Source organism: Molothrus ater, chromosome 12 (assembly GCF_012460135.2).
Source record: "Molothrus ater isolate BHLD 08-10-18 breed brown headed cowbird chromosome 12, BPBGC_Mater_1.1, whole genome shotgun sequence".
In the NCBI taxonomy this organism is placed as follows: domain Eukaryota; kingdom Metazoa; phylum Chordata; class Aves; order Passeriformes; family Icteridae; genus Molothrus; species Molothrus ater.
In genome coordinates this window covers 3,233,504-3,338,436 of record NC_050489.2, presented here as the reverse complement: position 1 = coordinate 3,338,436, position 104,933 = coordinate 3,233,504, and the positions used below count along the sequence as shown (strand labels likewise).

The window sequence follows — 104,933 nt, the reverse complement described above, 5'->3', positions numbered from 1 at the left end:
GGGAAAATCTGACAGTGACACAGTAACATCTCTAACTGGTTATCAGGAAAACCAAAGAAATAAAAATATAAAGAAGGAAAGGAGTTGGAATGAGTTGTTTGAGAAATATGACAAATATTCTCAGCAGACTTAACAATGTGTCTAAATAAGAATCATTTTTTGTGTGCTATAAAAGCGTCCAGGAGCTCCAGGACTCTGTTGCCACAAGCAAAGAACAAAATGCTGACCCCAGAAAGAATTCCCATCCAGTTTCATGGGAAACAGGGACACACTCAAAAAAACAAGGGAACCCCTCCAGCTTGCTGTTGGCACTACTAAAACTTACACAAAGGACAACTTCCCATTAAGCATTAAATTACAAGCAATGCCTGCAGTGCACAGGTGTGAATCTTGCAAGGGTGAAGGAGAAGTGATGGTTGGAGGTAAAAATTACTCTGTCTTTAATGTTTTCTTTTACATATTAACTCTTATATTTGGAATAATTATCCATAACATATGGAAAGAAAATGTTGTTGAATGTACATAGACTCCACAAGCAAACAATTTCATTTTCAAGTGAAGTTTCAACTTGCCTTCTTCTTATTCCAGTTGAGAACATTTATAGAGTTCTGAGCATATAAAGTCTGGAGAGTGAAGTACAGGCACAGTCTGTACCATAGGGTGTCTTTTTTTTCATTTAAAGGATGAAGTCTTGTCAGTGCCATTTATGACTTTATTTAAGAATGTGCAGCTGGTGCTTTTGAGGAGAATATGTAAATGATGGGTTCTTTATAGGTTCAGTATTAAGTAAATACAGACTGCTCCAGCATCATCCTATTTGATGCTGCTGAAAGGAACTAATCAAATAGTCTATAAATACCTGCAGTGTCCTTCTCCTTCAGAGGAGCAAGTTACTTTCTGTGAAATTAATTTCCATATTATGTGTGTGCTAAATAGAGTAAGTGACAGCTTTTCAAACACGTTGTGTCATTACCCAGTGAACAAGCTTTGCATCATTGTAATTGAACATGGGCATCATGTTATTATATTATGATACATATAAAATAATATATTAATAAATAGGTCAGTGGCCTGATAAACCACTTCTGGATCATGACAGTGAAGGGTTCTGCTTCTCATCCTAAGGATGGAGGGAGGGGAAAAGCTGGAAAGTAGCCAGTCTGATCACTGTGTCCATTCCTGTAAGAATCTGGATCTTTTTCTTTTGTATTATGTTATTCCTGGAATATCTACAAGCACAATCCAATCTCTACTACTATTGCCTTAAAATATAACCAGCTGCCTTCAGCTCACCAGGCAGAAAGGGGAACATCCTTTACTGTTTCGTTTCCTCTGGCTGTGTTTGTTAGTGAGCACTGGATCTGATGCTGCCTGTGATGGGGGAAAGGGCCATTTTTAGCTACTGTGCTTTCTGTCCTGGATTCCTGCAGCTTGCAGTTTGCTTTGATATCTGAAAAATAAGGCATGTGAGTATTTCAAGGCTTTCTTGACTGAGCAAGGAACAACTCTGGGCAGTTTTTGCCCTGCCCTGCCCTGCCCTGCCCTGTTGGAAGGATGGAATCCTTGCACAAATCTGACTCAGTCCTGACTAACAGGAGCCTCCTGCCTGGGAGCTGCACTTTTCAAATAGAGCAGGCATGGAAACACACCCTTGCTCTGCTTTCCATACCTACAAACTCACCCACTCTGGGTTTCCAGCAGCCACTGGATTATTTTGTGCTGGACTGTGGACATAAAGCTGCAAATTCATTCCTTCCACACTTGGGTTGCCAGTTGTATTATTTCACTTCTCAGTCCCAAGATGAACCAACTTGAACTGACTGCAAAATATAACTTATTCCCATGTTGTGCATGTTGTAAGTGTTTGGATGGATGACTCATTTCAAAAATCAGAAGAGAAAGTTCATTCTGTCCTAATTTAAACCTACTCATTTTACAAACTCTCTTGTACACCTTTATTCCTTATAATAAATACCCCATTGTAGAACAAAAGCTTATCAATTATCAGAAAGATTAGACCTCAGAAATGAAAACTTGACAACCAATCTATGGATAAAATTCTCCAAATACTTTCTATATCTGTGCAGCATCTTATTGTTTTATTTTTGACAGGTAGCGTGGCCTTTCCAATGATTTTCACTAAATTTCACATCCTACCTTTGAAAGACACTTTATTGTCATCCAGGTGTAGGTTATGTGCCTGCCCAACTAAAACATGGCTGTAGTTTAATTCTAGCAGTGATGAATTGCTTGAGTGAATTCATGCAAACAGGGAAATAGAAATTAAATTCATCACACTAGGAAAACCATTCTTCCCCATGTAAATTAGTAGCTTTACTGCTAAAATCAATTTGTTTTGGTAAATTATGCAAAAATTCTCAAAGGACCTAGGTGCTTGATTTATTATACTCTTACTGTTTCATAATAGTAGCAAATGAAATTTATTCACCCAATATTAGATGGCATAAGCTGAGAGCTTTAGTGGCAATTTCTGTTTATTACAATTAATCTGCGTTGTCTGTGGTGACAGAATTCCCCCAATGTGTAGGACATAATCTTTATGACAGATGCTTTTTATTAAACTGTACAGAAGTGTTCTTCATTTGAATAGAACAGGTCAATTACTTCTCTATTGCAAGGCCTTTCAATTTTTCTAATAATCTCTAATGAAATTCAGGGTTTATATGGAAACTGTTTGTATTCTGAATTCCTGAAGTATCAGAAGTTCAAAATGCCCTCAGAAAATAAACAGCTCCTCAGATCTTCTAAGCAATGGAAGTGGGAGCTATTCAAAATTACTTCAGACATCTTGTTCAGGGTTCTAAAACTCAGTTTGCAGTTCATTTGTGCAAAGAGTCCTGCAGCTGAAATCATTGGCGTTCCTGTTAAATGCACGTGGCTATCACTTGATAGGATCTAAATCCCTAAAGAAATACAAAAATAGTGTGCTAGAGATACTGGGGCTGAGGAGACAGGGAGTGGAAAATAGGATTCAAACAAGTAATTAATCTCTGGGCAATGAATCATACAGCCAGAGAACTACATTAAAGAAAATAAATATGCTTTTATATTTTTTACATCTTAATTATGGAATGGTGAGCTGGACAATATAAATTGTACATATGTGTGCATAAGCATTTTTTCTGTGTCCCTCCCTGGGCATCAAGCAGTTGCAGTAAGTCCAAAAGGTTTGTCAGGGGTTTCTGCCCACTCCCTGCACAGGTTTACCTGGACAATGGAGCCTCAGGCAGAAAAGCCATCACCCCAAAGGGAGGGAAACAGACAGCACAGGCCTCAGGTTAACCAGAGTGAAATTAAAAATATAGATTACAAAAAGGCACCAAAACGTTGCTTGTCATATTTCAAGATCTGTTGCAAAGAAAGATCCCAGAATCCCAAAATGGTTTGGGTTGGAAGGGACCTTAAATCCCATCCAGTGCCACCCCAGCCATGGCAGGGACACCTCCCACTGTCCCAGGCTGCTCCAGCCCCAGGGTCCAGCCTGGCCTGGGGCACTGCCAGGGATGGATCTTTGTTCCTTTCTCCTAGCAAACCATAATCCTAATGAACTGTAACAGCTTTTTGCAGATGGAGGTGCAAAACAACTTTGAAAGTGTCTACTACCGCCTCCTTTAATAATTTCTTTTCAGAAGATGATTTTTGACATGAATAAAATACATCATGCAAAGTATTGTGAACTTGAACATTCATGTCAGTTCTAAGCACCAGACAGCTTGCCTGTGCTGCCTCAGAAGCCTCTAAATATCTTTATGTGATGAATACCAAATTTATATTTTCAGACAAAATTTAAATATTTGTTTTAACCCATGGTAGCAGTTTAGAAAAGAAAAATCTTCTCTCCCAGAACTGTTTTACACTCCCTAACTTGTGTCTAGGCATGTTGCACTGAGTCAGGGAGAGGTAACAGCAGGTCTGGAGAGCAAGTGAAGCTTTGTGAATGTTAATTATAACTATAATTATAACATATATTATAATTATAATTACAATTATAATTGTCAGTGGGCTAGCAAGAGCCCCAGGCCCCAAGGGAGATGTTTCTTGGCGCCAGGTGACAAAATGTGGTGACCCTGGAGATGGCCATGAATTGACCACTGAAGCTGGCAGGTTCCAGTGTGGTTCCCACCTGTATTCCTAAACCTTGAGCTCCAGGATCTTCACTATGTGAAGCTTAGAAGTTTCAGTTTCCACCCTCAGATCTCTTTTTCTGTCCATCAGGAATCTTTTGAATCCATGGGTGTGAGGTATAAAATTTGACAGGGACAGAGGCACAGAGTATTCTAAATAACATGGACCTTTATATGACCATCATTTAGAAGAGATGCTGTCAGGTTTGCCCCTTTGTCCAAGTGCAGAAGAACTTTTGGGAGGCTCCTTCCACTTAGCAAAATTCTGAGTACTCTAATTCTGACAGCAGTGTTGAAGAACTCCACAATGTGTGTTGATTTAAAAGGATTTTCTCTCAGCCCTCCTTTCCCTGAACAGTGTTCTGCAAGCTCACAGAGTTTGTGTAAATAGGCCCTGACTAATCATGTACTCACAGTGGGAAATTCAGAAATTACTGTGTAGGGAAAACCATATGGAAAAAACTACTTTTGTAATTTATTTTTAATGACAGAGTCTTTTCCTCTACTCAGAAAATGGCTGACAAAATACATAGTATGATGCCTGAAAAAGGGCTGTCTTTCTTACTTTATGTCTTTTCTATTTTATGTCTTTTCTATGTTATGTCTTGTCTTTATGTCTTTTCTACATTACTCCTTGAGCTTTATCTAAAGTCAAATTTTTTGTCTTTTGAATCTTTTTAGTGGCGTATTTCTGCTCAGGTCATGGCTTTACCATTTATAAAAGCTGCTCTCTTTTAAAATCCCCTTTAATTTTGTACCAATGGGGTCCACCTTGACAAAGTACACAACGTCCTTCAGAATTCTGCTGTGGTACAAAACTCTCAGGCTTTGGGCTGGTTTGGCACAGCCTCGTTTTTGGCAGTGGTGGGGGCCACAGAAGTGGCTGCTCTGAGAAGCTGCTGGAAGCTTCCAGAGTGTCCAGGAGAGCCAATCCCTGATGGCTCTGAAGATGGACACGCTGCTGGCTCAGTTAGAGAGGCTGGCAATGCCTCTGGGATGCCACATTTAAGAGGAAAATCCAAACAGTGCACACACAGTTCTTTTCCCCATGGTGGGGAGGTGCCAAGTCCACAATATTGCTGGAAAGTTTATATTTATATATATATATATATATATATATATATATATATATATATATATATATATATATATATTATATAGCTCCTCCCATTGAGCACCAGGATCTCTGAGTTTTGCACCATCTGTCATACATTAATATTTAAAACTTTTATCTTCCAGGCTTTGTGACTTTGAATACTCTTGTGATTCACATAAGCCTCGTGCCTTAAGCAATGGCCCATTCTTCTTTAGCACAATCCTCCAACAAAAAGGGAGCCATACAAAGGTAATTAAAACCATTTTTATGGCACAGCTGATATTTTTTAAAGTTCAGTTCACATACTACCACTGCTCAATATCTTACTTGGACAAAGTAACTGACAATTTATGGAGACAAGTTTAATTTTCTTTAATGGACTAATTGAAATTAATAAATTCAATTATTTTGAGATAAAGAACTTTGTAATTTTCAGGTAATGGATTGCCATGGCAATGTGGAATATCAGGAAAAATTCCTCACCAAAGCAGGATGGGAGAGATGCCAAATGAGCAGCATCATGCTGCAGGTCATCCACAAGATGGCAATAGCAGAATGAGTTCCTGGAAGTTCAGGCCTTTAGGAAACTGCTCTTTGCATCAGGTGCTTATTTGGAAATATAATTTAGCTCAGAGCAGAGCTGGGACAGAAGTTGGTTGCTTTGCCATCCTCTTGTTTACAGAAATATAATAGGATTATAAAATATAAAGCATAAATTTGAAATTAAACCTTGCTGACCTTATTTAAAACATTTAATTTTTTCAGCTGGTCATTGATACAGTAGAATTTCTGTTACATTAAATGCTGTGAATAACAGTTCTCTTCTTTCCCTCTATCCAAGTTCTTTAAGTCCATGAAGGCTCCAAGCTGAAATATTTTTATATTCATATTTCTCACAGGTCTGTATGAACTGAAGTTAAGCACTTGAATAAAAATCCTAATATTAAGTGATGCTAAACCTGTCCCAGTATGGCAAACTGATGGCAAATAGGTGTTTCTCCAAAGAATCTGGACTATGTATTTAATACCTGTCACATTTAAAAATATATTTCTGAGAGTTTATTCCTGTATGCTGCTACATTTTGAAGCTTTTCAATTGTGTCAAAAGCAGAACAATTTTTTTTAATCCACACAAACACACATTACATTAAAAAATGGGGGCAGTCTATATTTAGATTTTTTTCTTTTTTTTTAAGAAATGCTCTCTAATCAAAATTCTTTATCAAATTTAGTAACTAAGTGAAAGAATAGAGCTGGTAATCCTTCTTTTCTTCCAATGCCTGAAGGAGCTGACAGGAAAGAGAGAGAGACACTATTTACAAGGGATGGAGGGACAGGACAAGGGGAGATGGATTCACACTGACAGGGAGTTGATTTGGATTAAGTTTTAGGAAGGAATTGTTCCCTGGCAGGGTGGGCAGGCCCTGGCACAGGGTGCCCAGAGCAGCTGGGGCTGCCCCTGGATCCCTGGCAGTGCCCAAGGCCAGGTTGGACACTGGGGCTGGAGCAGCCTGGGACAGTGGAAGGTGTCCCTGCCATGGCTGGGGTGGTACTGGATGAGTGTTAAGATCCTTTTCAACCCAAACCATCCCTTGAGTTTATGATTCATGATTCTGGACATGGATAGTGCTGGTAGATTGATGTTCCTGAGGTTTAGATACCCATCATGCCTGTGAGGAGCTCAATCCCCCTGTCCAAACACAGGATTTCAGCATCTGAGCCCTCACCAATCTCTGATCTGCCTCCATTTTGCAAAATTAGATGGAGGAAAAATTGAAAATGCTTGAAAACAACAGCTCCCATAGTCAGTAAGGACCTTGTGGTGTTAAGGAGTTGCAACATCCCTGGAAGTTGCCTGTTCCACACTTGCAAATGGCCTTGGGAGATAAAAAGGCACAATTATCACTACTCATTATTGCCACAATAACAGGTTCACTGGTGGTCAAGTCTTCTGTAAATATCAGCAGCCAGTCTTCAACCTATTGGAGCTGCTTTGTCTATTCCCTGTTCTGCTCTCACAAACCCTTAAAGGACTCTCCAAAACTATCCACGGGTCACTCCTAACACACATTTCCCACCAGGCTTCCAGAGCACTCCAAGCTGCCAGGACAAACCTCCCCTGGACAGCCCCACATGAGCTTCTGAAACACTGGGGGTACCTGGAGGGGTTCAGAGTCCTGGGACGAACAGGGCAAGGCAAGGCCAAGAAATGCAGGGAAAAAAAGGGATTTGGAATTCAAGGTGGGGAGGGCTGAGCAAGGCAAGGGAGGGGAGCAAGGTCAGGGTAAGCCAAGTGATGGCTGTGCCAGGCAAGGCAGGGGAGAGGCCAGCAAGGCAGTGAGAGTCCAAGGGGAGGAGAAGTACAGGCAAGGGAAGAGCAGTAAAATTGGGCAGGGAATTCAAGCTGGGCAATGGGGAAGCAGGGCAATGCAAGGGGTACAAAGGACATGGATGAGTCAGGAAGGCAAAGGATATGGGTAATCAGGAATGACAAGGAAATGCAAAGGAGATAAAGCCTGGCAATGCAAGGCCTGACAATGAGACAAGAGCAGTATGGGCATGCAAGTTAATGCAAGACAAGTGTGAAAAATGCCCTGCCCCAGTAAAGAGTTCTTCCATTCCCAGCTGCCCCATGCAAGGGACACATTTGCAGATTGGTGCTCAGGGGGTGGGCATGGCAACTCCTGAGCTCCAGTGCAGTGACAAGAAAGCAATCTGCACCGATAAATGGCACAGAGGAGCTGAGTGACAGACTTGGGAGGGGCCAGGGCTGGCTGATGCAACCCCTGGGCTATAAAAGACTGAGCATCCATCTTGAAGGTGAACCGGCCATGTGGTGTCCATGAGGGCAGTTCCCAGCACTGCAGCTTTTTCCTTCCCTAGTCCTTTTGTTGTATTTTTGTAAAGGTTTAATAAACCTTTTAAAGTTTTCAATGTGAGCAGTTGTTTGTCACAATAAAGGAGACAGAGGAGTCCTGCACCTTTATTGGCATAATGGGAGCAGGTCCGCTGGGGCACAGCCTGTGGGGGTTTCTCTCTCCCTCAGGGTTTCAGAGGGTGCTCTCAGGACTCTGGCTGCTCACAGTGACCCCAAGATTTGTTAGAAAGTCTCTTTTCCCAGCCTGGCGCTCAAAGAAGGAGTCAGGGCTCTTCATTTCTCAGTCTCAAGGTTGTTCATTGTTCCTTATCTATAAAATTCTTTCTCCTGCCCTGCCAGGCCCATCCAGCAGGACAGTTCCAGGCACTCTGCCTGCCCCCAGGGCAGGGTTATGTCTTTATACTAAAAACTACATTCACAATGTTTACAATTCCTTCCCAATACCCATCACCTGTGTTAGACAGTGAGCTTCCACTCTAAACCAATCTGTGAGTGCCACCAGCACAGCAGAAGATGGAGGCCAAGAAGGAGAAAGGCTGGACACACCCAGATTCCTCCATCTTGCCCCCTGAACCCCCATTCTAAAAACCCCAAAAATCTATTTCTCACCCTGTAATAAGTTCACTATTATTCTATTTAAACTTTTGTGGCTTGTAATCCTTCATACAAGGTTGGTGATTGTTTTTTCCAAGAGCTCAATCAAAGGCACAGGGGTCTGGGGCTCTGTGCCAGGGTCTCTGAGCCCCTGGGCAGGGGCTTGAGTCCTCCAGGGCAGCCAGAAGAATTTCCTGGGTTCCCACAGGTGCAGCCTCCTTTTCTCCCAAATTCCCAACCACATGCTGCCTTCTTCCTTCCCCCATTGGCTGAGGTACCAGTGAGGTACAGTCTTCCCAAACCACCTACCCCATATCCCCCTAGAACCTGGCATTTTCCCCCCCAAATTGCAGACACAGCCTTGTGCTGAGTCTGTTTCAGGAGTCAGACTGGCTGGGCTCTGTAACAAACCTGGGGCTTGAAATTGGTAGAGACATTGACCCATTTCAGAGATGTCAATGTGAGAAATGGTTACTCAATTTTCATAATTTAGAAAGGTTTATTAAACCTTATCAAAAATACAACAGAACACTGAATAGAGAAAAAAGTTACAGCACCAGGAGCAGAGGATTTCCCCACCCTGTGCTCACCCACACAATGGAGATTTGGCCTTTTAACCCTTTAACCCCTCCCAAAGCTCTGTCCATGGACCCCTTCTTCACTGTCCAGTGGAGGAGATCTCTTCCCAAATCCTGACTGGAGCTCAGATGTCACCACAGTGACCAGCAGCCCTCCCAGATGTCCCTTGGTAGCCACATGAGGGGGTACAACAGAACTACAAACCTGTAAAACTTTTCTTGAACTATAAACATGATGTTTGTCAGTTAATTGTGAGAGTCAATCATCACATTACTCATTTATCACATTAACACCCATGGAATTGCTTGTAAAGACATTAAAACACACCTTTGCTAAAAGCTGTAATTCAGAAAACAAGACACCATGATTTATTAACAAACAATGAAACCAGCTTTGCTGGACACTGTAGTCTGGCTTGGAAATCTTTTATTTATCTATATTTGATGCTTTGAAGTACTGAAGTGTTGCAAAACTAATACACCAGTACCAACATAACAATTTAGCAAGTATATACGTGTGCCAAACTAAATTGAATATATTTCAACCAGTACAGCACTTAAAAACAACCTGGTGGGTATAAAAGACTTCATTCAGTATCGTCCTCTTCTGGAACAACTTCCAAAAGCATCTGCAGGTGCATAGTCATGGGCTCTGAGGAAAAGATTGATTGTTAGAGGCTTTATAAGAGAACTTTCAATTCAAACTCTAAGTGAGAAAATTATCCCTCTGTGTAGTTTTTTTTTTTTTTTTAATCTGAATTCCTATTTCAAAATGAAAAATAAAGGGTGGGGAATAAACAGCCTTAAGATCCAAACTACAGCATTCCTCATTTCCAGACATCCATTGGAGTATAATGCTTCCAATTACCTAATTAAAATTATTACATGATAATTAATCATCCTAAGGAAAGAGAGACAGGTGATGGGTTTTTTAATGTCTGTAGAATGCAACTAATGCTGTTGTATGCAGCTAATTCCAATTACCCTCCTAGAAATACCTGTGTATCCTGTTTCACCTGAGATAATATCAGAGTTTCTCCAGGGATTATGCAATCAGCTCATAAATGGTCATTCTGAGTTCTTGCAGCTTTCACTGTACTCAGCCCTGGGATTATTTTTTTATCTTAATGCTGTTAACATTTTCTTTAGTAAAGATAGTAAAATGAATAATCAGAGGTAAAAGCCCAGTGTTTGGTGGCATAAGAATGTCTGCTAACCTTCAGTTAATGGCTAAAGCAATGTTTTGAATTACAGATAACTGAAAAACTAACTTTACAGATGAATTAGTTCTGTTTCCTTGTGCTACTATAGTGATGTGTTGTTTTTTGTGAATTAAGTTTAATTTTTCCTCAAGTCAGATGTTATTTCTTTTCAACAGGAAGGAGTAAAGCCCACTGCATGCTAGGGAAATTCCTTCCCTCCACGTTCTGCTCACATGCTTTATGTGAAAAATGCATATTATATGATTGGCTCTTCACAAATATTAAAATGAATACTCTATGTGTTATGTTAGAAAATTATGCTGTATTAATCTCTTTTAAGTAGTGTGGTAAATACAGGTTTTAGGCTATAGCATTAATATTAAATAGAATTCTACATTCTACATATATTAAAATAGAAACTATGTGATGTAAGATACTTTTTGTAAGTAGCACAAAGAATGGAAAAGATAATCAAGAAATTCTTCACATTATCCTCTCTGGATAGAGATAACAGCAACAGACCCAGAGATCCCAAGAGAAGAATTATTGCCTCCTTATAAGGATTCAGACTTGGAGGAACCAAGGGGGTTGATTTACAAGATGAGGGGAGGAAGCTGAAATGAAGCAGAAACACCCTGGTTTGAAAGGAATGTTTAAATCATGTATGAGATCTATGAATATGCAACAGGCTATTGCTTTGAAGAGGTAATTCTTTGTTAGCAAGGTGTGCCTTTTGGCAGAGTGCAAAGCACCCAGATGTCCAGAATTCTTTGCTTTTTTTTGTCTCTTATTGTCCTAATTTTATTACTATTTTCATTGCTATTAAACTTCTAAAATTTTACAAAAGCAAATGGCATTTTTCACACTTTAGAAGGGATTGACCAGATAGTGAACTTTATTATACTAATTAACCTCAAGTTTAGCAAGTGTTGGGTTTACTTACTTGATATTTTTTGTGCCCAGCTGAATTTTAAATGAACAAAAAGTGCATAAACTATAAGTCCACTAAGTATAAATAAAGTACAGTACAAATAGGGCAGTTCAGGTGCACTGATGATGGGTGCCAATACCAGCACAATTGACACCAGTGTCACTATGACAGGAATGATGATGGGTACCTGCAAGATACAAAGAATAAAATCACTTCCTCATTCTTTAGCTGTTTTTACAGAATTTGCCTGTAGGAAAGAATATTTTTATTGCCTTATTTGCAATATTGCATTTTTTTACTTTTTCTGGAATCACATGGGGCAACTGAAGGAGTAGCAAAAATATGGGCAGGGAAAACACTTCTGCCAAATCATCCACTAAGATCTCTTATTTCAAATTGCAGTGTCCAAGTTTGCATTTTAATAAATGTGGAACTGACTTACATGCAATGGCCTGGGGTCTTACTTTGGATATTCTTTCAGTGGCAGTGTGCTGACTGCAATTACCCATCTCTGAAAATTTGGCTTTTGCCCTGTGGTCTGTGCAAGTGAAAATCAACAGTCTGTAATCTTTTCCCAGTCCTTATGAGCTTTGAGCTTATGAGTGCTGGTGCAGATCTGCTCTTAAATGGTTGGATTTCAGGTAAGGGGAGTAAAAAACAACGATAGTGCCCAAGGGGGCTGCTTAAACACCCAGATACTGAGTGTGAATTCCTGCTACAGCATCTATGGAATGGAGGAAAAGCCACACAGAACTTACCCTGATCGGTCTCTTGAGTTCCTTCCTTGTAAACCTCATAACAATCAGTGCAAGTACAGTTAAACCATAAAATATCCAGACTGCAAAACTAAAGTAATTTATGAGGGAATCAATGTCACCAGGAATAATATAAATAATAGCAATGGCCCCCTAGAAATGAAAACAAAAATTAGAGTAGTCAATAATAGAAGAAGGCTGAATTTTACTTCTCTTTCAATACAGCTGCACGTGTGATGTTCCAGAGTATGAACTGTGAATGCTTTTGCTTAAATATTTGGGTTTAAGTGCATTGCAGCCCCTTTAAAGATTGTGACTGCTTCCTGCCAATATGTGGTTATTTTTGTGTGCAATCTTAATTCCATTTTAAGTCAAAATACTTATCATTTTTATGCGTTAATCTGTTTTATTGTTGACGAACTGTCTTGAAGATACAAAATATCTTTTTAGGTTTTTAATACTACTGGGATTGAAAGGAATGAGGAGGAGGTGTCTTTACAAACAAACTGTGGGCAGGAGGGTAGATAAGGCCAGATAGGGAGAGGTGAAAGAAGCAATGGGCAGAACCATAAATTCCATAGGAATTCTACTAATTGACACACACAGACTGTTACTCACTCAAGACTGTGCCACATCTCTGGATTTAGAGAAGAAGAACAGAGACATGAGGAGAAAGATAAAGCAGGGGTCACACATTAGAAATGAGGTCTGTATGAGGTGATGTGGGAAGTCTGTACCTCCCAAGTACCTCAGCCAATGGGAAAAGAGAGGGAAATGTGGCTGGAAATTGGCATTAAAAGGGAGGCTGTGTCCTCCAATAATTGGAGAGACCCCAGGGGAATGCCCCATGGCCTCTCCCTCTATTCAAATAAAGTTATGAGACTCCTCTGTCTCCTTTTACATAAACCTCCGGTGTTTGTGGATTGATTTTCCTGACAGGATTGAATATATCTTGTTTTCCCTTGAAGATAAATGGGTAAAATAAAAATAACAAGATGTTCTATATTTATTCTTAAATGTATTTATTAACTGGACTTTTTTAGTGTGAATTAAATCTTCTACATGGAGGAAACAGAGTAATGATAGCTTGCTTGCAAGCATCCTGTGAAAGGTGTCCCTAATATTAAACATTCATTTAAGTTTTTGTTCACATGTAATCGATTCTTCACCATTTTGATTTTTAAAGTCCAGTTCTGGAACAAATATATTCAAATTAGAGAAGCTGGGTTTTTTTTTTGTAGTCCTTTTTCCAAAATGCCTTTAGCAATTTTCTTGTCTAGATAGTTAATGATAAGTGTCAAAACTGCTGGTAAGAAGCTGTGAAGGTATGAATTACTGGAGAATTTTTGCTGATAGGTGATGATTATTTTTCTGTATTTAAATATATCCTTACATAAAATATGATGGCAGGTGCTGGTGTTAAGTGCTTGACACTGATGTAAGACAGAATCTTCAGCACGTGCCCCTCGCGACCTGCCACGTACACAAGTCTGACAAAACAAGAACAAGGCAGGGACGTTAGTGTGGCTCCTGGACTCTGAGAGGTGTCACTAAAGTAGGCATCCAGCTAATTCCATCAGTACTTTCTTTGATATGCATTGGGATTTAAAGGTTGTAGCAGTTCAAAATAAGGGAAGTTAAATAACCAGTATTAAAGCAGGGAGCTAAAACAAATTCTGAGCAGTATTAAAATAGTGCACTTGAAACTAATTTCAGAATCATTATTGAAAATTATTTTGGGAAATGTTACCAACTGTGTTTCTTTTAATTGCATATTTCCTTTTTCATGTGTTTCATAGCAAAAAGGTATATTGACAAGCTTTTGTCAAAAATGGTCTTTAAAACCACATTGTGTTCAGATGCTTTTGAAATCTTAAAATATTTTAAATAGTAAATGGAAGTGCTGAACAACTGATAGAAAGGAATAGCTTGTCAGCTACCTTTGCTGGTGTAGTGATGTTTTTACTGGTAACTTTTAACTGTTCAATTCTCAGCTTTAACATTTGTGAGAGATGAAAAACCCTTTTGTGCTATAGTGGTATACCTTCATTGAATTAAGAAGAGACTCTGTTTTCTAATTTTTCAAACCTAGCCAGTTTCCTCTTGAAAATTAAACAATATAGCTAGATTTACAGGCAATTTCAAATTACATTTTGTGTAATGTGTAGCAGAACAATGTTCTTATGTCTGTAGTTACATTGATATAAATTTTTCCATCCTTCAAAACCTTCCATGAAGATATTTAGAATGGGGACTTACCTGCCTGCAGTGAAACAGGTGCCATTGGCAGATCCAAGGGTGGAAAATACCACAAAGAGAGGAACTATCCACGAGGCTGGATAAAGGACTCTATCTCCAAATGTCTGGGAAATGGGATTAAAATTAATCACTTTTATCATTTTAATTGCCATTTAGTATATTCAGTAATGTTAGAGTCTCTTTTTAAGTAAAGTGGGTATCTGAGCTGTGTTACCCAACAAAACCATGTTGTGTATTTTGTGTAGTTATTAAAGAATGCTCTGCCAAATAAGACTTGGAATCATTCACTGGCCACTATAAAATGGAGTGGAGTGTTATTGTCATGATGTTTAAGATGCAGCATCTGTAGAGACATTGGAAGGCAGATGTAAAAACTGCACAGAAATTAAATTCTATAAAGACACCTGCTTTGGGATGTGTCTGCAAATACAGGAGGAGGAAGATGGAATTGCTGCAGAGCTCTGTGCACACAAAAAGCTGCACACAAAAAGCTGCACACAAAAAGCTGTGCACACAAAAAGCTGTGCACACAAAAAGCTGTGCACACAAAAAGCTGCTTCCAGCCTCTCTAGGAGGAGGAACATCAGCAGTGACAGCCTCAGATGGGGGCAAACAAGGACAAAATCCCCTGGTCTTTCACCACATTTGAGTTTTCACCTGTGGCATGGTTTGTTAGTTCTTGCTGTAGATCTCAGATAGGTGCCTTGTCCAAATGAATTTGAATTTCAATGTTTTTGACAGGTAGGTTCAGTTTTTAGTTCGGTTTTTTTTGATTTTTTTGGTTTTTTAAGTAAGTCAAGCATAAAGAGCTTTGGTTTTGCACAGGTCTGCCATCAGTGATGTTCCTTGGTGCAGGAGTGGGCACTCAGAGGCTGCTGACAGCTGTGGAGAGCTCCCTGCACAGGGCACTCCTGGGCTGTGCTGCCTCTGCTCAGAGCCAGGGCTGAGGTTCTGTAAATTCATTGACTGATCAGTTCAGTGCTGGTTGCTGTGACTGTCCAGATTGTGGGTGTAAAGGTGTATTGAAGGGGACTGGTTTTTATACAAGATTTAACTTCATACATTCTTTCTGGACCTTTTGGTGCAGACAAGCTCCTGAAATGCACAGAAGAGCGAAATTTAAGAGCTTTTCTTTTAAATTTTTTTTTAATTAATTTTATTTTTACTTTATTTTTATTCTTTAAAGTTTTTTAAGCATTTCAACATTACTGTTCTTCTTCACTGGGCTAGACTATTTATATATATATATAAATATATAATACATATTTTAATTATTTTGTTAGTCTTATTAATTACTATTATATTATTAAATAATATTTATATGTTATGATATTGTTTTATTGTTTTATTAATTTTATATTTATATATATTATTTATATATAAAATATAATTTATATATGGAATATATACTTTTAAAATATATATTTTACATATAAAAAAATATATATATACAGGTATATATATATATATATATATATATATATATATATACACATGTGTATAAATATATATATATATGTATATATTTAAATGCTTGTCACATACTGTTTATTTTCCCCAAAAACCAGCATTAGGAAAATTATTGCAGGGCCTCAGTTGTCTCAGAGACATAGAAAATTGACTGAGTGGTACTGAAGGGGCAGATGCATTTTTTATGGCTTCAGAAACTTCTGTAATTTCTACTTTTACCTGTAAGAGTGTCTTGCAAAAATGTAAAAATCCTATCTTTCAAATTTGTTAAGGAAAAAAGCCCAAAAAGAATAAGGTGGAAGTGACTGATGGACAATTTGCTGTTATCTCCATAACAAACTCAGACCTACTGTCCTTTGGCATGTGCTGCTTTCTCAGAAATACTGGGAACGCTGAAAATGCCAAAGCAGCTGTCAGATGTTGTTTCCCTTTCCATCTTTTTGATGCCAATGGAAAGCAGTCTCCCCTCTGACCTGCAATGTTTACAAAATGTTTGCAGAAGACTTTGTTCTCTTTTATTCCCATTTGGAGATGACACAACTACTCTGTCAATTTGGCATTACTGAAATTTTAGATTAAGGAATGATAGTAAATAATGGGGGGAAAGGTGGCACTAACAGCTTGGACTGAAATTAATTTTATCTTACAAAAAATTAATGGAATTTAATGGCTCACATGACTTCAATGCAGATGTCTTAGTACAAAATTAAGTAACTTACCACAGCAACAGCCTGGGACTGCAGGAGCTCTGTTGAAGTCATCACAGTGAAATAGGAAACATTTATCAGAACGTAACAAACTGTGACCAGGGGGATTCCAATAATTATAGACAGTGGCAGATTTCTAGAGAATGGAAAAGTAAAACCCCATCAGCATTGCTGGATCACTGCTACAGTTGTCATAGTAAACTCTGGATTCTTACTTTTCCTATTTACTTTTCTTTTTTAACTGTAGAGCTATGGAAATCAGGATTGTAAACAATTATGCAAAGATACAAAGCCTGTAATAATAATTAGCTAATTAGCTTTGTCTGTTAGTGCTCAAACCTTGAATAATAGAATATTAGTGCTTTTAAGAAACAAACCAAAATATATGCTTGCTTATAGAAAAATACATAGGGTTTGATTTCTTGCCAGTAAAAACACTGCTTTCCTACACAGTTTTACCTGTAAGGATTTTTAAGTTCCTCTGTGATGTAATTGAGTTGATTCCTGGAAGGAAAAACATTCATAGAGTATTTCAACAGTCAGGGGTTTAAATACTCACCTAGGAGGTGAGGTTGTTTCTTCTGTTATTGTTTTTAATCTTTTCAGTTTTAAAAAGGAAAAAAATGTAAAATCAATTTTTTAAGTGGGGAAAACTGCAGGACAAAACCAATGTGAGCTTCTTATCCAAAAGTCAGCCTCTTGATTCACCATCTCTATCTGCATTATCTCTAGTACCTCTGAGAATACATCTTGGTTAAAATATCCCAGAATAATCAAACAAAACTTTGGCAGACATCTTAGATTTCCAAAATTGCCTTTCAACTTCAAGTTTTGCAGTATCTGAGTCTTTTCAAAGAAAAGCACAAGTGCTGGGGGCAAAGAGAAAAGCAAATCTGCTGCTGTTTCAGAGTGGTTCTGTAAGTCATCCTGCCCTTGGAAAACAGGCATGAAAACCTTTTCAAGGATTATACCTATCTGAATTATAATTTCCAAATACCCATTTCTGTAAGAGTGTGTAGACCAGTTGAAACAAGGTGTTTATATTCAACCTAATTGAAACAAGGTGTTTATATTCATCCACTCTGAAAATCTGAAGAGTTAGTATTTACAGTTCAAAGGCAAATTTTCAATGGTTAGTGCCTGGTGGTTACATACACAAATAATTATTTAGGGATCAGCTTCTTTACCCTCTTAAAAAGTCCATATGAATGCCTGAATTAGCAGACCCATGCCCGAGTTGAGGCACTCAAGCTTGGAAACAGAACCTAAAAAAATAATCTTTTTAAAATCAATTCAGTTTCAAAAGCTTTCAAATGGGAATTGCTGTGTGGTAGATCAAGATTATATCCTTATTTGCTCCCTAAGTACTGACCTATATACAGACTTTTGCAGTTTGTACATTTAAGAATAACAATGGATTTGTGCCAACAGAACTCTGTGCCAACTGACATTCCCTGAGAAAAAACCTGCAAGTTAAACCTTATAATTTCTGACACAAAGTTCCTTTTTATGTTCTCCAGGACTAATCAAACACCACTACATATTTCACAGACAATGGAGTTTGATGGGGCAGCCTGCAGGCAAAGCTATTTTGCCTAACACAATGGAATTAAATGTGTTCTATTCCCCTCATTGCTGCAGGATCTGAGCACCTTCAGCACCACAGCAGGAATAGTCCTTTGGGAGCTAAGATATTCTCTTTCCCTAACAAACAGACACTAAAAGAGGGTGGAGTTCTGGGGTTTTTCACCCAAACTAGTGTTCTATTTTCCAGAATTCATCCAGACATTCTTAATAAAAAGTCAGTTGTTAATCTCTTCAGAGGGCTCTACAGGGAGAGAGGAACCCAGTTAAAGGCTGTTAAACTGTAACTGTGAAGGTTAATAAAGATTTCTTACCATCCATCATATGCCCAGAGTCCATTATAAAATGCCAGACTGATAGAGCTAACAGAAATTTTACTGCCCTTGAAAGAATCTTTAAAGTTATCTGTTTTTCCTGCAAATAAGAGGAAGATTACTGATCAGTGTTGAATTCAACTCTTGTAATCCCTCCACCAGATGAAAAAACATTCCAACATGTCTCAAACTTTTCACTTATAAAATTAAGGAATACCCTTTTGTATTAATTGATCTGTAGTTTGTATTTCTAGATCTGTAGTTTGTAGATCTGTAATTTGTATTTTTACACTTACAAAATTAATGAATAGCCTTTTGTATTAATTTATCTGTAGTTTGTATTTGTAGATTTGTAGTTTGTATTAACTGTTCACTTTTATAAAATTAATTAGTACCCTTTTGTATTAATTGATCTGTAGTGTGTATTTGTAGATCTGTAGATTTGTAGTTTGTATTAATTGATCTGTAGAAGGGTACATTTTGCACCCATCCCCCTTCTGTGAAATAAAATGCCATAATTTCCAAGAGATTTAGAACTAAAACCCAGAATGAAGAGATTCAGGGCTGTCCCTTATTTCTGTGTCACTTCTCTACGTGGGGAATTTTTAATCACCATAGCAAAAGCTAAAATAATTTTTTTCAAATAACATATATTTTATTACCTTGTGCAAGGAGAACAATTCCACTTACAATAATGATTGTGACAATGATCATTTTAGCAGCTGTGAGAAAATTCTGGAGGTAACTTCCCAGCTTCACACTCAATGAATTCACAATTGTAATTACCACTAAAAGAAATCAAATTATAAATTTTTGTGCTGTTTGTCAGAATTTAAAGAAAAGTTGCCTCTCCCTTTATTTACTGTACTACTTTTAGTCTATATTATATACAGTTTTTACTTACTGTGTTTGGATAACTTATTATAATAGTGAGGAAAAATAGATTTATGAATTAGACTTTTATAGTACCTTTAATAAAAACATTTTGAAGTTGCACAGCCTTCTGATAAATAAAGAAATAGTATTTTCACAGTTATTTTTTCTTCCTTTTCTGCTAGATATAGGCATTCATTATACAGATGTATCTATCTTAAGGAAGAATAAAAAAAACCCCTCAAACTAGGGAAAAACCTAAAAACCTTAAAAAAATTTTAAATCCATCTTTTTTATGCTGTTTAATTAATTATTGTGGGAAGGACTCACTGGACTGTGCCTTAAAGATTTCTGGTGTCTCTGTGAAGAGGAACATAAGGAAAATACACTTGTGGATGGGGCCAGACACAGGTCACAGTGCAATTTTGGATCTGGGCTGTTTAAAATTGTGATTCTTACCAATAGCAGCTGCTGCCAGACACTTGATGACAGCCTGGGGTGGATCACAGCCTGGATAAAAGGGAGCTGATGCATATTCTGCAAAGCTGAGGCAGATGATGGCAAAGGAGCTGGGTTTTGTGACCAGCAAGCTTGTCCAAGAAAACAAAAAGGCTGGAATTGGCCCAAATGCCTCCATGAGGTAAGGGTATTCTCCCCCAGACTTTGTGATCATTGTACCAAGCTCAGCAAAACAAAGTGCACCTGAATTGAACAAAAAAAGCAGGTTTAGTTCATGCACTTTTGAACCTGGGACTGCTTGAACAGATGATCACTTTTTAATAGGTAGAAGAGTGAAGGGAATTGATCTGTGCAGTTGACCATTACTCTCTTCGTGTTTCTGAATATTTTACTGTATATGCAAAATAAAATTTTAATTATTTGTGAGCAATTGAAAGAAATACCCTGAAGTTACTCAGATGCAGTCTAAAAATTATTACCATTGATTTGTAAGACTTCACCACAACAAACAAACATTTTGATTTCATTTGATTTTTGTTTAAGAAATGAACACTGTAAGAAGCACTTGAGTGAGAACTGCACTGGCTGACATATCTATTGGAAGCTTGATAAAACAGACTTTCTGCACCATTTTGAACTAAAATGTCTGCTAAGCTCAGCATTAAAGTACAGAGATACTTCCTGTTCTATTGCTGTATGTGGCATCTTGAAATAAGGTTTTTCTTCTATGCTGCCCCCCTGATACAGTGCTCAAAAATTTCTTTGTTTTACTTCTTGAAATATTTGGAGGTGCTTAGTGCTACATTTTCAGATAATAGAATTATAATTACAGAAGTAGAAAGCCAGCAGAAAGTACCTGGCTCACTCACTACCCGTAAATTTCACACATTGGCAGCTATTTAAGTAGAAGACTGTTTCTTTATTACAGTCAGGGGGTGAAGCAGGAAAAACTAAAACTTCCTTTCAAGATAGAGTATGATTTACAATTTTGAAACTTAATTTGTCTTCTATAAACACCCCATTTTTAATTCGTGGTTGAGTACTGCATATATAGAGCAGGATTTAGTTGATTTTGGTCTAGGTGCTATAACCTAACTTGTGAAATGAGAGTATGCAGAAACAGCAGATATCAAGATTTAGGGCAAAGATTCAGATTCTATGTTGAGTTTTTACCTAATGTTGCCAGAATTCCACAGGCTGCCCAGATGGTTAAACAAGGACCCACAGCTTCCACATTGGCAAGAACGGATTTTGGAGAAACGAAGATACCTGAGCCAATAATGGTACCAACAATCATACAGATTCCACTAATGAGGCCCACCTTGAAGTAAAATGAGATGGTTTTGTAAGCAACTTCTAGCAATTCACCAATTTCTTCTCAAGATCATAGAACTACAGTAATTGTCATTACTGACTGATTTTTATTGGCTTTCAATATGTAAGTTCTATAAGGAAATATATTAAACAATTTTGAAAAGTTTCACTCTTCTTGTCAGGATCTGTATGTACCCTCTGGTGTACTCCTGCTGTTTTCAAAAGTACATCTGTTTGTGTTTTGCCTGCCTATTTCCTTTATTAAACTGTCTTTTGGATTATGTGAGTCTCACATATAACCTTGAATGGGTGAACTTGCCCTTGCCTCTCTGATTAAGCCATGACATTCTTTTGCAAGCACTTGATGAATTCTGAATTTTCTAAGATTCAGAAATTCATGGATGGAATCCTTTTTTATTGCTGTTGTTGTTGAGCAGCTGTTTTCCTGTCCTTGCTTTAAATATTTGTACCTAGGAATGGTGTTGATACCACTGGGTGATAAGATCCCGTTCTCCCAGATCCGGAGTGACCTACAATATTGCATGAAACCACTGAAACTGAGGCATGGGCTACTTGGCATTTTCTGATAACTATGGCTTCTCTAATAACATCAGCATTTTTCCAGTCTTGGCACCAAACTAAAACCACATAAATAATCTTTCTCCAGGCTACTTAAATTAAGAGAAATGCCACTCCCTCCTGAGAGGAAGTGACACGACTGTTTTCTAAACCATCTGTAATTTTCTGGAAGAGAGATTTTCACTTGTCTTCAAGTACCAGTGCCTATTTTCTGGCTATAAACAATAACAAACTTTCAGAAACAATGAGCTGGACAACCCACTATGGCTTCTGAAAATTACATGCAGAAAAAAACGTTTATGAAATGTCTCAGTTGATCAACTTAGAGCAAGTCTTTGAATTATTTTTATATCTGATAACTTCAATGACATATTCTCTGGGGTTTAGTCTGTTTATACCAGAGCTATTTAACTTCAGTAACTGGCTGCTTCTGAAAGTGCAAGCCAACCACATAGCTGAGGTCTTGGGATATTTTTGCTAAACTGGGACACATTGTGGTGTTTTTGTGATGCACATGCACAGATTATCCCCTTGTGCCTCCCTCTGCCAGCCCCTGACACACAGACCCAAGGGGAAAAGAAAAAGCTTTGCCTGCTTCTGTAGGTTCATCGTTTGGGGCTCATGACTCTCAATGGATTCTCTGTCCTCTCTTCCTTTGGCCTCTCCTTTTCTTCTCTTCAAGTTTTCTTCACCCATTTGTTTTTTCTTTGTTGAATTTTCTAAGGAAATAACAACAAAATCTCACTCTAGCATATGAATGTTGCTTGACTTTAGCTGATGCACGTGGGTACAGATTAGTGCAGGTAAATATCGCCAGAAAACAAACACATGCACACAGTCACTGCCAGGAAAAGGATTTCCATGGAACTACCTGCTCGGAGAGGAGAAGGGATGTCAGCTTCACCTCCTCTCTGCCTGGCTGTGGATTTTCCTTTCACCCACCTGGCAGGGGATGTCTGTGGCTTCTCACATTCAGTTTGCAGAATGTCCTCACTGGAACGATCCAGCTTTTATAGCCAGTCCTTCCTTTGAACTACTCCAAAGGTCCAGACAGATTTTATCTTCCTCCCAAAAACTGGTTTTCTTCTTATCTAGGAGACCTTCTTTCCATTCTTCATTCAATCAGACTTTGCCTCAGTTCCTTGGAGATGGAAGCATCTGCTAAACAGAGTGTGGGCTCCCAGAATTATCTGTTTAGCAGCTCCCAGAATTATCTGTTTAGCAGCTCCCAGAATTATCTGTTTAGCAGCTCTTTGCCTCAGAAAGAGTCACCAATCTTCTCGGTGTTGATTCAGGGTGAACGTCTTCCACTCAATGTTTTGTCCTTTTTAGAACTGGAATGTAAAGAGTTTGTTTTCAAATTTAAATTTAGACTTACGGGTTTTTTCAGTGAGGATTTTGTTTGTTTCCCCTAGTACTGGTCTAAAATACAATCTGAGACAGTGAAGGAAATTGATCGGGTTAGGTCCTGAGTCTCGAAAGGAGATCCAGTCAAAAATCTCTTTTCTCCTAAGACTCTACAACTGTATTTACTTCAATTTGAATGCTGAAGATCCTTCTGCTTTCATACAGATGGTAACTCTGGAAGGCATCTTGTTTAGGAAATATAAGTTGGGGTTTTTTTGTAAATTAATTTGTAACTGTCTACAAAAACTGCAGCATTTTAAATTGACAGAACACCTATCTCAGTATTGTTGGTCTTCAGAGACATTTAGGCTACAAAGACATCAAATTTATCTTCTGAATTATAGATTTTTTTAAATAATCATCATTAATCTAACTTTTAAGATTGAACCTATGAAGGAAAGCTGCACACATGAAGAATGCAGGGCTTGGGTGGCTGAACTTCACTGCAGCTTTGTGCCCAACATCTCTCTTTTAAAGTCCTGTATTTAGACTGCTTCAATCATTACCTTTAGCAATTCTTGCTTTCACTTACCTTATTTATTTCAATTTGTTTGCAGTTAATCAGGTGCAGGAATCCTTGCCAAGTGTGTTTCTCCTGTTAGAAGCAAGGCGTGTCCATGTCTGAAACCAGAATATGAAGAAGGAGCAGCAGCCTAAGTACAGAGGTTATAAAAGGTAATCATTAAACCCATTCTCTGCCAAGAAGTTTTGAGTTAGGAACCACAGGTAAACTGATAGTCCAGTTAGTTTATCTTTAAAACCAAGAAAATCCAGCTTTGTTCCATTTGTGAGAATGTTTGTCCAGTGCTAAGTAGTGTATCACATAGTGAGAGTGAACCATAATGTGGAGAGTCTATTCCGATGATCTTTACAGCAAGTAGTTGCTAATTTAGAAATGCTTCGGCAAGATAACCTTGAATTGTCACATTATGGGTGCATTAAAACCATATGCTCAGATGTTATTTGAAGCCTGTTAAAATAATTGATGTTTGTATCTTGAGAAGGTACAGAAGCACAAGCAAAAATATTTCCTTTGTTTTTCATTAACTTGAGGCAGCTGAGTGGGCAGCTGCTGTTCCCTTTGCTTGCAGCTACAAATATTTTCCATTTTTGTAAATATTTAAAGATCTTGCTTCAGTGAAAAATGTCATTCTCTGTTTCTATGCGGTTGTATATCCAGGAAAAAAAAAAAAGTATTATTGTCCTAAATTCTGCAGTAAGGTAACTGCTTTCATTTGAGCTAGTCATCCCTAAAACACCTGCAAAAAGACCTTTAATCATGTTAATCACTTAATTGTTTTTAGCAGTGCAGTTGTACAATTCCTTTGCTGTGTGACACTCCAATCAGTGAGCACCCCCTGTAAATGAGTTTGTCAATAAATACCCACTGGGAAAAGCTAAAACATGCTCGGGTACTGGCTCCTGAGGTTAACATTTAACATTTGTTGCCTTGTTGAGATAATGGCTCATAAACGTGCACTACAGGGCTGGGAATTAGGACCAAATTGTTGGGTCCGAGTGTCAACAAACCCACCCTAAGCACGTTTTGACAATTGTCTTCCTCCTGTTTTAGCAAACTCCTTAAGCATGCAGGACTGATCACCAGGAATTCCCTCTGCAATGATGATGTAAATCTGTGACTAAAAATGGACTCTTCAGAACATGTGAAACATTTGTTAATTTGTATTTGCCATTTTTTCTGGTGGTTGGGCCAGACTGCACTGGGAATGTTTTTCTCCAAGGCTGAGGTTTCAGAGTAATGCTGGTACAGAAAACAAAATCAATACCTTCTTCATCATTGGCTTTTTCCTCTCTTTGTTTTTGTTGTTTAATTCTCACAGAAATGGGGTTAAGACACAAGAGAAGCTCTTCCATCTTAAATAACTTCTTGAAAAATTAGCACAGTAAGAATGGCCAGACAAAACTTGGGAGTTTTTTTCTTTGCCTACAGATAAAGAGAATAAAACATGTTAAAATTATAGTCATGCTACAACCATATGAAAGGCAAATATGAACAATTTATTCCTTTTTCTGAAAGTTTTAGAAGGACTTTTAAAATATTTTTCATGGTAATTGTGATATATTCTTAAATTAACCAATGTTTTCATATCCTTCAATTTCACATTTCCCAGTTTCATTTGGGATCAGATATTATGTAATGCACCTCCATGTTCCCTATTCTGATAATTTTGAAATGAAGGTTTATAATCTTTTCATACCTGTGTTATTCCTGAAATGCCACAGAGACTATTGAAATAGCTGATGTGAAAAGAAAACAAAAGAAGGGGAGGTCATATTATGGGGCTAACATTGTCCCTTGAAATGAAGCAGGCACATCTTTCACATCACCTCTACCCTGGAATTTACAGACCAACAAAAACCCCAAAACCCCCATAATTTTGATGAAAAGATAATGGGGTATGTAATCTTTAATGTTAAGTCAAGTTTTGCTGAGGAATTTTTCTTAGATTTAGTGCAATCTTTGATTAATTTGTGTAGATGCATGTGTCAGTCGCCTTTTCTTTCTCCTTCAGATCTGTTTTCCATTTTGTTTCTTCAGATCCCATAAAAGCTGCATTGAAAAGATGTAGTTTGAGTTTTTGCCTGAGCAACTGGTTTCTTTAGTCCACCTGCAATGTCTGTCTGCAGAGCTCCCACCTGTTTAAAAGGTGTCTTAAGTCTGCAGTGATTTGACCTCCACTAGTCTGTGCTTCTTTGTAAAAATATAAAAGTATCTTCATTTATTGTCTGGTTTTGGTTTAGGGATTGCTCTCCCTGGGATGCTGTAAACCCATTAAAAGATTTTTTAATTTTACCAGCAATCCTTCTTTTACTCAGCTACCAAAGGAAAAAAATAAACATTGATTTCAAGGATTCTAATGTTATTTTCTTCATAGACAAGAGAAATGACATTTTACAGCCGTGGGAAAAGAATCCTTCCCTCTCACATAGGCACACAAATAGATGAAGACATGAATGAGTTCAAATTCCAAGGCATTTTGAGGCAAACACTTCGAGGGCTGATCCCATTTAACCACTGTAGTTTGAACCTTTTCAAAGTGCTATTTACCAATTAAATCGTAAAAAGAAATTTTCAACTTTAATTCGGGAAATAGCAAGGGTACAGTATATAAATACACCTTTTATTATCCTTACTTACTAAAAATGAAGGTTAATGTTTGTTAGGGTTGGAATTTATTGCTTGCAGTAATGCATGTTCTGCTTTGATCAATGCTAAAGGAAATGATAAGGATCATCCTAAGTTGCAGTTTTTAATTGTAGCTTAGCAGTATCTCAGGGTGAATACTTTCCATTCCAACCTTCCTGCTTCCAGGTTATTGAATTTTAATGAGAGGAGCACTGTGTTTCCCTGCATTTATCTGACCATATTAAAGGTCAGATGTGTTCTAAGATTTGATCTCAGTACTGTCATTCTTTAAATAACTTATTTCCTAATATTTTCCTAAATAACTGCAGGTATGCTGCAAGTGGAATATAAAGAAATGATATGATTTAATAGCTGTGGTGATGCTGGGTCATGCTACTGGTTTGCCAGAACTTTGCATCTTGTGGAGGTCAGCAGGAAGTATTAGGTGACTGTAGTTCTTAATTACCTAATAGACTACAGCTCTTAACAGAATATTTGGGGTTTAAATATCTGTATTTTTCCCTACTTAGCTCTTGAGTCCAGTGGAATTGGTTTTTCTTCTGTGACAAATAAGGCTTTTGAAAAGACATTCAGGTCTGCTAAAGGTTTTGTACTAGACCTGCCTGAATAGTGCAGTCTTTAGTCCAATGAGAGATTTATTTTGTATTTTTTTAAGCAGAGTTATTTAGAGACTCTCAATAAACTTGTAAATGCTGAGTAAATTCTATCCAAAAAGTCACCAAAAAATCAGGAAGTCTCTTCCTAAGGATGTTCTAAAGGAATTTTGATGGCCTCTGGAGAAAATCAGCTTTAGTATGTCACACTAGTGACACTGGTTGTTAAAAGTGCTTCAAACTCTGATCAGGATCAATGATTTTTCTGATAAACATCCAGCTCTGAAGGAGACTGTGTTTTTTTAATTTTAAAAACAAAGCCTGACTTTGATCTCCTTTTTGAGTCCAAAACTCAGGTTGCATTCCACTGGCCTTCCACCGAGGAGGGTTACCATTAACACAGGTTATGGAGGACAAATCTGCCCTGTGCCCATCTCTGGCTGAGGAAAGAAACACCGAGTACTGAAGCACTCACCGAGGTTATGATGTTCTGTGCTACTTTTGAAGTCTCATTTTAATTTTGTATTTACTGAAACCAAATATTTCAGGTATAAAACAATCCTAATAGCTAAAATATATTTTTTTTTCTGTATTTCATATCTGAATATGTGCTTATATAGGTATGTTGAAATAAGTTTAGTACAGAAGAAAATAATCAGGACTAAAAAAATCTAGAGAGCTCACTCCTTGAGAAACCACATTTTTAAACATAAAGAAGCTTTCAAAGTGCTTCTGCTTTTCTAGATCCAAGCTGATTGGCACCATGGAGTTTTTATTTGCACTAGATTTGCAGAGAAGGATCTGTGCTCAGAATTCTCCTAAATTCTCCTTCCATGCCTGCCCAAGGAAGGACTTGTAGTCCCAAGGGAAAAGCTCTCAGAACTCCTGATGCCGTGTGCCAGGATAGTGGCAGGAATTTTTCATGGTGAAAATGTCTTAGGAGGTTCTTTTGTCTGAACTGGTGAAAGTCAATCTCCTGGCCTGAAAAACAGCATCTTTCTGGGAAAAAAAGGAAAGGAAAAGAGAAGGGGAAAAGAGAAGGGGAAAGGGGAAAGGGGAAAGGAAAGAGGAAAGGAAAGGAAAGGAAAGGAAAGGAAAGGAAAGGAAAGGAAAGGAAAGGAAAGGAAAGGAAAGGAAAGGAAAGGAAAGGAAAGGAAAGGAAAGGAAAGGAAAGGAAAGGAAAGGAAAGGAAAGGAAAGGAAAAAGGAAAAAGGAAAAAGGAAAAAGGAAAAAGGAAAAAGGAAAAAGGAAAAAGGAGAGAAGGAAAAGGAAAAGGACCTGGGTTTAAATGAATTATAATGGTCAGGAGAATTTTTCTAGAAAGTGGGAATTAAGATAAGGTAAGTACACATCAGAGCTCTGTCAGGTCACATAAGGCTGGTACAGACTTACCTGCATGTACTGCTGAGTGTCCCACCCCAAACAGAGTGAGAAGTGCTCTGTTCTCACTGTGGAGTAAAAAGTAACGCCACTGTTTCAGCTGTAGCTGGCAAATGCATTGGAACTACTGAGATTTACTCCCAGGCAGGAAAATTAATCCACAAACACCAGAGGTTTATGTCCAAAAGAGAGGCAGAGGAGTCCTTTTACTTTATTCCAAAAAAGGGAGAGGCCATGGGGAATTCCCCTGGGGTCTCTCAGATTTTAGGAGGACACAGCCTCCCTTTTATCCCAATTTCCTGGCCACATTTCCCTCTTTCCCCATTGGCTGAGGTACTTGGGAGGTACAGACTTCCCCAAACACCTGACACCTAAGACTCCCTTCTAAGGTATCACCCTCCACCTTTCTCTTTTCCTTGTGTCAATTAGTGAGATTCCTTATGGAATTTACGGTTCTTCCCGTTGTTTCTTTCATCTCTCAGTATCCAGTTTTATTTATCAGCAGACCTACAGTTTGTAAAGACAAATCTCTCTCATTCCATTCATCAGTCAGTGGAATCCTTCCCATTGTTTCTGTTATCTCTCAGTATCTAGCTCTGTTTACCAGCAGATCCACAATTCGTTTGTAAAGTTCCTCATTCCTTTCACTCCGAATTCTCCTTTGGTTTTGGTTCTAAAAGGTGATAGCAATGTTTGCTTTTTGAATATATAATCACTTTATTTATTCCAAAATATGGCAAAATTATGTTCAGTTATGATGGACAGGATGTGCTCTGTAAATTCACCAATGAAACTTGACTGTGACTACAGTTCCACACATCCTGAATTTTCTCCTTTTCTTGGTAGGAATGGAAGAATGTTTTTATGTTGTCTTGTGAAAGGAAGCTGAAAGTACTTCATGGTTTCAGTTTACCAACTGGAAGATCTGGAAGGTTCTGTACTGGAGGCAGGAGCAATGTAACAGTCAGGATGCTCTGTCAGCATTTGCAAGGGAAAATAGCAAGTTTCTGTTGTCAGGTGGGTAACAGAAAAAGGATAAACTGGCATGGGTAGAGTTACTGTACCAGACTAAAACAGTCAAATTTCTTTCAGCTGTTAATAAAAGAGAGAATCAACTTGGAAGGAACTGGAGGGAAGCACCTGTCTAATCATAATTCTATTTGTACAACACTTGGCACATTTGCAAATGGGTTTACTTTTGCTGATCTGAAACAATTCCAGTATCTTACTTTGCAAGTATGTCAAGTGGGTTCATATGTATTTAAAATATGTTCATACATATTTTAAATAGCCTATAACAGGATTTTTGTTATGCCAAAAAGGTGTTCCTGAGCCACAGGACTTTTTCATCCATGAGACATAACTTTTACTCAGTTTTCTTCCTGTGAAAACTGAGTATGGAGAATCACCCAGGGATCTGATTAAATGTTAGTTCATTTAAAGTTTAACAATGTTAGTTCATTTAAAAGTCATATTTTAATGATATGCAAATGGCAAAGTAGTGTAGCAATTCTGAACAAGGCCTTAGGAGTGTCAATGTCAGGGTGCTGCCCTTTGAACCATGCATTAAACCTACTCTAAAACCAGAGCTGTGAAAATGGGCAGCAGCTGTGGCAAAAGCACAGTTCTAAGACATTCCCAGGTCACTTCAGTGGAAAACAGGCTAACATTGAGAGTTTTGGAAATCTTGCTTCTGTTTCTAAGGAATTACCAATACAATAGCTTTTCCTTGGGAAATTTTTACAGGCTCTTAAAACATACTCAGTAGGGCAATTAAAACCAGATGAGGATAGTATTGTAAATATTAAATCAGTTCTGAGATTATATTTGCATATTAAGAGATGGTTATATTAAAAAATGTGGCATGAAAGGCTTCATTTTCCAAACCTGCCTTTAAAAAGGTGAAAAGCTGAGGGTATGGCCATGTTCCCTGTTCCTCCAGAGTCTGCACACCTGCAGATTGGAGCTTGTGTGGAAACCAGAGGAGTGTGGATGCCTGTCTGACTTACCTGCACAGGGATTTCAGACCTGACATTTCAAATTAGGTTTTTTTTCAAATTCAAGGAAAATAGGGGAGAGGACTGGTTTAGTGATAGACCACCCCCATGACAATTTCACATATTAATGAAGTTATTCAGACTGTGCTTAAGAAGAGTTTCTGGCTGTTATGCTGAGGCATGGAGTCTTGGAATAATCAAGTTGAAAAAGCGAGGAGAGTGAAAGGATTCAAAGGTGTAGCTCTTGTTAAGTCTCTGGGCAGAGACCAAAAGATAGTGTGCTGTTGAGAACAGTTCTGTTAACCACTGTCCTAAAGACTCTGACATGTTGTATCTTGATGAACTGATAGGGCTGTTGCATTTGTGGTGTTCCTGTTAAAGGGAAGGAATTAAAGTACATCCTAGAATCCTGCTTGCATATATATTACTCAGCTGCTTTGGTGGCTTCCCATAATCAGGGAAATGTAATCTGAGTGCACTGAGGTTGTGCCAGTGCTCTGACAGTCTGTAGATTTTTTAGCTTTGCACTGTACTGCAGGACCTGCCTTTGAAAGCTGCACATCTGCCTGTCCCTGAGCACCGTGGTGTGACAGAAGTGCTGTCCCCACCCTCTCCTGAATAAAGCCATTCCTCCCCAGCCTGAAGGAAAATGCTGCAGAAACCTTTCTAGACACAAACATTATGCATTTCTTTTAGTATTTTAACTTGGTTTTCTGCTCTTTTTGTTAACTTTGATCAAAGCCAATAATGAAATAATTAGAATTAATGAAATAATGAAATATTTCATGTAGTATTAGAAATAATGAAATTCTTCCTTACTTCTAATACTACACAACTATGATAGTTACCTGTTTTTTGTATTGTTACAGTTTTCTGGTACTATTTGTGTTTTGTAATGAAAATCAAGCAAACCCAAAAAGCTGATCCAGCAAGTTATATGTAAATCCAAAATAAAGTCATATCACAGTAATAATTACTACTACAAAGTTGATGTGCAATATTGTGAAAAATCAACAAATCTGAAAGCTAAGACAAATACAGGTCAATAATCCAAAGGATATACAATAAGCACTGCTTCAGAAAATACTCTGGGTGGCTTTTGAAGCCACTGAGTCTGAAGCAGGATGAACAAAACAATCTGGAGGAGAGCTGCATCCTGTGCTGGCAGCCTGTCCCCTTGGCAAACCCATGGCAGGAGCTTCCCAGCACCTGTAAATCCCAGATCCTGTAAATCTACACACTGGACACTTGTGCATTCAGGCACCAGCAGCTGTCATGAGGATGGTTCAGGCTTGTCTGCTCCACAGTCAAATTTCCCTCTGTCCTTGAGACAAGAAGATTTTTGGCACACCATCTAGTATAAGGACATCCTTGCATCTTAGAAAGCCAAGATGCTTCCTCAGGAGAGGAAGTACAAGCCACACTCTTTTCAGCTTGGATCATAATCCATCTGGCATTTTAGGGAGAATTCACTAAAACTTGTCACTTTAATTTTAACCAGCACTGTCCTGCTGCTCACTTGTTTTGTGGCATTGTGTGTCTGTGCTGAACACCAAGCTTACCAGCTGCTTATGCTGATAACCAGTTACTTGTCTTCACATGTTAACTTGAAGTTGCAAAACATTTTGTCTTAAAAATGAATAGCCTTTTCTTCAAATAGCAAAGTAATATTTTAGGCTAGATTTACATTATTCACAATACAAGTAGAGAATATGCTGTTGTCATTTTCATCACCTTAAAAATACACTAATATTGAAGACAGCAAACATTCCATTACACCTTGTGCTGCTGAAAAGACAATTTCAGGCACTAAGTTTTCTGTCTTGGATGAGATAAGATTCTTATCACTGACATTCTTGCTGAATTTCATTTTCAGTAGGAGATGAAGTTTTCACATCACAATAGCTAAAATCATGTCCATAAACCAGGTCCTTCTGAGAGTGTGGTTCATGAGCTGTGACAGCACTCCACGTGTTCTTCCTCAGGGATTTCTGTAAGACTTCTCTCATTCTCTTGTTTTCTTTGGCTGTGGATTCCCACATGATTTCAAGTTCCCCTTCTGTTTTCCTAGGAAAAAAATGAAGAGAAATGCTAAGTTTAACAATGTTTCAGCAGTACAGAAGTACAGTATGTGGATAAGCAAATTAGAAATAGCCTGTATTTAGATGCTTGAAATTGCCTGATTGAAATTCATTCCATTTTTGCTTTTGAAAAAGCTCATTAAATGTAATGCTAAATGGGATATGACCAGAAAACTACCCATTGTGTAACAAGCTGAGTGAAGTCTGCACGCAGAGCAGTGCATGTGAGACCCAAATATTGTGACCATCCCTCCTGCACTGACTGAGGCTCCCTGGTGAGCACAGCTCTGCTCCCCACACAGCAGTGCCCCTTGTCACTGCCCAGAGCACTGTGCCACCCCTCTGAGCCCCAGGGCTCTCATCAGTGTCAGACTCTGTGCTCAGCTCATGCATCTTTGTGGGAGCCCAACAAAAGTGCTGTCAACTTAGAAAGCAGCCAAAGCCCAAGAGCTTGGGTTTCCTTTGATTCCTGGTGGATGTCAAAATACAAAATAATATGGAAATGAACATCAGTTGATGTGAAAAGCACAGCTGATGCATGGAAAATGAGCACACATACTTTAATACAGAACCAGAGGACACAGGCTCAAGCTGTGTCAAGGACAATACAGGTTGGATATTAGGAAAAGTTTTTTACAGACAGGGTGATAAAGTTCTGGAATGGCTGCCCAGGGAGGTGGTGGAGTCCCCATGCCTGGGTGTGTTTAACAAAGCCTGGATGTGGCACTGGGTGCCAGGATTGAGCTGTTGGGGCTGGGCTGGACTCCTGATCTTGAAGGTCTCTTCCAACCTAGTGATTCTGTGAATCTGAATTCCTCTTGGAGGACTAATTTTTAAACAGAGCTGAGAGATGCAGAGGCAGAGAGTGCTAACTGGCTTTGGAATGAGCAGACAGAGCACACCTACACAGCTTGCAGTCTGGTACAGCTTCACAGCTCAGCTGCTTCCCAGGTCAGCATCTGAGAAGCAGCAGTAGCATCTCAAGTGTAGTTACACAAGGGGATTTTGTTTGAAAATTTTGACCTGATTGAAATTTAAAAATGCATTCAGCAGAATTGGTTGGGGAGAGGGTGTCTTCTTGCTAGTCACAACCTCCCTTCCCTCAAGGAATTTGGATTACAGAGCAGCTTGGTTACTACAGCTGCTGATGCTCTGCACATCTTTCTCAACACCAAAATTTCCTTGCCTCTACAGCTGGTTTGCCTTTTGAAACACAAGTCTTTGCCACTTGGCATTTAAAATTAGATATGTGCTCAGTTTAGATACATGTGCTGTTTCCAGATGCCTTTAGACAAAAGGCATTAAATTAATTTCTTATTAATGTAGGCTAGTCTTAATTAAATAAGTAAAAATAAAAATTTAATTCAACACCTAACCTAGCCAAAATGTAGGATTTTACAACTTGTTGAGAGTAAGCAAAATTCCAGTGCTCCACTCATATTTATGAGGATGAAAAAATTACTAGATGTAGGTTCTGAAAGATTCTTCTTTAAAAAAGACATGCCCTCATTGAACTAAATTCATCCAGCTTTAAATCTCAGAATCTTATTTGAGCTGGCTCAGGAATTCATTGTCATCTATCCTGTTACAGTTTATTTATACATCCTTATCACCAAGGTTTTTATTATGGTTATAATTTCGTATGTCACCTCAGAGATAAGACAGCTCCTCCCCCTTGCCTATGCACAACTGCAAAAGCTTTTCTGCTGTTCACCCTCTTCCAAGGACAGTTTAATGCACTTTTCAAACTTACATTCTGCAGCCAAAGCACAGCTGCTGGGACCACCTTGTGGTACTGTTTCTCTGCAGAAGTCTGTTTTATGAAATAAACTCTGACCTAGAAAACTCATAAAGGTCAATGACCTGTCAAATAAGACAGGAAACATCTAGGAACTTGTTTTTCACCCTAGGATCACATCATGAACTTTGTTTATATCTCAAGCCTCTTATTTAAGGAAAGGTTGTGATATTGATATCTCTTAAGGTTACTCAGTGACTAATAAAGATTTCATTATCAGCTGGCTGAAAAACAAAATGCTATTGCTTTCTCATTAAAGGATGCTGGGAATTTGCAATCTTGTCTAATAAAGGCTGTAATTACTGATAAGGTTCTAAAGAGCAGCTTCCAGGAAGGGAAATCTGCTTATCTTTAAAAGCTTTTATTTATCAAAAGTACAACTATATCTATATGTGTTTCTTCTGAAAACCAAGTAGAAAAATTCTCATCCCTTGGATGCAATGGGTAAGTAGTGGAACTTCTGATTTTTGTTATGAGCTTAAAGAATGCAGGAGGGGAGAAAATTTCCAAGGCAAGTCATCTCTGTTATATTTGATGAAAGCCCATGCTAGTTTGGAGTACACTTGTTAAAAACAGAGAGAAGCAGCACATGAATACATTTCTTTGTCTGCTTGTGAGCATGCTGTGACTGCAGTGTAGGAGTGATGGGGGGAGGATGGTTGGGACAGAAGGAGAGCAGAGATCTCTGGAGCCAGGTCAGGAACTTGGGGTTTATTGCAAGGCCTGGGTGCAGAGCCCTGCTGGGAGCTGCCAAACACAGAGAATAGAGAGGGTGGGAAAGAGAGAGAAGGCAAGAGTGTGGTAAAGAGGATGAGAGAGTAAAAGAGGTAAAGGGTAAAAGAGGATAAGAGAGCGAGGTTCCCATTACAATACAATAAATCTTCTTCTGTGTTGAATATTCTGATTCTCACTAACCAATCTAGTACAATATACAAACCCTATAGCATTTCCATACAGCCTATAAGAATCATTACATTACCACTGCTGTGTTACATTTTAAACCCTACAAACTCCTCTTTGGGCCCCTTCTGCCAAGCTGTAGGGTCTGCTCTGAGCCTTGGGCCTGTCTGCAAGCAGAGGGTGTTGTTCCATCAAAAGGGGATCACCTTCAGCTGGCCACAGCCATTGTTTTCCAGTTGTTCAGTAGCTGAGGGATCTCAAAGCTTGCTTTCATTTCAATCTCACTTATAGTTTCCATATTCTCCAAATCTCTTGCCAGGCAATCACATTTATGAGGCTTTCCTGTTTCATCTGCCCAGCAGTGGAGCTGCTCTGCCTGTGGGCACACAGGGGCTGGGCAGTGAGCTGCCACCCCAGCTGTGCTGTGCTCCTGCTCAGCTCTGCTCATCCCTGTGCAGCTCTCACTGACAGCACAGGGATCTGCAGTGGGACTTCACTTTGCTTTTCAAGAGAACTTACCAGCAACAACAGGTACAGTATGCTTTTATGATAAACAATTTCATGGTGGTAGCTAAGTCAGACTTGCCTCAGTTTCCTGACTGCATATTATTAAACTAAATGCATGAGCTAAATAAATGATATTAAATAGTTTTCTGTCTTCACCTGCTTACAGTGATTCATCATACTTTCAGCTAGATTTTAAAGTAAACTGGCTTTTCTGCTTAAAATGTGGCATGCTACTCTGTTTTTCATTACCTAACAGTGAAATTAGAGAATAAATATTGATTGTATGCACTTATCTTAATGTCTATGTAGGCATTTTGCACAGAAACATTATCAGCTAGACAGTATTCTGGACTAAACATCTACTCTGTAAACACAGCTAGTCACAATAAATCAAAATGTTTGGTACCCTCCTAGCACTAAGGGACTTTAGTTGCTAAACTACAAATGATGAGCGGCATCTGAACTACAAAAAATTTTCCTTTCCTTACTCCTGTGACTGTGTGAAGGGAGAAAGAAAATAATAAACCTGTAAAATCAGAAATAGAAAAAGCAGGCCAAAATACATGTTTAATTTCTGGCTGGTAGGCATAAAAGAGTAGATACACATTTGGATTACCTTGGGAAACTACTTTATATTGCAGCACTTGAGAAGAATAATGGAATATGAAGAAATTAGTTGATATGGATTCTAGCAGCCATGGTATTAGTTGGTTTTATTGATTTTGTTTCATAAGCATAAAAACTTATTATTTCTTATAGAGTTGTAGAATTCAGCTGACTTCTCAGTAATATTTTTTTTAAATTTACATTTTTATATAGTAATCAAAGGAAAATAGCAAATCATGAGGTTAACTAAAATACTACTTGGAAGATGACAGTAAAAATTCTTTTTTACTTTTAGACTTGTGTTCATTATATTATATTCTAATAATTACTGTTAAGATTTAACTACCACCAGAAAAAAATCAGTCACTCATTACACCATTCAGTAATGTTGGAGACTATGAAGAAATGAAAGACATATCTTGATGGGGTTCATCTTGGGTTTGTTTCCATAAACCACTTTTCTTCATCATCATCCAGTTAAATGGACTACAGTGATGTAGTTCCAGGTGCAGATCTTGTTTCTTAAAAGGAAACTGCAAGTACTAATTGTGTGTGTTTACTGAAGAAAAAAGGAATTAATTTGGACTGAAAAGGTAAAAGTGATTTAGAATACTGTATGGAAAGTGTAATTAATTATTTTACACATCTGTGTTGCATCATCTAATTTGCCTACTTTGGGGCTAGAAGGGTGAATTTTGAATTATCCGTATTGTGGGATTTCAAATTATGCTCTATCCTACTTCGAAAAAAGCCCCTCTTTATATAATTGGTGTTCTCTAGAGTAAAAAATTGTAACATGAGCCCAGAGATATGAAAGACATTTAATTAGTTTAAAATCCTAAGCAAGTATTTTCAGAGAAATGTGAATCAGTTCAATCTGGTTTTTAATGCAAATTTCAGAGATTAATAGCATGTTCACTGTACAACTCTGCTACTTACACCTGTTTAATTGCACTGTATAAAGTAACTGAGAGGGACTGCACTGATATAAGGTAGATGATACCAAGCCCTGTTTTTCTATTGTCTGTTAAAATCTATTTAAATCTATTATTTCCCAATGGCAGTGATGACTTGAGAAATGACTGCTTATTACTTTTCTTCAGTTGTAAACTGAAACTGTTTTTCTTTTATGCTGATAATGTAAATGTGCTATGAAGCTTTCCACTATCAGAGGGAAAAATACCTTTACAGGACTCTTTATTTAAAGGATATCTTAACACTGCAGTCATAATCTTCTCCAAATCTCTTACATTTTCTTCTCTTTATTTTGCACATAGCCAATCCAGGTCACTTGTTAACAGATCAGTAAGACAGAATCAAAAGAAAACAGATCTTTGGTGTACTCAATTTCCTTTCATTTCCTACTATTCTGAAAACTGAGAGGTATGAATGGGAAAGTGTTCAGCCTTTAGCAGAAGGTGCTATTAAAATAAATCAACATGTATCTTCATTTACAGAATCCTTTCAAATTATCAAAGATTCACACAGATTGATATCCTTCTCAGACTGATATCCTTCTTAAGAAGTTTCAAGAACAGCAGCAGCCATACAGAATCAATTCCTCCTTCCAAAGACCTTTCTTTGGAGAGCTGGCAATCATGAGCAGGGTTTCAGCATTCTCATTTTCAAACCACAGGAGATGGTTTGTTTCCAGCTCTGCTGGAAAGCAAGTGCTGGGGGCTGTGTGCAGGTGCTTTCCTGTCACTGACATATTTTATGAAAATCCTTTCACTAGGATTTTTCTCCTGAGAAGCCTCAGAAATGAAATGGAAACAGTAACTATCTAATGGCTGTGGAATGTGGTCTGGAGATGCTTTACCAACAGATGCATCTTTGATTGGTTGCATGTGAATTGTTTTTAATTAATGGCCAATGACAGCCACCTGTGTCAAGGCTGTGAGCAGTCACAGGATTTTATTATTCATTCTTTTCTAGCCTTCTGATGAAATCCTTTCTCTATTCTTTAGTATAGTTTTAGTATATCATTCTCATAATATAATATAATAAAATATAATATAGTATAATAAAATATAATATAGTATAATATAATGTAGTATAATACAGTATAGTATAGTATAATATATAGTATAAAATATAATATATGAAATATAATATAATGTAATATAATGTAATGTAATGTAATATAATATAAACCTTCTGAAACATGGAGTCAAGATTCTCATCTCTTCCCTGGGGACCCTCAAACACCACCACACTTTCCCTTGTCCCTTCACCTGTCTGTGCCCCCCTCACCTGTTTTGCTCCAGCACCTCCCTGAGGGTTTCCTGTTTGTCTTGCAGCAGACGCTGCAGGTGTTTCTTTTCTTGCTCATACTGAGCAGTTTTCCTTTCAAATTCCTTCTCCTGCTCACTCATCTTGAGGTTGATATCTCCAAGCTTCCCAGCTGCTTTCTTTTTATATACCTGTAATGGTTAAAGTTAATAGAAAAAAGTGGGATTATAGGAGCAATAAGGACAAGTCATTAGCAACAAAAGAAAGGCTTAGAGATACTGATTTTCAGTTGAATCTGTACATCAATGCTGCCTTGCTCAATTATGCCAGGTAGGTTGCATTACGGGATATTTTAACCTATTTGTTAATTTGAAGGTATTACACTTAATTTTGTTCTGCATATAAAACTACTGTGTACAATGAATACCATGCTGTATGTTTGTTTTATTACCTGCAACAAAAAGTTTATTTTCCAAGGTACAAAGCTACACTTTACAGCACAGGTTGCTTACCAGTCATACTTGTCAGTACATACCATGAAAAAGTGTTTCTGTTTTGTTAGTTGTTTAATCTTAATACTAAGAGGAAGAAAAGGATACCTTTGCTTGCTGCTTCATGTAACAGTCCTCTTGTTCAGTGAAGCACAAGGGATTTTTTGATCAATGGCTATAATAACTAAATGATAACTAATGACTGGTCTCATCTCAAAAGTAAGAATTAGTAACTTTGCTTTCTGAAATAACATCCCCATTGAATTGCATAAGCACACAAGAAAACTGGTTTGTGTATTGTTACACATTTCTAGATGCTGCTGCTCTTGACAATACCAAAATCCAATATTAACTTATTTTCTCATGATTACAAATAGAATGCTAAAACTGTTCTTTTTCTCTGCAGACTGTGATGTTTCCTACAGGCTACAGAACAGAGTTTTGGGATGGAAACACCTCCTTTAAAAAAACTGTAAACTAATTTAGTGAAGCTTTGAAAATACTGCTATTTATGTCTTGCTAATATAAAGTTTTATTTTAGGGGCTAATCACTAATGTTTTATCTTCATCTGAATTAGGGAAGAAAGATCTGTGTTTGCCTTTTGGAGGAATTAAAAAAAGGCATTTTTAGACATGCTGTATGTAAGGCTATATAATCCTTCCCACAAACTGTTTCCTTTTTAGCACTTGCAAAATGTGTCATTGTGAAGTTTAATTTTCTAGAGGTAATAGTATAACAACAGGTAATATTTACCTGGAATGTTAGTAATTCAATCTTTAAGGCTGACTTCCATAGGGTTTTTATCCTAACTTTTCCCTGACACTTCTAATAGAAGAAAAAGAAGCCTGCAAGCTAACCAGTAACATCACTCAACTTTTTAGATTCCCAGAAAAGCCTTCAAAATGCAGAGTAATGTTATGGAAGGCTACAAGTAAACAAGTTCCTTCTGAACAGAAGCTTGCTCAGAGCCAGCCTAGAGGATGTGCAGAGTTTAGGGAAACAGCTGAACCTTCCCCTCTGTCAGTAAAAGCCCCAGCATGTGCCAGGTCCAGCCAGGTGTGATTGAAATGCCCTCTATAGATTAGATTAATGTAATAATTTCAAAGAACAAGAGCAAATGTCTACTTTATCAGGGGGAAGGAAGGCTGGTGAATTGTAGCACTGGTGAAACCCTGCTTTCCATCATGTGCTCACTGACCATCCAGTACTGGGTGTTCTGTGCTTTAAGCTGAGGTTTGTGTTTTAAGCTGCACTCTGCTCCTCCCCAGCCCACAGCTCCTCCTGCTCTGCCTCTGCCAACTGCAGCTGAGTCCTGTGTGCAGAATGGTTGCAAAATCAGCAGGAAAAGTGCACCTTCTTCTTATGATTATAGTCTGAAACTAGGTGTGAGTGATACTCTGTTCTGATCGATGATAAGTCTGTAAAATGCAGCCTGGGCAGGTTGGGATGGTTCTGGGCATACTGACACAGGCACTGCTGGCTCTTACAGATCCCTCACACCTTTGAATTGTTCAAGATAACCCATTACTGTTCTCTGAAGTGAAGCAGGTAGCAGCAAACAGACTGGTGGAGATGAATTTTCAGGAAGAGGATGGTAACACATAGCTGGAAGTCATAGTATTTTCCTCTAGAGATGGTCATGGCACCCCCTGTACAGAGCAAGCAGGATGAGGAATGATCATGGATGCAAGTGCTGGTACTGAAGAGGATATAATTCACTCCTAGGTGGTAAAGAGACAGTAAAACAGACTGCAGATGATGAAGAGGAACTCTGCATACATGATATTTTTGGGTCAGGGGTATACATTATGCTGTCATTCTGGGTCTCCTAGGAGGCCCTTGGCTCCTGGGTTTGTCACAGAGATCTTGGAAATGGATGATTTTGTTGCAGTCATGGAAAGACAGGTTCTATTCAGCAGGCTCAGAATGCCTGAGACACATAACCAACCTTCCTGGGGATGTTAATCTCTCCCCTGATTTTTGGCAGCACTTCTGTGTGAGTGGCAGTGTGTGCAGGTCATCTCCTGAGTGCACAGCTGAGTGGAGAAGTGTGAGAAAACTGAAACAGCTTCAGACAAAAGCCAGCACAAATTTGGGTACATTTCTCTCTCCTGTGCATACAGATCAACTTATGAGTGTGAAACAGAATCCAGTGGTTCCTTTACCAATAAGATGAATGCATTTCCTTTCAATTTTGGTTATACTTTCTGTTTTCTATGCCAACTATACAAAATAGTGACATATACCAGAATAATTTAGAGATTCTTTCTATACATCAGCTAACATCACAAAGTGTGAAAGACTTTGAACATATGAATGAAGGGAATGAAGGGAAAAGAGGTGTTGCAATATTATATGCTGTACTACCTGGGCCCTTGTGTTTCCTGACTGGTAACTTGGGACAAAAATAGGGGTGAATTCCTGCCCTGATAATTAAAATATTTGGGGAAAAAATAATCCATCTTTAGGTCTGACAAAACAATGGAAGCAGTTCCTTAAGTGGCTGCATTTAAAAAACCAGCAATGTTCCATGAATTTTCAAGGGTCTCATACTGAAAAAATCTAGGGTCTAACAAAGCAGAATGAATACTCTGAATAGAAAAGCCATGTATGCAGCAAGACTTACATCAGCCCATGGTATCCTGATTTCAGACACCAAGCACCTTTCCCTAAGTCCAGATTAATGTTGATAGGAACAGGGCAAAGGAACACTGGTGACAGGAACATTGTCTCCTTCAAATGTGCTGGCATGAGCAACTGCTTATCCAAAACAGCAAGTTCTGCAATGAGTACATGCAGTTCTGAAATACACAGCTCCTCAGTGATCAGGAAGTGCTAGGAACAAATCTTTATTACTTTCTCTTCATCAATCACAATTTTGTACTCTAAATGCAATAGGGAGCAAGAGGACAGGAAAAAAATTAAGGCCAAATTAGCAAACTTGCATGAAAATGAGGGCAGTTACAGCAGGAGATGGTAGATGTCTTCAATACAAAGGTTGTTTCTGTTTTTACTAAAACCTCATGACTAACAAAATTATTATCAAATAGAGATTCAGAATGAATGAACTTGTTGTAATCTAAATTCTTTTTTTCAACAGTGTGTGCATAATTTAAAGATTAATTACATTTGCAGTATAAAGAAAAGGAAAAGGTGTGTAATGATGAACTGGAGTGCAAATTCTGTTATCAGAGATTTATTATTCACAGTTTTAAGTCCAAAACCCTGGATTGTTTTCACAGAATTTGTACTAGATGTTTGACTAAAATACTTCATAAAAAGACAGATTTTGCTGTGTTAACTGTCCCTTTTGCATGAAGTTGAAGGACTCCCTGATGAGACAAACATTATGTCCAAGCTCATATTAAAAGAGAAAACAGTGCAGAATTCTGACTGTAAAGAAATAGTTTTAATACCAGAAAAATTGGTTTCCTCAAATTCTTGCCATGGATCATCAAACTGCTTGGTAATTACAATTATGAACTACAAAGAGAAACCCCAGCCAAAGTACTAGCTCAGGTTATCATGCTGACCCCAGGCAAAGTACTACCTCAGGTAATGCTGACCATGGCACTGAGTCAGTATCTCTCAGTTCACAGAATCACAGAATGAATTAGGTTGGAAAAGACCTTTGTGATCATCAAGTCCAACCCATGACCTAACACCTCCTCATCAACTAAACCATGGCACTGAGCACCACATCCAGCCACCCTAAACAGCTCCAGGGACAGTGACTGCACCACCTCCCTGGGCAGCCATTCCAATGCCCAATCACCATTTCTGTGAAGAATATTTCCTAATGTCCACCCTAAACCTCCCCTGGCACAGCTTAAGGCTGTGTCCTCTTGTCCTGTCACTAAATGCCTGGGAGGAAAGACTGACCCCCAGCTGAGCACAGGCCCCTTTCAGGAGCTGTGCAGAGTGACAGTGTCACCCCTGAGTCTCCTTTTCTCCAGGCTGAGCACCCCCAGCTCCGTCAGGGGTTCCTCACTCACAGGGTTTGTGTTCCCAGCCCCTCTCCAGCCCCGTTGCCTCCTCTGGAGGCACTCAAACATCCCAACATCCTTCCCAAACTGGGGCCAGACTGGACACAGCACTCCAGGTGTGGCCTCAGCAGTGCCAGTGCAGGGGCAGAGTGACCTCCCTGCCCCTGCTGGCCACACCATTCCTGAGCCAGGCCAGGAGCCATTGGCCTGCTTGGCCCCCAGGGCACTCTGCTGGCTCATGGTCAGTCGCTGTTGACCAAAACCCCCGGTCCCTTTGTGCCTGGGCACTGCCCAGCCACTCTGTCCCCAGCCTGTAGGGGGTTTTGTGGCCAAAATGCAGGACTGGGCACTTGGACTTGTTAAACCTCACCTTGTTGGACTTGGCCCATCTATCCAGCCTGTCCAGGTCCCTCTGCAGAGCCCTCCTACCCTCCAGCAGACCAAAACATGCTCCCAGCTTGGTGTCATCTGCAAATTTACTGATGGTGGACTCAATCCCCTCATTCAGATCATCATGGAAGATATTGAACAGGAGTGATCAGTGCCCCAGCACAGAGCCCTGAGGGACACCCCTGGTGCCTGGCCCCAGCTGGATGCAGCACCATCCCCACTACTCTCTGGGCCACCCAGCCACTTCTGAGAGTGCTCCTGTCCTGTTGGGATCTCTGGCTGCTCAGAGTGACCCCAAGAAAGGTTGGAAAGTCTCTTTTCCCAGCCCAGTGCTTGAAGAAGCAGTCAGAGCTCTTCATTTCTCGGTCTCAAGGTTGCTTATTGTTCCTTATCTATAAAATTCTTTCTCCTGCCCTGCCAGGTCCATCCAGCAGGACAGTTCCAGGCACTCTGCCTGCCCCCAGGGCAGGGTTATGTCTTTATACTAAAAACTACCTGTACAATGTTTACAATTCCTTCCCAATACCCATCACCTGTGTTAGACACTGAGCTTCTACTCTAAACCAATCTGTGAGTGCCACCAGCACAGCAGAAGATGAAGGCCAAGAAAAAGGAGAAAGGCTGGACACACCCAGATTCCTCCATCTTGCCCCCCTGAATCCCCATTCTAAAAACCCCAAAATCGACTTTTTCAGTTTGTGATAAATTCACAATCATTCTACTTAATTTGTCATGGCTTGCAGATCTTCATCTAAGGTTGGCAATTTGCTCCACGGGTCATAATCAAACCCACAGGGGCATCTTGGGCTCTGTGCCAGGGTCTCTGAGCCCCCTGGCAGGGTCTGGGCTGCTCAGGACAGCCAAAGGGATGTGCTGGGTCCTGACACTGTCCCAGCCCTGGGCTGCAGCTTTTCCAGGAGTGAGCTGTGGGAGACAGTGCCAAAGGTCTTGCTGAAGTCCAGGCAGACACATCCACAGCCTTCCCCACTGTCACAGACATCTTTTATGAAAAATCCTTCCTTAGGATTTTTTCTCCTGAGAAGCTGAGAGGCCTCAAGGACAAAATGCAAACAATGGTTATCTGCTGCTGTGGAATGCAACAGGTGCATCTGGGATTGGTCTCATGTGGTTGTTTCTAATTAATGGCCAATCACAGCCCAGCTGGCTCAGACTCTCTGGTCAGTCACAAGATTTTATTATCATTCCATTCTTTTCCATTCCTTGCAAGCCTTCTGATGAAATCCTTTCTTCTATTCTTTTAGTATAGTTTTAATATATCATTTTCTTTAAAATAATATATCATAAAAAAATAAACCAGCCTTCTGAAACATAGAGTCAACACTCTTGTCTCTTCCCTTGTCCTGAGACCCCTGTGAACAGCACATCCCACATCCACAGGTGGGTCACCTGGTCATAGAAGGAGATCAAGTTGGCCAGGCAGGTGCTGCCCCTCCTAAGCCCACGCTGGCTGGCTCTGATCCCTGGGCCATCCTGTGGGTGCCCTGTGATGGCACTCAAGGTGATCTGTTCCATAACCTTGCTGGGCACCCAGGTCAGGCTGACAGGCCTGGAGCTCCCCAGCTCCTCCTTCCAGCCCTTCCTGGGGATGGGCTCACCCTGGCACCTCCAGTGCTCTGGGCCCTCCCTGCTGAGCCAGGAGTGATAATAAATGATGGAGAGCAGCCTGGGGAGCTCATTTATGCCAGCTCCCTCATCACCCTGGGATGGATCCCCTCTGGGACCATAGACTTGTAAGTATCTAAATGGTTTAGCACAGCCCTGGCTGCTTCCTCCTGCATTACAGGAGGCTGTCCTCCAGGGCAGCTCCCTTCTCCCTTCTACCAGCTCAGGAAGCCAGCTGTCCTGAGAGCAATCTGTCTTACTGCTGAAAACTGAGAAAAATATGGCATGAAGTATCTCTACCTTCTCCTTAAGTCAATATATTTCCCCCTGCATCCAATGAAGTATGTCCTTGCCCGTCCTTTTGCCAGTATTGGTTTTGCACTTTAAATTCACTACATGTAAATGTTCTTAATTTTATGCCAACCTCTTCTCTATCCCTTACAGTAGTCACAGATCTATTACATTGCAGAAGATCCACATTTAGCAAGAATACAAGCCACTATCTTAGTAGGGGAGCTAGACATAAATGATGGTGAAAAAAGCTAAAAATATTTTATGGCTGTCTTAATATAATTAGGTAAACTTTTCACAGTAGTGTTTCATGCATTCAGGTATTTTATGAAGGGTTCCTTATAAATTCAAGCTATTTTTCAGCTTATTGCTCTCTCTTTACACTTACAATTTCATTTATTTTCTTTGTGGTTAATTTCTAAGCTGTGTCCATCCTTACAATGAAAGTGCAGGTGGAGATGGTCTCCAGTGACACAGTGGTGGTGCACATTTGTGTCATTTGATGCAGGAATAGCAGTGGAGGTCTTGACTGGCAAAGTAGAATATGGAGACTCTGCCTCAGGATAAACTGAACAAACCTGACTTAATACAAAACAGCTTTTGAAAGTAATATATACATTACTTTCTAGATACAGAAACCAATATACCAGGTTTCTTTCTCCTTTCTTAAAATTACAGTAAAAATAATCATGGTAGCACCAAATGTTTCAAACTTATTTCACTGTTACACTGCAATTACATACTGTGCTTTTTGTTTAGAGGGTAGTAAAGATAACTTATAATGTATTCCCTCACTAGGCTGGATGTTTGAAATCCTGAGTTTCTCAACCTTCTACCCCATGGTCACAAGAAAGTACTTGATGATAAGTGTACACCTGAGATACAATTAGATTTGGAAGAATGAAAATGTTAATGGATTTCAAGCTGAAGGAGTGGTACAGCCTCAAAGAAGTAGAAGACAGAACACTTGGGTTACAATATGGAGCAAAAAATGAAATACAAATAATCTCTAAATATTATTACAACTAGTCATAATTCTCCAAGTAATGCTGTAAACAATATCTGGCAGACATGCAATGCACAAATACAGTGGAAGAAGGCACTAGTGAAAATTACAATGCTGATTTATTTTGTTTTTTCAAAACTTTTAAAGATAATCCATACATAATTCTTTCATAAAACATTGGCAGAGAGTAACTACTTTTCTCATTAAAAAACCCCAAACATTTCACAATAGCTATTTAGCTTGGAAACACTGCTTACCTTAACTTTTTCTTCCAGTCTTCCTAGGCGCAGGCTGCCTTCTATAATTTTCTTGAGAACACCCTGATTCTCATTTTCCAAACATCTGGCCTGCAACCATGCAGTAAACAAAGCTACATGTAACCACTCTGTTTGTTTGTCAGGGCAGACAAAATGCATACATGAGGGAGACACAGCAATTCCATTTTGAACTCTAACTGTCTGAAGAACCAACATGGAAAAAGAGTCCTGGAAATTATTCTCAGAACAGTTCATTAATAATCTGTCAACTGATTGTGAATATTATGAAGCAGTATTATTCTGAAAGGAAACAAACTGTAAACCCAACCAATTCTGTGGGTTTTCCTACAAATCTAAGTATGCATTAGTAGGGATCCCATTTTTATACATAAGACTCATCCTTTAGGTCACACATCTAGCAGTCTGTTCTCAAACAAGCCCTTGAATTTGGCAGGGGTTCAGGCAAGGATATTTTTAATATGGTATGATTAATATTTAAAAGCAGGTATCCCAGAGATTGAGATCTAAGAATTCAGTTCCCCCAGTTTCTAGGATATATTTATTGTGCCCAGTTTCACAATCCTGAAGTCCAGTTTGTAGTGGGGTAAAAGATTAGAGCTGTGTCACCATAGTTCCTCTCCTAGAATTAGGAATTAACTGCTGTTAATTTATCCAATTTATCCAATTGATAATCCAAAAATTATCTTTTTATCCAATGCTGATGACAACCTTTGTCTACTACCTGAACAAGTAAAAGAAGCTTTACTTTTACAAAGTTTTGTGAAATTATTTCAGATTCAATTTGAAGACAGAAGTATGAATATGAAAAATTGAAATTGTGCCCAGTATCCTGAAAAAGAAACAAAATGGGTTTACAAAAAGCCCAGAAACCTCCATGCCAGGCACTTCCACTAAGCAGAAGTTGTTCCAAAACTCTCCATCAGCCTGTCCAAATGACTGCTAACCAACAAGGAGCAGTACTATGGATATGCACCCACAGCAGACAGTCCATACAGCTCACTTCAAGGGTAACAGTCCACCCTTAAGACTCAAAACAAATATTCAAGTTTTATGATTGTGTGCTATTTTTAAATACATGTAGCTCAACATCAATTTCTAAAACTAGGTTAAAAAAATCTTTTAAACTTGCCAAGTGCCATTTCAGACCCTAATGCTCATGTGATTTAAGGCTTAATTATATTACCTCCAGAAATAAGGGTAGATGCTTTTAATTGCTCCTCTGGAAAAAAAAATCTTTCACTGCTCCTATCCTATTTTCTAAAGTCAAATAGAACTAAATCCTTGAACTGGAATTACAGCTGTATTCTTTGAAAATTCAGATTATTAATAACTTGTGCCAGGAGCATGATAACTGTGTGAAATATCAATTAAATCACATGAATTATTTAAAGGTAATTACCAAAAATACAAGATGATCACGTTCCTTAGCTGTCTTCTCCACCAGCCCAATAAGGTTTGCTAGATAGTGATGGGCTGCAACTTCTTTTTCCATTGCTTCCTCCAGCTGCAGTTGCAAAAGACCAATTTTCTTCTTAATCGTCTGTAAAAGAAAAGGGAAAATCTTTGGTTTGGGAATTAGTAATGGCCTTAAAAAACTTGTATCACACATGTGCAAATCAACATGTACAAGTCTCAAACAATCATACACACTGCTAAAAATGCACTGGCTCAGAATATTTGCAGTGCCAATAGTATCATGTTAAAATTTCTGGCTGCTTTTTCTTTACAATATGTTATCTGAATTACAACAATAATAGTGGTTCAAAAGAACAGTTTGTGCAATGGCTACAAGCTCATATTTCTTAAGATAGAGAACAATAATACTGTCTTTTTAAAATACTGTGAACTCCTCTCTAAGCTACCAGGTGCATAAGAAGATCTTCAAACAGTGTAAGTCTTATCCTTGTCTAACTGCAAATAGGGTATGTCAACTCATCTTATTGTCAGATAAGTACACCTAATGATTAATTGCTATAGCTAACTACTAATTACTAAATTAAAGGTATATTCTTAATTTACACACAGACACAGAAAAGTGAGCATGAAAGGTTGGTAAAACTTGACAACCAGGCCTCTAGACATGACAAACATGCTTAAGTAACAGGTTTTTTTTTGCAGTAGGTAGAAAATACACATTATGGGAAGTCAGACAGTATTTTTACAGATATTTCTGGTTTTAGAAATAAAAGTGTTTCTGTACAAGAAAATGAGACTGTGATAAGACCTGTTTGTCTTTTGAGTCAACTGCATCTCAGTTTCCAGGATCTTCTTGTCAGCCATGAAGTTATTTTTCTCCAAGAGCAGTTTCTTGTTTTCAGTTTGCAGTGATGCTATCTTTCCCATTACTGCTTCCACCTCAGAGAGTTTTTTCTCCTGCTCCTGCTGTAAACAGCTGCAAAACCCAACAGTGTAGAACAGGTATCATGTACAGATCTACATCACTAAAATGCTAAGTCCTAGGAAGATACCTATGTTGAAGTTATGAAGTAAGATCCACTGAGAATGCTCAGTGTTCCCTGGTGACAACAGAGAGGTATTACAATCTCATATCAAATTATTCAAGTAATTCCTTCTGACTGCACTTGATTTCAATTATAAAAATATGCTGTCCAGATGTAATCCCTTTGTCTTTTTTTTTTTTTTTCCAAATAAATTACTATCAACACCAAAATACAAGGTGTGAGGACTTCCCAGGATGGCACTGTACCATGAAACAGTAACCAGCACTATGCAAAGGCTTGAGAGCATTCAAATCTATGGAATGTCTTCACAGAAACATTACTCTGCAGATTATCCTGCACAGCAGCACTTTTGAGTTGTGATGTTTCATGTAATTTCCATATTGTAACAATTAAAGAAACTTAGAACTTTTGGCTCAGAATTTCAGGATTCTTTAGACATGTTCCAAAGATGGGAACACAAGAATGAAAATGTTTTTTATATAGTAGTGATAGAAGCAAATAGATTTCAAAAAAATGGTATTTTTAATGCCTCCTCTTCTACTATTTAAAATGTTGCAATTAGCAGTAGGTACTCTATGGTAAAAACACTTCTACCCATGTTTCTAGAACTGGGATTTTGCAATTTTAAATGTCTCTAAAAACTTAAGTATTTTCTAAACACTTCTTTCCCTTTCTTTGTGCTTTGGTGGTTACCTTCCTGGATTACCAGCACAAGTTTCCTCCCTGCAGAGTGCTGTGTGTCATGTGCATGCCTTGCACCAACGTTTCTCCCTATGTGCACCATCTATCAACCCATACCTTTTTAAATCATTCACCACAGCCAAGTGCTCCTCTGCTGTTATTCTGCTGTCCACTTTGGCTTTCAGCTCTTCACATGTAGAACACAAAGCTTCTAGCTGCTTCTGGTACTCTGTTATTTCTTCCTCTTGACTCTTGTTCTTATCTTCTAAGATTACTATTTGTTTGGTCAACTTGGAAGCTTTTGGAAGGAGGGGAAAAAAGTCAATTGTGTAGAGCAGAACTAATTCAAGCACTGGGTGAAACTTCAACAAAACCATTACTACATTCATTCCTAGCTGTTTACAACATTATGTAACAGACCATTTGTCAGTTTGTGTTTTAACAGCTTGGACTTGACTTTTTGCTGTCTCAAGCAACTTGTTTTGGAATAGTGCAGAAACTTCAAGAGTACTTCTTTTCAAGGCTATAAGCTCACTGAAATGTCATTTTACTATGAAAAATTCTGATTCAGTTTGAAGTGCTCTTCAATTATACAAATGACTGTGTTGCTGTTTAACAGTTCTCACTTTTTCAGAAGAAGTCAAAATGGAGTATTTTTTATAGTGTCAATAGGTGATAATGACATTTTTAAAGTATCAGTTGACATCCAGAGCTTGATCTCCTATTAACATTACCTACATTCAAGGATGCTTTTTAGGCATATATAAAGTTGCAAAAAAACCCCCAGCCAACCAAAACCAAAACACTGCCAAGCTTGCCAAAACAAATAATGACAACAGAAAACAAACAAAAACCCTACAAAAATCAAAACCTGCAGTATCATCTTTAGTATAGTTCAGATGAGTAGCAACTCAAGCACTTTTACCTTCCTGAACATGCTGTCTGTGACTCTCTTTTGCTTTAGCTTGTTGAATTTTGAGTTGCTCCATCAACACTGCATTTTCTTCCAAGACCAGCTTGGCCTGAGTTTGCAGCAGCTGCCTGCAATGATAAATATAAATAAAATATAACTCAGATGTTATGTCCAAAGAACAAACACAAATTGATTGTCAACAGTGTAAACTTACAAAATCATATTTGAACCTCTTTATTGAAAGCAATGGTAGGACCTGAGGTAACCAAACCTATGCAGATACTAACACCTGTATTTCTGTCTCATTGAAAGTAGGTCTTTGCTACTGGGTGGGTCTGCAGAAAGATTTAAGATTATGCTGCATGCTGTCTCTTCCAAAGTCCTCCTCATGCTGTCATCTGAGCCCCTGCATGCAACCACTACCTGTGCCATGGGTGCAGGAAGAATTTTTATGTTTACTCATCGTGGATGCTGCTCCCAAACCTGTTCCAACCTCCTTGTGAGCAGAAGCTCACCCACAGTACACTCGGAGCAGGATGAAAACTCTGCAGTGGCAGCAAATCCTCTGGGCAGCAGGTCTGGCACCAAAAGCACCCCTGTGCACTCCCATCCCAATCCCAAGAGAGTGAGGAGCTGAATCCCAGCCAAAGTCTCCAGGGATCTCTGCACTTCCCAAGGGAAAGCCCCACAGCTAAGAGACTGCAGTCAGCTGCACTCTTCCTCCTCCTCCTTCCAGCCACATCTTTTAAGTATCAGTCATTCCCATCTCTTGGGCAACAAATGGGAGACAAAAAATTAATAAAAAAGGAAAAATCCCAATCTCCAACAACTACTTAACTTCATTATGCACTGTCTCACTTAATTTCATTTGCATTGTCTCACTTCTCAAAAACATCAAATTCTTCTAATGCCACATTCCAATGCTCTTTTGTATTAGTGAAAAACTGATGTCATTGGCACACTGTAAAGGTATGTAACCTGCAATATCTAGGACAGAATTACAGGGGCTTCCAGTGCAAAACTCCACATTCATATTTAATCTTTACTCCAAAATTCTTCTAGGCACTACAGATCAGCATTGTTCCAGCATGACACTCATAATGCTATTAATTCTTCAGAAAAGCAGTGTTTACAGACAAAAAAAATTTCCTTAAGATCTGTAATTTTAAAAGATTGCATTAAATAAGCAAAATAATTTTAAATTTTGAAAATAATTTCTAGGAATATAACTTGCCATTCTGTAGGAGCAATGAAGTTATTTAATTGCCCATGCAAATCTTCATTCTCCTTCACCAACTCTTCAACTCGTGCTTTAAAATTCTTCATATCCTCCTGGAAGACAAATGATTTCATATAAAGTTCTTTTTTTTTTTTTTTTTTTAGAAATAATTTAAAGAAATTATTTTCTTTAATTTTTACATCAAGAAAAAATTTTTAAGTACACATGCTTAGGTGCCTTCTAGTTCTTGTCATAATAGAATATTATCTCACTACTCACTCATCTCTAATTCAGGTGTGCATATTGATTTCTAAATGGTTTCATTAATCTAGTAATATTTGATTAACAGTAATACTGATCTTGTGCCACATTTTTGCAAGTTGCAGACCCTCAGAAGATAGGTTTAAAAAGCTGAATTCTGGAAATTACTGGATGATACTATCCATTTTCAGTAGGAGTGACATGGATTTGAACATGGTAAGACAACACAGTGAATTTACAGTAATATAAAAAACCCCTGCTGTTTTCTGCTTATTTCATGGCTCAATTTTTGGAAGGAAATACATTTACTTTCAAAACCTAGGAAAGTTGTACTCTGAAACAAATAGCTATTTTTTCAAAGATTCAGTGACAAAAAATATTTCTAAAAAGCAAAAAGAGTACCCAATCTTTTAATACCTAGAAGTAAGGATTCTTCTACCACAAAACCCAGAAGCAGCTGCAAGAGCACTGAGTTCCCACTATGAATTTAGGACTAAATTCTTTCTACCACTGACTAGTTAATGGTTTGCTCCATTTTTAGAGCACATCTTATATATGTCAGTGTAGTGCATGCTCCTAAAAGTGAACAGGCTGACAAAAACAAGCAAACCAAGTAGGATGAGACAGCACAATATTATGCATGGAAAAGTAAAACAAACTAGATTTTAATTTTAGGCAGAGAACATCACAGGCAAATCCCTTTAAAAAATTCAGTCATTTATTTCTGCTTTAGTGGATATTTTTTTCTAAATGGCAACTTGCCTCATGTTCAAGAATAAAATCTTCCTTTTCTCTTATTCTATCTTCATACGCCAACAGAAGAGGTGACAAATACTTCATATCCAACTTAAAAGAAAATTAAAAAATAAATACATGTATATTAATTACAAGCTATCATGTCATCTGTATTTTTTACTTTGGCTCTAGATTATTAGTTTTGAAAGCTGTTAAAGGAGTTTCATATATGACTTGCAGAACTTATACAAGCACACAGAGCATCACATGCAGAATGATGCTGCAGAAACACCTCACACTGCATCTTTCTTCTAAAAAGCAGCTTTAACTTATCACTATATATAACACAGCAGAATATGGATGCAAGTGAATACAAAACAAGACTCAAACACTATAGTGAATGCTACTGCTAAAAGAAATTATCCCAGATTCATTAGTAAGTGGGAAGGGAACTTTTACACTCTCAAATCTGCATCTTTAAGACTCAATACATTCATATGTGATTATTGGCTATTTTGGCTAAAAAGAGAAAGCAGGAGAACTTTCCCACTCTGTACAGTTCTCAGTAACAGTGAGGAAGGAAAATATAAGATCTGTTGAGTATTTCAAGGAGAAATGTTTTTACATATTACAAATGCATTCCCTTTCACAGACTATTTCCTTCTCCTTGTCAGAAATTCATAGGCTACTACTGGATCCATGACCATTACTACAATCAGAAATATTCTGTTTTCTTTTAGTATAATCACAAAAAAAGTAACAGCAAAAGATTACCAATTAAGACTAACAATTAAGATTACCAATTAAGAAACAGACCTTGAAGCAAACTACATGCTAGCCAATTCTAAGTGAAGATGGCATTTATGATTCTCAGTATAACAACACTTTTCAACAGCTCAAAGTTGGTGACTATGTGCAGTTTGTAACTTACTGTACAGCTGGAACTGCACACATTCATTACAAAGTTCTGCCATACATATTTTTCTGCCACAAAAGAAATGTTTATAATACTCTATTAGTATGTGATAATTCAGCAAAGTAATAGCTGAATACTTTGATTCCAGTAAAGAAATTCTCCTTCTTTACTTAGAGAGGAATGAACAGTTAAGTGCAAATATTATTTGACTTACCAGCCATGGTGGTTGTGGCCCTTCCATGGGTAAGCTTTTCAGCTTTGCCTTCTAGAATAGATATTTAAAAAAATACTGACATTACTTCCTGATTTTTAAGCACCAGTCCCTGTCCACTGCAGTCACAATTATCACCCCAAACAAGATTATGTTTTCATTAGATGTGTTGCATATGTTAACACATACCCAGTAAAACTGAAAGTTCAGGATCTTACTGATACAAAACAATACTGAATTCTTAATATTAGACTTAATGATAACGGCTTATTTTGAATTATTTTATATTTCAGAAAAAGAGCAATTTATAGACTTTATGACAAAACTGGTTTAGAAAACAGTCATAAAAACTCAAAAGATTAAATAACAGACAATGGGACATTTCAGTAGAAACTGCCTTGATAACCAAGATTCTCACCTCTTCTTGGGACAATGACCTGAATTTAGTTTGATAGCGACTTAATTCTACATTTAAACGATGGACCACTCTTTTCAAAGCATCATTTTCATCTACCAGCTCTTGTGCTTGTTGTCTGAGAGAAAGTAATTCTGTTAGCTCCCCTATTAAAACAAATATCCAACAAGAAAGTTCCATTAAAATTCAAGAAAAGTTCACAACAATTTGTTAATTGTGATGAAAAAAGTTAAATAAGCTAGAATAATAACCAAGAATTTCTCTCAAAGAGAAAGAAAAATGGAGAAATCCCATGAAAAACAACTAACAAAAAGTTCATTATATTTCAAACAACAAGTAATTTTTTTTCTTATCATGTACTTATTCCTTGACAAAATTTCTACAAATTTAGAAATACTGTTTGGAAACTACTTCTGCACGTATACTTGCCTAAATCAATGACTTGAAACCTACTGCTAGAGGAAAAGGTTGTAAAAATTAGAAATAGTGAAACAAGATAAGTACAGAATAGCTTATATGTTTCTCCCACCTTCTCTATGTGAGTTCTCTGCAGCTTCTTTTAGTCTTTTGTTTTCTTCTTCTAGTATCTTCAGCCTTAATTCCTGTTCTTTTATGAGCTGTTTTGTTCCCTCAAATTGCTGGACCACAGCTTGGTATGCCTTGTTCAGAGACCAATTTTCTTGTTTTAGTTCTCTGAATTTTTCCTTGCTTATATTTTCCCATACTTGCCTTGCCCGAACAGACACATCTGTAATGCCACAGAGCAAGGTATTTAAATACTAGCCAGACTGGAAGAGGAGTTTCAGCAAATTACAATCCATTTTTTCTAAAATTAACATTATATTGCGTGATACTTTAAGATCTAAATCAGTATCCAGACTGGAATAGGAGCTTCAGCAAATTAAAATCTATTTTTTCTAAAATTAACATTATACATGAGTGATCCTTTATAAGATTTAAATCAGCTCATGGCTCAAGATAAGAGCAGGAAGAACAAAAAACAGTGGATTTGGAAAGAGAGCTGTGAAGTGGCTGCCAGTTCCCATCTTTTCTCTCAGACACTAAAAACATTCCTTCCTTTAATGTAAAAGTGTCAGCAGATCTCTCTCTCCCAAGTGTCAGTGACTGGAGAGGTGAAAGTGCAATGCCCACTGCAATGAGCAAAGTGTTTGTGCCCTGAGGGACTGGTCAGTATTCTTGATTCCTGCAAATTTTAATCACCCATACAATGAAAGCTTTACATCCCTTCCCACTGAACAGCTTCAGTGTTACTGAATAAAAGTTACTGACCAATTCTTATAAAAGTAAACTTTTAGATGATCTGCAAAACTCTGGATATGTTGTTGCATCAGTAAAACTGATTTTCACATACACATGCATATTAATAAAGTGAAAATATCTAGCAAAGTGATTGAAAAATCCAAAGTACCTGGGGATGGTGGAGGTTTGTCATGTATCAGATTTACAGCTACTAATTTTTCCTCCTAGCAAAGAAATAAAAGATGAGATAATCTGCTTTAACAGCATCACTGCTGAAGAACTTAAATAAAGTTTTTGAAGGAGTTTCTTTTATATCAACAAAATTGAATGTTGGATTCACTGCTGATAATACACAACTTATCATCTACTCATCTAGACATCATTTTATCAATTATCACTGCCATCAGTCACTTGTGGACACCTGCAACTCACTATTATCTTTGGTAGTCAGAAATGTACAGTTCTCAAAGCAATTTTTTTTACAGCTGACATAAAAGTCACAAACACAAAGGTTCCTGATGAAACAGGAAGGGTATTCTTCCCATTTGTAAGTTTGTACAGAGTAAGACTTTAGAGTAGTCAATTATGTCAGTCCCTAACTGGGTATCAGCAAATAAATTAAAATATAAAGCGTTTTTCATAGTTGAAGAACTTTGTTCTTGCTTTGCTGGAAAAAAAAATTGAAATTATTTGTACGTTTTCAGAAGGGAAAGAATGACAGTGTCATTTATGCTAATGTACTTAGTTGAGGTGAAGATGATGTAGAGACTTTCTCCATGTTTCTATGAAACAGCAGTGAAGTTTTGTAAGGATATGCTGTCATTAATTTAACATTGATGACACTGAGTGACACCAATGAATAATGAGACAAAACTAATGAACAATTTCAAAGGAAAAGATATGTGGTTAAGAACTTGTAAAAGAAGTTCTGATAACAATGGAAGAACTGACCATTTTCATAAATAATCTACTGGCAAGTTGATCTGAGAAACTAAATTTTGGGTATTCTTTTTCAAGCTTATGAAAGCAGTCAGATCAGCTCAAATAGAAAACTATACAAAAATGCAGTAAAGTCAGGCTCAGATTTTGAAAATTAACAGTATGAGCTATCTCTTGGTATAGCATGTTGGCTCTCATTCCAAGTTTCTTTCTTTCACATTAGGAGTAACAGACAATATACTATTAAAAAAAAAGCAAACAACAACTTTTCTATGGCCCATTTACCTATACAGTAGCATTTTTTCAAAATGAAGGATTAGCCATTCTTGTATTCCAAAAGAAAAAGATTCCACAGTGGCAATATATTAGTTTTCTTTTAAGTGACTGCAAACCTATCAGCTTTTTATGACAGGCTATTTTCCAAAATGCATCATAAATCAGCCTTTATAAAAGTCTTACCTTTAAATTCAAGCCCAGATTTTGGTCTTCTGTTAAAAGAAAAACAGACCTTTCAGTCAATTAGAACAAAAATTATTTTAAGTCCATAAGCTCTAAGGGTTCATAAGGATATGTATGCACACATATAATTAATGCAAATAAATGTAAGAAAGTCCTTCCCAAACCACAGATTAGAGAATTAATTTTCCACTAACTGTTTCATGGTAGAGCAGGACACTGAGGTGAGACCCCACTTTACCTCACACTGGATAGGTGCAAGGATGGAAGAAATGAAGTTGGCTTCTGTGATAAGTTTAGAATTTAACTGAAGAACAAATGAAATACTGTCACTGGTTTTACTGGACTGGAATCCTACTGCATCTCTGAACCAAGCAAGTGTAATTCTGACAGCTTGCAAGGCCTGCAGCAGTTACTATGAACAAGAGGGATTAGAAACAGTTTATATATCCTACATTTTCAGTTAAGTGCCTTCTCTTCCCAAATGGTTTTATCAAAGCAACCATTCTTTCTCAATATTGTTCTCTATAAAAGAGAAATAAATAGATGCCACTGAATTAATGAAATTGTGTCTTTGAATTTTATTCATGTTGGATCCAACACAAATAAAATTCAAAGACAGTTGTGTTTCCTCTTTCCTATCCACTAGCTACAGAGTGCTACCATCTGTGGGAGATACAAAAAAATCTTATGGAATAAGGGCCTGACAGGACACACTTCTGTTCATTTCTGTCACTTCAGCTCATGGGAAAGCACTCTGGGAAAGCCTCAGCTAAAGGGATAGCAAAAACCAAGTCAGAGAACCTAAAAACCAAGTTGTGTAAACAGAAAACAAGCCAAACAAGCAGGGTGTGCTCAGCTCATGACTGGGGTTCTGACTGGTCAGGGCACATGGACACTGAGATCAAAAAGGGGATGGGGAAAAGGAACATGAGAACAGCAGCACCTGCAGGGGCAGGCAGCCACTGCATGTTTTTTCTATTCCATGGGAATGGAAACAGGGAAGAGTTTATTCTCTAAATACAGCATAAAAAAGTTTTTTTGCAATAAATAATCTTCCTTTGCAGCTGCTATGGGGAATCTGTGTTTTTCATTCATCATTGCTACAATTATCCTCTGTAGAAACTGCATTTTTCAGCTCCAAAACTAATTCTTATTTCCCTTTTCCTGATTTAAAAATAACAGACAAGATAATTATACAAGAAAACTGCTATACCTGTAGATTGGTCTTGCTCTATTTTTTGATTTTTCTCCACAATATTCCATTGTTATAAGAATATAGCCTAAGGACAGATCCAGTAACAACACAAATGTCCCTAACATACTGAAAAAAGCTATTTGTGAATCTTAACAATTCAGTGCTTAGGTTGATATTCTGAGACTGATTATCATGTTTATTTCTCTATTTTGAAGAAATATCCTGACACCAATAATGATACAACTTTGTAAAAGGTATAAACAACACTACTATCATGCCATTTGATTATTTAAAAACTCAAGAAGTTTTGACTACTGTTTTTCAGACAAGTAAAATAACTGATTAAAACTGTTTTCCTCTATCTCTAGCTTTTTTTTTAACATTGCTAGTTTCTACAGCTTCTACTTTTTTCTTTTTTTTTTTTTTTTAACACAGTGACACTCCAGAAAGTTCCAGATTACAAACCTGACTGCTTCTGGCACATCTATCAACAAAAACATAGTAGAGAATGACTGCACTTTACAAGGCAAGAGTTCACAAAACCTTCCTCCCCACCTCCTCATTTTACAGTGCTGACAGTTTGTTCCTCAGTGAGTATAAACCAATCTTTCCTCTTTATGCAGGTTTTTAGTTGCCTGTATTAGAAACTGCTAAGTATTCAGTAGCATTTCTTTAACTGCCCTTTTAAAGAAGGAGTATAATATTACAATATAGTATTATTTTATTAATTTTTTCCCAATGGTAGTAAAAGGCAAGGCATTTTGACTTGAAGTAAGTTTGCTTACCTTCTATTTGTACACTTGACTTATCCACCACCACCTGACACTGAGTTTCATGGGAAGAAACCTCCTTCTTGTCAGCATTAGGAACAGGAGATGGTGGAAACTCTTCCTATGTAAAAAGAAGACAAACCACTCTAAATCATGAGGTCACTGTTAAAACACCTTGATACCTGCAGGACACATTTAGCGTATTAGTAGTATATATATTAGTAACATCCCACTCACATTCAGAATTGTTCACTAATATTTTAAGATAGTAAATTACAAGATTTGTTTCTTCTTTTCTTGGGGGTTTTTTGTGGGTTTTTTTGTGTTGCTGTAGTTTAGGGCTCTATGCAACTAAAATCTAAACCTTACAATGATCAGCAGGAGGTTAGCAAGTATGAAGTGATTAGTTCAAGTACTCTCTGTCACCTTCCTTGGTTACAAGAGTCCATGAAATTATTCTCTGTATCCTTGTTTGCTGTGGTGTATGTGATCTTGATTATCAACCATTTATCTACTGTATCCCTCTGTGAGGGATGAATGAACCATCAATGAACCACAATTAACATTATCTTTGCTGGTTTGCCCACTGATCACACACCACTGTTCCACATATTCTGCTCACTCTCCCTCCCCTTTTTTTTTTTTCTTCCCCTTCTGTGGTACTTTCTTGTCATAGGGAGTAAATGATGAATTTGACTCTATGTTTTTTAGAAGGCTAATTTATTATGTTATTATACTATATTATATTAAAGAATACCATACTAAAGTTATACTAAAGAATAGAGAAAGGACACAGACAGAAGGCTTAACAAGATACCAATGAAAAGCTCATTATTCTCTCCAGAGCTCTGACACAGCTGGACTGTGATTGGTCATTAAGTCAAAACAATTCACATGAAACTAATCAAACAATGACCAGTTGGTAAATAATGTCTAAACTGCATTCTAAAGCAGCAAAACACAGGAGAAGCAAATTAGATCCTTATGGTTTTCATTTTTCACTGAGGCTTCTCAGCTTCCCAGGAGAAGAAATCCTGGCAAAGGGATTTTTCAGAAAATGTGACAGTGACACTCTTCCCTCCTCTTACCAGCAACTGTCTCTGCACCTTGGGGTATTTTATGGATTCTTCCACGTTTTCGGATTTGTGGTGTATATTCTAAGACTGATGGCCATACTTTACTGGTGCTGGGTTTTTTTGAAGAGGCATTTTTTAAGAGATCTTTATTTGCCTTTTTCTTACTCAGGTACTTCTTCCTGTTTGTTAAATTTTTGTCTCATTTTTGATTTAACCTTAAATGTGCCTTAGGAGTATTAAGTTCATTGCTGATTAAGACAATCAAATATTATAACATACAAAAATTCCCTTGTCTTCAAGAAAAGATTATTTATTTTGTTTGATTCTGAATCCTCCTATTTCTATATAGTCTGTCCTCATTAGCACAATACTGAACCATTAACTAAGCTTTCACCATTTAATAGTAAATTTACTAGTGCTTTTAACAAATCATCTACTATATAAGTATAAGCTCAATATAAATTATTGGACATTTTACAAGACTATGCATCATTATTATATACAATATAATTATGCATGATAATTATATACAATACCAGTGTGCTCCTAATAACCAGAGAGAGACTCTGTGACAACCAACAACCCTACCTAATTCATGTGAGAGTAAATGAATCACAAAAATTAGGATGTGAAATAAATATTGAATATATGTCTGAAGAGTAAGAAGAGAATACAAAGCATCTGAAATATTAACATGCATTCATATATTAAAACATGGTAAAGGAACTAATGCATTTTAAAATCTTACCTTTTTAGTTTTGCAGGGAACAGCATAAATAGCATTGGTGCTAAAGCTTCCTTCCCTTTTCTCATTACTCTGGCAGCTGGACTCTGCCTCTTTATCAGCATCTGAAAGATATGTGTCCATGTCCTCATCTTCACCATAATTGCCTGTTATTTCCAGGGACTGTAGAGGAGATCTGTCACAACCATCAAGGTTCCAGTTAGATCTGCAAAAAGCAATTTAATGCCTGTTTCAGCACTGCTTTCTCTTCAAAATAACCCAGCTCTAGTAAAGTAGAACCATCGGTCTTACAATGTACACAAGTCCAAAGAGACACAGAGACACCTAAGCTTCCTTTCATTCCTTGTTAGCTGAACAAAGAACAAAAGCTGAAACAAGGTATGTAGTTGTCTTGCTTTCAAAACAAATTTCAGGAGAAAACACCCTGGAATGATAATTTCCTCTAAAGAGAAAGAGCTTCAATAACTCCCTTTTCTTCTGCCAATGAGAGAAATAGATAACAAAGGGTGAAAGTGAAAAAAAAACTGGTTACTAACAAAAAAAATAAGGGTGCCTGCAAAGCAAAGAACCAGAAAAAAAAAAGAAATAAATGCTAAATATTGAAATTGTGGAGCCTTAGCCCCCCCAGAAGCACCACGTCAGCCTTGGCTGCCAGCAGCGCCCCCTCGGTGCAGTTACAACTGCAGCCAGCAGGGGCGCTGCTGGCTCCTGGCTGGCTGCGCGGGTGCAATGATTCCTCCGAGGCTGCAGGGGGCGCTGTGGCGCGAGTCTGGCCATTAGTGTCTCTGACCCGGACACTGGCGGGCACAGCTGGCACTATGGCCATGGAGAAGGGGCTGGATGTGTCACACAATGGCGGGCACAGCCGGCACAATGGTGGGCACAGCCGGCACACAGGGATGGAGAAGGGGCTGGATGTGTCACACAATGGCAGGCACAGCCGGCACAATGGCAGGCACAGCCGGCACACAGGGATGGAGAAGGGGCTGGATGTGTCACACAATGGCAGGCACAGCCGGCACACAGGGATGGAGAAGGGGCTGGATGTGTCACACAATGGCAGGCACAGCCGGCACACAGGGATGGAGAAGGCACTGGCTGTGTCACACACACAGTGGTGGGCACAGGCACACGGATGGAGAAGGCACTGGCCATGTCACACAGACAATGGCGGGCACAGCTGGCATACAGGGATGGAGAAGGCACTGGCTGTGTCTCTCTCTCACACAGACAATGGTGGGCACAGCTGGCACACAGGGATGGAGAAGGCACTGGCTGGGTCTCTCTCTCACACAGACAATGGCGGGCACAGATGGCACAAAGGGATGGAGAAGGGGCTGGCTGTGTCTCTCTCTCACACAATGGTGGGCACAGCTGGCACACAGGGATGGAGAAGGCGTTGGCTGTGTCACACAATGGCGGGCACAGCCGGCACACAGGGATGGAGAAGGCACTGGCTGTGTCTCACTCTCACACAGACAATGGCGGACACAGGCACACAGGGATGGAGAAGGCACTGGCTGTGTCTCACTCTCACACAGACAATGGCGGACACAGGCACACAGGGATGGAGAAGGCACTGGCTGTGTCTCTCTCTCACACAGACAATGGCGGGCACAGATGGCACAAAGGGATGGAGAAGGGGCTGGCTGGGTCTCTCTCTCTCACACAATGGCGGGCACAGCCGGCACACAGGGATGGAGAAGGCACTGGCTGGGTCTCTCTCTCTCACACAATGGCGGGCACAGCTGGCACACAGGGATGGAGAAGGCACTGACTGTGTCTCTCTCTCACAGACAATGGCAGGCACAGCTGGCACACAGGGATGGAGAAGGCACTGGCTGGGTCTCTCTCTCACACAATGGCGGGCACAGCTGGCACACAGGGATGGAGAAGGCGCCTCCATTACAAACTCAGAGTGGCACCTGGTCCTGGTGCCCCTCTGGATAGCGAAAGGGGCTGCAGCAGGACACCTCAGAGCAGCAAGCCCGAACAGCAGGGCGAGCTCCCCCAGGACAGCAAGCGAGAGGCAGCAGAGACTCTGCAGCTGTAGCTGAACTTTTTACCTCCTGCAAGGGAGGGGCAAAACAGCTCCAGTGTAGGGAAAACCCCGGAGCAGCAGCCGAGGCACTGTGGAGGGTGCTGGGCAGCACTGGCTGGTGCCTGGGCTTGGGCTGTGCAGAGCTCCTGGTGGGCACACACTGGCTCTGGGCTTCCCAAGAGCAGAGCAGCAAAAGAGGCTAAGCTGGCAAGCTCAGTCACAGTGCCAAAGCAAAAATAACAATAATTAAAAAAAAAGAAACCAAAGAAACCAACCAAAAAAACAAAACAAAAAAACCCAAACCAAAAAAAAACCAAAAACCAACCAACCAACAAACAAAACAAAACAAAAAAAAACCCAGAAAAACCCATAAAACCCCCCCAAAAAAACCCAAAAACACAAAAAAAAACAACCAAAAAAAAAACAACTACAAAAATAATCAGGCAAGACCCACAAAAACAGCAGGATCCCTGGACAGTGTGTCCAGTGGAACGAGCCCATTCCTCTCACCCTGCCCCAAACTCCCTCTGGACACCCCAGCTCAGCTCCATTCTTCTCAACAGCCCCAGAGCCAGGGAGGGTGGGGGCTGAAGCAGGGACAGCAGCCACCCTGGGCACAAACCAAACCAAACAGATCAACAACCCCAAATGGTATGGGATAATAAACCATCTCCAAGACAGTGTCAATGTGTATACTCTAAAATAGATAATTAACAGTGGTACTACCTTTTCCTCTCTATCTTAAAATGCCAGATTAGAGATAGAAGGTTCCTAATTCTACCAAAAAGACAGTCTGAAATAATCATTTTAGTACAAGGGAAATACCTTACATGTAATTCAAGTGATTCCTCAGTTTACCACATTCTGTAAAATTGATCATCATTTGACAGAAACAGTATGTGATTTTAGTTATGATTGTTGTACAATCAAAACTTGCCTCTCTAAAGATTGTATTTGTGATACCACTTTACAAGAAATAGAATAAGGATAGTTAGACACTTCAGACTGAATTTATGGTATGGTAAGAAAAATGTAAGTAGCTGTAACAGCAGGAGTTTGCTGTCACTCTTTGGTAAAATTGATCACTCAAGAATCCAAGGTATCATTTATCATCACAATTTCAGGTATCAAACCAGAAAGCATACACTACCCTATTCCAAGCTCTGTGACAGTTGCATATGGCTCCAAACATTCTTGTTCCAAGTAGGTGGAATCACTTTCAGAAAGGGATCTCTGCCGAGGCTGAGGAATAGCAACAGTGCGCCCCGTTAGTGTTGTTGCAAGGATTGCTGCTGCTAGAGCAGACCTGGGAGGAAACAGAATAAAGCAATGAAGCAACACTGCTGCTTGCTCTGGGCTCCACATTTTATAACTTTTCCTTTGCAAAATGTCTTCACTATTTAATCAAAGCAAAATGTCCACAGTTAACAAGCATAAATACCAGTGAATGCTGTGGGATTGGTTATAAACTATATACTATACCTCCCAAAGTAAAGCACAAAACAGTAATGCTTCTCTGTTTAATCAAAGCAAAATGTCCACAGTTAACAAGCATAAATACCAGTGAATGCTGTGGGATTGGTTATAAACTATACCTCCCAAAGTAAAGCACAAAACAATGCAGCTATCCAAGAGTAAGGTACAGTATCTACTGGTTTTCCCAAATCCCATGCATGAAAATCATGGAATATACCGAGTTACTTTCCCAAAATTCACATCAATAATTTACAGTATTTAGCATTCACCTCAGCCATAACAATACTACCTTGTGTTGTGTTGAAAAGGTCTTCCATGTCCTGCTATTTTGTCTCCATTATTCCCTACTCTAAACCTTTTACTGATGACTGTGATGTTAATAAATGTTGGCACACTGCAAACCAGGACAAGCAAACAGAAGTGCCTATTTGTGTGATGCTGTGGAGTACAGAGAAGGGTATGATGAAAAGGAAAAATAAGTAGTAACTAAGATTAAAGCAGTGAAAAGCTGAGAACTGTAAAATGAATGACAAGAACTTGAGGCCAAAAAGGAAGAAGAAATCAATTAGAATTAAGTAGGAATGTTACAGACACTAGAAAGGCCATGGAAAACTACCAGAAAGCAGAAAAAACATAGAATAAAAACTGTAAGAAACTACAACTTAAAAGAAAAATAATTTGCATTTTTCCAATCCAGAGTGGTGTTAAATGCCAGTTTTTTAAGTCCCTGGTATGGTAGCAAGGTTTAATTTATGTTTTTCTAATGAGCTAACATCTCCTGACTCACAGCAGTCGTGCTGCTGCAGTCCTACACTCTACTGTAGCAGCCAAATTAAAAATTCCACTAACTTTAAATAGTCCATTTGTCTTTAATTGACTCACAGCAGTTCACAACAGTTACTGAATATTTACCATGCTTAGGAGTGGGGAAAAAAACTTCAGAGTGAGAAACTCCCCCCCTTAAAAATATATTATTTTCATGAAAAGTTTTGTAAACATTGTAAAGACATGCAATTCTAATCAGATTTTTTAGTATGCTACAATACCTGATGAAACAACAAAAAATATTTAAAAAAAAGAGAAAAAAATAATTAAAAAAAAAAAAACCCAAAAAGCAACACATACCTGGGCCTTTCTGGAGAAGGGTTTGGACTACGAGGGGGAGGGGTGCGGGGAACTGCAGGTTTAGGAGCTATGGTAGCAGCAGGGACCAGGCCATGAGCTATGTGCTTCTAAATGATGTAAAATAAAATTAGTTGACAATGATTTTAAGGATTACAATGAGAAAAAACACAGAACTGAATGCGCACAGAAATTAACAATGCAAAATAATATAAAAAGGAAGAACAATTACATGCAATTAATGTAAACAGAAGACTTGAAATGGCATTTCATTCCCCTTAAAGTCAGAACACCACCTAAAGCTGGCAAGTTCATTTAACTTTTATCAACAGCTGCTCTTGAAGGTCAGAAATGCAATTTACATGAGATCCATGAATGTACATTTTCTATCCACTATATCACAATTTGGAAAACAAGAATTTTAACTTACTCATCTTTTTCCTACGGGTATACAAGAAAAAAGTTATTTTCTAGTCCAGTTTTTCAAAATATCTGAATGCTGCTTCAGTGTAACACAGTATTAGTTCCTTTCTTCTAGAATTTGTTAATCCTCAGTCATAGCAGTGTGAGATGAAAAAAAACCCTACCACTAAGTCTTGCAGTCAAAGGTTCAACCTTAATCATAAAAAAACCAAAAAAAACCCAATATTTTTTTTCATCAGCAAGCACAATTTTTTTTTTTTTATGGTATAATAAAAAATCCCAGCTCAGAAAAAACTGGGACCAGAGTTCCTACAAAAGTACTGTGAAGGAAACTGCATTGTATTCCTCAACCAGGAGACTGACTGAGGTTGGAAGGGAGCTCTGGCCACTGTCCAGCTCAAGCTCCTGCTCAAAGCTGGGTGAGGGCTGCTTGGTGTCCTGTCCAGTCATGTCTTGTGTATCTCCAGCCTGCACCAGTGCTGAGCCACCTCACAGTATTTTATTATTATGTTTAAGTTGAATTGTCTGTGCTTGAGTTTGTGCTCATTACCTCTTGTTCTGTCTCTAGGCATCAGAGAATACTATGCCATAATAGAGTCCATCACCTTTGGGCAGATGTTACTTTTCTATGGAGTGAAACAGGCTAAGTTCCTGCTATTTCTGCTACAGATCTTTTCCTCCCCAGTTATTCTTGAATTCACTTCTCCAACAGGAGAATGAAGATGCAGACTGGGAAATATTTCTGGTTTTACATGAAGCCACATCGAATAATTAAATGGTGCATTAAAAGGCTGCCTTTTCACTCGGTCATGCAAACACACTAATTCTGCACGTCTGTCTGGCATGCACCATTCCTGTACTACAGGCTGTTGACTGTAACACGACTGTGACTGACCCTACTAAAACTACGAGGGAACACATGTGAAGTAAAAGTCATCCCACAGTAAAAGGATGACAACAACAGAAGATCAATACTTTCACTGTAGCAATAAACAAAAATTCATTTAGTTCAAGTATGTTGGAAGAGAACACCCGCACAACTGCTGACACCCGCACGGCCTTTGGCTGCTTTGGGCCGCCCATCGGAACTTTTATCAGCTCACTTTACCGAAGGGCGCTTCGAGGATCGCCCCGGCAAGGGCGGGGAGCGAGCGAGCTGCGCTGCCAGCCCGGCCAGAGGGGAGGGAAGGGAAAGGGAAAGGGGAAAGGAAGCTCGGCGTTGCTGAAAAGCCAGGCAGGCCCGGGACTGAGGGAAAGGAACGCATCAGCCCCCAGACACCATTTTATCTTGGTTTGGGCTTCATTTTTCTCCCCGATTTTCATTTTAAACTGGTCAGCGATCACCGGCATCAGCAGCAGCAGAAACCACCCCTCGCCCCAGCCGCGCACAGACCCCGTGTCCTGCTGCTGTCCCTGCTCACGGTAAAGGAGCCCCATGCCGGGCACAGCGATACTCACGAAGGAGCCCCTGCGGCCTCTCCTGAACAGGAACGCCATCAGGACGGGACGGCTCCAACCACCGCCTCACGGCCGCCTCCCCGCCGCGTCGGACGCTTCGCCTTCGCGACCCGCCTGGAAACAAAGCCACGGCGGATTTGCTGCGGGCCCCAGCTCCTCCAGTCAGCACGGGCTTTACTCACCCTCGCTCGGCCGTAGCAACAGCTCCGGGTGCGGCCCGCCCTCCGCTCCTCCTCCGCCCGCGGCCTGTGGAGCTCCCGCTGCCGCTTCCCGGTACGGCTGCCCGAAGGGCCCTTGGCTGCTGCGGGCGGCTCCTCCGGGCCGGGCGGCGCCCCTGCGATCTCCGCCGTGGGATGTGTGTCGGTGTGGTACCAGCTTGCCTGTGGTGCTTGTCCTTTAGATCATGCCTTAGCCTCCAAGGCTCGTTAAAGTCAGAACACCGCGTAGAACTGGCAAACCTGGACATAATCTCTCCCACATGTTAATAATTGGTCTGGAGACTTCCACCACCTGAGGGATGGAGGGGCCTCTGGAGTCGGCTCTGTAATTCAGGAAGATTTCCTCCCAGCAAGTTGGATGAAGGTATGGAAAAGGCAATGTGGTTTTTTTTCACCGTCTGTGTGTTTTAATTCAGGCTGAGCGGTAAAGCTGGAAGTGGAATTTGCAAGTTAACAGCACGTATTAAGTGAACAGAGCTGCTGGCCGATTTTCACCTTAGCTGTAAGGAAGCTTGAGGAAGAAGGTAGCGTCTCTTCCAGAATATTGCGTCCTAAGTTTATGATTAAAATGTATAAGCTTGCAACAGGTTTGTAAATTGTGTTGCTGTTTTTCCACGTTTCTTTCTAGGGTGTAACTGCTACCGAAGGAGCATTTTAAAGGAGGGCTGATGACAGCAAAAGCAAACTCTCCTGTGACAGCAGGATCTATAGTTGTCCCTTTAGGGCATGTGATTGGAAATGAGAAGTGGAGAGGCTCAGAGCTGGCCCAAAGGCTACAAGGTAAGCACAAACTGGAAGAGGAAAAGCAAGTCAGGCAAAACATTCCCCTCTATTGCCCAGTAAAGCTGAGAACAGCTGGAATGTGCGTTACTCTGTGCCTGACTGGTCCCATATTTGTGGTACAGGCTATGTTAGCAGGCTGAAAGATCCCGGTTGTTTGTCGTGTATCTGTGTGATCAGCTCAGTTTTCAGAGCACTGCAGGGAAGCAGCAGATCTGTTCTTGTGGGGCTTTGCAGATTTGCATCTCCACTGAGCTCCCTTGAATTTACATCTATACTCTGCTACTGTCTTGCTGGCACAACAAACTAAATGATGATGCTCCCTCCAAAAAAGCATGTGATATTTTTGTTCAAGTCCAGAGTTTACTGGGCAGCTTTAGTACTTTTAAATCTGTAGACTGGAACTGCTATTAATTTGCATTACTAAAGATAGTTTGGACTGCTTGTAATAGATTTACTTAAAGGGAAAAAAGGTTTTCTGTACAGTTCATTATCAAGTCACTAGAATATTTGACACTTTAGGAAGGGTCTGCTGTGAAATAATTGTTAGTATATTTTTAACTACTCTATTTTTTCTTCTAACAATCTCACCCTAAGGGAAAGTTAGACTCATCTTTGAAGATGCCTTGGGACTGGTGGACTTTCATCTTCCAAACAGAACTTGCATTTTACTTATTTCTGAAGCAGATATGGTTGCAGGGGATGAATTCAAACGAAGATTGGTTAAGTTTAGAAATGTAAGTGCTATATAAAGAGAAAAGTTTTCACTTGATACTTGTTTATTCCATGCTTCTGAAAACATTCTACTTGTGTTTTTGGGTTTTTTTAATTCCATTGGAGATGACCTTTTGGGATAATTTTCACATGGGAACAGAAAAATTCTGCAGCTGTATTAAATCTCTGTCCTGTTGCTGCAACTTAGATTCTTCCTCTGATTTGCTATTAGGCAGCTCATACTTGAAAGAATTTCTCTCTGCTACATTGCATTAACTTGTCATTAACAAGGTTTTTCCTAATATCTTTTTCCTTTCAATACAGGCCAGCAGTCTGAGGGGAATTGTAATCGTAGAGAAAACCCCAATCAGTGATCAGTACTACCTAGGAGTACAAAAACTTGTGGTACTTGAACTTGGCATGGTGTTGCTTCCTGTGGCAAATCAAGGAGAAGCTTCTCAGCTTATTATTCAACTAGTAAGTTTCTGAGTTATATTAAAATATGAGATGTATGGCAAAGCAGGTAAGTTTCTGTGTTATATTAAAATATGAGATGTATAGCAAAGCAGGTAGATCTCCCCAATGATCATTTCAGAGAAAATACACAGGATCTTAAAGGAGCACAACATCATTTGAATGTAAGGAATAGAGAATACATAGGAGCACAACACCATTTGAATGTAAGGAATAGAGAATACATAGGAGCACAACACCATTTGAATGTAAGGAATAGAGAATACATAGGAGCACAACACCATTTGAATGTAAGGAATAAATCTTCTGCACCAGTGGTACACTAGTAGAGTTCAGTGGAAAGAAGGCTCATTTGGGAACAAAGAAAAGAGGCTGAAGAATATGATCCTGGATTTTTTAAATGTAATCTTGTATGAGGTGCCACTAGGTAGCATTAGGGACATGTCACTGTCAGAATCAACTTGAGACTTGGCTTTCTCTAAGGCTGGAGAAACTGTTTTAAAATTGTTTCTTGTTACCCTTTCTCTGACTGCATCCAAAAGGTGACAAAAACAATTGTTTTCATTTGTTGTTGCTATTAAGGTCTTGTTGGTTTCTGTGGTGGTGTCGCAGGGGTCCCAGGATGAGAGAAGAGATGAGAATCTTGACTTCATGTTTCATAAGGCTGATATATTATTTTATGATATATTGAAAGAAAATGTTATATTAAAACTATACTAAAAGAATAGAAGAAAAGATTTCATCAGAAGGCTAGCAAGGAAAGGAAAGGAATGGAATGAGAATAAAATCTTGTGACTGACCAGAGAGTCTGAGACAGCTGGACTGTGACTGGCCATTAATTAAAATAAAAAAAACCACATGAGACCAATCCCAGATGCACCTGTTGCATTCCACAGCAGCAGATAATTATTGTTTACCTTTCATTTCTGAGGCCTCTCAGCTTCTCAGGAGAAAAAGCCCTAAGGACAGGATTTTTCATGAAACATGTCCGTGACAGGTTTCCTAGTAAGGTTTTGTGGCACCGCATCCCGCGAGGGAGCACCCCTAAGGCGGGAGCCTGTCCTTACCATTTCCTGGCGATTGCAGGGAATGCTGCGATGAAGCCGAGCAAGCGCTGCCCGCGGGCGGTGCAGGAGCGCTGCGTGTCGCTGACAGCTCTCTCTGGCTGCAGGTGCGGGAGCAGAGCCGCGATCGTGGCTCCAACCCGTTCGCGGGCAGGCAGCGCGCCCGGCCGGCAGAGCCCGCGGTGCTGCAGGCGCTGCAGCGCATCCCCGGCATCGGGAGAACCAAAGCTCTGCTCCTGCTGCAGCGCTTCGGGAGCATCCACCGCCTCTGCAACGCCGGCACCCCGCAGCTGGAGCCAGCGGTTGGACCAACAGTAGCACAACAGATTTATACTTTTTTACACTCCTGACGTGCACGTGCAGTGGTGTTTTGCAAACAAAAACTTGCAATTCAGAAGAAAAATCCCAACATTTTCATTTTAATAATCACATATTATGCTGATTTCTGTAATCATGGCTAGCTAGCAGCAACTGGACTCTGATGCTTCTTTTTTACATCTGCTCTGTTCATATAGATTAAGCTGTGCAAATTGCCTTGAAAAGAAATTTGTATTTTGTATCTATCTGGAACAAATAAAAACCAAGAAAGCTGTCTTTTTCAGCATCAGTGTTAAGAAATGGAAGAGCACTATGTTTGCTTACTTTGGTCTTCCAGAAGAAAACCACCATATGAATATGGGCATCTTAACTTCTCAGTAACTGGAAATATGTTGCATGTGTTTTAAAAGTTAGCATATATTGCTTTATAGTAACATCTTTGATTCATAACATTTTGGAGCTACTTTGGAAAGTCTTACTTGAATACAGGTTTTGACCTCACACTAACTTATTTCTCTGGTCATCCCTCCAGTTCATGGGGCATTAACAAATTTATTCCTATGTGTCTGATGTCCAAAATACTGGTTAATTCATGTTGTCCTTCTGAATATAGGTTGGCATACTAATAATAAATTGCAAAATATTTTGATAAGTTATAACTTCTAATATGTTAATTATACTATCAATCATACTATTATATGCACTTCAAAGAAAATAATATGGGAAGCTTTGAACAAAATTCCTAATTCATACTACTCTTCCAGTATTACTATTTTGAAAATCTATTTGTAAAGCATATTGGTTTACATCTTGCATTTTATTTTAAGTTACATTCTTATCCTCTTTTCTAAGGGTAAAGTTGCCTTTTCCCTTGAGGAGGTGTGAGAAAAGCATCCCTCATAGCACTTGGGAGTTTGGACCACAGCAGAAAGGCAGCTGAGTAGGATTTTCCACTCCCTGCTGTGGGAGCCTTGGCACCTCTGAAAGCCCTCTCTTATACATACAGGGTTAGCATGGACAGCAGGTGAACCTGCTATTTATATGGATTCTGTAACTTAGACATAATTATTTCATTTAGTGAATAATAAACATCAGAATTTCCTAAAGTCCAGGAAAAAATACTACTTTTTTTTCAGGCAACTAGAGAGTACTTAAAGCTTCTTTATCCATGGGTTTGCTCAGATGTTATTCCTCTAAGGTTTTGTCACTTTGCTGTGAAGGCTGGATTTCACATCTAAAGGCATGTGGCTGTTATGTTCCAAGACAAACACCTTTTCCCTATGGCAAATGGCCATCTGCACAGTGCATTAAATACAGTTCAGCTGAAGGAGTAATAATTAATATTAATGGAGTTACAGGCTGTGCTACTAATCCACTGCTAACCCTTCTTTTTAAGGCTTTACAGCAGCCTTATACATCCTTGTGGGTAGACACTTGGGACAATTCCTGTGGCCTGAGTGGGGCACAGACTCCTTTCACTGCTAGCTGAGTTAGCTGCTGGCTACCACTCAGTGTAGAATGAGTTTTCAGATAGCTGATGGAAAACTAAGAGTATTTGTCTGGCACCTGAGAGATCCACATTTATACTTGAATTGAGGGTTTGTTTTAAATTTTCAAAGCCAAGCTTTCCTCAAGGACAAGTGAGTGTGATGATGGGATGGGAAAGACAATTATTCAAGAGGGAAAGTATTTCCAGCAAGACTATGACAGTGGCTTAGGAGAAATGAAGAGCTGCAAGGATGATTGCTGTGACTTTGCTAAAGGTTTGGGTACTTGGACAGCAATTTCAGCACCCAGGCAAAGCAATCTCATCTGTACGGAAGGTGTGAGGCAGGGCTGTGCAGATCAGGGTCTGCCTGCTGCCTGTGTGTCTAAACCAAGCACTACTACCAACACACCTGAAGAGTAATTGCTGAGGATAGGCAAAAAACAAGGAATTTACAACTTATTTTTTTATGTAACCTTTACAGGGAACCTAGAAATATGGTTACACTCTTGGTAAGGAAGTTGGTTTTAAACTCTTAGTTGATATTGCACAAGACAGGAACTTTTCTTAAAACTTTCTTAGATCTCTCTAAGCAGCATTAGAGAAACACACAAGAGGTATGGCAACAGTAAATAGCAAAAACTTGTAAATTATGTTTTATCATCCAAGCTGCAGCAGAATTGAAAAGCTACTAGTAAATGGCAGCATCTGATTTTTATTCTTAAATAAGGGTCATCATGATATTTACACCTACTACATAAGAAATTAAAAATAAATGACAGCTTAAAAGTTTACAGCAAGATGCAGATTTTTGTGTAAATTTTAAATATCTATCTACTCTGTAGATGGCAAAGTTAACTAACACTACAGTGTTAGCAATTTTCAATTAATTTAAGGAAATAATAGAAGAATCTCAGTTATTTTTTGTCCCCCTCCTTACTCTAGATACAGCTTGCTCATTAATTTTTCTAAGGGCAGAAGATTTTTTTTGCTTGATGTGATAGTAAATAAATATCCTGCCACTTAGCACAAGTACTTCTTTTATCATATTTTAAAGCATCAATATATTATAATATGTCCATTTTGAGATTTGTTTCACAGCTATCCATTTTATCAAGACAAATGAGATACAAGTCTTAAGGTAAGTAGGTTAAATAACATTTGGAATAAAGCCTGTTTTTAACAACTGAATCAACAGGCATTTAAAATGTTACCTGAATCAGAAAAAGAAGAGAGTAAAAGCCTTTTGGAGTTCAAAAGACCTTTTAAATTTTCAGCTTTGTAATTCTCTTCCAGAACTAAATGACCTGTTCAGTAGGCTACACCTAGTACTGTGAGGAAGCACCTCTGCACAAAAAACCTAACTCTATGACACTGCTCCTTGGCACAAGACTTGTTTCTCTGAATAATCATATTCCTTCTCTCCTGTGCTTTTTTAAGATAATTCTTCAAAGCAGTGTTAAAATAGTGTTAAAGTAGTGTTTGTTATTGATGCTAAACTTTAAGAGCAAAATCATTCTTGAATTTGTCCCCTATTATTTTGCATTCAGCATCAAGTTTGTAATAAATAACTCCCATCTAGCATAGTTATGACTATTTTTATGAAAAATCAGTCGTAACTGTATTTGGAATTCCCAAAGTGGAGTCCAGTCCTCGTGTCAGCAATTCTAGAATCTACATCTTGTTATTGCATACCTCCCAAAGGACTTCATTCTAACCTTCAAATACTTCAGTTTTACAGTTTCTGCCAGCTTCTGACCACAAATGGCTCAATGTACAGCACATGAAGTCACCAGGATTTGTCTGAGTTTACACATACGTATGTGAAGATAAAACTGATCAATATTTTTACATTTTAAACAAAAGTCACGTTAACAGATGCTTCTGAAAGATTCAGTACAATGAACTTTCTGTATTGAAGAGTGTGAGGGAGAAAGTTTCTTTTTCATCTGAGAACTTCCAGCCACAGCTGAAGGAAGGCAGAGTGTACTTGCAGCTTTCTGTCTGTTTTTAGTTCCCCAGCTTAGAAAAGGGAGTTTTAGTGGGGCTTTCTTGGTCTGATCAATTTTATCCTCATCCATGGCTAAACAGATTAAGGAGTATGTCTTCTGCATTCCCATAGAGTAAGTTGCACTCTTGCTATGCTGTGGGAAAAAGAGAAGCATGGTAAGAATCAGTCATCCAAAATGGGTCAGAATTTTGAGAATAACAAAAGGGTACTGTGCAAACAGTTCTCAGGGCAGCCTGCAGCAAGCTTTCTGTGCTAATGCCATTGCTAACTGAGCACAAGGCCCTTCAGAGCGCTGTCACCCTGGCATTTTGCACATGTAGACTCCAAGGTACACTCTGCAACACATAAAGGAACTTGTGAATCTTTTCTTGGGTTGTTAACATTTACTGGCTTCTAGCAGAACTATTTAATATACACACTAACCTCCCTACAAAGCTCAAGTGTGTAATTCCTGCACACATGTGAAGGAATTTTGCTGTCTTTGGACAGGTCCTATACTGATCACAACTACAGGAGCTCCTGTGTGACATTCTCCTGGGATACCTGAAAGGGACAACCTTCTCTGTCTCCTCTTAGCTTTGCCCTGGAGCAAATTATATTGATTATATACAAGTATTTGATTATATTCTAGCCTTTGAGTTGCAACTTGGAATGGCAGATGCATAATTCCTTATTTTCAATAAGGAAAACCAATTTTAACAAAACAAGAAAACCTAACAGCAGCAGGGGCACCTTAATAGCTTCTCAGGCAACATTACTTGAGTGTCTAATCTTGCCAGGGAATGTTAAAGACATGAAGCAGTGGATTTAGCTGAACTACAGCTTCTTTCACACAACTAATAAGTTATTTAAAGCTTAATACTTTTTAATCTTGTGATGACTTTCCCTTGGTCTAAGGCTTCTATAGTAGCTTTGTAACTGACTGGACAGTTAAAAGTTCACCAAAATAAGAAAAATACCTACAATAATCCATGATCTAATACAAAAGTCACAGATCATTTAGAATAACAGTGCATAGAAAATAAACATGTGGTCTTGGATGTTCTATTTCGTTCCATTATTGTTCCATTGTGATTTTTCCACTGCTGATGAGGGTAATGCCTTCATCCTCTGGGACAAGTTAGGGGAAATAAACTAGGTCTTGAAATTTTTCATGCAATTAATCTAAGGAGCTGCACTACAAAAAAATCCCCCCACCCAACCATTCTTATGCAGACAGGCTGCTTTAGCTTGCTAGCTCACAATGTTTGAAACAGATGGTTTAAAACTGAGCACACATCTGAAGGCTTTATATATTGCCAGGCTGAGTGGGATATCTGACTACAGGATAGTAAGCAGTAACCAGGAAGTGACAAGTGACACAACTCCAGCACATCAAATCTGCCAAATTTGCCTCTTTACATACCAAAGATGCTGCTGTATCCTGGCAACTGATAACCTCCATCTCCACGGGCTGCTTTCCCACACTTTGCAATTTTTCCAGCACTTCACTGACACCAAGCCACTTGCAATCCACACCACCAACTGATACAATGTAGTCACCTTCTTTTAGGCCTGCTGACTGTCAAAAAATTGGGCACAGGTTATTATCCAGAATTATAGACATGTAAAATGTTTTTGTAATCACAGAGTATCTGCCCCAAAGGCATTTCACTCTCAGGTGCTACAAACCCATTCTCTAGCCACACATGTGCAACTTTCTCAAGTACACAAACTACCTCTGGAGTTACCATTGATGTGATTCTGCTATACTCAAATGTTGGCTGGTTTTATGTTCTTTTCACTTTTCTCCTTCAGTAAATGAACCCTGGGTTTTGCTATACTGTTGTCATTTTCTGCAGTGTGTACTTCTTTGTCCTCATTATTTTTATTTGTATTTCTGTGGTTACTTCTGCCTTTTCTATAAGTAAACTGCTTTTCACTGCATGCTGCTTTATCCCTTTGGATTTTCCCTGAAAGAACCACATTACAAGCCAATAAAATATTCTTGTCCTTCTTTCCTTAGGCAAACACTACATCCTGCATTCCCTTCCTGATCCTTGTTCTTGTTGCTACCTTTTAAAGTATTTATCCCTTCTAACTTCCTGAATAAGACAGGAAGTAACATTTGCTTTTATTATTTTTGAATTTTAAGAATGAACAGAGAAAGAAATCAACTCTAGTTTCATGTGATGTTGGGGATATGGGTACTTTAACAATCTGCAACATATATAGCACTTAAAATGCATTCAGATTATAAGAATTTCCTATCCTAATGTAAAGGACTCAATAAATCCATGAGGATGAACTAGCTAAAGGTACATTTTCATGCTAATCTGCAGAGAAGTTGTTCATCTCACACCAATATACTTACTGCTGCAGGACAGACTGGATCAAGACAATAAACCTGTACAGGTGAACCTCCTTTCAGACTGAATCCAAGCTCTCCTGCTTCATGGTGAAGGCAAATGGTCCGTGGGGCTGTCCATCTCTGCTTGGCTGAGAACACAGTCAGTGGGCCCTGCAGGGAGCACAACAGCAGGGACACTGTGCTTCACTTCACTTGGAAGTCAGCATTTCTGGCTTTGTAAGTCATAATGCTGGAAGCTCGTGTACTGTAGGTTTTACTCAGGTTAACTCCCAGCTAATTCCCTGGAAATGCAAAGGGATTCCTTGACTGTTCAGTTGGTACTTCAAACAGAGTGGGATAAAGGCAACTGCCAAGTTGTTCAGGATCTCTGTTAAGGTGTGCAGAATCTTCTGGCTGCATAGGCTGTAAGGTCCTGTATTACTGCATTTCAGGGGAGATAAACTGACTCATGAAACATTGCATATTCTGATCCTAACCATGTTCCCAGTTCCTTTTGCTCACTGACACATACCGAGGCACCTGAAAGACTGGCTGTGTCACATGCAAGTGACACATTCTGCATGCCTGTCCCACATGCTAGGTATCTCTCCCTCCCCTTAAGTTGTGTGCAATTATCTGTTGGGGCTTCATGGGACTTTTAGGAAGGTTTTCAAGACCCAATGATGTGCAAGGCACACAGAAATGGCACTTCTATTCTTTGCTTCTCAAGTTGACTTACACCTCTAAAGCTAGGAGTGATTTCTCCAATAGCTTCTGAAAAAACCTCAATTACTACAGGATCATTTTTTCAGGCTAAAATACTTATGTCTGTTCCCTCAGGTTAGAGTGAATTTATAGTTGCTATCCAATAGCAGAGGTTGGTCAGCATCAGTAGTTACATACCAGCTTGTGAAAGAAGTCTTTCACTTTCACCTTGGAAAACTGAGGAGCAATTGTTTCTATTTTATGTTCTGTTTTAGCTGAAATAAAAAGAAAATAAAATTAATTTTCTTTCAAGTATTAGTTAAAAAACATCAAAATTTGTTTTTATTGCATTGCAAGCTAAATAGGAATTTGTCTTAAATTCTTACTGGGCTGTGGAAAAATTAATCTTTGTGGAAGTTTGTTAGATATCACAACTGCCTTAAAAATATCTTCAGAGCTCACAGTATCAATGTGAAAAACTTTTAAAAATCCATCTGAACAAAATTAGGCTATTCCCATCTTTAATTTATTTTTCTTTGAGAAGTTTATAAAACCAGCACTCATAGTTTCCTACTGCATCCAAAGAAGAAAGAGTTGTATGAGCTGGACTAAGGTAGGAAAAAAAAAAAAGAGTCAAATTGAGGTAACAACCCAGTCTAGCACAAGAGTTGGGCTCAAGAAACAGTTACTGTAGTTTTCCCCCAAGTAATTTTGACTTTTCAAGTTTCCCCATTTTTTCTAGCTCACAAGAGAGTCACCAAAAAAAGCTGATTCCAACTAACCACCATTGTGATCTACCCCAAAAAACAATGTTGCTAGAGACAGAAATGCTGTAAAACAGTTCTAACAAAATCATATACTGATCAAAATATATTGATCTGTGACTGAGGAAACATGTAAGGCATCAGAACTTGTGGAAGAGGTATTACAGGGACTTCTGTGAGCCAGAGAGAAGTGTGATAAGAGGATCCATGTTTACCCTTGAAAGAATTTCCTACCAAGGTCATTGACACAGAAATCAAGAAAGAAAGAAGGATAAATAAGAGACACCTGCAACTGCCTATTCCAATGGCACTTTGTTGGTCTCTCCTGACCAATGAGTCAAGTGTAAACTTCTGAGTTTGTAAGAATGTATCAAAAGCATGCATGCTAGAATAAAAACAGGTTTGAGGCCTTCTGAAAATGGAGTGTTGCTTTGGATTGTGTTCATCTCAACTATGACAGGAACTTTACAAACGTGCAGTACATATTCTACATTATTTCTGTTCATACATACATACATACATACATACATATATATATATATATATATATAATTAATATATTGTACTATTCAAGGGAATAGGCCTTTAATTTATATATATATTGATATATTTAAATGAGAGGCCTCTCCCCATGCAAGCATATTTGCCCATGCTTAGATATCCTTTATGTCTGGCTCTGCACACTTACGCACTATATCTGGAGCCTGAATGAGACTGAGGAAATCATCTTCTGTCTCCTGCTGAGCATACTTGAGAAGGGAACGTTTATGTGCAGCTGTCAGAACCTCCTGGAGAACCTCAATGTTGCGAAGCTTTTTGCAGAGCCCACAGACTCTGAGAGCTTCTTCGTGGTAAACAATGGCTTTGCGTAAATGCGCTTTCCCTGCAAAGGTGAAAAACCACTGCTGGTCATCCACAGCCAAGGAACACCAGGGAATTCTCAAATTGTAGCCAAGAGCTGTGTGGAAGTGGCACTTACCTAATTGTTTTCTCTGGACTTTGTCCTTTAAAACAGCAAGAACCATCAGCCCTTCAGGCATGTAGTCATACAGCTGGGACAAGGCTTTCTCCTGCTGGTCTTCATCATCACCAGGCTGCACTGTAATCATGGATAAAAAAAATTAATCACACACTTCTCTTGGTCCCCTCTTCCTTTAGGTGTATTGTTGTGAATTATTATTGAGAATTATTACTACATTCTCTCCCAGTGCAGTAAAATACTTCTATACGAGTATATAAATATATAAATAAGAATTTCAGGTTTTTATAATCTACTATATGCAAGTAATACTTACATGCCAAAACATATTGATAAAATATGAACTATTTAGTAGCATATAATGGATATATAACTTCTCCTCTGTTTCTGTCAAAGTTAGTTTACTCAATGTTCACATTTTTCTCAAAAGACAAAAAGAGCATGGCCTCATATTTGAGTGGGGAAAATGACCACAATTTAACATAAATTAAGATTAAAGCACCAAAGTTCTTGGCTCCAAGACTTATTCACAGACCAAATTATAACTGTTGGTGTGTTTATTGTTTTTATTTATATGAAGATATAAAGAAGTATGATTCTTACATTCATGGTCACACAGAATGGTGGCAGTGAAGTAATGTGCCAGAGCTTTGTAATGGTCTGACTTTATTTGTGCCAGCTTAGACCAGGAATAGGGAATATTCTCTTTCACTGGTTCCTGATTCATTGCAGTGTTAACCAGCATGTAAACCTCTCCCACCTAAAATAAAGCAAATAATTAAATTAATAGAACTTAATAATATGAGGTATTAGGAATTCAAGTAAGAGGTATCATATTCAGGCTTAAGATAATTTAATATACAGTCACATCAAAGAAGGGGAAAATATGGTTAGGATGGGTTGGAATTAAGTTCGGAGAAAAATTTGAAATGTTTTCTCTGATTTCTTCCTCACAAGAAAGGTAAATCAATTTTGTTCAAGAACAGATGGACTAAGTCAGTCATACTACATGGCTTCATAGTTAAATAAAAACACCATATAACGAACAGGTCCTAATTTACAAATATATCTCATTAATTCAGTTGAAAAAGAGTGAAGCATATTCAAACAGTAGGTTTGTGCTACACTTTCAAACTGTGGAGTCAAACATAGCCTTAAGTTTGTGTGGGCTAGTTAAAACTGGGATATAATCCTTTATACAGAGGAAATAAAATAGTTTTTCAAGCACTGAATGCTGCTTTAATGGATCAAAAGAATCCAAAATCTTTCCCTTGCAGCTGATCAATCCTACAGATAAATCACAGAGGCTTTGCAGGGTTGGGATGAAAGGCTTTGCCTTTTTTCTTGGATGGAACCCCTTTTGTATCTGCTACTCTGAAATAAGAGAAAGCACAGGAATATCCTCATGGCACACATTTTTAGTGCATACCTCAGTCAAGCACTAACACCACCTCCTGGGACAAGCCTATCTCACCATTTTCTGCCAAGTCCCAAGACAGCTCTGCAGGTACCAATCTGACTTTGTTTGTCAAGGTCCCTCCCTCACTTACAATTCAGCAATTCAGCTATTCTTTTGGAGAAATCCAGAAGATTTTTAGGTTTGCATACCCTTCAGCAGCTGGGAAACAAGACAGGTTGTGTTCAATACTTAACAGGGAACCACACAAACAAACACCCTGTGACCTTTTGTATGTAGTTCTGTGGATAAAATCTGTACTGTTTGAAAGACCAACATAAATAGCTTGTTAAAAACCTTCAGCAAGTTCACTGCCTATTTCTGTAAATCTCCATGAATTATGAATTAAATAAATTGTAACAACTCTAGAATAATATTTAAATTTTGTTCACATTTTAAACTTCTGAAAGGTTATGCTTTTAACTGTAGTTTGTGAGCTGCCCTATGTTATTCTTGGTTTCCAGTAATGGTTGTTAACATATAAATTTAATAAATATTAATATTATATATAACATTATAATATTATATATATTATATAATATATAACAGTATATATAATATATATTATATAAAATATATTATATAATATATATTATAATATTATAATAATATATAATATAATATATATAGTATTATATATAACAGTAGACATAATAATAATATATACACAATAATAACAGTATATATATTTTGTAATATTAAATAATAATAGTTAATATTACTAAAAGCTGTAGGCAATAACACAGCACTGTAAACAGTGATTTTAAAGACTAGATTTAAAGTCCCATATTTTACCTTGGCAACTTCCTGTGTCATTTTTACTAGTGTGAAAAACTCATTCCGTATTCCAGAAAGGCCAATCTGCTCAAAAACACACTCCTGAGCTTGTGCAAGCATCATTTTTACCAGAACATTCAGCATAGCTGGGCTCATGTCATAACTTGGGGTGTGAGTAAAGGTCTCCTTTAAGTAGCTTAGAACTCCTGCAATTACAAAATGGTTTTGTCAGCATAACAAAGATAAACAAGTGAACTGAATTCTAATATGTACCACAATACTTAGGATTTAAAGGATATTTTCTAGTACTGCACTACAGCAATCTGAAGGAATTCTTGGCACATAAGAAGTTAAGACTGACCTACAGGTTTTGCTTTGCATTGCCATCAACCATTCCCAAGTACAGCTGTCAAAATTACACTTCTGAGGAGCTACAGAAACTGCAAGTTCTGAGGGCACTGCCTTCAGATTTGCTTGGAAAAGTTCTTGTGATTGACCATAAGACTGTGCTGAACTGACTGTGATTTATACATGGGAGTGGCAGGCTGTGGCTTATACAGGGGACAAAAAAGAGAAAAATCTGCACAGCTCTAAGGAGATGACAGCAGTAGAACCTCAGGATAGAAGGAAATGACATAAACATATTAATTAAATATTAATCTTCTTTTCAGATGATGCTAATTGGACTTGTGTGTCCCAATGAAAGCTCCAATCCGTGCCTGTAACTTAGAATTTTCATTTATAGATATATAAATATATTTAATAGGGTAAAAATAAGATTATTCTCTAGACATTTGGTTCCACCAAAACACCAGTAATTTCTATCACTTATCAAATCTGAAACAAACACTAACTGTAGTGCAATAGTGAGTAACAGTTTCATGGATGGAAGCAGAACCCTCAGCAGGCATCTCATCAAACTGGTTTAGTGAGTTCTCCTGGCTTGCTAAAGCTGACAGACCTGCAGAGGTGTAACAGTATGGCCTCTGCCTTTTAAAGATTCCACTTTCTGTAATCTTAGTTCTTGCCACCACACTCAGTTCTGGCTATGTTGTGCTGTATTTTCCCACTAAACAGTGTCTGTGATTTTTGATTTTCCATCTTACACTCATATCTGAATTTTTAATATGCCATTAAACAAATTTAAAACATGGCCATCTCTACCTTTTTGCACTAAGAAAATTAATCCCAAATTTACAGGCATATCCCAAGTACTGATGGAGTGCCCTACTGAAAGGAACTGAAAGTATAGGAGGAAAAAAACATGGTATTTTTTATTCTCAACATAATTCTGCTGGTGCTGAGGACAAATTCTGTGCAACATCTTCCATTCAGCACTGGGAAACAGTTAATACAGACTCGGTATCATGCTCTGCCAACAAAATGAAGTGTCACAGCACCATGCACAGGTACAATGAAATGCCTCTGAGCATGCTGCTTTGGGGCCCTGCAAAGGTAACTGTGGTAGCAAATAACACCTTTCCAGTTTTGCATTAATTCTGTTCTGAAAATATGTTGAAGTGAAAAGCAGTGATTTTTTTTTTATTTACAAAATGAAGGAGCAGCAGTAAAACGGAGAAATTTCCCAAGTATTGAAATTTCTTTTAGATGAAACACAAAAGTTGAAAAATAATTTATTTATTTATTTTAAATATGCACGAAGAAATAATATTTTTTTTGATAGCTGTGTATTCAAAGGAGGGGATTTATGAAAATTCAACTCTGTGCTCCACAGCTTTTAGTTGATAAGGCTAAGTGCAAACTAAGGCATACAGTGCAAACCAATAGTCACAGATGTCAGTGCAGAAATAAATCCTACAGAATATATTAATTACAAAGGACATGTCTTTAAATATTATGTGTAGCACAGATGATACTTACAAAACAAATCAGAAAATTTATTTAAAGGCCCCTAAAGAAAACAAAAGACTTTATAATATGTTAGTTCAAGGGAAAGGATTCCCTTTATTGGAATTTCTATTCTCCTTGCTTGGGACAGATGGATTATTTTGAACCTGATTGCCTTTGGAATCTATGGAAAACAGGTAATCAACTTCCAATGAATTGCAACTTTCACCAGAGGAAAAAGTAAGATTCATTTTTAAGACCCTCATATGGATAACGAGGCTTAAGGGTTTTTATCAAAGCTGTCAATTGTCTCTTGTACAGATCTGACACCACTGAGGTAAGAGCAGGTGTGCCAGTGAAACAAGGAATGAAGCAGTTAATGCCACTGCAGTAACTCTGACCTCTGAACTGCAGTTCAGTAATCATTAACCACTGCACTCACTATCTTATCTGCATGTTCAGACTGCACTTCCAGGTTTTAAAGCTTCATCTGAGCTCTTCACTGGGCTTCCTGATTGTCCCTATTCCTCCTTTTCAGTGTAATCAGGCCAGCAGGAAACACAGAAATCTGTATGACATCAGAATGAGACTGGGGACATTTGCATGAAGACCTTTCCATTATTTTAAGATGTGTACCTGCAGCTTTCTGAAAAGCATCAACAGCATTTTCAAGTCCAGCCTGGGTCTGACGATTGCACCTTGTTCCAATCTGTGTGTAGAGAGCCCCAATGTTGAATAAAACACTGGCTTTTTCAAGCAGCAGATTTTGCTGACACACTGGGACACCTGTGAAGGAATCATACCTTGGGAAACAAATATTAGAAGTGTTAAGATTAGCAGAGTCTATTGGAAAAAAACAAGCACTTTAATTCTGTTTTTCTGAACGAGCAGTGGAATTATTAACTGTTCTGCTACAGTGAAAATGAAGGGGAACAGAAACACCATTATGTTCTACAAGGACAATCCACACCATTAACCAAGGCAGGGAACAGCTTTATTTGAGACAGTTTTCAGCAGGTTTTACAGCAGTGCCTCCATAAGCTCATTGCATTTAACTCAGAAATGCCCAAAAAACATCACAGAGGTGGAGAGCAGACTGAGCAGTATCCATATGTGCTGCTACACTCTCCTACAGGTGCTGCCAAAGATCAACTGGCATGGTCAGATCCTCTACTGCTTGTGTTTAAAGTTTCTATTTGCAGTTCTCACTAGAAATTTAACAGCTTCTCTTGGCCACACGGTAGTCATCTTTTTTCATCATAAAAAATTTGAATTCAGAGTCAAATTTTGCTCACTGATATAGTAAATACTCCCTTATAAAAAATATGCTGTTCTTTTCTCTTTTCTGGCCCTAGTGGTCTTCTTAACAAATTGAAGGAGAGGAATTAAGGTGTAACCCCATTCTTTGTCCTCATTTTGTACACCTAGGTTCAGAATTCAGAAACATCTGTAGCTATCCAAAATGAAGATTATTTCCTCTCTTTCTCCCTTGTGCTAACCTGTAGCCCAAATCATAATCTAGCCAATGGTTTCACTCTAAACATGTAAAGAGTGTACTGTATGCAGGTTTAGTTTTAACTTAAAAAAAAAGAAAATAAAAGAAAAAAATTGACAACACACACTGCAGGGATTCAAGAGGTGATACAGACTGACATACTTCAGATTAAAGACAGTTAATGATTAATCAATGTTCTGGGGGGAAAAAAGGACTGAAGAGAAACATGAACTACACACTTACCATGTAAATAAAACTCCAATGTGCCTGGTGGGTGGGAAAAATCTGTTTTCTAGATAACCAAGTTGCAGAAAATAGCTTATCAACATCTCAATGCCAGCTTCATCTCTGCTAGGAGTGCGGCAGGCCTTGAAAGACAACAGAATAAAATTGAGTTCCAGGGTGAATACTGAAACCCCAAGGATAAAGCTCTGCTTCCTTTGGACCTCTGCATATCATAGAAATGTGTGGAATCTGAGAACAGGAAGCTTAAAGCCATATGGGTTCATGCCAAAAGTTTTTCAGCTGCACACAAGTAGCACACAACCTTTAAAAAAGCAAACAGAATCTGTTTGGCAAGTCTCAAACTTAATTAAATAAAGATTGTAGGTATTTTATGAAAGCTAGAGAAGGCTTATGTTTCTAGCATAGCACAGGAAACAAACAATAGTCAGAAATACCCACCATTCTACTACAGTATTTTGCCAGGTTAATCATCTTTAACACTCTCTCTGCTAAATTTAAAATACTTTAAAATAAAAAAATAATCTCGGATTAACAAAATTTACAAACTTACATCAATAGCTCAATCATTTTGCATAACTGCATCTGTTTCTTCACTTTTTCCTTACTCAGACTGTAAAGCTCTTGGACAATGGACATTCATGCACCTTGTCTCAGAAATGAAGTGAATTGGAGTACAGTAAGCTATAAGTAAAATGCTGCATTTTGATTCTATACAAATATTATTTACCACTGTTAAAAGACCTCCTAGTATACCATACTTGAACTTACTTGTCTCAGATCCATGAGATCTGCTATTTCATCTTCATACTCTGAACTGTCTTGGCTATAATGTTCCAGAATAAAGTCCTAAAAAGAGAAAAAAAAGATAAAAATTTGTAATATCTAAAATTAGCCTAAACTATTTTTTTCTGCACTTCCAAACAGTATAAAATTGATTCAGTTGTGATTTGAACAGTGTCTACTCCCTTTCAGCAAACATGTAACAAAGAGACTTCAGTAAAACAGCAGGATTAGGATTTGGTATCAGACCGATTTCCCTGTGGTGTAAAGGAACCAAACATCTGCTACATTAGCTCCAATTGGTTTTAAAACAACAACACTTAGTGGTTTTGAAAGGGACAAACAAACTCTGCTATCTAAAATGACAAGGGGATCAAGTGACCATAAAAACTTGTTAACAGAAAGAGACTGCCAACTTTTTGTGAGCTTCACTAGGGCAATTCCACTTAAAAAATAACAAAGCTGCAATGACATGAAGCAGTAGCATGATCTGACCATGGAATTTAACCCACAGAAGTAAAAATAGACACAAATGCTACAGTGATACAAGATGGTTTACTGTGAGATTAAAGTCTGTATTGCACAATACACAGAAGTACAGAAAATACAGAGGATGGTTCAAACAGTCAGCAAAGTACATCAGACAACAAACAATGCTGCAGCACTGCTTCACGAGTGAGCTATCTTAGTGTAAGCTGGTGTATCACTACATTATGCTGAGTAAAACCTTCATTACTACTTCCTCTCACACTTACACCAGTAATCAATACTATTATTAGAAACAAAACCATGGAAGGAATTTCTATTCTTTGGTTTAACTCTGTCTTCAAAATGGAATTTCTGATAACATTTTTGGACTTCTTGTCCTAATTAGGTAGGAGCAATGATGCAAATCAGTGGTAGCTAATTTTTAACATAGCATGATCTTGATCTTAGGGCAAAACAAAAAATAATTTGTACCTAAATTACTTCTGTTTCTTTAAACAAATCTGAAATGGAAGTTATTACTGTTAACTATTCATTCTGAAATTGTATGTAAAACTTACCTTGAGGGGGAGTGTAAAGTCTACCTCTTTAGTTTCCTTCAGGCCAAGAGGTACCAAGGGAATACTGAAAGTCTCTCTATGGAAAAAAGGCAAAAAAAGTCACAAGTTTTTTTTTCTGCTTCTGTTATAATTACTTTTGTTTTATTTGATGACAGGAAGTTCATACATTGATGGAGTAAAGAGAAAAGTATACAGTTCCTCTCTGCACAAGCAAACCTGCCTAATGGCCTGTACTTCTCAAGAAGGGATTGAAGAAAGCTACTTGCCTGCACTTTGTTTTTTTCCTATTATTTAAGCCTATTTTTCCTCCAGGCAAAGGAAAGGGGACTCTCAAAGGCTGCCTTACTGCAATTTAGCTCCACAGCAGCAAGGAGATGTGCCACAGTAAGAGCCATGGTAAGCATCAGCAGTTCTAATCTGTATTTTATATGTTACCAATGGTTTTGTATGTAGTGGTTATTTATGTGGCAGGGCCAAAGTGCACCAGCTGTCACAGAGAAAGGGCTAGGAGCAGCAAGTCCAAGAACTGCTTCATTTCTAGACAATGCTAGGTGTTAACCTCTAGAATATCACAGGGCAATAAGGATGAGAGCTGACTTGAAAAAAGGTCAGAATGGCTTCCAGATACGCAGTTGGTTGCGTAGATTGAACAGATCAGTATCAAGCAATTAAAAAGTTCATCTAATATTTTCACTTTTCAAACAGCTTTTTGACTGTCTAACCATTGTTTAGAGCATTTCATTACCGACTACAAAATCCCACGTTCATTTATGGTCTTGTCAGCAAAACCAACTTTCTTCTTGGTGAAAATTCCATCTCGAGAGAGTGGCAGTAGAAATGCAGCTTCCTAAGCAGAGCAAGAGTCCTGCATGATGCAGAAAGTGGCTCTGCTAGCTTGGAAAGGACTTCCAGGATGCAGAGCCAAAACCATTTCAAGTGTGCAAATTATCTGATTTCTGATGAGGCTTTTAGAAGAAACCTCAACACTTTTCCCACAGTATATCAAGACTTTTTCCTCAAAAGGAAGTGAGACACATGGTAAAGAAATCCTAACTTAGTGATTTAATCCATTCTAGTGCCATCCACATGCCCTGGAGGTATCAGCATTGGTCATTCAAAGGAAGTGAATTGAACTTTTTCCACAGCTAAGGTGCCACAGCCATGGAGCCAATCATGAGAGGACTGAACAGTTAGGGAGGTGATCCTGGATTTCCAGAACTGAGAAGAAATAGCATCACCCTTCTCAATCAAGCTGAAATGCCTGCAAGCCCTGGGAGGGCCAACCCTTGCATTGTTATAACACAATGCAGGGTAGCCCAGTGAACCATGGGTGTGACCTTATGTTAACAACTGCATGCACAATAGGCAGAACTATTAATAGCTCCTTACTGTTAAAGGCTGGACAGCAGTCACAGGGAATAGCTGAGCTGATGAAACATGAAAAGCATTTAGAGCTTAAGAATAAGAAAGGCAAAACACCATTCAAAATAGACTGGGAAAGTAGGATCAGGAGAGAATAGCAAGCATACTGCTGTCCAGCCTCAAGGCTTCTGCCTGCCTACTGCTCATCCTTCAGTGAGAATCCAAATATTTTTTAATATTCTTTAGCTAGAAAAAGAAATCGTTCTTGTGGAGCTTTGCTCTTGTTTCCACAGTTGTAACTGCTCTCTGTGCTCACATGCATCTATGAAGACCAGGAAAATCTTGAACAAGAAACCCAAATCTCAAAAAAAAAAAAAAAAGACCAACCAAAAAAACCCAAAATATTTTCACCTCAAATAGTTGTCAAAGTTTGCCATGGGGGTTGGAGGGTAAGAAGTTTAGCACAAGTTGCTGCTTGAGAAAATTACAACATAGATATTTTGCATCAAGTCAGCATTCAGTTGGAAGTTATTCATCCTTTTACATTAAGAATTCCTTGTAATCCACCTGGAAGTTTAACACCTAATGAGAACAGTGCTAAGAGGGACCCAAAATTATACCCCCATCACATGAAGCATGTGTATTTGTACCTTGAGGTGCTGTTAATCAAACAGTAAATATTTGGTTTCAGGAGGAACAAGACATATAACTGATTCAGAAATCATTTCAGTATGCAGGCAATGAATACTCCTTAACTTTGAAGTTTTAGCTTTCAGGAATCCATTGCAATTTAAAACTTAGTGTGCTCTTCAAAGTGGAGAAAAGTATCTTGGAAAAAAATCCAGCTTCATCTACTAAAAATTCCTCTGCTTTAGCCAAGAAATTGATGTTTTTCTGTCACTGAAGATCACACATCCAAGACTACCTAGGCTGCTTTAAACATCAGATCAGCACTGTGTTTCTGTCCTCCAGCTCCAGGGCACTGCTGAATGCACCACATTTGAGAAGAGGTATTACTGTATGGCCAAGTTTGTTACTCCAGAATGCACTGAGCCAAACTCCCATTCCAATGGGAATTCTGCTAAGTGCCAACTGCTCACAGTAGAGCCCCAAGAGCTTTTAATGCTCACAATGCTCCTCTCCTCAAAGCAACTTCACATCCAAGGAGCAGTGGCACACACATTTCCCAAGAGAAGGACAAATATGCAGACTAACCCTTGGTCAACAAATCCACCACCAAGTATGTTCTCCTCCTATCAAGCTCTCTGCTCTTTCACATGATTAGTGTCCAACATTCACGCTCCCCTAGAAACAATTTTGTTTTCAAGGGTAAACAGAAGATCTGTTAATAATTGAATGACGTAGCTTTATACTTACTCTGCATTTTGATAAACTTCTACTGAGATATTAAGTCCTTCCAATTCCTCCTTTAAGATCTGCAGGTCTGAATTGACAAAACTCAGTTCCAGCAGGACTTGCTCTCGTACTTTGTTGTTGGTGGTTGCTCTGCAGAGACACAGCAATTTTTTGTTGCTCAGAAAAGGTTTTCTACAAGCTTGCTTGACCCCCTTCAACCTCTAATGCAAGCATTCTCAGCATTTTTAAGATTTCTTTTTATCTCCTTAAGAGATGATACAAGATCTCATGTTTCAGAATTTATAAGATTTTTCTGTCAAGAGAGTGCCTGGGATAGTTTCAGATAATAGCATGCAGCCACAGAAGATGTCCTATAATCCAGATTTTCCATGTATGACTAAGAATTTCAGATTCTTTCAGTTATTTTCAGATACATTAATCAACAAAACTAAAGCATCTTAATCAGAATCACTGTCCTATTTTCAGATTATGTGATTTTGTTTTTTTCTATGTAGAAGCTAGGTGGGTGGAGGTGGGAGAGTCAGGAGACATTCTTCAACAAGACTTTCCCACCTTATAAATTGAATAAAGCTCTGTTGAGACTTCTGACCTTAAGAATAAAAGAAAATAACTTTCCCCCAAAAGTTATTACAGAGAGAAATATCTTTCAACCAGATCTTTTTAATACAAGAAAATTTTCTCTATAATTTGATTTTGTTGGATGCAAATATGATTTTGTTTGCTTGTTTCCTTTACCATTTATGTATTTAAATGGCAACACTTTGAACTGCAAGCACAATGGATGTTAGCATTTAACACACCCTGAGCATTGATCTGTGATTACTTATTTGTGTATTTATATCACAATCTCTAATCTAAGTCTCCACACTGACAATTTCATTAGAATATTACTCTTTTCAAGATACTTAAATCACCTGTATCTATGAATCCACAGGTATGAGGTTAAGGTAAAAGGTATCCATGTTTAAGATACTGTACCCTTATGTTAGAGTCTGAATCTGAAGACAAGAACAAACTTAAATTTGCAGCATTTTGCATTTACCTTTATTTCAAGACAAAATTCACCTTCATAAATCTTTATGAACAACCATCTCATAAATCTAGGCTCCACTTGGAGCAGTCCTCCAGTTTTATGGAGCACCTTGACGAAGAACTAATTATTCCAAGACTAAAACTCTAAGTTTGTTTTTTATATTAAAAATGAGTTATGTGATTTTTCTATGCTGTACTTTAGAGAATATTTTGGATTGCTTAAATTAAGCAATGTTCACATCTGTTGCCTTGATAAACCAAACTGGAGACAAACATATTGTGGGGTGGATCTTCCTTGATAAAGGCAGCACCCACAGATAAATGGGCACGTTTTGATGCCACAAGCACTTGAATTATGATGCATTAAGGCTCCATGCTTGGTCTAGCTTACCATCCTCCACAGGAGGGATTCTAATATCTTTTTCAGAAACCCCAAAATTCCATCCAAATTGATTTCTCTATTTGCTCTAGGGCTGTGAACATCCATGTCAATTTAATTTGATGGCCTTTTCATGTTTTTTACACTGTATAGACATACTTTGGAGTAAAAACCAGTGAAAAACAGCTACAGGGGCAATGTGGTATTGTCAAGATTCACGTAACTCTACACTGAATCTAATTTTAATTTCCAGAGCAGAAGCCAATAAAAAGGAGAAGGTAACTTTTAGAAACTCTAAGAACAAAAGTCTTGGCACAATGTGGATCATGTGCCTCAAGCCTAGTGCTTACTTTCAGCTGAAAGTAAAGAAACCTGCATTTCCAGTTTTTTCTCAAATTCTACTCCACAAGGCTTCCTGTGGACAGCAATAGATTTGTTTCTTTTAGAACGTGATGAAATTCAAATAGAATCTGCAAACATAAAGCTTGTTTATGTTTTTTTCCTTAGGAGACTGTAGATACAACTAATCATGTGAACTGTCTGGTGGTCAGGTTACTTATAAAATTGCTTCTTTCAAAGAACCAGCAAGTTTTAATAGTTCAACAGGCGCCAATTCATTTTAGATTTCTACAATCTTAAAAAGAAATCTGTTCCTCTACTCTTAAATAGATTGAGTTCCCACTCCTGTAAATAGCAACTTCAGTATTTCAGCAGTTAATAGTGGCAGCAGAAACTGAACTTTAGGATATCTAGGTTAAATGTTACCAGTTTCCACACTAGATATTACTCACCTCTTTAGCCCTTCCAAAACACTCCTGAATTCACAAACAGAAACATTAACTGAATGAAGTATTCTGTTTCAAAAGCAGGTACAATAATTTTGCTAACCATACAAAGAGCAGGAAAATTCTAAGTCTCACTCCTTAAGTTAATTACCAGGAAAAAAAGCACACTTAAGTCAGTCACAGAGGCTAGAATTACCTAAGTTTTCAACCTGTCATATCTCTTGCAAGAGTGGAGATAAAGCAGGTAACAGGCAAGCCATTGATTAATGACAACTTGAAGATTTCATTTATCCAAGCATTCTTACTTAAGTATATTTACTAGATTTTGGTTTTGAAGACCCATTGTTGCTCCAGCTGCAGAGAAACAGACACTACAGGAAACCACTGCAGAGGACAATTGGGATAATTTTCAGTTCTTCTGTGTGAGATTAGAAATCTACAGGCTGTTTATCAAAGAGATAATCACAGGGTCAACATAAGGCTGCTCCTATGGGGACAGCACATATGGAAACATATCCTAACAAAATGCAGTAGATGAAGTTACCTCAAACTGCAGGAGAATTTGGTGGCAGCTGCTGGTAACCCAGCTCAAATTAGATGTGTGCTACCCTGCCACTCCTGTCCATCATTACAGGGAGGAAAAAATGGCAATGGATGGTCCTTCCTACTTTGCAGCACAGAACTAAAGGATCTTGGAAAAAGCTAGCAGCACAGTGGCAATACCTTTATTTGATTGTAAAAGGGACTCATTACAATATTCAGCAAGGTTCAGTGGCCATTATCACTAGCAATAAAGCAGAACAAAGAGAGCAACCTAAGAAAATCTAACATTTTACTCCAACATTTACTCCAACGTAGTATGAAAGAGCACTCGAATGCAAATAATGACTCTGTAGAGCTATAGCTTGAAAGAAATTCAGGGAGATTCACAAATCATTCTACAGTAAGAGATGCAGCATGTTTGGGGGAAACAGGAGAAAATACAAGAGCTAAGAGACTTCTACAAAATGAAAAGAAAATTAAACAATTGTTGCTTGGGCAAGAAAACTAGGAAACCATGAGACACACCTTAAAAGATTTTCAGCACCAGCTCTCATTCTCACTGCTCTTAAGATCTGTTGGTTTAGAAGAGCTCTTTGATTTTGCAGTTTGCTTCGTCCAGTCTCAGCAAGAGGATTACATCCCTAGAATTAAGAAAACAAATTTATTGTTGCTGTTGGAAGAAACTTCAGAGGAACTAACACTGAATTTAAATGAGCTTTAAAGGTTCATTTAAATTCATTGTTAAAGGCATAGGTTCTGTATGAATACAAATTAGCTACCTTGACAGCAATGACGACCTGACATTAACAGTATTTCTTGTCTCAAACTTGGTCATTAAAACCAAAAGAGACCATGAACACAGTACATTTTAACTTCAAAATTCAAACAGAAAATATCTGTTTTAAACCTTAAGTTCACATGTGAGTTCACAAGTTCTCCACTAAAAATATTTTCAAGACATTTTGCAAATGCAACCAAATTTGACAGAATGTTCTAAAGTTTCTAGGATCTTATGAAAACACTTTCTGGCAAGACAGCAACCCCCATCAAAGCTTCTGCTTAACCCTTGTAAAATATCAGAGTTCTGTACTGGGATATAAGCAGCCTTGAAATACAGCTCTGTCCAAAATAGACTGTGGTGCTCAAAGTTTGGGCTCAAAAATCTGCTCTCACTTTTAGATTCTCTCATCTTTCCTTCTGGTGGCTCAGACCTTCAGTACAATTCCTCCCCCTCCTTCCCCAGGCTCCTCTCTTCACATCTCAAACGTACCAAAATAGAGCTTAACAGGGTAAAATGATTATACTGTCAGACTCTTATCAAATTAGGCTCTTAAAGAGTAAAGTGTGAAATCCAGAATTCACAAGAATGTTCCTGTGTGTGTGCATGCCTTACACAAGTACCAGACTCAAACTGCTGAACCCTGTGTTTGAGCAGGGCTGAGCCATTGTATTCTGAGCTAAAACTGCTACAGATGAATAGGACTGCATGTTTGTCCTTTTTTGTTTAAAGGAAACACAATTTTAACACATTTTTAAAATATGTTAGAAATTTCTCTTCCACAATTTATTCTTTGCCTCTACCACCCCTTTTTTTTTAAAGTATCAAATGCCTTTGAATCTAAATACTCAAGAGTCTGCCAGCACATCCCTTCAGCCTTAACTAATAATTCTGAAGCAAATAAAATCACTGTTTTTAGGCTTACCCTTAAATGAAGAATGCCCTTTTGAGTGGCCTCACTGGGTATCATTACAAAGCTTATCAAAGTCCTGCTGTATTGTGTGCTACACAAGAAGGAGGCTCAGACTTCTCTGAGTCTTCTTTCAACTACTCCAGCCACTAAATTATGCACTATTTTGGACCTCTCCCTCTTAGTTTTGACTAGAAAAAAATTATTTTCTTATAAGAGCATTTAAAAATCTATTAACAAGCTCTAATTATGAGTGGTCAAGCAATGACCAACCAACAAAACAAAAGTGAGTATTTAAATAGAACATGAAATTCTGATTGTGAAGTTTAGTTCTTGTTTTTGTTGTCAAGTGAAAGCAAATGGACTTGACAAAAGAGAAATGAGCTGATGAAACCAGATTACTCTAGTTTCAACTGAGAAGGCACATGACCCAATAATATTAATTCTACATACCTAGTTTGAAAAGCTTGTAATAAATAAGTAAAATGCCAGGAAGCTTGTGTGCAAACATCTTCAGAAGCACCATTTGCCACAGAACTTCAAAAACCACACCACACTGAATTACTACACTGCAATGTTTCTGCATTGAAACACCACTCACAGCATGAGCTCTCTTCACTGAGGAAGCTCTCACAGACAGCTTGACAGGTGTGTTTAGCAGTGGGGAGGGCCACGGGAGTGGCTTCTGTGAGAAGCTGCTAGAAGTTTCCACTGTGTCTGACAGATGGACACGCTGCTGGCTCGGTTAGAGAGGCTGGCAATGCCTCTGGGATGCCACATTTAAGAAGAAAACCCAAACAGTGCACAGGTGATTTTTCCCAGGGATGGCGAGGTGCTGTGGCCACCATCTCAGCACAGCTCAAGTCATGCCCTGCCTGCTGGCCACCCTGGCCAGCTGTGCCACAGCTGGGAGGGAGGGCAGGGGCAGTGCTGCCTTCTCCCTCCTGGCACCCCGTTTGAGGAGAGGGTTAAATAATGCCAGTGCCAGAGCATCCCCCACTGCCTGTGCAGTGCCAGCGCGGCCGCCTGGCTGGCAGGGGAAACCTGGTGAGCAATTCTCTGACAGGGAACCCAAACAAAATCAACCTCTCAGCACGGTGGGATGTAGGGGGATAGAATATTGGAAAATAAAGATAGTGTAGAAAGTCATCTTACCCCTAAGGAGTTGCAGCTGGGCCAATTATCAGAGATTAGGAACAGGCCTGACTGTAACAGGCCCCAGCTGTAAGCAATGAGAACAAGAGTGCTATAAAAGAGTGGGGTGGGTGGGGGAGTGAGAAGGGAGTTGGAGTCAGTGGCTGCTTTGTGAAGAGGAAAGCGTCAGTGCTGTGAGGAGCTGCCCATGAGAAACACCGAGAAGGTATGGAACTTCTGTGATAAGGAGACAACATTATGGAACCCCTGCAATAAGATGATAACAGTGGGATCCTGCAGGAACCTTTGAATTGGTGGAATTTGTTGCCAATGGCACCTACGAGCAGCAGTTTTTCTTCTAGTCAGAGAAGAGGAGGAAATGAGGGAAAACAACATGGGATCACCAAGGTCAGTGGGAAAGAAAGAGGGGAGGAGGTGTTTGAGGTGTCAGAGCAGAGATTCCTTTGCCAGCTGTGGTGAGGAGCATGGTGAAGCAAACTGTCCTCCTGCAAGGCATGAAGTGCACAGGGGGTGTAGAGATCCACTGGAGCCTGTGGGTGCCACAGACAGCTGTGATCCAGTGGGAGACCAGAACAGAGAGGGCCCTGCTGCCAGGGATAGAGAGCCCGTGCTCCCAAGCTAGAGTAGCCAGCCTGTCTTTAGAGAGCTGCACCCTGTGGATGAGCAACCCACAGCACAACAGTTTTGGGAAGCCTGTTTGCCTGTGGGATGGACCCATAGCACAGCAGAAAAAAGACTCCTGTCCCTGAGTGAGCAGCAGGAGATCTCGGGTGCTGAACTGACCAAAAGCCTCACACCCTGTCTCCCTACACTGTTGGTGGGAATCAGGGAAGGGCTGCAAGGAAAAAAGGTGTTTTAAAGGCATATCTTACTTGTCATTATCCTCCTCTGACTCTGTTAATAATAAATTTACTTTGTACCTTTAAATTTGAACCTGTCTTGCCCTTAGAGTGTTTTCTCCCAGTCCTCATCTCAACTCATGAGCCCTTAGTTATCTTTTGTTTTCTCCCTCTCCTCTGCCCAGCTAAGAACAAGCGAGGATGAGCAATTGGGACTTCCATGGGTGCTGGGTGTTTGGCCAGTGTCAAGCCACAACACAGATAGAAGATGAACTTTTTACTGGAGGGAATGCACACATGCAGCAAACTCACTCATTCACCTCACATTAGAAGCAGCCCTTTAACTACCAAATACTTTCTGCTCCTTTGCACACAATTATACACAAAGACACAAGCAATGCACACTTTGGTGTATAACATGGTCTTGTAGCCCCAAGCTGCTGTCTGCTCTTAGTCTGGTTCTTCTTCTGGGATGGAGTTGTTCTTCCCCACTTTGCTTTTCCTTCATTTTGTGTTCTATGGTCTTTTCTGCTACTGCTAGTCAAAGCTTTATCTCCTTCCATTCTATCCATGCCATTTTTCATTTGAACCTCACCAATTATTTCCTCTAGCTCTTGCATTCATTTTGGGTATTTAATTCTCATCTCAGACCTGTTATCCTCATATTTGTGCACAGGTATTTCCTTCCAACTTGTTTCTTGACCACTTTGGTCAATCATCCTTTTAAAATGTATCCTTGCCTTTCATTATTTTTCTGTAAAGCTGCAGCTTCCTCCCAGAACTCCCTGGCCCTTTCTGTGTGCCAAACAGGTTTGATGACATCATTCAAATACTTTACAGCTTCACTTCAGAATTTTTTCAGGAAGATCAACTGTCTGATTCCCAAGCCCATGGAGCTTGTAGATGTGATCTCTCCATTTTAATGAACTTTTGATCAAGCTCCCACTGAACAATGAGTACAAAACTGCAGTGATCTGAAACTCTCTGCAAAGAGAAAAAGCCTAAGAGATGTTTCCCTCCATTTCAGGTCCTCAGGCACAATTCTCTACAGGAAGGAAAACCAACCCCAGGCCTAACAGGACACGGCACTGGCAGACCAAGGTATCTGTATAACCTCCAGTGTGACAGGTTTGATCAGAGGCTTCTTGTGGATACAGGAGTCTGTTTTCAGGATATGCTCACCTGTTTGAGCATATGGCTCCAAGAAGGAGGAATTAACATTTCACTTTTTGGAAAATGTAGCTCTTTCTATCTCCTGCACAGGGGATGAAGACATTCAGCTGGTTTGTGCTCATTTGCAGGCTCAAACTCTCAATTGTATTCAAGCTGCCATAAAGCTGATGGGTAGTGGGGGAAATGGATTTACAGAAAATTCTCCAAGCTAGACAGAAAGCTCACATAGTCTGCATCTGTATGCAGACTTTGAGCTAAGAAATGCTGACTTAGAAATGCCATAGAATAGGACAGACGTGGTTGAGAGAGAAATGGAGCTAGAAACAAGTGTCAAAAGAAAACCTTACAAATAAGACTAGATACTTCAGAGAAATAGAACTATGAAAAATGCATTATAGTAAGACTCATGAGAAGTAATTAATAATCCAAGAAATGCTTATAATGTATTGGAATTATGAAATAGTTAACTTCTGATTGTGATGGTGTGAATTGTAACATCTGTACTGTCTCACCCTTCACATGAGACTAAAACTAGAATAAAGTTTTTAAAATGCCTCTCAGTTACCCTATCTCTCAGTCAAAAAGAGCTTCAGCTCACAAAGGTAGAAGTCTGCATAGAGAACAGTGCAAATAACCAATATCTGAAAAAAAACCTCAAGAAATACAGTCTGGGAAAGATACCCCCTTGTGTAAAGCACAAATTCTGTATACTAAAAAGTTATTTAGCAAACAGGTCCAAGTAAGTGCTTAGGTTTGTCTTGCTCCATGCAGAAGATCCCTTTCCCAAACAGCATTTCTACATGCTTCACATCTGAAGTCCAGTCATGATGAATGCAAAAATCATGACTGTTTGCCAAACAATGAGTAATGGCAGTAAGTATTCGAAATTAACATAAATATGCTTTACAAAGTAGTGGTTTGAACTTTTAAGATGAGCCACACTGTCTGAAGGTGACACAGAGTTGAAACTGGGTGTGGCTCCTTGCTGAAAGGAAAACAGTCCTTTCCAGCCAGTGCTGCTTGTCCAGGCCAGCAGTGTACACCAATGGCCATATCCTCCAGGTACCTAAACATGCATGTCTAAATAACAAATGTGGGTGGAACTTGTGCACACAACTGCTCTGGTTCTGGCAGCAATCATAGCAAACAGCATATTCACACCAGTATTTCTACAAGTCCTGCTAAATTGTCATTTCCTTACCTTCTTGCAGTACTATAATGAATGGTTCTTTTTGAATATTGCCACTAGTTCAGTTTTGAAAGTTTAGTTGTACACTGCAGATCTTTCAGAAGCACAAGTTTCATCTGAGTGTGTTGTTGTTGTTTTTTGCTTTTATTAAAGAGGTTGGGAGGATCTGGTCTTCCAGAGCCTGGTCTCCTTGTGCTATGAATGAAATATTTTATAGTTCTAAGTGCCTGGCCCAAAGATTAATCTAAAGCTAAAGAAGTAATTATTGTATTGGACCCCAAATATGTATTTCCTACATGAACTGCATCTTGTCACAGCCCTCACTAAGCAAAATTTAACATTCATATTTCATCAGAGATGTCTGTCTCTTGACTAATCAAGTTTCAGATGATTCTTAGTTTCACATGAAGGCCTACTTTCTGTTTTAGGTTTTATGAATTTGTATATAATGAGTGGACTTTGGATGTCAAGGGTTATGAATCATTGCTAAGTTGTTTCTGTCCTGCCAGGCAAGTGGAAAGAGAACAAATACCAAATAAATATTCCTGTGTCAATGCTAACGTTGATGGTTGCCTGGCTACTAATGACTTTAAAAGAACCCCGTGAGCTAAACCCCAGTGGAAGGACAGGTGTGGCAGGCTGGTAAACTGATACATTAACAACAGGTGGGGGGAAGCCCTGCAGAAAAAAGCTCAAAAAGAGGGGAAGGACACGGAGTTAATGAGGGAAGTGCTGATTCATGAGCTAGTTACCATACCTTATCATCATTTTCAGTCTGGTGCTTCACTTATGGAGCTGCCTGCTTCTACTTTTAGCCTTCTTCCCTGACACAGGGGACTAATATCCAGTCATTCATTCTGAATCAGCTGGGTCTGTGTGATAGGTATCTAGCCTCACAGATGAAAGCAAAGCTTAGAAAGAGAAAAAAATTATGCACCTTTGTTCAAGTGATCAGAATCTAAAGCTTTATTAAGCTAGCTGTTCTCTGTGTAGCACAGTGGACTGCTATCCACAGCAGCCAAACTGCAGCTGGGATGGTTCATGCTGAGCCAGCCAAAGCTAGAGAGCTGCAGAAATGTTAACCTTGGAAAATTAACTGTGGCTTCTTCTTACCATTTACTGCAACTTTCTGACTGCCCAGAGAACTTTGAAAATATGGCCAGTGTAAGGTGTTACAAAGCAGTGAGTCAAGGTGGGAGAAACAGAGTAGAAAGAACTTGCTAGGTATCTCTTCCCTGCTCTACTCCTACCCACCACAAAACCAAACAGGGTAAACAAAAACCACCCCCAAACAAACAAACAGAAATAAGGCAGGCATAGCCCTACTAACAGGTCATCACACACTGGATCCCATGACTGGATGAGCACTCTATCATAAATATCCTGAGCTCTCTATGTTGATGTGTCTCGGGGATATTTACTTTGCAAAAGCTTACTGGAGTGGTGTACTGTAAAAAGTTATGTGGAGTACTGTAAAAAAAAATAAATAAAAGGGGAAACAGCTTGAAAAAGAAGGCTGATTATCTCATAAGAATTCAAAGATAACTAAAAAAAACCCAGGAAGACATTTGAGAGGGTAAACAAGCCACAGAACCATGGCAGGTGTATAATAGAACCATGGTTGGGAGAAGCATCTAATGTAAGCAAAGCACACATGACCTTCTTTAATTACTGTTGGTCTGTTGAAAAATGCTTCCTGTCTAAATGCTTCTGAAACAAATGGTTCTTTGCTCTTCTCATTAGTTTTGTCATTATTTTCATAGACAAGGAAGACTGGGGGCAGAATTTGGATGGATGTGTGGGACATGCATGGCTGATTCCCAGATTGCTGTCAGTAACAGTGAAGGAATGTGAAACTCCACACAGAGTAGGTCAAGAGATGAGGCTCATGGCCCAAGAGCTCTCACACCACCTCGGAGAACAGGTACAGTGTGCCCTGGCAATGTACACTGAAACGAGCCAAGATAAACACAACAGTAGCAAAACCAGTTCCTGCTACATTATCATCCCAGAAATTAAAGTTCCAGGCAGAAGCTCTATCTTCTTTTTGATGGAAAGCAAGGTGCTTCTTCCCTTTTGCCATACCCTCTTCGGGACACCACAAAGGATATTTTTTTGTTGTTGTCTGTTTTGGTTTTAGAAGTAAAATTCTTCTCACGAGTTTGGTTGCAGCTCATCAAAGAGCTCAAGAGGGTTGTTTTGGAAGGGCAATATAAGAGCAACAGTGATAGAGTTATATGTACCCTGTGTGGCTGCACAGGTCATTTCCTTAAAATTAGGTAATTAAAAAACAAGAAACAGCAGCATTGAACCAGCTCAAAGCATCTTACAGGTTTAAGGAAAAATTTGATTTTGCACATATAAATGATAAATCTTTGCTACAGGAAAAAATGAGATGTGTGGAAAAAGACAGGGTAAAGGAAAAGGGACATATGGAGCAGCTCTGACATCACTGGAAGGGAATGGGGAGGGTAAATCTGAGCAAGGGTGCAAGTGGACTTCAGTTCCTGGCACCCATCACATCTCAGACTCATGGCAGAGTCACTTTTTAGTGTGGCCACAGAAGACAAAGCAGAAAACACAACTGTGCATCTCTGTCCCCAGTCATAGTTTTATGGGGGCCCCGCCCTACATTAAAAATAAAAAAAAGGCACTAAACAAAAATTAAGTAATTAAGTTATTTAACATACTGCATCTTGGGGATAGTGAGGGCTGCTTTCTGGTATGCTGTATTTAAAATTTCAAAAAGCATAATACATAAAAGACAAGAGAGACTTTGAGCACACTTCCCATAGTAATCCATTCATCAAAAGAAATCAAGAGTCTAAAACAACTGGATACTGCGTGAATTGCCCAATTTTTCTCAATTATAAAATTTCATTGTGCACAATAGTCTTAGAAAGTATGGGAGACAACCTCACTGTGTAAGTAGTGCTTGGAAGCCACGTTTGAGCAGGACTGATGCAAAGCAAGTGTCTTCACCTTGCTACACAGCTTACAAAATAAAAAAGTCAATTAAGCAAGTACCTTTTGACCTAAAAACACAAGAACTGTCCTTGGAAAGTGATGTCATTCTGCACCAACAAATGTGGTAAATCAACCCTCAGATCTTTTCAGGAAAACAAATAGTGGGATTTAGGAAGGAAGGAGAAAACAATACCAAGATAACTCAGAGGGGAAGGGGGAAGACCCATGGACACCCAACAAAAGCTCTGTCCCTAATCTCAGTCACATGAAATCACCAAGTATGCCGTTCACAGGGACTTGTAGATGCCACATCTAAAGAGTCTCCTCGGGTTCCCAGCTTGTACCTGTTAAAGATCCCAGAGAGGGATTGTTTTGGTCCATTCCTTTGGTGTTTTGTTTTTCCTCCTCCTGCACCTAGAACTGCTAAATCAGAATTAAAGCTCTGACTTTTGAGACCATTCAACTAACATATAACAAGGTATACCATTTTCCTTCTTACCTTTAGGGACTAAAGGCTTTGAGCATCTAGCCTAATCTGAAGTTCATAACTTTACTAAAGACACTTATGAGCTGGCTGAACCTTTCCAAGATCTGAGGGAACAGAGGCAAGAATATTTCACTGCAGCATGTGGCTCATTTAGATTTTATCAGATTCTCACTTTTTCATTACTTATGTCTTAAAGCAGTAAGTAATAGGAAAGATGCTCCTGATTAGGTATTAAATTGATCTTATTTTCATATATGAGAAAAACTTCATTCCTGTCCAATAGGCTTTACACTGATCTAGTACTGTTTCAGCGACCATAACTGCAACATAAAACAACTTAATTGAAAACAAACTCTTTTAGCAAGTCTGAGTGTAGAAGATCTACTACTCTTATGACCTGAGGCACAACTTGGCTACTAAACTTCAGTAAGTCCTTATCAGTAACTTAGTTCATGAAATCAACTTTTTCACTAGCATGCCTCAAGGCAGCCTATGAGATTCCTACAGTGTAGAAAACACAGCTACGAAAACGAAGTAATTACAACTTGGCCACATTGGGAAAGACTGCTCAAGACTTGGGAAGTATGACTGGGAAAGACTGCTAAAGACTACTAAGAAAAAAGTGATTTATTCGCCAAATATTACAGTAGGATTACTCAAATGAGGAAGCCAGACATGGTTTGGTCCAAGTTTTGTTTCAGTCTCTCTAGTTATTTTCAAGGTGGTGGTGATTCCTTGCAGCATGGTTGGCACAGATAAAGCTTGGCTCTTTTCAGCTAGAAACAGTTCCTCGGCTAAAGGGCAGTGTTGTTTACGTTCCTGAAGGCTCACGAATTTGACAAATACTGTGGCCAAAAAAATCCAACAGCCTGTAAGGACGGCAACAAAGCCAAGCCTATGTGCCTCCCTGTCAGGTAATGCAGGTGGTTGCTAAGTGCGCAATGGGGCTATTCCTGCGCAAAGCCGAGCAGCAACAACCTGATATCTGCAGCTTTTTTTTACCCCCTCCATAGACGAGACAGTTCATGGTCCTGGATCCGGAATCTACACCAAAACCCCCATGTACCTATGGACGGGATTTACAGGTGCTGAGGACTTAAAAACAGCGAGGGAAGGGCGAACCAAACCTCTCTGAAAACGGCACTTACTGCCTGCCCTTTACCTCCAGTGAAGTTCACAGAACCCCACAGGGCTGCATTACAGGCAATACTTAACTCTAATTACTGTTGTGCAGAGAGAACTCAGGTGCAGGTTATGGCACAAGCCGCCCAGTCAGTCTGAAGAGTAATTAGGGCAGATGTTCATTAAGAACTTCCTAATGAATCTGTTAACTTCGTTACCTTACTCCAGTAAACTTTCTTACAGGTACATACGGCAATTTACTAGAAAGCGCGCGAGGAGACGCAGCGAGACCGGGGAAGAGACCGGGAGGAAAAATAAATAAAGACAGCAAGAAGACGGCGGACAAGGGCAATTTGACTCATTTTGGGAAGCTACGAGGGCTCTGTCCTTCAGGGAGACGCCCAGCTCAGAAGCAGGGGAGGGCCGCCGGGGTCCGAGCGGCCGCGCTCCCTCAGGGCCAGGTCCCCATCCCGCTTGCCCCCAGGCTGCTCCCCGCGCCCGCGGGCAGCCACAGGACGGAGCCCACAGCGCTGCGCCGGGAGAAAGCAAACCCTGAGCGACGGACAGGGGACCCCAGGAGCGCCGAGCCGCCCTCGGGAGGCGCTGCCCCGGGCACACAGCCCGCTGTGCACGCAACCCACCCGCCCCGGACTGGCCAGCGAGCCTCCCACCTTCCGAAAGTAGCCGTCCCCCGCCGGCTCCGCCGCCTGACGGGACAGCAGGGCGTCTGTCATCTTCGGGCGGGCCGACCAGCCGTCCGTCCGTCTGTCCGTCCGTCCGTCCGCCAGCCGCTGCTACGAGACGAGCACTCCTACACGAAACCACGACTCTGCGGAAATGCCAGCGCTGCCCCACGGCACCGCCCGGCCCCACCTCCGGTGGTGGCGGGGAGGAGCTGCCCCGCCCCACGGCGCTGCTCCTCCGCCGCCCAGTGTTCCAGTGGAGCTCCTTGCAGCGACCCCCCGGGTCTCTTCGCGTAGAAGAGGTTCCCGGTGGGGGGCTGAGGTGCCCCTCGTGCGGAGACGGGGGTGGCTGTGGCTGACTGAGAGCGGAGCCCCGCTGTGCGGTGGCGGCTCGGCTCGCTACGCCTCGGCCCTCCGGCCGTTCTCCGCTGGAGCGTGCCGGACTCCGACTGCCCGCCTCGAAGGCACGGCTCGCCTCCTGGAGCTTCCCGCGGCCTCCCGCGTCGCCGAGCCTGGCCACAGCCCCTGAGGGTGGCCACGCGGAGCGGCCGCTCCCGGCACCCTGGGGCCGCCACCAGCTTTCCCCGGGCACCGCCTCGGGGAGGCGAGGGTCCCCGCGGGTGGCTGCCCCTCAGAGCGGCTCCTTCCTCGGAGAGGGGCGCTCCCAGCCCCAGGGGTGGCTGCCCCTCAGAGCGGCTCCTTCCTCGGAGAGAGGCGCTCCCAGCCCCAGGGGTGGCTGCCCCTCAGAGCGGCTCGTTCCTCCTGGAGGGGCGCTCCCAGCCCCATGCCCCTCAGAGCGGCTCGTTCCCCCGGGAGCGAGGAGCATCACATTAATGTAACCATCTTTGCTGCTGTCACTGGCTTTATTGAAAACTGATCCCATTGAAAGGCTACTATTACTCCAATAAATTTAATTTAATAAATATATAAATAATAATTAAATAAATAATAAATTTAATTTAATAAATCCAATAAAGATATTACTCCAATAAAGAGCCTGTAGTCAGGCCAAAGGCTCAGTTAACAATGATGATTATCATGGTTATGTGTAAAACACAAATTTGCAGAGATTTCTACGATACCACACTAAAGACACTCTAATATTTGCTGGTCACAAAATGCAGCCTTTCTTTGTCGCGGGTGGATTCTTTGAATAAAGCAAAGCCAGCACATCTAGTAAGTTTGTACAGTAAAAGCAGGAGTCCAAGCTAGCAGGATTCCTCCCAGTTGTTAGTGTCTGGGGTATGTCACCCAGCACCCTCACAACTGCCCGATCAGACTATGCCTTCCCCTGGCTCGAATAAAGGGTATTTCATCAGCACTGCTTTGGGACTGAGTGTTTCTTCACTAAGTCACTGTAGGTTTTGTGTGCATATAGTGAACATGTTTTTTTGCAAAAGGCACATATTGA

The 104,933-nt window shown here is 39.2% G+C and overlaps 4 protein-coding genes across 5 annotated transcripts; 1 reads left to right on the top strand and 3 right to left on the bottom strand.

Annotated features, from left to right (window-relative positions):
* Positions 1-9,862: 9,862 nt before the first annotated feature.
* Positions 9,863-22,750, bottom strand: SLC7A9 (solute carrier family 7 member 9). Its single transcript, XM_036390355.2, has 13 exons — positions 22,681-22,750; positions 22,330-22,457; positions 21,019-21,166; positions 19,846-20,088; positions 19,176-19,301; positions 18,514-18,613; positions 17,075-17,119; positions 16,628-16,751; positions 14,439-14,542; positions 13,573-13,669; positions 12,183-12,332; positions 11,437-11,611; positions 9,863-9,943 (listed from the first exon to the last, which is right to left on the bottom strand). Exons 2-13 carry the CDS (start codon positions 22,432-22,434, stop codon positions 9,879-9,881), a joined length of 1,482 nt encoding a protein of 493 aa, XP_036246248.1. The 5' UTR covers positions 22,435-22,457; positions 22,681-22,750; the 3' UTR covers positions 9,863-9,878.
* Positions 22,751-31,203: 8,453 nt separating this feature from the next.
* On the bottom strand, positions 31,204-66,876 carry CEP89 (centrosomal protein 89). Its single transcript, XM_054516182.1, has 19 exons — positions 66,769-66,876; positions 65,374-65,480; positions 63,923-64,078; positions 60,735-60,936; positions 58,926-59,031; positions 56,946-56,974; positions 55,717-55,771; positions 54,817-55,035; positions 54,291-54,433; positions 53,876-53,926; positions 52,773-52,856; positions 51,761-51,862; positions 50,543-50,654; positions 49,735-49,915; positions 48,699-48,866; positions 47,874-48,015; positions 46,454-46,543; positions 38,430-38,599; positions 31,204-32,351 (listed from the first exon to the last, which is right to left on the bottom strand). Exons 1-19 carry the CDS (start codon positions 66,874-66,876, stop codon positions 32,129-32,131), a joined length of 2,448 nt encoding a protein of 815 aa, XP_054372157.1. The 3' UTR covers positions 31,204-32,128.
* A 657-nt stretch (positions 66,877-67,533) lies between these two features.
* On the top strand, positions 67,534-71,119 carry FAAP24 (FA core complex associated protein 24). Of its 2 annotated transcripts, none has more exons than XM_036390072.2 (5): positions 67,534-67,833; positions 68,098-68,249; positions 68,847-68,986; positions 69,288-69,440; positions 70,609-71,119. In XM_036390072.2, exons 2-5 carry the CDS (start codon positions 68,138-68,140, stop codon positions 70,849-70,851), a joined length of 648 nt encoding a protein of 215 aa, XP_036245965.1. In that variant the 5' UTR covers positions 67,534-67,833; positions 68,098-68,137; the 3' UTR covers positions 70,852-71,119. The 2 variants fall into 2 exon arrangements, with proteins under 2 accessions (XP_036245965.1, XP_036245966.1); XM_036390073.2 differs by lacking the exon at positions 67,534-67,833 and adding an exon at positions 67,892-67,993.
* A 1,885-nt stretch (positions 71,120-73,004) lies between these two features.
* On the bottom strand, positions 73,005-103,685 carry RHPN2 (rhophilin Rho GTPase binding protein 2). The gene is given in 16 exon segments (XM_036390070.2): positions 73,005-74,233; positions 74,236-74,449; positions 75,722-75,877; positions 76,670-76,816; positions 77,549-77,625; positions 78,803-78,997; positions 79,094-79,213; positions 79,697-79,853; positions 81,345-81,532; positions 83,811-83,977; positions 84,913-85,037; positions 85,684-85,761; positions 86,742-86,817; positions 89,481-89,609; positions 92,745-92,860; positions 103,511-103,685. Coding segments are annotated over 16 exon segments (2,043 nt in total). The 5' UTR covers positions 103,574-103,685; the 3' UTR covers positions 73,005-74,198.
* Between the last annotated feature and the right edge of the window lie 1,248 nt (positions 103,686-104,933).

Coding starts and splice junctions, on each gene's coding strand:
- SLC7A9 (XM_036390355.2), bottom strand. CDS start 22,434: ATGGGTGAAGAAAACTTGAAGAGAAGAAAAGGAGAGGCCAAAGGAAGA. Junction 11,612..12,182: donor AACTCAAGAGACCGATCAGG/GTAAGTTCTGTG, acceptor TGTATCTTGCAG/GTACCCATCATCATTCCTGT. Junction 9,944..11,436: donor CTGGGCACAAAAAATATCAA/GTAAGTAAACCC, acceptor TCTTTTCCTCAG/AGCCCATGACTATGCACCTG.
- CEP89 (XM_054516182.1), bottom strand. CDS start 66,876: ATGGGCGGCCCAAAGCAGCCAAAGGCCGTGCGGGTGTCAGCAGTTGTG. Junction 48,867..49,734: donor GTGGTGAATGATTTAAAAAG/GTATGGGTTGAT, acceptor TGGGTTTTGCAG/CTGTTTACAGCAGGAGCAGG. Junction 32,352..38,429: donor GAGGTGCTGGAGCAAAACAG/GTGAGGGGGGCA, acceptor TTTTTTTCCTAG/GAAAACAGAAGGGGAACTTG.
- FAAP24 (XM_036390072.2), top strand. CDS start 68,138: ATGACAGCAAAAGCAAACTCTCCTGTGACAGCAGGATCTATAGTTGTC. Junction 68,250..68,846: donor GCTGGCCCAAAGGCTACAAG/GTAAGCACAAAC, acceptor TCTCACCCTAAG/GGAAAGTTAGACTCATCTTT. Junction 69,441..70,608: donor CTCAGCTTATTATTCAACTA/GTAAGTTTCTGA, acceptor CTCTGGCTGCAG/GTGCGGGAGCAGAGCCGCGA.